The following is a 144,179-nucleotide window of genomic DNA, read 5'->3' on the forward strand; positions in this document are numbered from 1 at the left end:
GGAAGGTTTGGTAACGAATCTAGCGGGTCTTCTCATCCTGGCTTGCTCTTCTCGAAGAGGCCGGTCCAATACATTGATGTCTTCATTTCTCTGCTCTAGGTCATCATGCTGAAGTCGGCATCCTTTCTTCTGGAACTCAATCGTACTTACGAATGTATAAAGGGGGTATTCCGGGAGAACGGACCTCTGCAAGGTTGACTATCTGGTAGCTAACATCGGGGAAGGTGGCGGAAAGTAACTCTCAAACTGGAACTTAAGAAAATATCGAGAGCAAAGTAAGAAGGTACCATGAGAAGTTTCAAGCGGGTAGGCAATCGTTCGATGCCTGAAACATAGTGTAAAAGGGGTCCAGAGCAATGGGAATAAGTTTTGTGTCTGATACCAGAATTGATGATCTCTTGGAAGGTGGCTCGTGAATTATATACGAGGCCACGCACGAGGAACAACCTTGGGAACAGGGGGTGTACAGGAGAGTCAGGTTTCGATCCTGTGGAACTGGGGGTTATGGGCCCACCATGTGGATTAAAAGTAGGACGAACGGTGACATCTTGCACGGTCATGATAGCAAGACATGTCAGAGGGTAGCCTGTCGATTATGTCGGCAACAACGTCGGTACCAAGGGCGAGGGACGAAGAGAACCATTTTCCTACTCGTTGAACGAGGCGGACCAATAGGCAAAGTTCTCGTCCATCGGTGGTTACCGAATGTCATCAACAATAGTAACACGGTCTTACTGACAAGGTTGTACAACAGGGTGTTTACATAAGCATCGAATCATTACTGCTTAGATCATATAAACCACGAGAAAGGTTAAACAAGACAATGGAAAAGAAAAGGTGATCAGCATATTAAATAGAACAATGGAAAGGAAAATGTGTTTAAACACATATTTCAGGGGTATATCCTTCCCAAGGACAAGCAGAGTATGGATCCATGACAGGATATAACGTAGAAAACCCTTTAGGAAAGGGGGAAGAAATTTCATGACATTACCCATACAACAGTGTTTGGATAATTGATAAAGAGAATTTAGCATTGTGCTTCAAGTGCTCTTATCGATGATCGGAGTAGCACAGTCATGCTTCGAGATAGCATTGACATGGTCATCAGGTAAAGATCAGGCTATGGATACACAAAGGATCCATCAGGAACAACTTATAGAATAAGTCTTACAATTTCCTCATGGAAGAATGCATAACCTTGCCAAAAGCAAGCTATAACAATAGACCCTCCGGCCAGGTGTGCCAGGCATGACATCACCTTACCGGGTCATATAAAGACCAATGTTATAACTCTTTAAATATGTTCCAACCATCATATCTGACCGAGATTCAGATCTGATTGTTGTCAGGATACCTCAGACTTAGGATGCCTGAGAAGAGAAGGTGCAACACATATTGACGGGAGGACATTGTAAGATTCTTGGGAAATGAACCATGGAAGCGAGTTCCAAAACAACAGTTCATCATTAAACCAAGGAGAGGATGAGGGGGTGGCTGATCGACTCAGCGACAATTCCTCGAGATTTCCAAAAAGATGGATTACCACAATCATGTGAACAAGGAGATAACATTTGTCAGATCAATTGATATAATGATGTATGTTCGAGGAAAACATACACAATTAAACATTGGTTGGAAGGTGCACCTGAGATATGGGCTTAGGTAGGAACGATGTCAGAATGGTGTTTCAATAACCGATGCTCTAAGAATGAACTGTCGACCATTAACTTCGAGCAATAGGGTTGCTAGAAGTTTGGAATTACACCGCACATTTCATTTGTTGGTATTCCGGTTAGCAATAATACAGGGACCAAGAATTGAACGGAGATTGCGAGAAGTATCACTTGAATCAAGAATTCTTAAGAGGTGGTGAAATTCTCACGACATTCTTGACATAAAAGATGGTAATACTTCAAGGTAAAGAAGAACAAATGATGGGTAGCAAGGAACTCAAGGTATAACACAGAAAACGAACAAGTTTGTGTTGAACAGAAGGCAATAAAGTGGTCGATGATTAACACAAAACATCGAGGGCAAGGATGGTATTTCTCAACATGGATTCAATCGATATCTTTGAAGAGCTCGGAATGTTGATGATGATCATGACACATTTGTCGAGAGGTTTCATGAAGATATAATCGCTCATTGACAACATCAAGCAAAAGAAAGGATGGAGCGAAAAGTTATTAAAACCACGGATATGACACAAAATCGAAATCAAGTCTCTTGTTCGAGGAGAAATGATATGACGAGTAAGATGGAAGTAAGATTAGCTCACCGTCAAAAAATTGTGCTCTGGGAAGAAGGACCAGGTAGCACAGTTAAAATCGGCACGACAAGGATATAGCCAAACAGGCTAGGAATGACGTGATTGAGTTCAAACTCGTAAGTAATGAAGGTTACCAAGAGTTGCTTAATCGCGATGCGGACTCGAGTCAGTTATCGCTGTCTTTGAGTGTTTAATAACTCAGAGCCCATGAAAAATTGGAATCAATGAGAATGTAGCACTTGATGAAGAACTCATAAGAAGTTATGCAGTTCCGTGATAATCTCGAGATACCAGGGGGTAATACTCGAAGGAAGATTGACATAGGGGTTGCGGAGATGTATTGATCCGCAGAAGACAAGTGTTTTCACTTGCTTGAGAAATGGGATCAAGTAGAAAATATGGTCGGAACCACGATCATAAATGATCAAACCACGGAAACAAGATGAACTTATAACAAGGGGGTAATTATTTTTACAAGCAGCTTCCATGATAAGTTATACATCGTGTCCATGGGCATGAACGCAAGGTTCAAGGTCGACTCCCACTTCTTCAATGTATAACCTTCCATTCACTAATCGCTTTGATAAAGGCATTAGTGTTGAAAGTTTTACCTGGTGAAATACCAGATGAGTATGACTCGTGAAAACTTCCGAGTTCACACATATTAAGGAAGGCATAGGTTCAACCCGTCAGGGTATCATGGAAACATATACCACAAGCTTCAATAGTAAATACCACCAGCTCGAAAACAGAGCATGGTTGAGAAAACAGAGGATACAATTTACCCAAGGCTTTATATATCCGTGGAAACACTCACAAGGTTATTTGAATATGAAGGACACTGTCGGATAATAATCCAACAAGAGGTCCGGTGGTTTACAACGGAGCTGATGTGAGTATCGGTACTCTATCAAAGGAAGAAGGAATGCAAGTGCATCGGATTATAGAAACAACTGACTAACTCAAAGCTTAAATGTAAAGGAATTATGAATTCCAAGACAAGAGATCGGAAGCAATGCTCTGATTAGGGATGGATAAGCTGAATAGACTTAGGGATACAACTGATCAAGGCATTGATTGGTCAAGAACCAGCTCATATCCAAATGACGTCTGAGCCGGAAGAATGAATTCTAGGATCTGATTGAGGATTGCGAGCATTCGCAACAAATTGAATCAACGGACTCAAAATGATAATGACAAGGGATGCCAAAAAGATTACAAGACTTATGGGATTAAACATAATGCAAGCAAGCAAGAATTTCAAGAGCAATAGACTGCTTAGGATTTTCGACAGATCAAATAGTATCTCGAAGACTTTTGTGAAACACATGAACAACTGGGAATGAGCGGATACTCGATAGTGCGAGGAATTAACCGTAGGGGTATTCATGTGGCTAAGAATTGTAAGGCAGTAGGCACAAAGTATTGTCGAAACAATAGAGAGAATTTCGAGGTATCTTGTAATAACAAGATCAACGGGGAATGATTGTATGAAGGGATTATTAATTCTATGCCCCCGGTTCCTTAGTTGTGCTCAGTTTTCCCCATTCGTTAACTTTTTCCTCACTTTTCCCCATGCGTCGGGTTTTCTGCTTTCACATTTTCCTCACTTTTGCCCCCAAAAAATTGCTCAAAATCCCTCACTTTTCCCCATGTGGGGAAAACTGAGCACAACTAAGGAATTGGGGGCACAGATGGAATAATCCCTTGTATGAATGGAAAGTGTATGCAGTTTTCATAGGGGTTGGCGGTGGAAGGAAATCGCAAATGCGATGGTACAAAGACTCGAGAGAACATCGTAGAATAACTTCGGAATCTTCTAGTGCAGCAGGCGATAATCTGAAGTGAGGGGCTCTCCGGGAGAAAGTACTTTCGAGAACCTAAAGTTAGTTTTGTTTTAAGCAAAATCATTTAACCCGAATAGAAGAGAGCTCAGAGTCCCAGAGTAAAGATTGAGGAGTAAAAAGATCCTAATACCACCCAATGGTGACGTGGGCCCGTAAGCCGCACAGCCATGTTAGTAAAAGTTTTGCAATGTCTAGACTCAACTTCGGCCAAGGAGTGTGGAAGGGGGATTCCTACAGGCAGTCGGCTCTGATACCAACTTGTGATCGAACCATGATTCAATCGTACACTAATCATACACGCAAACGTGTACGATCAAGATCAGGGACTCATGGGAAGATATCACAACACAACTCTAAAAATAAAATAAGTCATACAAGCATTATAATACAAGCCAAGGGCCTCGAGGGCTCGAATACAAGTGCTCGATCATAGACGAGTCAGCGGAAGCAACAATATCTGAGTACAGACATAAGTTAAACAAGTTGCCATAAGATGGCTAGCACAAACTGGGATACAGATCGAAAGAGGCGCAGGCCTCCAGCCTGGGATCCTCCTAAACTACTCCTGGTCGTCGGCGGTGGCGTCTGGCTCCTGGGTTCCAGCATCTGGTTGCGACAACCAGGTAGAAGGGAAAGGGGGAAAAGAAGGAGAAAAGCAACCGTGAGTACTCATCCAAAGTACTCGCAAGCAAGGAGCTACACTACATATGCATGGGTATATGTGTAAAGGGCCATATCGGTGGACTGAACTGCAGAATGCCAGAATAAGAGGGGGATAGCTAATCCTGTCGAAGACTACGCTTCAGGCCACCTCCATCTTGCAGCATGTCGAAGAGAGTAGATGGTAAGTTCACCAAGTAGCATCGCATTGCATAATCCTACCCGGCGATCCCCTCCTCGTCGCCCTATTAGAGAGCGATCACTGGGTTGTATCTGGCACTTGGAAGGGTGTGTTTTATTAAGTATCCGGTTCTAGTTGTCATAAGGTCAAGGTACAACTACGGGTCGTCCTTTTACCGAGGGACACGGCTATTCGAATAGATAAACTTCCCTGCAGGGGTGCACCACATAACCCAACACACTCGATCCCATTTGGCCGGACACACTTTTCTGGGTCATGCCCGGCCGCGGAAGATCAACACGTCGCAGCCCCAACTAGGCACAACAAAGAGGTCAGCACGGCGGTCTAAATCCTATGCGCGCAGGGGTCTGGGCCCATCGCCCATTGCACACCTGCACGTTGCGTACGCGGCCGGAAGCAGACCTAGCCCCCTTAATACAAGTGTGAGCTTATGGTCCAATGCGACGCGCGCCGCAGTCGCTGACGTCACGAAGGCTTCGGCTGATACCTCGACGTCGAGTGCCCATAACTGTTCCCGCGTAGTTGGTTAGTGCGTATAGACCAAATGGCCAGAATAAGATCAAATACCAAGAACTCGTTAAGCGTGTTATTTTTAAGTATCTGCGGACGCCGACCAGGGCCAGGCCCACCTCTCTCCTAGCTGGTCTCAACCTGCCATGTCGCTCCGCCACAAAGTAACAGTCGGGGGCCGTCAGGAACCCAGGCCCACCTCTACCGGGATGGAGCCACCTGTCCTTTCAGCCCCCTCATCAGAACCACTTGCGGGTACTCAACGAGCTAACCCGACTTTAGTCACCACATGTGTCATGTATATAAAATATATAGAATATACCCGTGATCACCTCCCGAAGTGATCATGGCCCAGTACTATAGCATGGCAGACGGACAAGAATGTAGGGCCACTGATGGAACACTAGCATCCTATACTAAGCAGTAGGATAGCAGGTAAGGGTAACAACTGTAGCAACAATGACAGGCTATGCAACAGAATAGGATTAACCGAAATCAGTAACATGCTACACTACTCTAATGCAAGCAGTATAGAGAAGAATAGGCGATATCTGGTGATCAAGGGGGGGCTTGCCTGGTTGCTCTGGCAAGTAGGGGTCGTCAACAACGTAGTCGGTCGGGGCACCAGCAGCGGCGTCGGTCTCATAGTCTACCGGAGAGAAGAGGGGGAAGAAACAATGAATACAATGCAAACAGATGCATATCGATGCATGACATGACAAGTAACGCTGCTAGGTGTGCCCTAACGCGGTCTGAGGTGATACCGGTGAAGGGGGAAACATCCGGGAAAATATCCCCGGTGTTTCGCGTTTTCGGACAGACGAAACGGAGGGGGAAAGTTGCGTGTTCGCTATGCTAGGGATGTGTGGCAGTCGAACGGGCTGCGTATCCGGATTCGTCTCGTCGTTCTGAGCAATTTTCATGTACAAAGTTTTTCCATCTAAACTACGGTTTATTTATATTAATTTTTAAAATTTTAAATCATTTTCTAAATTACTTTTAATTCAAGTTGACCAAGTCAATTTGACTAGTCAAAAAGAGAGCGGTGACCCACATGTCATGGACTATTTACCTAAAAATTAAATAAACCTAACTTATTTAATTGGGGGCCTACATGTCATCTACTATTAGGCTAACTTAGCACTAATTAATACTACTAGCTAAACCTAGTACTAACAAGGGCCGGCCACACACACGGCACACACACAGCACGCAACACACGGTGCTAGAGGTTAAAACTGTCTTCTGTTAACAAAAGATAGCATTTTGTGATTTTCATAGGATTTAATATATGCATCAAATGGATTTGATCTAGTGGGATAAAATGGAGTTTGTCAAGTATACTACCTTCACATAATCTTTTTGCTCTTGTTAACAGTCGTTTAGGCGCTGTCTAGGGGCTGTCTAGAGGGTTAGTTATTGTAGAAATTGAAAAGCTAGCTAGCTGCTACAGTTGTTGGAATTTTTGTAATCCTGTCGCACTAGTCACTTAGGTTTGTTTTTCAGCAAATAAACCAGTCCATGCAACGTGAGCCTGTTCACGGCTGGATCGGGCAGTAGCTTGGTCGTTAGCACGACGCCTTGTGCGTGGTCAAGGGACGTGGGATGGCGCGTCCGCTTAGCTTGGTCATGGCGCAAGATTAGGATCAATCTGTTAGTCTGTTGAGCTATTAATAAAATGAGAAAACCAGAAAAGCTGCAGGATCAATCTGTTAGTCTGTTGAGCTATTAATAAAACGAGAAACCCAGAAAAGCTGCATAAGTTGCACGCAGCGCAAAACCTCTCTCTCTCTCTCGTGTGTGTGTGTGAGTTCATCTTGTGAGTTCTTCCCTGGTTCAGCTACAACAAGTGGCATCAGAGCCTCCGATCAAGGGCTGAGAACCATGGCCGGCGGACGAGGTTCGCAGGCGCCGGCAGGGACGCCGGTGTTGGATCAGCGCGCCCGCACGCAGAGCCGCGGGCGGAGCCCCGTGCGGCATGGAGGACGCGCTGTGGTCGTTTGGGAGAGCACCAGGGAGGTCGGCGGCGGCGACGTCGTCTGGCCCATGCTGACGCGGACCAACTATGCCCAGTGGTCCGTGGTCATGATGGTGAACCTGCAGGCGAAGATGCTCTGGGACGCGGTCGCGACGGGGGATGCCCCGGTCCGCGAGGATCGCAGTGCGTTGGCGGCGATACTGCGCTCCAGCCAGAGGAGATGCACGCGTCGCTCGCCACCAAGGAGACGGCGAAGATGGCATGGGACACCATCAAGATTTAGCGCGTCGGCATTGAGCGCGTCCGCGAGGCGAATGCGTAGAAGCTCCGCAAGGAGTTTGAGGCCATCTCGTTCCGGGATGGCGAGACGGTGGACGAGTTCTCCATGCACATCTCAGGGCTCGCCGGTTCTCTCCGCTCGCTCGGAGACACACTTGAAGAGGTAAAAGTCGTTCGCAAGTTCCTGTGTGTTGTTCCTGCCAAGTACTCTCAGGTGGCCATCGCCATCGAGACCATGCTCGACGTCACGACCATGTAGGTGGATGAGCTCACCGGCCGGCTGCGGGTCGTCAAGGATCGCCTAGAGGAGGACAACAACGACGGCGGCTCGGGTAGCCGTCTACTTCTCACTGAAGAGGAGTGGTACGCCCGTTTGAAGGACAAGGAGCAGGGCGGCAGCTCCTCCGGTGGGAACAGCGGACGTGGCCGTGGCCGTGGCGGTGGGTGCAACAACAGCGGGCGAGACAAGGCGCCGAAGCACAATGGCAAGTGCCACAATTGCGGCATGTGGGGGCACTTCGCCCGCGAGTGTCACAAGCCACGCCAGGAGCGGCGTGAAGGCGGCGAGGAGGCCCACCTCGCCCAAGGAGAAGACGACCAGCCGGCAATCCTGCTGGCTCAGGTGTGCGACGAGGTCGTGCATGACGCGGCGCCGGACGAGAACAGCCGGCGCGATGACGCCCCAACAGGCGTGGCGTTGGCGCCGAGCGGCAGCCGCGGCAACAGTCCGGGCGCGATTGAGGTGGTGAACCTCAACGAGGAGCGCGTCGTGCCGGTGGACGCGGGCACCGGGGTGTGGTACTTCGACACCGGCGCGAGCAACCACATGACCGGCGACAAGGAGTTGTTCGCCACGCTTGACGAATCGATCAAGGGCACGGTCAAGTTCGGGGACGGATCGCTCGTCAGCATCTGCGGGCGCGGCACGATCGTCTTTGAGTGCCGCCAGAAGGGTCACCGCGCGCTCACGGACGTGTACCTGATCCTGAGGCTACGCAGCAACATCATAAGCCTCGGCCAGTTGGACGAGCTCGGCTGCAAGACGGTGGTCGAGGGCGGTGTGCTGGAGCTGTTCGACCGCGACCGCGCGCTGCTCGCGCGGGTGGCGCGCTCCAAAAACAGGCTGTACACCATCAGGCTGAAGATGGCGGCGCCCGTGTGCCTCCTGTCCGTCATGCAGGACGAGGCCTGGCTATGGCATGGATGCTACGGTCACCTGAACTTCCGCTCTCTTCGCGCTCTCGCTGAGAAGGGCATGGCAGAGGGCGTGCCGTCGATCGAGCGTGTCGAAGAATTCTGCGACGGGTGCGCTCTTGGGAAGCAGCACCGTGTCCCGTTCCCGCGGGCGTCCAAGTATCGCACCGAGCATGGGCTCGAACTGGTCCACAGCGACCTGTGCGGGCCGATCAAGCCAGCCATGGCGGGCGGCTACAGGTACTTCTTGTTAATGGTTGATGATCATAGTCGTTTCATGTGGATCAAGGTGATCAAGTCCAAGGATGAGGCATTCAAGCGCTTCAAGCGGGTCAAGGCGCTCGCGGAGGCGACGCCGGGCAGGAAGCTCCTGGCGTTTCGCTCTGATCGCGGTGGCGAGTTCAACTCCGCCGCGTTCCGGGAGTACTGCGACGAGCACGGCATCAAACACTGCAACACCGCCCCTTACACACCACAGCAAAACGGCGTCGTCGAGCGCCGCAATCAGACGGTGGTGGAGATGGCGCGCTGTCTTCTGAAGAGCATGGGCATGCCGGCGATCTTCTAGGACGAGGCCGTGCACACCATGGTCTATCTGCTGAACCGCGCGCCCACACGCAGTCTGGATGGGCGAACTCCGTACGAGGCGTGGCACAACCGAAAGCCCAAGGTACATCATCTTCGTGTGTTTGGATGCGTAGCACATGTGAAGCGTATCGGCCCCGGCATCGACAAGTTGGCTGATCGCTCGACACCCATGGTCTTCGTTGGCTACGAGGACGGCGCCAAGGCCTACCGGGTGTATGACCTGGTGACGAAGCAGCTGCGCGTCACGCGCGACGTGGTGTTCAAGGAGCACCGAAGATGGGACTGGAGCGGTGGCGCTGACGCGACGCCTACGCCGTGCGCCACATTTGAGGTGGTGTACTGTGACCTACCGACCGGCGGGCACCATGATCCGGGCGCAACACCGCAGCCCGCCACGCCCGAAGGGCCGGGCCTGGACAGCCCACCGCAGGCAACGCCGGGCACGCCGGCCCCACGCGCCCACAACTAGGCGATGCCACCGTCGCATGACACAGGACGGCATGACGTGGCGGTCGGTGCTGCACTGCGGTACAGGCGCATGGCCAGCATCGAGCAAGAGCTCGACGACGCCTGGGAGGAGGAGTAGGTGGAGGTGAACCACCTCTGCTTGCTAGCCGCGGAGGAACCAGGCGGCGTTGAGGAGGCAAGAGGGGATCCCAGCTGGAGGCGCGCGATGGAGGATGAACTGGACGCGATCAGGAGCAATGGCACCTGGGAGCTCGCCTTGCTCCTGCCTGGTCACGTCGCCATTGGCCTCAAGTGGGTGTTCAAGGTCAAAAAGGATCCAACTGGCAACATTGTGAAGCATAAGGCGAGGCTTGTCGCGAAAGGATATGTGCAGCGGCAGGGGGTGGACTTCGAAGAGGTCTTCACTCCAGTGGCGCGCATGGAGACCGTGCACGTCCTGCTCACACTCGCCGCGCACTCCGGGTGGCAAGTCCACCACATGGACGTCAAGTCCGCGTTTTTGAATGGCGAGCTGGTCGAAGAAGTGTACGTGCACCAGCCCCTCGGCTTCATCGATTCCGACAACGAGAACAAGGTGCTCAGGTTGTGCAAGGCGCTCTACGGGCTGCGCCAGGCTCCGTGCGCCTGGAACGCTAAGCTCGACGGCGAGCTCACCAACCTGGGCTTCGAACGAAGCCCCCTGGAGCACGCCGTGTACGGAAGGACAACTGAAGCGGGCGTCTTGCTTGTCGGCGTGTACGTCGACGATCTGGTGATCACCGGCACTGATGCGAAGGAGATCAAGAACTTCAAGGAGCAGATGCACCAGCTGTTCGACATGAGCGACCTTGGTCTCCTGAGTTACTACTTGGGGATCGAGGTTAAACGGCGTGAGGGCGTGATCACGTTGTGTCAAAGCACCTATGCAGAAAAGGTGCTGGAGCAGGCAGGTATGAAAGACTACAACCCAAGCCACACGCCCATGGAGCACCGGTTGCAGCTGATCAAGGGCGACACCGGTGGCGGCATCGACATCACCAAGTACCGGAGTGTTGTTGGGAGCCTACGCTACCTCTGCAACACTAGGCCAGACATCACACATGTCGTCGGCATCGTCATCCGGCACATGGAGGCGCCGGGCGCGCCACACTAGGCGGCGGTGAAGCAGATCCTCCGCTACGTCCGAGGGACCTCTGGCTATGGATGCTGCTACAGAAGGACCATGGAGGAAGCCGAGCTGGTGGGGTACAGCGACAGTGACCTCGCCGGCGACGTCAACGATCGCAAGAGTACAAGTGGGGTGGTGTTCTTCCTCAATGGCAGCCCGATCACATGGACATCACAGAAGCAGAAACTCGTCGCCCTCTCCTCTTGTGAAGCAGAGTACATGGCGGCGGCGTGCCAGGGCATCTGGCTGAGCCGTCTCTACGGCGAGCTTGCCGGGCATGACCCCATGATGGTGAAGCTGTTCATCGACAACAAGTCAGCAATCGCGCTGAGCAAGAACCCGGTGCATCACGATCGGAGTGAGCACATTGACATACGTTTTCATTTCATTCGTGAATGCATCGAGGATGGAAAGGTGCAGGTCGAGCATGTTGGGGCTGAAAGACAACTTGCTGATCTGCTCACCAAGGCACTAGGGCGCGTCAGATTTAGCTTGTTGCGTCAGTGGCTTGGTGTTGTCGAAGTGAAGGGATCTTAGGCAACAGGATTAGGTGGTGATTTGTTGGAATTTCTGTAATCCTGTCGCACTAGTCACTTAGGTTTGTTTTTCAGCAAATAAACCGGTCCATGCAACGTAAGCCTGTTCACGGCTGGATCGGGCAGTAGCTAGGTCGTTAGCACGACGCCTTGCGCGTGGTCAAGGGACGTGGGATGGCGCGTCCGCTTAGCTTGGTCATGGCGCAAGATTAGGATCAATCTGTTAGTCTGTTGAGCTATTAATAAAACGAGAAAACCAGAAAAGCTGCATAAGTTGCACGCAGTGCAAAACCTCTCTCTCTTGTGTGTGTGTGTGTGAGTTCATCTTGTGAGTTCTTCCCTGGTTCAGCTACAACAGCAGTTGCTAGCAGGAGTAGTACAGGCGGAGCATTAGCAGTGGTGTGGCGCGGCGATGCAGTGGCGGGGAGCACGTTGGGGAGGCGCGGGCACAGCGGCGGTTGGCGAGCAGGGGCATGCATGAGCGAGGCAGGCGCGAGGGAGCGGAGCTCCGGGCGCGGCCACGGGATTTCGCAGGCAGCGGCGGACGCTCGCCGGAGCGGCACTATAGGCGGCAGTAGGTCGAGCCGAGCGAACTAGGGAGCAGGCCTTTTCCGAGCGCATCCAGGGGCGCCCGCACAAGGCTGTGGGGTGGCCGGATTCAAGAGCAACTTCGCCGTCTGGCGGCAGCACTAGCATTGGTTCGATGGGGGTAGTGCTTCGGTCCGAAATCGATCAATTTGATCGCTGCGTTTGTTCCACGGGGGCCTAATGAGGCTACCGGCGACGCACAGGACCAACTGGTCAACGGAGACCATGCTGGCGACGAATACAAACGGCGGCGACGGCGGAGCTATGCGGGCGAGCTATAGGGCGAGAGGGAGAGGGGTAGAGGGTGCACGGCACCGGCGGCTCACAGCGTTGTCAAGTAGCAGCACGGGGAGGCCCGGGAGGTCGCGGTGCGGCAGATCAACGACGACATCGCGGTGGCTGAGGCGGAGAAGAGCGAATCGAAGGAGACGTTCGGTGGTTCCCCCGCCTCGATCCTGGGGCGCCGGCGACATGGTTGAAGACGAGGGTCCTCCTGGACACCTCGGGTCGGCGAGGGTTGGCCGGTGGCCATGGCTATAGTGAGCGGCGGCGACGGCTTTGCTCGGGAGAGAAGCAAGCGGCGCGGGGAAGAGGGATTGAGGGCTAGGGTTCGCTGGGGGGTTGGGGGCTCGGCCTTATACTCCAAGGGGACCGGGGGATGGCCGGCACGCGCCATGGCGCGGCCATGGTCGGTCGGATGTCCGCCACGATCCCCTGCCTCCCTGTAGCAGGAGGTTGGGGATGAGTGGGGGTGCGGGCTGGGCCAGTTGGGCTGGCCTGGCTGTCAGCTGGGCCGGTTGGCCCAGTGGGGGTCCCTTTTCTTTTCTTTTCTTTTTTACTTTTTATTTATTTTACCTTTTCTGTTTTTGTTTTGTTTCCTATTATTTTAGTTTTAGTAAAATATACACGTAGCATCTAAATTAGTATTTCAACTTAGTCCATAGTCACAAAAAGTCTAATCCTCAAATAAATTAGTTTGACATTTTATTAATTACAAAAGGTATTTAAATAATTGTTTTTACTGCTGTTTTATTCATCCTATAGTATTTAATTATTTTATAAAGGTGTGGTTTCTCCACCATAATAACCTATGGAATATTTGGTTCACTCCGAACATTTTAGTTTTAATATTTGAAAACTTTTATTGTTTGCTTGATTTTGAATTTGAATTTGAATCGGTTTCGAACTAGCGCGAGATTAGCAACAGTAATCTAAGTGGCATGGCATCATTAGCAAGAAATTATTGTAGCTTAATTATCCGGGCGTCACAAAATCAATATCAAACAAAGTCCAAATGCCACGAAACTCCACGATGATTTTTTATGGACCAGAAGGAAGGCAATGGGCCCTGGTTGCACCTGCGGGGTGCCCCGAGGGGGGCACAACCCACCAGGGCGCACCAGGAGGCCCTGGCGCGCCCTGGTGTGTTGTGCCCACCTCGGGTGCCCCCGGACCGCCTCTTTGCTCTATAAATACCCCAATATTCCAGAAATCGTAGAAGCATCGACGAAATATTCATGCAGCCGCCGCAGAGTCCAGAACCACCAAATCCAATCTAGACACCATCACGGAGGGGTTCACCACTTCCATTGGTGCATGTCCGATGATGCGTGAGTAGTTCTTTGTAGACCTTCGGGTCTGTAGTTAGTAGCTAGATGGCTTTCTCTCTCTCTCTCGCTGAATTCTCAATACAATGGTCTCTTGGAGATCCATATGATGTAACTCTTTTGCGGTGTGTTTGTTGGGATCTGATGAACTTCGAGTTTATGATCAGTTATATCTTTCTATATCCATGAAAGTTATTTGAGTTTCTTTGATCTCTTATATGCATGATCTCTCATAGCCTCGTATTTCTTCTCCGATATTTGGTTTTTTTGGCCAACTTGATCTATTTATCTTGCAATGGGAAGAGGTGCCCGGTAGTGGGTTCGATCTTACGGTGCTTGATCCCAGTGACAGGAAGGGAACCGACACATATATATCGTTGCTACTAAGGATAAAAGACGAGATCTATATTTACCGCCATATAGATAAACGGATCTTGTCTACATCATGTCATCGTTCTTATTGCATTACTCCGTTTTTCCATGAACTTAATACACTAGATGCATGTTGGATAGCGGCCGATGTGTGGAGTAATAGTAGTAGATGTAGGCAGGAGTCGGTCTACTAATCTTAGATGTGATGTCTATGTAATGATCATTGCCTGGATATCATCATAATTATTTGAAGTTCTATCAATTGCCCAACAGTAATTTGTTTACCCACCTTTGCTATTTTTCTCGAGAGAAACCACTAGTGAAACCTACGGCCCCCGGGTCTTCTTTCTCATATATTTGCCTTGCGATCTACTTTTCCTTTCTTTATTCATATCTATTAAACCAAAAAATACAAAAATACCTTACTGCGTTTTATATTTATTTATTTTATTTGGCGTTCGATCTATCAATCTACTACAATTTACCTCACGTCTGTTTGCCTATCTTGAGGCGCCGTACCCCGGAAGGGATTGACAACCCCTTTAACATGTCGGGTTGCGAGGTGTTGTTGTTTGTGTGTAGGTGCTGCTTACGTTGTGTTGCTTGGTTCTCTGTGACGCCCCTGATTCAATCGTACACTAATCATGCACGCAAACGTGTACGATCAAGATCAGGGACTCACGGGAAGATATCACAACACAACTCTAAAAACATAAATAAGTCATACAAGCATCATAATACAAGCCAGGGGCCTCGAGGGCTCGAATACGAGTGCTCGATCATAGATGAGTCAGCGAAAGCAACAATATCTGAGTACAGACACAAGGTAAACAAGTTTGCGTTAAGAAGGCTAGCACAAAAGTAGCAACGATCGAAAAGGCAAGGCCTCCTGCCTGGGACCTCCTAACTACTCCTCGAAGTCGAACTCCGCGTAGAATCATCCTCGGGATCCTCTGGCTCCTGGATTCCATCATATGATCGCAATAACCGGGGAAAGGGGGAAAAGAAATAGCAAAGCAACCGTGAGTACTCATCCAAAGTACTCACAAGCAAGGATCTACACTACATATGCATGGATATCTTTGTAAGGGGCCAATATCGGTGGACTGTACTGCAGAATGCCAGAATAAGAGGGGGATAGCTAGTCCTGTCGAAGACTATGCTTCTGGCAGCCTCCATCTTGCAGCATGTAGAAGAGAGTAGATGGTAAGTTCACCAAGTATCATCGCATAGCATAATCCTACCCGGCGATCCTCCCCTCGTTGCCCTGTTTGAGAGCGATCACCGGGTTATATCTGGCACTTGGAAGGGTGTGTTTTATTAAGTATCCGGTTCTAGTTGTCATAAGGTCAAGGTACAACTTCGGGTCGTCCTTTTACCGGGGATCACGGCTATTCGAATAGATAAACTTCCCTGCAGGGGTGCACCACATTACCCAACACGCTCGATCCCCTTTGGCTGGACACACTTTCCTGGGCCATGCCCGACCTCGGAAGATCAACACGTCGCAGCCCTACCTAGGCACAACAGAGAGGTCAGCACGCCGGTCTAAATCCTATGCGCGCAGGGGTTTGGGCCCATCGCCCATTGCACACCTGCACGTTGCGAACGCGGCCGGTGAGCAGACCTAGCAACCTCCATTACAAAGGAAGTTGTGTTACGCGGTCCAACACGGCGCGCGCCGCTCAGTCACTGACGTCAAGAAGGCTTCGGCTGATACCACAACGTCGAGTGCCCATAACTGTTCCCGCGTAGTTGGTTAGTGCATATAGGCCAGTGGCCAGACTCAGATCAAATACCAAGATCTCGTTAAGTGTGTTATTTTGAAGTAACCGCGGACGCCGACCAGGGCCAGGCCCACCTCTCACCTAGGAGGTCTCAACCTGCCATGTCGCTCCGCCACAAAGTAACAGTCGGGGGCCGTCGGGAACTCAGGCCCACCACTACCTGGATGGAGCCACCTGTCCTTTCAGCCCCCACATCGGAATCACATGCGGGTACTCTACGAGCCGACCCGACTTTAGTCACCACCTGTATAGTATGTATGTATATACCCATGATCACCTCCCGAGTGATCACGGCCCGATAGTATAGCATGGCAGACGGACAAGAATGTAGGGCCACTGATGAAATACTAGCATCATATACTAAGCATTTAGGATTGCAGGTAAGGGTAACAACTGTAGCAACAATGACAGGCTATGCAACAGAATAGGATTAACCGAAAGCAGTAACATGCTACACTACTCTAATGCAAGCAGTAGAGAGAAGGAATAGGCGATATCTGGTCATCAAGGAGGGGGCTTGCGTGGTTGCTCTGGCAAGAAGGAGGGGTCGTCGTCAACGTGGTCGTACTCAGGGGCATCAGTGTTGGTCTTGGGGTCTACCGGAAAGAAGTAACGGAGGAGGAAAAAATAAATAACAGAGCAATCAAAGCATCGCAAAGCATAACACGGGAATACGCGGTGCTAGAGGTGACCTAACACAGTAGTAGGCAATACCGACGAAGGGGGGAAACATCCGGAAAAGTATTCCCGGTGTTTGACGTTTTCGGACAGATGAACCGGAGGTGGATTGTTGCAGGTTCGCTATGCTAGGGACGTGTGGCTGACAAACGGACCGCGCATTCAGATTCGTCTCGTCGTTCTGAGCAAATTTCATGTACAAAGTATTTTCATCCGAGTTACGGTTTATTTTCTGTTAATTTTCAAAATTTTATTAATATGCTGCAATTTCAGGAATTAATACTAATTCAAAAATAATAGCAAAATGCTAGGTGCACACATTGAGGTGTACACAGCAGGGTGCTATAGGGGATGACAGGCGCGGCCCTGTTGACTGCCTAGTCAGCAGTCAACAATGGACTGTTGACTGGTCAAAGTACCGGTGGGCCCCACATGTCATTGACTGTACCTAAACAATTAATTAAAAGCTAACTTAGTTAATTGGGGGCCACATGTCATCTACACGTTTGACTAAGTCAACAAATAAACCAAGCTAATCTAACTACATAGGCACACTTACGCACTAACACACACCGCAACACGGCCATGGCCAGCAGCAGCTATTAAGAGCAGCAGCTATTAAGAGCAGGAGGCGGTGAATCGTTGGCGGCGAGCTTCGAGCACCGATGAAGAAGACGAAGTCGATGTCGACGATGTAGAGCGCCTGGCCTCGCGTGCGTTGGTGAGGAGGAAGAGGACGTCGAGGTGGATCTCCTGGACATGGCGGTACGGCGTGGAGCACTCTGTGGTTTCATGGGCGACGGATCGATGGTGACGACAGAGACTACCATGGAGGGAAGGAAGAAAGCAGCATGGGGAAGGGAGAGGATTTGCGCTAGGGTTCGCCGAGGGGCACGGGCACGGTCTTATACAACGCAGGGGCTGGCCGGATGATCGATATGGCGCCATCATCCGCCATGGAGGCGTGGATGTGAGCCACGATCCCCCTCCCGTGAACAGGAGGTAGGGGGATCGCTACGGGATGGGCTGGGCCGCACTGTAGTTTCCTATGGCCCAGTAGCACACTAGGCTTTGCCCTTTATTTTTCCTTTGTCTTTCTGCCTTTTTTATTTTTCTTTTTAGATTTTATGTTTTCTTTTAAATACCTTTTATTTTTAGTTTTTTAAATTATGAACTTAGCCCCTAAATTAGTATTGTTAATTAGGATACTGCCACAATTAGTTTGGCTTAAAAATAAAATAGTTTAATACTTTTACAATTTAAAAAGCATTTATTTAATTGCTTTAACTACTGTTTTAATTATTTTAGAGTATTTAAACATTTTGTAAAAATGTGGTTTATCCAACATAATTACTTATGAATTATTTGGCACATCCTGAACATTTTAGTTTTATTGTTTGGAAACTTTTGTGGTTTGCCTTTAACTCAAATTTGAATTTGAATCGTTTTGAACTAACGCAATATTAGCAACAGTAATCGTAGTGACGCGGCATCATTAATAGAGGTTCATTGTAGCTTAATTATCCGGGCGCCCATTCTCCTACTGGTTCGATACCTTGGTTTTATAACTGAGGGAAATATGTACTGTCGCTGTGCTACATCATCCCTCCCTCTCCGGGGAAATACCAACGTAGTTCCAGCTACCATCATATACCTTGCAAATTGTGAGAGAAAAGGCATTAGAATTACTCCAAAAAGCATTATTATGGATAAAAATATTATAAATAACAGTAAGAAAACATGATATAAAATGGACGTATCATCCACCTCAATGGGTAGGTTCCGGCCACCCTCCATGGCGGCGACGACCGGCGCAACCATCTGCACCTCTGGCTCACCGTCTGACAAGATGACGACCTCCTCAACCTCCTCGTCAGATGACTCATCGTCGGAGTCGTCGTCTGGCCCGAGGAGGACAGATGAACCGCGGCGGTCCTAGTAGGTGGAGTTGACGGGCGCTAGGAGGGCAAGCACGACGTCGGTGACGTGCTCTGTCCTGGACGCAACGCGCTCCGCACCTGGCTGGGCCGGTGCCGCGGTGGATGAGCGGTACATCCACCAGCGGGCGTGCTGCCTGGGGTCGGGGGAGCGCTGAACCTCACGCATTGCCCAGAGGAGGATGGTCACCAGAGGGACGTTGAAGCCGGCGGGGAAGGCACGGCGCTTTTCAGCATCCGTCATCACCTTGACGAGACCGCGCGCGTGGATCCTCATCATCTGAACACTTGGGAACCACCGCACGAACTCCCTGTATTTAAGGATGGCAATGGGTAGGGTATGGGGCGGGTAGAGCAATACCATACCCATACCCGTGTAATCAATGGGTACAAAATTCTACCCATACTCGTACCCATGGGTATGAACCTTTACCCGTACCCACACCCGATGGGTAGCCATACCCATTGGGTACCCAACGGGTAGATCAAATAATACACAAGTTATTCGCAATTTTACATTCATCGATAACACATTTGACAAAAAAATATTGATCTCAACTCAATAACTGTTAGATGAGTACATGATAATTATCTCAATTCAAATTGACAATTGGTGACAACTTTAACATAGATTCATAAGCTCACGACACAATTTTAACATAGGTACACTTGTGAATCACGGGTAAAACTCACATGTTAGTATAAATGGGTAGGGTATGGGTATATCCATGGGTAAAAGGCTATACCCATATCCTACCCATGACTTAACGGGTAGGGTATGGGTACTACCCATGGGTATAAAATTGTGCCCATACCCTACCCATGCGTACGGTATCCGCGGGTACCCATACCCATGGGTAAAATTGCGATCCTTACCTGTATTGCATGTGTATCTCTTGGTTGTCGCCGGCAGCTCTTCGACAGCCTTCTGCCAGCCGAGACTCTGGTCCATGGCGGTGGCGGTGGCGTGCTCGTCAACGCGGGTTTCTTGGGTGGTTGGTACTGGAGAGTGGGAGAGTGGGGTGTGCGAGCGGTGAGTGGGGAGGGAGAACGGCAGGGTGACACGTCCTAAAGCCTTGGAAATCGAAATGACAACGCTATAATCACGCACGGTCATCACACAGCTGGCGTAACGCACGCTAAACTGTAGGGCCTACTAACTAATAATATATAGATAAGAAGGTGCTAGTACAACAAATCACTACGTCTATCCCGATGGCATTGCACCCAGCGTTATAAACACCAGGTCCTGGGTCCGAGCCCCAGGCCATATTTTTTGGTTTTCTCATATTTTTTCCAGTAAAATTCAATTAACTACAACAGTCAGTAAAATTCAGTTCACTATAACAGTCAATCACATTCAGTTAACTAGCTCATTGTGCACTTAAGTTTAGGACAAATTTAGTTAACTAATAAGCCAATGTGCACTAAAATTCAGTCTACATTACTATCCCCCCTTCGGGAACTTCCCTCCAAATGTTAAGTTTACAAAAAGGGCAATGAATGCCACTATTTGCCACCAAAAATAGGCAATGCTTGCCACTTGATGCCACTGTTTGGCATCCTTAACAGGCTAGTCCTTAAGTTACATCACTCTAGGCCTTTACAAAAAATGGCACTGGCAACATCCAGCTAATCAGGGAGCAGGTGCATTGAGATCTTCAGCAGGTGCATTGAGATTAGGTATTTGGCTAATCCTGTCATCTCCAAACAACAGCCACCATGCCCTCTCACCTGGAAAACCTCGTCTCCCTGCAGCACCTCTTCCTATGCCTGTAGCTGGAGCGGCACCTCTTCCTCTGCCTGCATTTGGAGCTGCACCTCTTCCTCTGCCTGCAGCTAGAGCTCCACCTCTTCCTGTGCCTGCATTTGGATCTGCTCCTCTTCCTGTTACTGCAGCAGGAGGTGCATTTCTTTGTCTTTTACTTGCTCTTCCTGTAGCAGCAACTTGTGATCCTTCTTCTCTATGAGCTACTGTGGTTGCCCTTGTCTATCTACCAATGATCATCTCTGTGGTGAGCACTGGCTGAGGTATTGCAGCACCAGCAGCGGCAACAAAGGCAGACTGTTGTGGTAGTGGGCCATATACTCTTTGAGGTGCTCTTGTAGCAATTTCTCTTTGAGCCATGGTGAACACCATACTTGTTGGTGAATCAATTGGATCCAATAGAGGGTCTACATTGTTTGGGAAAATGTTCTGCACATATTCATTTAAGCACATTCAGTTCTATGTAGTTAAGTGCTTGCTATGTAGTTAAGATCTACAATGAGGTAAGTACAATACAAATGCAGTTAAATTCAGTAGTGCATATACCTAAAGAAAGGTAGGGTCATCATAGCTTTCATTAACCACCTCTATCCAATCTTGAATGAGAGTTTCCTGCCATTTGTAGTTGCCCTTTTTGTTGTGATCAGCTCTGCCACAGATTGAGCAGTGCATTGTAACACCTCTTATGTTCAAAACCCTAACACCATTCTTGATCTTCTCCTCTGGTGCCTTCTTCCTGTTTTTCTTGGGCCATCCCAACTGTTTAGTAAACACTGGTGGATGCACCTTGTACCCATTATGTATCTCCCAATGCTTTGGGTCTGCAAGAGGAACAAGAATGTATCCATATGCCTTGAGATATGTCTGAACTGTATAGCAGTCATGAACCATTGTCTCTGGGTCAATCCTCTCCTCCCAGCAACATGCTATAGAATGACCACATGGTACTCCAGACAACTGCCATCTTCTGCAATCACATGTGTGCAAAGCAAGATCCACTATGTAACTATTGTTACCAGAGTGTACTCTGAACATTTGTTGGCCAGCTTCAGATACATGGCAGTTTGCAGCAAACTCTGTGTTCTTATCCAATTTCTTCTCGATCTTTGGGCATATTCTCTGCCCTCACTTTTCTATAGCATCACTTTGTTTACTCACTAGCCTGCGCATGATCTTGTAGAAGATATATTCAAGCATACTAGGCACTGCCATCTCTCTGCCATCAAGAATTTAGTTGTTAAATGAAGGAAATATGCCCTAGAAGCAATAATAAAGTTGTTATTTATATTTCCTTATATCATGATAAATGTTTATTATTCATGCTAGAATTGTATTAACCGGAAACTTAGTACATGTGTGAATACATAGACAAAACAGAGTGTCCCTAGTATGCCTCTACTTGACTAGCTCGTTAATCAAAGATGGTTATGTTTCCTGACCATAGACATGTGTTGTCATTTGATGAATAGGATCACATCATTAGAGAATGATGTGATGGACAAGACCCATCTGTTAGCTTAGCATAATGATCATTTAGTTTTATTGCTAATGCTTTCATCATGACTTATACATGTTCCTCTGACTATGAGATTATGCAACTCCCGAATACCGGAGGAACACCTTGTGTGCTATCAAACGTCACAACGTAACTGGGTGATTATAAAGATGCTCTACAGGTGTCTCTGATGGTGTTTGTTGAGTTGGCATAGATCGAGATTAGGACTTGTCACTCCGTGTATCGGAGAGGTATCTCTGGGCCCTCTCGGTAATGATCATCACTATGAGCCTTGCAAGCAATGTGACTAATGAGTTAGTTGCGGGATGATGCATTAGGGAACTAGTAAAGATACTTACCGGTAACGAGATTGAACGAGGTATGATGATACCGGCGATCAAATCTCGGGCAAATAACATACCGATGACAAAGGGAACAACATATGTTGTTATGCGGTTTGACCGATAAAGATCTTCGTAGAATATGTAGGAGCCAATATGAGCATCTAGGTTCTGCTATTGGTTATTGACCGGAGATGTGTCTCGGTCATGTCTACATAGTTCTCAAACCCGTAGGGACCGCACGCTTAACGTTCGATGACAATTTGTATTATGAGTTATGTGATTTGATGTACCGAAGGTTTTCGGAGTCCCGGATGAGATCACGGACATGACGAGAAGTCTCGAAATGGTCGAGAGGTAAAGATTCATATATTGGAAGGCTATATTCGGACAATGGAAAGGTTCCGAGTGATTCGGGTATTTTTCGGACTACCGGGGAGTTACGGGAATTCACCGGGAGAAGTAATGGGCCTTATTGGGCTTTAGTGGGGAGAGGGGAGAAGGGCTAAGAGGTGGCGCGTGCCTCCCCCCTGCCCAAACCGAATTGGACAAGGGGTGGGGGCGCGGCCCCCCTTTCCTTCTCCCTCTCCCTCTCTTTCCTTCTCTCCTACTCCGAATAGGAAAGGGAATCCTACTAGGACTTGGGAGTCCTAGTAGGACTCCCTATGCTTGGCGCGTCCCCTAGGCCGGCCGCCTCCAACCTCCCTCCTTTATATACGGGGGAGGGGAGCACCCCAAAGGGACTCAAGATTTGTCTTAGCCGTGTGCGGTGCCCCCCTCCACAGTTACACACCTCGGTCATATCGTCGTAGTGCTTAGGCGAAGCCCTGCGCCGATAACTTCATCATCACCGTCACCACGCTGTCATGCTGACGGAACTCTCCCTCGGCCTCAACTGGATCAAGAGCTCGAGGACGTCATTGAGCTGAACGTGTGCTGAACACGGAGGTGCCGTACGTTCGGTGCTTGGATCGGTTCGATCGCGAAGACGTTTGACTACATCAACCGCGTTACTAAACGCTTCTGCTTTCGGTCTACGAGGGTATGTGGACACACTCTCCCCGCTCATTGCTATGCTTCTCCTAGATAGATCTTGCGTGATCGTAGGAAAATTTTGAAATACTACGTTCCCCAACAGTGGCATCCGAGCCAGGTCTATGCGTAGATGTTATATGCACGAGTAGAACACAAAGAGTTGTGGGCGATAATAGTCATAGTGCTTGCCAGCATGTCATACTTTGATTCGGCGGTATTGTTGGATGAAGTGGCCAAGACCGACATTACATTACCGCATTCATGAGACTGGTTCTACCGCCGTGCTTCGCACACAGCTGGCTAGTGGGTGTCTATTTCTCCAACTTTAGTTGAATCGAGTTTGACTACGCCCGGTCCTTGTTGAACGTTAAAACAGCACACTTGATGAAAAATCGTTGTGGTTTTGATGCGTAGGTAAGAACGGTTCTTGCTAAGCCCGTAGCAGCCACGTAAAACTTGCAACAACAAAGTAGAGGACGTCTAACTTGTTTTTGTAGGGCTTCTTGTGATGTGATATGGTCAAGACGTGATGATATATAAATTGTTGTATGAGATGATCATGTTTTGTAAAAGTTATCGGCAACTCGCAAGAGCCTTATGGTTGTCGCTTTATTGTATGAAATGTAATCGCCATGTAATTGCTTTACTTTATCACTAAGCGGTAGTGATAGTCGTAGAAGCACTAGTTGGCGAGACGACAACGATGCTTCGATGGAGATCAAGGTGTCAAGCCGGTGACGATGGTGATCATGACTGTGCTTTGGAGATGGAGATCAAAGGCACAAGATGATGATGGCCATATCGTATCACTTATTTGATTGCATGTGATGTTTATCTTTTATGCATCTTATTTTGCTTAGTACGGCGGTAGCATTATAAATGATCCCTCACTAAATTTCAAGGTATAAGTGTTCTCCCTGAGTATGCACCGTTGCGACAGTTCGTCGTGCCGAGACACCACGTGATGATTGGGTGTGATAAGCTCTACGTTCACATACAACGGGTGCAAGCTAGTTTTGCACACGCAGAATACTCGGGTTAAACTTGACGAGCCTAGCATATGCAGATATGGCCTCGGAACACTGAGACCGAAAGGTCGAACGTGAATCATATAGTAGATATGATCAACATAGAGATGTTCACCATTGAAAACTACTCCATCTCACGTGATGATCGGACATGGTTTAGTTGATTTGGATCACGTGATCGTTTAGATGACTCGAGGGATGTCTATCTAAGTGGGAGTTCTTAAGTAATATGATTAATTGAACTTAAATTTATCATGAACTTAGTCCTGATAGTATTTGCATATCTATGTTGTAGATCAATAGCTCGCGTATAGCTCCCCTGTTTTATTTTTGATATGTTCCTAGAGAAAAATAAGTTGAAAGATGATAGTAGCAATGATGCGGACTTGGTCCATGATCTGAGGATTATCCTCATTGCTGCATAGAAGAATTATGTCCTTGATGCACTGCTAGGTGACGGACCTATTGCAGGAGCAGATGCAGACGTTATGAACGTTTGACAAAGCTCAGTACAATGACTACTTGATAGATTAGTGCACCATGCTTTACGGCTTAGAACCGGGACTTCAAAAATGTTTTGAACGACATGGAGCATATGAGATGTTCCAAGAGTTGAAATTGGTATTTCAAACTCATGCCCGAGTCGGGAGGTTTGAGACCTCTGACACGTATTTTGCCTACAAGATGGAGGAGAATAGCTCAACTAGTGAGCATGTGCTCAGAATGTCTGAGTACTACAATCGCTTGAATCAAGTGGGAGTTAATCTTCTAGATAAAATAGTGATTGACAGAGTTCTCTAGTCACTATCACCAAGTTACTAGAACTTCGTGATGATCTATAATATGCAAGGGATAAAGGAAACGATTCCCAAGCTCTTCGCGATGCTGAAATCGGCGAAGGTAGAAATCAAGAAAAGCATCAAGTGTTGATGGTTGACAAGACCACTAGTTTCAAGTAAAAGGGCAAGGGAAGGAAAGGGAACTTCAAGACGAATGGCAAGCAAGTTGCCACTCCCATGAAGAAGCCCAAAGCTAGATCCAAGCCTGAAACTGAGTGCTTCTACTGCAAGGAAATGGTCACTGGAAGTGGAACTGCCCTAGATACTTGGCGGATAAGAAGGATGGCAAAGTGAACAAAGGTATATTTGATATACATGTTATTGATGTATACTTTACTAGTGTTTATAGCAACCCCCGGTATTTGATACTGGTTCAGTTGCTAAGAGTAGTAACTCGAAACGGGAGCTGCAAAATAAACAGAGACTAGTTAAGGGCGAGGTGATGATGTGAGTTGGAAGTGATTCCAAAGGTTGATAAGATCACCATCGCACACTCCCTTTACCTTCAGGATTAGTGTTGAACCTAAAATAAATGTTATTTGGTGTTTGCGTTGAGCATGAATATGATTGGATCATGTTTATTGCAAAACGATTATTCATTTAAGTCAAAGAATAATTGTTGTTCTATTTACATGAATAAAACCTTCTATGGTCATACACTCAATATAAATGGTTTATTGAATCTCGATCGTAGTGATACACATATTCATAACATTGAAGCCAAAAGATTCAAATTTAATAATGATAGTGCAACTTATTTGTGACACTGCCGTTTAGGTCATATTGGTGTAAAGCGCATGAAGAAACTCCATGATGATGGGCTTTTGGAATCACTTGATTATGAATCACTTGATGCTTGCGAACCATGCCTCTTGGGCAAGATGACTAAGACTCTGTTCTCCGGAACAATGGAGCGAGCAACTGACTTATTGGAAATAATACATACTGATGTATGCGGTCCGGTGAGTGTTGAGGCTCGCGGCGGGTATCGTTATTTTCTGACCTTCACAGATGATTTGAGCAGATATGGGTATATCTACTTGATGAAACATAAGTCTGAAACATTTGAAAAGTTCAAAGAATTTCAGAGTGAAGTGGAAAATCATCGTAACAAGAAAATAAAGTTTCTATGATCTGATCGCGGAGACGAATATTTGAGTTACGAGTTTGGTCTTCATTTGAAACAATGTGGAATAGTTTCGCAACTCACACCACCTGGAACACCACAACGTAATGGTGTGTCTGAACGTCATAACCGTACTTTATTAGATATGGTGCGATCTATGATGTCTCTTATCGATTTACCACTATCGTTTTGGGGTTAAGCATTAGAGACAGTTGCATTCACGTTAAATAGGGCACCATCTAAATTCGTTGAGACGACACCATATGAAATGTGGTTTGGCAAGAAACCTAAGCTGTCGTTTCTTAAAGTTTGGGGTTGCGATGCTTATGTGAAAAAGTTTCAGCCTGATAAAGCTCAAACCCAAATCATAGAAGTGCGTCTTCATAGGATACCCAAAAGAAACTGTTGGGTACACCTTCTATCACATATCTGAAGGCAAGATCTTTGTTGCTAAGAGTGGATCCTTTCTAGAGAAGGAGTTTCTCTCGAAAGAAGTGAGTGGGAGGAAAGTAGAACTTGATGAGGTAATTGTACCTTCTCTCAAATTGGAAAATAGCTCATCACTGAAATCAGTTCCAGTGATACCTACACCAATTAGTGAGGAAGTTAATGATGATGATCATGAAACTTCAGATCAAGTTACTACCGAACCTCGTAGGTCAACCAGAGTACCATCCGCACCAGAGTGGTACGATAATCCTGTTCTGGAAGTCATGTTACTAGACCATGATAAATCTACGAACTATGAGGAAGCGATGATGAGCCCAGATTCCGCGAAATGGCTTGAGGCTATGAAATCTAAGATGGGATCCATGTATGAGAACAAAATGTGGACTTTGGTGGACTTGCCCGATGATCGGCAAGCCATTGAGAATAAATGCATCTTCAACAGTAAGACGGACGCTGATAGTAGTGTTACTATCTACAAAGCTCGACTTGTTGAAAAGGGTTTTTTACAAGTTCAAGATATTGACTACGATGAAATTTTCTCACTCGTATCGATGCTTAAAGTCTGTTCGAATCATGTTAGCAATTGCCACATTTTATGAAATTTGACAAATGGATATCAAAACTACATTCCTTAATGGATTTATTAAAGAAGAGTTGTATATGATGCAACAAGAAGGTTTTGTCAATCCTAAAGGTGCTAACAAAATGTGCAAGCTCCAAGGATCCATCTATGGACTGGTGCAAGCATCTCGGAGTTGGAATATACGTTTTGATAAGTTGATCAAAGCATATAGTTTTATACAGACTTGCGGTGAAGCCTGTATTTACAAGAAAGTGAGTGGGAGCACTACAGCCTTTTTGATAAGTATATGTGTATGACATATTGTTGATCGGAAATAATGTAGAATTTTCTGGAAACCATAAAGGAGTGTTTGAAAGGAGTGTTTGAAAGGAGTTTTTTCAAAGAAAGACCTCGGTGAAGCTGCTTACATATTGGGCATCAAGATCTATAGAGATAGATCCAGACGCTTGATAAGATCTTTTCAATGAGTACATACCTTGACAAGATTTTTGAAGTAGTTCAAAATGGAAAAGTCAAAGAATGAGTTCTTGCCTGTATTGCAAGGTGTAAAGTTGAGTAAGACTCAAAACACGACCACGGCAGAAAATAGAAAGAGAATGAAAGTCATTCCCTATGCCTCAGCCATAGGTTCTATAAAGTATGCTATGTTGTGTACCAAACCTTTTGTGTACCTTGCCATGAGTTTGGCAAGGGGGTACGATATTGATCCAGGAGTGGATCACTTAACAGCGGTCAAAATTATCCTTAGAAGACTAAGGAGATATTTCTCGGTTATGGAGGTGATAAAGAGTTCGTCGTAAAGAGTTACACCGATGCAAGCTTTTACACCGATCTAGATGACTCTGAGTCTCAATCTGGATACATATTGAAAGTGGGAGCAATTAACTAGAGTAGCTCCATGCAGAGCATTGTAGACATAGAAAATTTGCAAAATACATATGGCTCTGAATATAACAGACCCATTGACTAAGCTTCTCTCACAAGCAAAACATGATCACACCTTAGTACTCTTCGGGTGTTAATCACATAGCGATGTGAACTAGATTATTGACTCTAGTAAAACCCTTTGTGTCGGGGATATACCCCGCGGTATGACCTGGCCGGAAGTATGACCCGGCCGGACTTGGCGCTTCACCGTGACCCGCCGGAGGACTGGCGACTCACGGGTCTGGCGGCTCATTGTCAGACGACTCACGAGCCTGACGACTCACGGATGACCCCGACGGCGGGTCAGATAGACGACAAGGCCCAAGGCCCACAAAGCCGGCTCATGTTATGGTGGGCCGGCTTAAGAGGAAAGCATAAGGAATATTCCCTTACAAAAGGAAGCAAGACTAGGACTCCACTTGTAATAGAGCAATCCTAATCCTACTAGGACAAGAACAAGAAACAATCTCTAGGGCTAAACACCGAGAGCCGGAGCCGGCGATTCTCCCGTGATCATAATGAGACCTAACCTCAACAGCACGTAGGGTTGTTACCGGATGATGTTTCCCGGGGGCCGAAGCTGTCTAAACCCTTGTCTTGTGCGTTGATCCGCCCTGCATCTCTCATCCCAATCAACCCCTCTCAAGCTACTACATAGATGCGTTGGCCTCACGACTAAGTCCTCACGCTAAGGACATCTGCTGTGACAATTCCACGACAGTTGGCGCCCACCGTGGGGCATGCGCACGGTGGTGTTGAGTTCTTGGAGGGATCTCTCCAGGGATCGAGAAGTTTGCAATTTTCTGGATGAGCCAGTTTGGAAGGATCTACATCGACTGCAGGTTCATCAGACAAGATTGAAGAAGAAGGAAAAAGTTGCCTTTCCAAGTTCGTCGCTCGAGATGGAAATTATGCGGCAAAACAAAGTTCTGTTCGGATCTGTTGTTGTTAATACTGCCAAGCGTCGACCAAAACAGACAGAAGTTTTACTGCAGCCGATATACACCGTGTGGTAACAATCCTTATCCAGCACGCGCCAAACACATGCACGGCTGCCACAATGAAGAGTAACCACTAGAGATATTCAAAGCAGCCGCTGGCGTTGTTTAAAAGAAAGGGGGTGGCCACGTCCTGAGGATGTGATTGTGGACTAGTCAACCACCCACGAGATCAAGTCGCCCAGCCTCGTCACTCCGTTCTTGCCAGAGCCGCCTCGCCTCTAGGAGCCGCCCTCGCCGGAGCGGTTTCGCCGCCAAGCCACCACCTCGGCCTCACCTCCACTTGACCGAACCGCCCTTGCGCCTCGCCACTGCACCGCCGCCCGTGGCCGCTGCTCGTCTCGAAGCCGGCCCTACCTCTGCTTGCGAGCCATATCCGACCCGGAAGATGCGGGGATGGATTTCGCCTCGCCTCCTCGACCACGACCTGGAAACGGAGCCGGCCGCGACCAGGAGTCCTCCATGTTGGGACTCCCCTGAGTGCCCCTGCCTCTGCTGAGTCGTCTGCGCCTGCTGCGTGCGACCCGCTTTAAGCCGTCGGCCTATCGTCTCCTTCACTGGTGTTGCCTCCGAGCCGCCACAATGAGCCGCACCCTCGCTTTAAGTCGCTGGCATGTTGAGTCGCCGCTTCGCGCCTGTCCGAGCTGCCGCGGGTTTTCTTCGGCCGGCACTGTAAACCGCCGCCGTCTCAAACACAGCAGCGCCCAACTGCTGTCTGCCTCAAGTTGCCCGAACGCCGTGGCCTCGTCTGCGAGCCGCTGCTCTCGGCACCTGAGTTCACCAGTGCTCTAAGCCCTCTCTGCCTCCGCCCGGTTTCACTATTGCAGGCTGCCTCGGCCCTGAGCCGCTGCCCAATCCCTGAGCCGCCCCGCCTTGCCTGGCCTGCGCCGCCCTGCCGCCGGCGCTCTGCCTTAAGAACCATTGCTGGCGGGTCTCTGGCGGATTCCCGCAGGGTGTTGTACTGTTTGCGAGAAGATAAGCAGTGCCAGGCGGGCAGTTGTTGTAGCCCGCTGGTTCGTCTGGTTCTAAGGTGGAATATTGATGCTACTCACAGGGCGTCATTCAGTCAGATTGATTTGGTGCTGATCCAGCGTCAGCATAATTATTACATTCACCCAAGGTATTATATGGATATGGACACCAGCAAAGAACCAAGGACCAAGGGGTTTTGATTGAGTAAAAAAGAGAATGGTTTGATCTGCATGTCGAAGCTTGGTTTGCTTGTTTTTGCAGCCATCTGACAAAAATATCAGGTGCTATCTTCACGTTTATTTAATTAAAAACACATTTTTCCTCCGACAAACAAACTACTCTACTATGTGGTATTTTTTCGCAGGACCATTATTCATTACAACAGTGTCGCAAAGGGGCGTGCGCCAATATCATTTTTGCATTAGCTCGTCCGTGCTGTGCTACTGGACGGATACGTGCGCAAGTCGCCGCCCCCGCTACATCAACACACGCGACTGACTCATCGTCCGTGCCCGCAGCCGAGTCGCTTACAACGCCGCTGCTGACTCTCTCGTCTGCAGCGGCTTACAAACGCCGCTGCCGGCTCTCCCGTCTGCACCGGCTCACAAATGTTGCGGCCGCACCCGACTCTCTCATCCGCACTGGCTTACAATACCGCGACCGACTCATCTGTTGTCCGGGCGAATCCGGTGACATCCCTCTAAGTATATTTTTTGGCATATATTTATTTTTGTCAAAGAACAGTTACTTTGGTCTGTATATTTTTATGTGCAGCAAAGGTGGTGCCGTGTTGTGCCTCTGAAGTGTATGTCAGCACCATCACGCACCGGCGTCTGCGCCCGCTTACTGATGGAACAGGTGTGCGTAAGTCGCCACCCGTGCAGCTTAATTTACATCAACCCGCCGGAGCCGCTTTGAGCCGCCGGGGTATATTAAGTCACCGGTCTGCCGGAGCCGCCGGAACTATATTAAGTCACCGGTCTGCCAGAGCCGCCGGAACTATATTAAGTCGCTGGTCTGTCTGAGCTACCTCTGTCGTGATAAACGGGTCATCTGTCGTCCAAACAAATCAGGTGATATCCATCCGAGTTTGTTTTATAGCACATGTCGTTTTTGTCAAAGAATAAGTTTGTCTTTGCCTTGGTCTACACTATTGTTTATGCAGGGCAATTATTTATGACATATTATACCGCGGAGATGGAGGCATGCCAACATCCTTGGGCATAGGTGATCGTCGTTACTCAATGGACTCCCGCACCGGCTTACAACACCGTGGCCGTCTCTCGCGACCACGCCGGCTTACAACAAGGAGGTTAACTTGCCCGTCCGCACCGACTTACAACGCCACGGCCGGTTCATCTGTCTGTGCCGCCTCAGATGTTGCGGTTGTCTTTACCGTCCGTCTCTCGCGGCCTGGTCTACATCAACATACCGGGCCGTACCAGTCTGCATGAGCTGTTTATTGAGTATGAGCTAGTCACAGCTTGGGAAGCCCGGTTTTCTTCCAACAACTTGGAGGAAAATTATCATGTGTTATCAGCCGCCGTCTGCACTGGACGGCTCAATGGGCAGGCGCACAAGTCGCCGCCACTACGGTTTGGTGAAACTTCAAAACATCCGGTTGGAAGGAACCATTGGCCGAGTTGCTGACACGGCTCATATGGGATCATCTATAACCCGCCGCAGTCACATCAACCTTCTATGGATTTACATCGTGTTATCAACACCAATGATATACACCTTATGTTATGGTCAATATGGAGAATCTCAAAGCCAACTCCTTGAGTCATCTTGAGACTCGGGGGCTACAATGATATAACTCGCCAGCATTGGTCGGTTTCAATGCATTCAAGGACTTCGGGTCATTGGAGGGAAAAATAATTCGGTCCCGGAGGCTACCGCTATATTGGTGAAAAGTTTAAAGGCCGTGAGAATTTTTCCGGCTTAAAAAGAAGGATTCTGGTTTAAAATCCGGTTCAAGGGAAACTTATCTGCCACAAAGTTTTGAAGCTCTCAAATCCGGTTCAAAATCCGGTTCAAGGTAAATTTGTTTATCACAAAGCTTTGAAACTTTCAATATCCGGTTTTTCCGGTTCAAAAAGAATTTATCTCTCGCAAAAGTTCGAGTTCTCAGGAAAAATTAAAGGGACCAAAAAGAGTCTGTTACAAAGCACAACCTAAACATAGGTACCCTGCTTTAATGACCATTGGGAGCTGATCGTATTCGAATTTAGCTTAACCCTTTTGGTGTGACCCTGATCGTATTCGAAACAGAGTCATTAAATATTCTCATGATCACTAGGGGGCTTCCTGTTCAAACATAGGTCGTATTCGAACCAAAGAGAACATAGCTGTCGGTACCCTCTTGATCGGCACACTGCCGAGCTCACTAGGGGGCTTCTTGATCGTATTCGAATCATAGCTCAACCCCTCTTGGGAACCTACGTGGATCGTATTCGAATCAGCGTCATTAAACAACTCTCAAGGTCATTTGGGGGCTTCCTGTTCAAACATAGGTCGTATTCGAACCAAAGAGAACATAGCTGTCGGTACCCTCTTGATCGGCAACGCCAAAACCACTGGGGGCTATATGATCGTATTCGAATCTTAGCTTAACCCCTTTGGGACGGTTTTCTGATCGTATTCGAATCAGAAGCCTCGAAAGTTTTGAAGTCTCCTTTTGCAAACAGTTTTCAGATTTTATTTGAAGCTCTTTTGATCATATCTAAAGTGTATATGAGTGGTTGCTATTTAACCCGGTTTGACTTTGGATGATAAGTCGCCATCATATGACAATCATAAACATTTGGAAGTCTTGATTTCTAAAGATTGGTTTATCACCCTTACTGCACAGGTCACATAAACCGGCAGTGAAAATTCAATATCCCAGATTGAAATTGGTGTCTCAAAAGGGTTATCAATTCTTGATTTTCTCAAAGGCTATAAGCCGCCGGGTTGTACAAATTCCGGCTTACAATGGAGGCGTATTAAATCGCCATCGGCCAAGAGCCGCCGAGTATTTAAACTCTGGATTGGCTTATCAGCTGATGAGGTATTCAAAGTCGCTTTGGCGCAATGGCTATTATTTTATCAATGGATATGATTTATTCTACAATGGAAAGAATAGTCCCGAGTCGCTGCAGGCTTACGACCCGGCACTTGGGGGCTACATTATTCAAGTTGAGATTACATCAAATATGCAAGTCCCATGTCACTGCCAGCATGCACCATGGCACTTGGGGGCTAATGCAAAGTCATTTTTTGCTCACCTCATTGAAGACCCGACTCATCACATTGTAATGAGCCGGCCCTTGGGGGCTACCAATTGCTCCTGTTAAAATTCAAGATACACAAGCCTTATTCCATTATATTGAAGGATCCACTGCTCAGTTGGTAAAGCATAAAGCTATTAACCTTGTGGACGTGGGTTCAAGCCCCAGGATGGGGGTTACATCATATGATATTATTTCCAATGAAAAGTCCCAGCTCAGTATTATCTTACTAAGCCGGCCCTTGGGGGCTACACGTTACTGCTCAAATTTACATCATCATATTTACAAAGTTCCTGCTCATTATTACATAATGACCCGACACTTGGGGGCTAATGTATATTGCTCTCTGCTGAAGACAATTCTCGGATGACCCGGCTACACTACTATGACTATAGCCGACTCATGGGGGCTACACAACTGGATTTTATTTAAAGCCATGGTAATAAGTCCCGGCTTATTCATGCTGATTAAGCCAGCCCTTGGGGGCTACAGGTAATATGGATATAAGGGAGAAATATCTTCAAATTCTTGGTTTTGAGTAAATCAGATTGACTTGGTGTCTGCAAAAATCATAAACCGGCGTCGGCGACAATTATGACTTGGCATCATCTATTTATAACCCGGCAATTTTGGTACTCATAAACCGGCAAGTTTTATATCTTTAAGCCGGCTGAATATAAGTTGAATATTTGAAGACAAATATTTTGTCAAGTCAGAGCATTGAAAGCCGACTCAAGTGGATTATCTCTCACAATATTCCTCAACAAGAGACCAATGTCAGCAAATTGACTCTGAAGCTGGCCTGTTGACCCGGATTTTTCAAAGGAAGTATCTGGATTTTTTGCATTGGCAAAATTTGAACATATCTGCTAAAGAGATTTGCTATGAGATTATGGATACATATCAAGAAGGAAGATGACAAGGACTTAAGGATGATCAAGTGCCGGCTTACAAAGAATATTTAACCCGGAACACAACCTGTCAAATTTGTTCTTGTGTTTATATTGCAGATTAGTTTAACATGGATAAATCCAAATTAAACTGGGGGCTAATGTCGGGGATATACCCCGCGGTATGACCCGGCCGGACTTGGCGCTTCACCGTGACCCGCCGGAGGACTGGCGACTCACGGGTCTGGCGGCTCATTGTCAGACGACTCACGAGCCTGACGACTCACGGATGACCCTGACGGCGGGTCAGATAGACGACAAGGCCCAAGGCCCACAAGGCCGGCTCATGTTATGGTGGGCCGGCTTAAGAGGAAAGCATAAGGAATATTCCCTTACAAAAGGAAGCAAGACTAGGACTCCACTTGTAATAGAGCAATCCTAATCCTACTAGGACTAGTCATGTAACCCGCCCCTTCAACTTATATAAGGAGGGGCGGGGCTCCCCAAAGAGGGACAAGGAACAAGAAACAATCTCTAGGGCTAAACACCGAGAGCCGGAGCCGGCGATTCTCCCGTGATCATAATGAGACCTAGCCTCAACAGCACGTAGGGTTGTTACCGGATGATGTTTCCCGGGGCCCGAAGCTGTCTAAACCCTTGTCTTGTGCGTTGATCCGCCCTGCGTCTCTCATCCCAATCAACCCCTCTCAAGCTACTACATAGATGCGCTGGCCTCACGACTAAGTCCTCACGCTAAGGACATCTGCCGTGAAAATTCCACGACACTTTGGGTATTAGTCACATGGCGATGTGAACTAATCACATAGTGATGTGAACTATTGGTGTTAAATCACAGGGCGATGTGAACTAGATTATTGACTCTAGTGCAAGTGGGATACTGAAGGAAATATGCCCTAGAGGCAATAATAAAGTGGTTATTTATATTTCCTTATATCATGATAAATGTTTGTTATTCATGCTAGAATTGTATTAACCGGAAACTTAGTACATGTGTGAATACATAGACAAAACAGAGTGTCCCTAGTATGCCTCTACTTGACTAGCTGGTTAATCAAAGATGGTTATGTTTCCTGACCATAGACATGTGTTGTCATTTGATGAATGGGATCACATCATTAGAGAATGATGTGATGGACAAGACCCATCCGTTAGCTTAGCATAATGATCGTTTAGTTTTATTGCTATTGCTTTCATCATGACTTATACATGTTCCTCTGACTATGAGATTATGCAACTCTCGAATACCGGAGGAACACCTTGTGTGCTATCAAACGTCACAACGTAACTAGGTGATTATAAAGATGCTCTACAGGTGTCTCCGATGGTGTTTTTTGAGTTGGCATAGATCGAGATTAGGATTTATCACTCCGTGTATCGGAGAGGTATCTCTGGGCCCTCTCGGTAATGATCATCACTATGAGTCGTGCAAGCAGTGTGACTAATGAGTTAGTTTCAGGATGATGCATTACGGAACGAGTAAAGAGACTTGCCGGTAACGAGATTGAACTAGGTATGATGATATCGATGATCAAATCTCGGGCAAGTAACATACCGATGACAAAGGGAACAACGTATGTTGTTATGCGGTTTGACCGATAAAGATCTTTGTAGAATATGTAGGAGCCAATATGAGCGTCCAGGTTCCAATATTGGTTATTGACCGGAGATGTGTCTCGGTCATGTCTACATAGTTCTCGAACCCGTAGGGTCCGCACACTTAACGTTCGATGACGATTTGTATTATGAGTTATGTGATTTGATGTACTGAAGGTTGTTCGGAGTCCCGGATGAGATCACGGACATGACGAGGAGTCTCGAAATGGTTGAGAGGTAAAGATTCATATATTGGAAGGCTATATTCGGACATCGGAAAGGTTCCGAGTAATTCGGGTATTTTTCAGAGTACCGGGGAGTTACGGGAATTCACCGGGAGAAGTAATGGGCCTTATTGGGCTTTAGTGGAGAGAGGGGAGAAGGGCCAAGAGGTGACGCGTGCCTCCCCCCTACCCAAACCGAATTGGACAAGGGTTGGGGGCGCGGCCCCCCCTTTCCTTCTCCCTCTCCCTCTCTTCCGAATAGGAAAAGGAATCCTACTAGGACTTGGGAGTCCTAGTAGGACTCCCTATGCTTGGCGCGCCCCCTAGGCCAGCCGCCTCCTCCGTCCCTCCTTTATATATGGGGTAGGGGATCACCCCAAAGGGACTCAAGATTTGTGTTAGCCGTGTGCGGTTCCCCCCTCCACAATTACACACCTCGGTCATATCATCGTAGTGCTTAGGCGAAGCCCTGCGTCGGTAACTTCATCATCACCGTCACCATGCTGTCGTGCTGACGGAACTCTCCCTCGGCCTCAACTAGATCAAGAGCTCGAAGGACGTCATCGTGCTGAACGTGTGCTAAACGCGGAGGTGCCGTACGTTCGGTGCTTGGATCGGTTGGATCGCGAAGACGTTCGACTACATCGACCGCGTTACTAAACGCTTCCGCTTTCGATCTACGAGGGTATGTGGACACACTCTCCCCGCTCGTTGCTATGCTTCTCCTAGATAGATCTTGCGTGATCGTAGGAAAATTTTGAAATACTACGTTCCCCAACATTAAACACTTCAGAGTTATTGTTCAGCAGGATGTCACATTTGGGAAATTCCCTGAAAAATGCCTTGCACCATGTGTTTGGCTCAAGTCTCTGAGTCCAGTGGAAGGCAACTGGGCAGTGATCATCCATTTTCTGACAGTTCTCTCTCCACTTCACCTTGTTTGGTGATCTTGCAATGGCCCACAGATCTTGCTTCAGTACCTCTCCTTTGTGCTTCTCATTAAAATTTTGATAAATATGCCTCACACAAAACCTGTGTTCTGCATCTGGCCAAACCTTGTGCACATCATTTATTAACCCTTTCTGCTTGTCACTCATAACTATGAAAGGAGCTGTGTTTGTAATGTTCAGATCATCTTTTAGAGTGGTCAGAAACCACTTCCATGAACCTTTGCATTCTACTTCCACCCAGCCCATTGCAATGGGGAAAATGCAGTCATTAGGATCAATTCCAACAGCACTAAGGAGCACTCCTTTAAACCTTGTTTTCATATGACAACCATCAATGAAGAGAATAGGCATGCATCCCTTTAGCCATCCTCTCTTACATGCATCATATGACAAATATAATGTTTTTAAACATTTTTTGCCCATTGGAAATTTTGTATCTTTGACAAGTGTAGTTGTTAGCAAGAATGTAGACCCAGGGTTTTTGCTCCTTAGCTCATGCCCATAATCCCATAGCCTACTGAACTGCTCTTCCTCATCACCATGTATCTCCTTAAGTGCTTGCTTTCTAGACATAGCAAGCTTCCATCTATTAGGAGTAACATTGAATTCCTTTGTTATTTTCCTTGAAAATGTTCCAATGGACATCTTTTGGTCATCTCTGAACTCATCAATGAAAAAATTGCACAGGAATTTTGCTGTCATATCCTTTAACTTCCACTTCTTCTGGCACTTATGCAATGCATTGTAGGCCTTGATGACAAAACTTCCAGTCATGTTGTCATTTCCAGCCTTAAGCACCCATGGGCAACCACCCTGACAAACTGTCTCTAATCTGATCTTGTAATTCTTCACCTTCTTGATCTGCAGTCTATTCCTTATTGAATATGCCTTGAGAGCTTTCCTCAACTCAACCACATCAGCAAATACCATACCTAATTTAAATACAGGGGATTTCATGTCCACCTTGGAATTGAAAGCTTTGAATTTGTACTTCAGTTGATCTTGTGCTTCAGTGGAGAGGTTCAGATCTTCATCTTCAAGTACATAGTCAGGCTCAACCTCTACCTCCTCTTGCTCAGCCTCTTCATCAACATCAAAGTCAATGTTGTCTTCATAAAGATCAGCATCTCCATCATCTATGTCATAATCACTGTCACTGAATTCTGAATCTGACAGCACAATATCTTCAGGCTGCAAATTTGGCTCTGCACCAGCAACCAGCAAATTTGGGTTAACACCACCATTAAGCAGGTCTAGCTCTGCACCGTCTGTCAGCAAATTTGGGTTAGCAACATCATTAAGCAAATCTATCAGAATATCCTCTACTTTTGTCCCATCAGCTGCAACCTCTGAAATTGGATCTTCAACATTCACAGAAATGATGTTGTTAGTAGATGCTGCACTGCTTGCACCAACAATTGAGTTGGCCATTCTGACAGGACTTTCAGCAGATGGCATCTTCAACAAATCTTCTTTGAAATTGCTGATGAAGTCTGCATGGTCAACCATAATTGCAAGAACTTTGTGATGAGCACTAGCTGTGATAAGATGCTGCAAATCTTCATCACCTCTAATTCTAACCAACCCATCTGAAATTGTTTTCTCATGTAAGCACCAGTAAATTATGTGCTCATTGGCAGGATATCCCAACCATTTTAGGTGCTCTTCTAAGACTGCATATGAAAATGTGCAAGCATCAACATAGTCAAAGACCTCCAAAGAAGAGTTATAGTACTCTAGGGCACTGATAGGTCCACAGAAAAGACCACCATGTTCCAGTTCCAATGTAAATAAAGGAGTGTGAACACTCTGTCCCATTGCTGAGTCACACACTGCATCCAAAAAGGTCAGAAATTCAGTGCAAAATTTAGTTAACTGCATATAACAATGAAATTCTAACACTAAACATGAACTGCAGAAATTCAGTTAACTGAATATAACACTGACCAGTTAACTACACAAATTGAGTTAACTGAATTATAAGCAACAACATAAATATACAGTGATTGCAAAACACATTCAGATAAATTACATATAGAAGGACCATACAAATGAATTAATAGCTATTGGGCCACCTTCTTCATCAAAACCCTAACTGACAGTTCACTATGATCCGAAATCCACCACTACAGGGACTGTAAGCGAATCTACATAAACAAAATACCAAATTCACATAAGAAATACAACATAGGGTGCTTCCACGCAACAACACTATCTTCATGCCTGAAACCCATAACTTTCTGCAGAAACCCTAGACTAAATGCATCGCTCAAAACCCTAGCTTGCTTTCATTGTAAGAATGCCACATTGCAAGATCAAAGCAATTCAGAACCTTGAATCTGCTTCCAAATCGCACGGATCCGCCGTACTAGGCCGTACTTGGTCGGGCACATACAAGAAAAGGAACAGGGGAGAGGAGATGCAGAGCAGAGGACTGCTCACCATAGTCTGGAGGAAAGACAGCAGGCGGTCGGACTAGATGAGCGGAGGGAGGCGGCACTGGACCGCCGAAGAGCTCCGACGAGGCAGCCATTGTTGCTGACGTCAGCAACGGCCGTGCGTGCCCCGACAGGGAGAAGGATGGAGAAGGGGGGACGAGTGGGGATAAGATACATGAGTCCCCCCCCCCCCGACATAATAAATTCAGGTGCTCCCCCGTGGCTGTCCAGCCTGTAGTGCGGGTTGATTCTAATGAAAGGCAGGGGGCTCTTTGCAAAAACGCACGCGCTGACCGGCTCGGGGCCCAGGAGTCCACTTGTCACTCTGTGATTGGTCCAGGACCTAAGTTGCACATTGGGTGCAAGTTGTGGGACTGGGTAGGGTCGTTTTGCAAGTTCTAGGACCAAATCATCACATCCTGAACAAGTTGTAGGACTCCCAGTGCTTTTAACTCTAAATATAAGGGCTTGTGGCATATCACATTGTTTGTTCATTATTTTTCATGCAGATATTTTTTTCTTTTGCGAAAAGACACAGGTATATTACTGGTCATTTTTTCCGATGAATTGATGACATGGTTGGTGTAATAAACTACTAGATGGTATCCTGCACATTGCTGCAAGGGTCTGTGGAGGAGAACTGATGTACCAGACAAATATTGGAAGTCATGAAAACAAACATATATATGTTTATCGGAAACGCTTCCTGTCAACCGTCCGACTGAACGCTATCCACCACACCATGTGCTCCTGATTGAACCGTCTGCAAGATGGCATTTGTTGCAAGACGCGCGAGTACAACACAAACTACATTGCAAACCACACACGAAAAAATGTTTGGGGGTCGCAACAAGGCTCATGTTGCAAAGTGTTGAGCGCAATGATGAGGCTTGTTGCAAAGGATCGACGAGCAGATCGAACACCAAAAAAATTGTTAGGGGGATTTGCAAGAAGGCTCATGTTGCAAAACGCTGAATATAACAAGAGGCATGTTGCAAAGACTCAGCAAGCAGATTGGCCACAGGAAAGAAACATCCGAGGAATTTGCAACAAGGCCCATGTTGCAAAGCGTTGAGCACAATATGAGGCTTGTTGATGAGGCTCATCGTGATTTGCAACAAGGCTCATGTTGTGAAGCGTTGAGCGTAACATGAGGCTTGTTACAAAGACTTGCCAATGGCTGCCGCGCAGAAAAAATGTTGTTTGAGGATTGCAACAAGACTCCTGTTGCAAAGTGCCGAACGCAACACGACGCTTGTTACAAAGACTTACCAATGGCTGTTGCGCAAAAAAAAGTTGTTCAAGGGTTGCAACAAGACTCATGTTGTAAAGTGCGGAACGCAACACGAGGTTGTTGCAAAGGTTCAACGAGCAGATCAGGCACAGAAACAAAAAGTTCCAGGCACTGCAACAAGGATAATGTTGCGAAGCACTGAGCGCAACACAAGGCTTGTTGCAAAGGTACATCAAGCAGAATTGGACGACTATCATACAAAATAAAATAAAAAGATGTTCAGGGTTGCAACAAAGCTCGTGTTGCAAAGCACTGAGGGCAATGAGACTTGTTGCAAAGGCCCGGCGGCTCACGAGAAGGGATCAGACGAAAGGCGCACCCGCTTTTGGAGAAGCTCCTCCAGCAACCCCCAGGCCACGGCGAGTATGACAAACCAATTTCTACGCAGTCAACAATTCTGACCATCACTTTAGTTTATCCAGTCACTGCACAAAGTACATTTGCTGTTTATAATGCATACAAAATCATAGTAGCATCTCTATAGGAAAACACTTGTATTCAACCGGATGATTTTGGCTCAGCATCAACCGCGTCCGACGCCGTCCGATCTCACAGGATCATGCGGCTACCCTTACCCGTATCCAGTAACCTCCATCTCTCTTCTCCCTGTATCAGCATCCTCCTCTTGCGTCTTGCCTCGCTCACTACGCGCGCGCTCTCCGCCCTGGCCAAGGCTCCGCCCTCCCGCGTGCAGCTCCTCCTGTAGCTCTCACGTCTCTCCTCGCCTTCGTATTTCTCTCTCCATTTCTCTTTCTCAACTGCCCTGGTTTTGTGCCACTAACACACGCACTTACCCATGATCTAATCCTACTCCTAGATAAGCTTGATTGCTTGAAGGATCCTAACGACTAGGCCTGTGATGTTCATGTAGCTAACCACCTCAACATGCAGCTAACTAACTACATGCACGGCTAAGTTCAGTACTTAGGCAGCCTCATCAATCACCACATAACCAACCAAACTAGCTAGCATGTCATCGCAACATAATCAGAGCAGTCAGCCGCCATTGCCGCCCCGCTGCGGCCATCACAGCATCATCGAAGCAGTCATGCCCATCATCGCAAGACTACCGGGGTTTTGAAACATGTCATCGCGGCATCGTCAAAGCAGTTGAAAGTAGCATCGTGCGGTTGTCGAAGAACGACATCACAACCTCAGCACGATTGTTCGAAGCACACCGGTGCAGCATCGTCTTGGCCGTCAAAGCAACATTTGCGGACGTCGAAGCGCAACACGAGCGTTAGAAGCATGTCGTCGCGTCATCGCCACAATCGTCGAAGCACGGCTCATGGCATCACCATGGTCGTCGAAGCACACCATGATTGTTCGAAGCATATGTCATCGTGCCAATGCCGCAGCCGCCGCAACATCATCGAAGCAGTCGGGATGCCGTTGTGGCATGCCTCGTAGCATCACCACAGTCATCGAAGCACACCACGGGTGTTCGAGCATGTCGTCGTGCCCATGTCCCGCCCGTCACAACATGGCCGAAGCAATCGGGATGTCGTCCCAGCATCGCCATGACCGTCGAAGTACACCATAGGCGATCGAAGCATGTGGTCGCGTCATCACCGCGACCATTGCAACATGTATCGTAGCATCGCCGCGGTCGTTGAAGCAGTCGGATGCCATAGAGACCGGCGTCCGGCATCGCAGCACTACCGGTGGCCTTTGGTGTTGCGACGGAGCATCACCGGGGGGTGTCCAGCGATGCGAGCTGCAATGGAGCAGCGTCGGGGATCGTTGTGGCTGCGACGGAGCATCATGAGGCGTGCGGTGCCGCGTTGGAGCTCCAATGGAGCGTCGTCGAGGGTGGCGCTGGTGCTACAATAGAGTTGTAATGAAGCATCATGCGGTGGTCGGCGGCGGCGGGCGCCGCTCGCTGAGGTGCTGCAACGCAGCATGCGGTGGTCGTCACCAGCGGGCGCCGCTCGCTGTGGTGCTGAACGCAACATGCAGGGGGAGGCCGGCGGTGAGCGCTGCTCACTGCTGCAACGCAGCACGCGGTGGTGGTCGGAGGCGGGCGCCGCCCTGTTGGTGCTGCAACGCAGCATGCAGGGGGAGGCCGGCGGCGAGCACTGTTCACTGCTGCAACACATCACATGGTGGTTGCCGGAGGCGGGCGTCGCTGGCCTTCTGTACCGATGGGTGGCAGAAACTGCTGGGAGCGGTGCTGCAAGGGACGGCGGTGACTTCTTCGGTGTTTGCTGCAAGACAGCCTCGCTGATGCGTGAGATCATAGGCTACAAGTGCGGCCGGCGTGCAGCGTGGTCACCGCAAGTTCGCGGGCGCTGTTCCTCTCCTCGCATGCGAGTCGGACTCTTGTGATACGGTATAGAGTAAAGGTAATTAATTGAAGGATCCAACGGTGCACTCTTGTGCAATCGGATGGCTACGGAGGCGGCTTATCCTTTTCTAGGATCAGCCGGTTTATTTGTAGCAGCGCCCCATCTCTATAACGCAGATTACAGGTGTTCTGCGATACATCTACTCATCATTGCATAAGAAGAACAGATCAGATATCGCAGGAACCACGGATGGGGAGACATGCCCACTCAAGGTAATCGAGAATATACAACCCTGAATAAGATCACCTGAAGTTCCCAAAGTGCTGCTGCTGCTGCTGCTGGAAAATGCGGCTTTCACCACCTGCTCCCGTGGAGCGTGGAAACTCAGGAGTGCCTGTTGCTGCCTCCATGTACCATGGAACAGCTTCTGGGGCTTTCTCCTCAGAGCCGTTGCTGAGCCGCCCAACGACCCCGGCATCTGAAGGATCAACCATCTTTGCTGCACATCACCAAAAGTAGAGCGATCATGAGCTACTTAGCTACTGTCAAGAAATGCAGGAATAATATCTAGCGCAAGATGCCAGTCTTGAACTATCTTACATTGCTTTTCTGCAACAAGCAAAAAAGATCCAAGGTTTGTGGGTAACTGGAACTACAAGTCTACAACTCATGTTCTTTATATGTACTAATTGCAACCATAACTCATGTTATGGCATTGTTAATGATTTTGCAACAGGGACGAAAAAAATATTCGGGGTATGGGCAGCCACGTGGGTATGATAAGTCAAAAGGACAAATAAATCATCATTAGCAGAGTAAGAGAATACTTACGGGCAGCTAAATTCAAATCAATCAACCCACGGCTCAAAGAGTCAGCCCAAATGCTAGATTTGCCCCGAAAAGTCTCTTTCTTCACAGCTGGTTTTGATGCCGGCGCGGAGTCCTGCTTCTGCTTTGCGAGTGACTCTCATGGATTTGGTGGCACTTGCCGTGCGTGATCCCCCGTGCGACGTAAAGGCACCAAAATTCAACTCCTCCGAAGGACTGCAATCAGAACTCTTGGTGGCCCCAGGAGAACCATGTGTTGGTTCAGTAACAGCTGATCCTTTACTTGAAGACCATACACCAGAAGAGTTTGATCCATTGAAACTCTTCACCGGAATTCCAGCCAAAGGGTCGAAAGCTGTGTCACTTGAATTTTCAGGTGCGGGGAGCTTTCCTTGTGAGGATTTGCTTGGGGTGCCACGCACTGAGAACTCTGTGTCCGAAGGGAATATTGCGGCAAAGGATGGGTTGAAGGGATCAAAAGCAGACGCAGAGGGCTGTGCAGGGGAAGAACTTTTTTGCTCCGGATGTTTTTTGGGAGTACCACGTACTGAGAACTCCATGTCTGCAGTAGCTGAGCCACCAAAGGATGGCCTGCCAGCAAATAGATCAATGTTGTCCTGCAATAACATTTGAATGCAGATAATTAGTTAGAAAGTATGCAAAATGGCCAACCCGTAGAAATGGTTTATCATAAAAATGAAGTGTGAGTGTCAATTATACAGTCCAATAGCCTACTTGGATTATGAATCTTCAGAATCACTGCATTGTCCTATCACCATTTTTGTGAAACTAATATATCATATTTAAGTGGGATTCTTATTGCAAACAACTGTAAGAGATGGAAAACGATTTGTGCTACAAAGATATTGCTAGGTCAGGATAATTTTTGAAGAAGGTCAAGAAAACAAACCTGAGGGTGAGAACCACTTGACGTTGCTGCCTCCAATGGGGCATTGGCTGACTGGAAATCTGCAAACGCAAACAAATCAATTTCTGGCACAGCAGCACTGCCAGCGTTTGGCATTAATCTTGGCCCAAAGAGATCCAAATTATTGGAGCTCACATTAGCTGTTCCAGCTGCACTCCAAAAATGAAGGTTAGTGAGGACAACACTATGGTGAGTATGTCAAATAAAAGAAAATGCATAGAACTTTGCGTCTCGGCTAAATAATCAAGCAAGTGCTATGGGAGAAAAGTGATTCTACCATGCACGGGATATCCAGTGCATGGCTAAACCGTCCATCTTGTTAGAGACTCACTCATGCCATGTATTCATTCTCATATTAAAATCCATCTGACAACTTTATGGAGCAAGGCTGCACCTACTAGTTCTCTCTCCTACACACTAGTATGTGACGTGGATTTTATTTTGAATCTAAACTTTAAACAACCATATACTTTAAAATAAATACAGGGTAAATAGTCTGTATGAACGCATGTCTTTCTTTCGATGATATCTTCGAAACAAGTTCAATATTTAATATGTTTTGAATTTTGAGTTTACGAAACACAATGGAACATGCATGTACAGAATATTACATGATGGTTTTCGTGTGGATATATAAGAATGTTCTCTTCTTGCACACATTAGTAAGTTTATTAATAACAACGGAAAATAATTGTGCAAATTCACAAAAAAAAGATCTAACAATCATAGTTTTTGTAGTTTCATGAAGTTATAAAATTCATGTTTCAAAAATGTTCAAATAATATACATGGTTAGTCTTGTTGAAAAGATCTCATAACACAAATATGTAAGAAGATAATGAATCAAATATGTAAGAGACAGCTTAAAATCCATGGATGGATTGAGGAGAGAGAAAGAATCTTTATTAGGGGATAGGGTGAAGCCCATGTGCTCATAATTGAGTTAATGATGATGCCATGCACGGTATCTCCCGTGCATGGTAGAAAAACCAGTCTCAGTGCTATGGTGAGTATGTTTGATACAGTTAAGTAAGAAATAGCTGACGGCACTATGGTGCGTAGTTCAAACAAAAGAAAATTCAAATAAGAACTTTGGCTCTTAGCTAGGTAGTCCGGTAAGCAGAATGATAAGTGATACCAGCATAATAGGCGCATACCATGTTAAACAAAGTGTATAACAACGGGTACAGCGACAAGGAAACCGTGGTAATCATACAATATAACCAAACTTTAGAGATGGTAAGGAAGAAATAATGACCAGATGTGGAAGATCCTCGTGGATTGAACTCGTCGCCATCATCCTCATTCTTTCCTTTCTGTGAACTTGGAACTCCAGGTGCGGCACGTGGATTCGACAGCGATTTGGAGCCTCCTTTTGCTAATTTAGAGCTATTTGCACTCTTAGTAGCTTCTTTTGACCTTTGTCTAGTGCTGCTGTAACTTGGCTTATTATCGTTCTTGCTCCCAGTGTGTCTATCCTTGTCCTTGAACGAGGCGGTTTCCCTTGAACCAGCTGTGCTCCCGTAGCGACTACCAGAGGAGTAGCTGCCACTGCCAAATGATGCTGCGCTTGATTTGTATGATGACATGCCAGTTGATGACACCCCCAAGTACCTAAACATATGGTCCATGCAAATTGCAAAATTTGAGATGTACAGGGAAAGGCAAGGGTTTATGTCTACATCATGCACGACAAGTCAGACGGCGAATGCAATGCAGTACTTGTCCCTCGTAGAAGCAGCCTTCTCCCTGGCTTGTTGAAGCTTTTCCCTGTCATCCACAATGACCAGAACAGCTTCTGCCTTCTTGCGCACATTGAGCCCAACATCTTTTCCACCAGGCTCCACAAACTCGAATGTCGTGAGTTTCTTCACAAATAAAATCATCATCAGGGCGAGGTAAATAATAGTATATACACAAGGAAGTGTACACTAAAACGAGCCACAGCGGCACATACCGCAATCTGTGAGCTGTTGTCGATAATTTCCTCGGCTGCGCGCTCAGTGGCATTAGCCAGAAGATACTCAGCCACAGCCAGCGCCTGTGCAGGTGGAACAAACATCCTGTCAGTGAGGAACAATCCAGAACGGACAACCGGTGGAGTCGCCACGGTTCTAAATTCCAATTCGAGCTCATCACCTTATACAGGTGACGCCAATTCGCGTCGGTGTTGCCCAGCCGTTGCCACAACACCTTCATGACTATCTGGCATTCCCCGCTGAAAGCAGAGCAGAGCGACGACCCGATCAAAATGTGCAAAAACTCAATAACTTCAATTTAAATACAGAGATCAAGTGAGGAGAATTGGAATTGGAGCTCTTTGCACTGACATATTCTTGGTGGCCCGTGCGATGTCCGCCATGTCTGAACCGTGAGGCCCCCACGGCTCGTCGCTGGTCGCGTCAAGAACCTATCGGGTACAAAATTTCAGGCAGCTGGTAAAACAACACAAATACACCATGGACATTTCTTCCTCCCCGAGGCCAAATTACACAGGCGAATGAATGAAACACAATCGATCAAACCTTCTGCTCGATCTCTGGCACCTTGAGCACCTTGAGATTGACCTCTCTCTTTCTGCGCAACGGGGGATCGCGCCCGAGGTCAGCGCACACGGGGAAAAGAAAAGAGCGGCGGGCACGATCATCAAATCAAATCAAAACGAAAAACACAAAAGTAGGGCCTTACATCTCCCGGACGGTGTGATCGAGCACCTTCATGATCCCATCCATGGCTGGGCTGGAGACTTGCAACCCCCGCCGGTGGAGGTGGCGGTGGCGTGGCGACGCCAAGACGGAGACGGGGTCCGGAGAGGAGCGCCGCGGAATAATAACGAGGCTGGCGGCAGTCAGCGCCCGGACCGGACATTGTGTCTGTGTGGCAATCGCACTGGACTCTGACTCGGACCGTCTCCCCTTGGGCTCGTTCGCGTGCGCGGTATGAAAGCCCAACTGCTGGCGGACCACATTTTCTACTCCTAGACATCTTCGCCTTCTCCTAATCTATAAAAAAAAGACATCTTCGCCTGAAGCTGACATTCAGACGTGGAAGGTGTAAATTACAACACCCATCTCCAATTTCGCCTGTGTAAATAGTACCAGTAGAATCAGACTTGAGACATTTGTTAGCAAAGAGATATGCCAGCTAAAGGATTAAACCGGTAACAAAACCTGCACGGCTAAACAAATAATAATGGATTGAATCACTTATAGCCAACATCAACAAGCTATTTATCCCAGCCATGAATCAGGCTGCATAACAAACCGAATAATGTCAGCAAAAATGAAACGTCAATCACGGCAAACTCCGAAAAGCGGCATCAAGTACAATCTAACCCCTAGATATGTGACACAAAGCTGGAATCGCATCATGTCTCTCCTGACTCCGAGGCAGATGAACTATGGGTGTGAGGAAGAGGCACCGTTACAACCGCCGTTGTTTTCCTCCTCCGCGTCCTCGTGTTCTGCCGTTGCTACATCATCACCTTCCAGTTTGACATCGGCGCTCTCTTGTGGAGAGGGTGCAACATCGAAACCATTGTTTTCCTCGCATGTGGACATAGGTTCGACCACCTGTGCACCATGTTCCATTTCGTCAGCGTGATCAACATCCTCAGTGTGCTGTAGAATAACAAAGTCTGCTGCCTCACAGTTCTCAATGGCTAATGAAGCTGAGTCACAGTTTTCGTTCACTCCCAGTAGTAAACTGTCGACACAGCGGTTTACGTCGTCCATAGGTTCGAGGCCCAACGTAGCCTGCTCCACTGTGTGAAGGTCCTCATCTTCCTGGTATTCACCCTCTTGATTGTCACATATAATGTTCTGTTCAGCTTCAAGCAAAAGTAGAGGCTCGTGATGGCCAGCAGCTGAGCCACCATGTGAGCCAGTAGCTGAATCAAAAGGTGGAGCCTCTGGGCCACCCCTTTCCTTGATCTCACCAAGATCACTGAGGACATCTTCAAAGCCATGCAGAAATTCAAAGACTAAGGCTTGTGTGGCTGTATCAGCTGTGGATGCCATGGCTGTTTTGGCCTTCTTCATCATACCATGCAGCTTATCAACCTACAGGAAAGAATTCATCTTCAGTACTGATTCAGTATGCGTGAACTACTTGGACAAGCTTCAATTCAAATCGTATTATTATATCTAGAGATAAACATTAGTTCAGTCAACTGTGGAATTTAATCATATAAATGTGATGCATAAGCTAGGTTTACCGCTTTGCGGATCATAGGAGACTTGGCTTTGTACTGAAGATCAGAGGAATCATCGGGTGGGGATAAAAGTCCTGCTTCAGCATCATCATCGGTCGATGGCACAAGATACCGCCGTGTAGCTCCAGAGTACCACTGCAGATACTCGTCATAAGATGACAAATCATACTGCTCAGCCTCCCGAAATATGCGCTGTTGCCGTGCTTCCCATTCCTGAATATACTCATGATGCGTCTCTTCCCAATTTTCACGCTCTCTACCACGTCGACTAATACGATGCAATGTCTGTAGGGTAGGTCGAAAAGGTGGTGGAATGCATTGACGAAGCCCGAATTGCCGCATCACTCGCTCAGGCAGATACATCTCAACAATAGGAAAATTTATTAATGGTGCTTGAGTAATCCACAGGTCAGCATCTTTTGTACAAAGTGGTGGTAAGCTCGAGGACTCAATGAGCATGTATGGTTCCCATTTCAACTGATCTGCTCGCTGCAGATTTAGCTCATCCCTGTACTGCTTAAGACAGCGGGTAGCATTCTCACTTTGTGCGCGAGCACCCACCCAACGGAAGCCAATTGGGGGCAAGTCCTGTGGGATGTCTGTCTCCACGACCAAGGAAGATCGAGCCAATGGCCTGCCAACATGAGAGTGCTCCCAACTCCAAAGCTGCAAGAGAAGCAATGAACCACCTATGTTCTTCATGTTGTGGGAGGAGGCAGCAGAACAAAGAGCTCGGTAGAGGAATGCGAGGGCTGCGGAGCCCCAGCTGTATGTTCCAACAAGAGAAAGATCAGCAATCAATGGAAGATATATCAGACTCATCCTTCCTGTCCCGTCTGGAAAGAGCACTCCACATAAAAGGCTCAGGATGTATGCTCGAACATGCCTCTGTACCGTATGATCATCCGCCCCTTCTGGTAACTCATAGAAGTGCTTCTTCAGCCATTTGTAATGCAAGAAGGATTTTCCAGGCATTGATTGACCTCTTGGATCATGACCTAGACAATCAAGGACCATCTGCCCATAATCATGATCCGTACTAGAACAAACCGGGCGGCCGTCAATAGGAAGAGCAAACAACATTGCAACATCTTGAAGTGTAACTGTCATCTCCCCAGAAGCCAGGTGAAAGCTGTGGGTCTCTGGCCTCCAACGCTCAACAAGAGCAGTAATCAAGGCTTTGTCCAATTGAGGCATTCTCTGGCAGATTTGTGAGAGACCAAGCAATCCAGCATCCCTCAAATAAGGACGATACCTCTCATGAAATTTCAAGGGTTTGTGGTGACGCAACTTCAACTGCTCCAGGGCCTGCAATAATAGAGAATATAGAATTCAGTGCTATTAAAAAAAAATCTCGTTCTACTATGAAATATGACAAAGTTTATTGTCATTAGATTAACCTGGTCGCCAAAAATTGCATCCGAACGGTGGTTAATCTTAGGATTGAGTAGTGTACTGGATGAAGGTTCTGCATGTCCTGCATAACAAGCAACATGGACTTGTTCGGGAATGAACCCAATATTGTCCTCTCTATCAGAAGTGGTACTCGGCGAAGAAGGTGCAGATGTTTCATGCTGATCCATTTCATTTTCTGCCACAGAACACCTGCCACGGCCCCGGCCCCGGCCACGACGTGCACGTCCTCTTGCCCTTGAAGACATGGACTACTCTGCAAACAAATAATCATTACATCAGTTGCCAGAATGCCATAGATGATCACAGCAAGAAAAAAAAAATACAATGGACGGCGTGAGCGCTGCTCATTCTGTTAAGATTTAAAACCATAGCTTATATACAAGAAAGGAACTCTGCACAAAATGAAATGAAGCATATACCATCAAAAAAGGCATATGCTTAAGAGATATGGCATTCATCTTCTATTGGAAATCTTTAGCACGGTCTAATTTGTCAACTGTGAGTTATTTTCCACTCCAAATGTTGCTCCACGGAACTAGCTACTTGCAATGACCAACTGAAACACCACATCTTAAATCTAAATCTCCTTATTTATGGGGAGAGCAACTCGTAAACATGTATATATAGTCTGACTGAGCAATTTCTTCATCCTTAGACAAGAAACCAGCATTTTACAGGCTTACAGCTGACCAGTGTCCCATTTTTATTCAGACAAAAGGGATTTTCATTGAAACATCTGGACTATAGGAGGCCACAGGTTCGACAAGAACATAGTAGTGCCACTGTCCCCATTACATATCAAGTTATCCGTATCAACCCACTATTCCCTTGCTCAAAGCACCTGAATAATCTGCGCGCTAGACCAGAGCACACACAATGGGACAACGGCGTGCGCCGAGATCCAAGGGAGGCGAGTAAAATCCAGCCGTGGTGTGCGAGAGCGGGCTTACCAAATCAGGCTGGCGAGGTGGCGCCGGAGGAGGCGGGGGAGAAGCTCCTGATCCCCCCGGCAGATTTTTTGCTTTCCGTGAGAGGAGAAGGGAACCCTAGAAATTTGCTTTCCAGCGGCGGAGGCGGCGAAGCGGAAGCCGTGACCCGGAGTGGAGCTACGCACGCACCCTGTTTGCCTCCGCAACAAAGAAAGAGCGGCTCCACCAGCTTCTGGGCCGGGGAAGCCGAGCCCAAACAGACGGCCTTTCTCGGGGATTCTTCCAGCCCCAGTCGGCCAGCCGCTCCAAAAATATATTTCCAAAATAAAGAAACCAACCCAAAAAATAATCTGAAAAGGGGTTTACTCCTCTAGATCACTATATGAAATTGTTAATGTTAAGGGTGTACAACCAATATATCTTCCTGGCGTTTGACATATCAAAGTACCCCCCAGAATTCAGGTTTTCTATGGCTTTTCTCTAGAACAAAGTCATGACATGTTGAGAAAGAGAGGAATAGACAAATCACTTTGTGTGCTTTTTTCTGAGAATGAATATGTATACATTGTTGCTAGACAAATGTGGAATGATATAGATAAAACCTTCCATGTGAACATTCATGATTTACTAGAAGGGTTGGGCGCGCTTTGCTGCGCCGGTCGTGTTGTTGGGTTTTCATAATTTTTTTACTCCATCTATTTCAAAATATACGGTGTATTAGTTTTTTGAAAAGTCAAACCTCTTTAAGTTTGATCAAATTTGTAAGGAAATACATTAGTATCCATAATATCAAATCGATATCATTAGATTCATCCTGAAATGATTTTTTATATTTTATTTATTTTAGTATTGTGAACGTCTATGTTTTTGGCCCTGGACTTGGTCAAAGTAAAAGAAAATTGTCTTTTCAAAAAACTAATACACCTTATATTTGGAACTGAAGAAATATTTGGTTTGGCGAGTGGGGAGATGATGGAGTGTGTTTTCTCTTTATTTATAATGCGGTGTATTGGTGAGCTTTCCGTGGTGTGATTATGTGTTATCTGCTAATGAATTCATATTTATGTGGAAAAGTTTTCTGCGTCGGTGACTACATGTACTATATTAGTGCTACAGTATCACATAAGCTTTCTTTCTAGATGGTGGGAAGGTGCACGGGATCGATATGTTTTTATGTTGCCAATTGATTTGAAGAAAGCCGACCGGTCAAAATGTGAACCAAATCCAAAATTTTGTACCCCAATCAACATGGAAGAGCTTAAAAATTAGGAAGCATTGTGAATTAAAAGAACTGAATGAGAGTGCTCACTAAGAAATTGTTCACCCGATCGAAATCAGGGGGCCCAAATTTAAAATTGGAGACCTCATTAGGGAGCTTACCGAAAAAGGCTTTCGCCCTGCTTTATAAATAAAACAAACCACCACAGCCACAAGGAACAACAAGGTCACACACACAGTAGCAGCACGACAGATAGTACAAAAGGGTTTTGCTGAGGGCACAGCTCAACAAACCCAAAAAACAGAAGAAAAAAAAGACAAAGCGGACGAGCCGCAACAAGGAAACTAATCCGGCTCGGGTGGTGACGGAGGAAGCGGCGGCGCCAAACGAAGAGCGGTCAGCAATTAGGGAGCTTAAGTCTTTCGCTAGCTTAATAATAAGAAGGTACAAAATTGTGGCTTCTTATCTGTCTTGTGGGGACTTATTTGGAATTGGAGGAATGCTTCACTAATCTATTTCTCTCAACATGCAATCATTTGTAGAGAAAAGCACCTTAACATGCGAACATTCATGAAAAAAATCCGGTGTTGCTAATAGTGTATGCATCCAAACATATATGCATGACAACGTGCAAATGGTGCGTACATCCAAACATGCATGGCAAAGCCCGAATCTGTGAGGGGCCAGCAAAATTCGGGTGTTTTAGCTGCCGCCAACAACCGGTTTGTGCTTGTCCACAAAACACACGAATGTGGGTTAGACAGCCCCTTCCATTTACAAGCAAATCCAAGTGCAATAATCGAATTGATAGGCCCGTCGATGATTCAGCAGATATCCGAACCAGAGAAATGCGAGAGCGCTCCCGTCGCCCATTCGGATCCAATCCAACGCTGCATGCATGTATGCATGCATTTCCACGCTGTCTAAAGTGTCAGCTAGCGCACTGTACCATACCATACACGCTACAAATACAGCCCTGTCCGTCTCCTCCTGCATGTCCTCTCATCCACGCCACATCGCCGCCGTCCGTGCTGAGCGACGGGACGAAACGAAATGGCGCAATGGGACACCCTCGTGGACGGCGCGCTCGCGAGCCTGGCCGCTAGGAGACTGCTGTTCAACACGCGCCTCATCGCCCTCGCGCCGCCGCCGGCGCCCTCCGAAACCAGATTCACCGGACCGGGGCCCTGGGACCGCGCCACCGTCGAGATCCAGGTCGACCGCACCTCCATCCGACAATGGCTCGCCGCAAGTCAGTGCCCATATACCTCTGCCTCTCAGCCGTGCAGGAAAATGCATGCCACATTTTTTGCTTGCTTGTAGCCATACTAAATGAACGGGTTACGCACGTACATACGTTTGTTCTGGTTAGATGGGGAGGTGAGCAGCCAAGAAGAAGACGAGGCGAACCGGGAACTGATCCTCTTCTCCGGGAACGACTACACGTGCCTCAGAGCATCTTCAGCCGTTGGCCCCCAAGGACGCATAAAAATCGTTCCGGGGGCGAGCCGGTGATTCGTTCGGCGCGGTCGTCGCCCCCAGCTCGCCTCCGGTTGCCGATTTTGGCCCACTTTTGAAGCCCCATTTCGGCGAAAAAGGCCCATATGGACGAGAATAGGCCCATATTCGGCGTGGTTCGCCGTGGCTCGACGTTCAATTATAACATAAATATATTTTTATCACAGAAAATTCAAATACTTCAACAAAATAGTTCAACAACAAATAGTTCAATACAAATTATATAGTTCAACAAATAAAAACTCATAGTTCAATACCATGAGATGCTCTTCTTCCTGGACGTCGGCCTCGGCTTCCTCCTCCAACAGCGCGGCGAGCACTTCCTCGTCATCCGTGTCCATCGCCGAAGCAGGCAAATCGCCGAACACCTTGCGCGCGGTGGGCGTGCACCCGCCGCTAAACTGCCCCTCCGTGGCCGGAAACGCCCAGCTGGTGTCGGAGGGGCTGCCGCGGCGAACATCTGCTATTTTTCCGGCGGGGAATGGCTATCTACCGGTGAAGGGCGGCGGGGCGGCGCCGGGATATACCTAGTGGCGGCCGAGAGCGCGGGGGGTGGAAGGCGAGTCGGGGAAGAAAATCTTGACTTTTCACCTGACGGCGTGGGCCAGCCACGCTTTTCCCTTGCGCCGGAGCCCCCAAACGCCCCCAGCGCGCCGGGTTCGGCCTACGGCCGCCGGGCGGAAAAAAGGGCCGAACCAGCGCTTTTCGTCGTCCTGGGGGCGCGACTGGGCCGTTTTTTTATGCCGGCGCCGAAAAAATCGCCTGAGGAGGCTTGTTGGGGGCGCGGTTGGAGATGCTCTCAGCTCGCATCCAGCAGTCCGCGAGGCTGCAGTAAAGGTTCTTACTATTTCATTTGCTACTAGGACTGTAGCGGCACGTACTCTGAACAAGCAACCTGGCAACTCTAATTTGTGCATGCTATGCTTGTCAGGCAGCTCAAGAGTATGGAATGGGGCTGAGAGGCTCTTCGTTGATCTGCGGGTACACTACTTATCACAAATTGGTGGAGGAGTCACTGGCGGAACTGCAGAAAAAAGAGGTACAAAACAATAACATTTTAGCTATATTTCAGTCAGCTGAATTTTTATTTTGTGGTCAATCGATTTTCTGACCGTTGGATTGTGCTTTAAGATTTGTGTAGCTTTTTTTTCTGTCACATTTTGCTGGTGGTATTGGGCTGTTTGGATTCGATTGACACCTATTTTGGGTCAGTCGATTTTCTTCTTGGGCTGGATTTTGGTGTGTGTATGCTCTTTTTTCATGTGTTTACTTTTGTTTTCTGCATGTGTATGCTTTTATTTTTATTTTCCAGTTGAGCTTTTTTTCTCTATTTTCGGATGTTAAGTGCGTGAAAATGTATACATGTAAGTACTCCATGTACAAATTACATCAGAGTACTGAAACTTCACTCTTATATATTTATTCTACATATTATAAAAAGTGCATTTTTATGCTAATTGTGTGGAATTTTTTTTTTCAATTTCTTTATTCGGTAATACCAATGCTAATTGTTTTGCTAATTTAATACATTCTATTATTATTTGTATGTATGCATGAAAGTACAATACAATATGTGTGTAAATTATACTAGACTGCTCAAGTTGCATTATTATATTTCCCACAAAAAAAATGTTGCATTATTATATGTGTATTTGCTGCATATTATAAAAAATGCAATTTCAGAGCAAAGTTGTGTCCAAGTTTTTTCTTTATTTTCTTTCTTCTTAAGAGTAATACCAATGTCGCTCCAATTTATTCTCTCTTAGAAAAAATTATTTGTTTTATTATGTTTAGTTTTTAATTCATTTCCTGTTTTAAGGATGATACCAATGCCACTTATTCGTTCCTTGTTTAAATTTTTTTATGTAAAATTCACTATAATATGTTTATTCTTACATAACTAAAAAAGTGCAATTTATATGTAAATTGTGTGCAAATTGTATCATTATTATTTTTTGAATTCCTTTCTTCTTAAAGGGTGGTACCAATGCCACTATACTTTATTTCTTCTTAGAAAAAATATTTTTATTTTTTGTTTGTAAGTAAGTATACATGCACGTATGATACACCATGTGTGTAAATTATAATATAAGCAAAAATTGCACTGTATATGCTTATTTTTGGCATATTAGAAAAGTGCAATTTCAGGGCATACTTGTGTGCAGGTTATTTTTAAATTTTATGTCTTCCTAAAGGGTTTCATTTTTCCAAAACCTCATTAGTTTGTTTTGCTGTTTGTTTTTATATTTTCTTTCTTCTTAAAGGGTTTTATTCTTACATAGAGAACTTCATTATTTTTTTAGTTTTAGTTTTTGTATTTTGTTTTCTTAAAGGGTTTCATTCTTCCATAGAAAACTTCATTATTTTGTATTTGTTTTAGTTTTCTATTTTCTTTCTTCTTAAAGGGTTTCATTCTTCCCTAGAAAACTTCATTTTTTTGTTTTTATTTTTTTTAGTTTCTTTCTTCTTAAAGGGTTTCAATCTTCCCTAGAAAATTTCATTATTTTGTTTTCGATTATTATTATCTTTCTTCTTAAAGGGTTTTATTCTTCCCTAGAAAAAAATATTATTTTGTTTTCATGTTAATTTTATTTTATTTCATTTTCTTTCTTTAATGGTAATACCTTTATTTTTGCATATTAAAACATAGCGCAATTTCTGTGTAAATTGCGTGCAAATTTTGCCATTACCTGGCGGAGAATTGCTTGCTTTTCATGCGGCAGCTGCTGCCTCGGGTGTTTCTGCAATTTGTATTGTGGGTATCCTTGCATGCAGCATGCATCTGTGGGCGTGATTTTGCGGTAGGCTTTTACCGGAAGCAGGCAAGCAGAAGCGTGCGCGTAGCAGTTGCCTCTTTTGTGCAGAACAAAGCCGTGCCTGCCGTTCGACTGACACCTATTTTACTCCCTCTGTTTCAAAATATAGTGCTTCCTCTATTCCAGTGCTTCAACTTTGACCATAAATTTAACCAACGAGACCGACTGCGGCGGGAGAAAAAGTTATACCAATGAATTCGTATTCAAAAGAAGTTTTCAATTATATAATTTTTTTTCCTGTCACAGTCGGTCTCGTTGGTTTAATTTATGGTCAAAGTTGGACCTCGGGAAACGCGGACGCACTATATTTTGGAATGGAGGGAGTAGGTCAGTAACTAACTGACCTGTAGCCGCTCCTAAACAATAAGTAGTGAAGTCCAAACTAGAGTAGTACTGGTAACCATCACGAGATTTCTTCACCTCTACATTGATTGAAAGACTCCCCACCTGAATATATTTCTATTTTGATCTGTTCTGCAACTTGTACATGATTGCCTTCTTTGTCCCACCGGATTCTCCGCAAACACGGCCTTGATGACTGCACTGGGCAGCATCAGCTCTCTTCTGGCCGCTAGGAGGAAACCACCCAGGGACCATATTCTTCTCCAATCGGAGTTTTGCTCAAGTCTCGAATAAACGCAGAGGATGAGAGGATCGCAATTTTCTCAGATGCGCTGAACCATGCCTCCACCATTGACGGGATCCGCCTTGTGGAGAGGCAGCACCAAGCAGTGGCCTTCGTCTACAAGCACTGTGACATGTCGCACCTTGATTTCCTGCTGTATGCGTTCTCCTTTCCACCACCTGGCAGTATGCCCTAGATGCAATATACTCCCTCCATTTCTTTTTAGTCTGCATATAAGATTTGGTCAAAGTCAAACTTTGTTAATTTTGACTAAGTTTATAGAAAAAAAATCAAAATTCACAATATGAAATTATTATTATTAGATGCATCATGAAATTAATTTTCATAACATATAACTTTAGTATTGTAGATGTTGATATTTTTTTCCTACAAAGTTGGTCAAACTTTACAAAGTATGATTTTGACCAAATTTTATATGCAGACTAAAAATAAACAAAGAGAGTATATACATACATATTTAGCCACGCCTTCAATTACTTAGCAATAACTATTTTTATTTTGTGTATCGTTACGTATAGGTCCAGTTGCTCAATGAAAAAGAAAGTTGTTGTCACATATAGGCAAGTAACCTGCCATTGAAATAAGTGCTCTTGATATCTCCGTCAGAATTAACACCTAGTGCTTGCTGCTTGTTCATACACATGCATATTGTGAGGGTACTACTAAACTTAAGCCATATTTTTAATTACAATGTGCGCGCAGTCTGTTCAGCATGGACGGGGATTTTGCTCCGTTGCCTCAACTTGTCAAATTACGCAACAAATATGGATTTTTGTTGGTCCTCGATGATGTTAGTTTTCTTTTTGTCCTTACTTACAGTTATTAGTGTTGAGGATATAACCCTTAGAGTCACCCGCCAGGAGGGCCGGGTTACTTATAATGGTCATCACGCGAAGCCCAGTACCGAGCTTGAAGACGGCGGGTCAATGATGGGCCTAAGACCCGGAGATGGCTTAAGGCCCGTAGTGATAAACCGCCGTATGGCAAGACTTGTAGTGTAAGGCAAGAATAGTTGGGAGTCCGAGCCGGACACTCTTATGAGCCGGCCGGGACTCTGAGAGCCGCTGGACGTCAACCTCTCTATATAAAGGGACGACCCGGCGGCGGTTTAGGGGGAAGAAAAATCTCGTCGAGAGCCAGGCATAGCAATCAAGCTCCCTGGTCATCGAAATCATAGTCAATACCACCTCAACTGGACGTAGGCTTTTACCTTCACCGTAAGGGGCCGAACCAGTATAACCCCCGTGTTCCTTGTCCCGTTTAACCCATTTAAGCTTCCTAGCTGCGATGGCTCCACGACTAAGTCCTAGCTCGAGGACATCTGTCGTGACAATTCCACGACAGTTGGCGCCCACCGTGGGGCCAGCGCACGGTGGATTTGAGTTCTTAAAGGGCAGCTTCGAAGGGCTCGAGGGATACGCTGTGGGCCGGATGACCAAGAGTCGTCGCGGCAAGCTCTACATCGACGATGCAAACTGGGGCCCCGACGCCGGCTCAATTGAGTACGGATACCAGGTCCCCTTCGGCGGAATTCATGTCTTCATTGGCAAGATTGGTGAGCCGGGCCCTGAGCCGGATCTCTGCGCCGGTCTCATCGAGACGGCTCAGCGTGCACGACCCGCCCGGGCTCTACCTGCCCTAAAGCATGCTTTTGTGGGATGTGTTCATGGAGGACTCTCTGAAGGGTCTGGATCTGGTGATGAGACGGCCGCCGGCTCTGACGGCGAGTCATCTACGGATGAGTCAAACTCGTTGTATCAACTTCAAGATGGCAGGCTCAGGGGTTGTTCCGATGGCGACAGCATTCCGGACCCCTTTGAACCGCCGAGCCGGGTTGGAATCTTCATGGCCGGCGCGCAACCTGTTCAAAACCCCGCCTCCGGGTCAGGGAGCCCGGTGCCTTCGCCGGCTCAGGTGCTGATGGATCTTACAGATAAGATGACGGTCCTGTTGACCGCTATGATAGCTCCGGCGGATCAAGTTCAACATGACGCGGAGGTGGCACAGTTAAAACTGGATCTAGCAAAGGCCAAGGAGGATCTGGCGACGGAGGGGATCAGGATGGCTGCGGAGAGGGCGGCTCTCGACGCCCAGACTCAGCTGATTCAGGCACAGTCCTTCCGGCTCACGATGGATCAAAACGCATCCAATGAGGTCATGAGAAGGAGGCATCAAAAGACCCAATCTCGACTCCCTCCGGTTTATGATCCTCGAAACCTCTTCAACACGCCAGGTGCAGGGTCTAGTAACCCGCCGGAGATCATAGTGCCCGGGGCTGGGACACCAATTCAGCCCCAAGTAATGGGACCGCCCCGGGCGAACCCTGCCCCGCCTCAGTATGTGCCAATACCACCGGGTCATTATGCCAACCCGTTGGAAAACATGGTCGCCGCGGCGGCACGGCTGGCGGCTCTCCCAATTGATGGCGACTCTCCAACTGCGGTCGAAACCCGTCGGGTCAGGGAGCTCCTTCAGACAGCTCTGGCGCAGCAAGAGGCGTACTCTTACAGCCGGGACAGGATCCATTCAACCCCTCATCCAGGCCGGAGCCCGAGTTATAGCAGACACATGGTTTCAGCGACCGGCTCAAGTAATGTCCGACGCCATGACTTGCCACCTGGCCATGGCCCGGCTCATAACGGAGCCTTTCACGCAACAGACCAAGACAGAGCACGGCAAGAGGCGGACCAGGTGCCTCAGTTGACGGCTTACCAGACACCCCCGGCTTATCCGACGGCTTCCGTCGACGTGGGTATCCCTACGAGGACTGGAGGTGTCCCTTGTTTAGTGCCGGCTCTCCGCAACGAACGTCTACCCAAGGACTTCAAAGGGCCTAGGAAGGTGCCTAATTACACGGCTGATTTACAACCCGGAGCCCGGATCGAGAGTTACGAGATGGCCATGGAATTGCTGGAGGTCAGTGAAGCGGCGATGGCCAAGTACTTCACCATGATGTTAGATGGGACTGCCCGCACTTGGTTGAAAGGGCTGCCGCCGAATTCTATCGGGTCTTGGGCTGAGCTGAAAGCTCGGTTCATACAAAACTTCAAGGATACCTGTAGGCAGTCTATGTCAACTGTGGATTTGACTAAATGTAAACAGCAGGAGGGTGAGTCTACGACACATTGGGTTCGCCGGGTCAAGGAGATAATACATTCATCTGATAAGATGGATGTCGGCTCTGCAGTCTTAATGTTGGAGCAGAATTGTCGCTTCCTGCCCCTGAAGATGAAACTCGGGCGGCTCAAACGTGACTGCAATGATATGGGTATGCTGATGGCGGCTCTCGTCAAGTACGCCGACTCTGACAGTACCAAGGACTCCGCTTCAGATGATGAAAGGACAGGGAAGGGAAGGAAGAACGGCAATGGCAAGGGTCCTCAGCATAACCCGGCAAACCAAGGAGGTAACAAGCGTAAGGCTGATGGAAGCATGGAGTTTGTGGCCAATGCCAACTCACAGGGTAACAGCCAGCGACGTAAAGGGAGGCCACCTCCCCGAGCTGGCGGGTCAGGCCCGACGCTCGAGCAGTTGTTGAACGAGCCTTGTCCGAGGCATGGCTCTAGGAAGGCTTTTAAGAATTCCAATGCCTTTAATGGCAACAATGGCCCGGGTGGCGGCTCAGGCGCTGGCGGTTTTCATGGCCCGGGCGGCGGCTCAAATCTTAATCCTCAGAATGGTCAAGGGGGCTTTAATCAGCAGTCCGGCCAGGGTCATCAACAGCAGCAGGGGGTTACCAGACCAATCCAAAGCAGCTTAATAGTGGACAGTATCACGTGTTTACCACCAGTCTGTGTAAGCGAGATCAGAAGCTTCATAAGAGGGCGGTGAATGCTGTTGAGCCGGCGGTTCCACGCTATTTAAGATGGTCTGAGCAGCCTATTGTGTGGAGTAGGGAGGATCACCCTCCCCGGGTTGACAATCCGGGTCACTTGGCCCTGGTGGTGGCTCCTCAGGTGGGAGGATATAAGTTCACTAAGGTGCTCATGGATGGAGGCAGCAGCATCAACATCCTCTATTATGAGACCTTCCGTCGAATGGGGTTGATTGATAAGAACCTCAGCCAGTCCAACACTATTTTCCATGGCGTGGTGCCTGGTAAGTCGGCTTATCCAGTTGGTAAGATCGAATTGGAGTGGCCTTTGGAGATGAGTACAACTACAGGGTGGAAAAATTGACCTTTGAGGTGGTCAAGATAAGAAGTTCGTATCATGCCATATTTGGGCGGCCGGCTTACGCCAAGTTCATGGCACGGCCGTGTTACATATACCTACAGCTCAAGATGCCGGGTCACAATGGGACCATTACGGTTCATGGTAGCCGAAAGGTAGCCTTGGAATGTGAGGAAGGCGACGCGGCTTATGCAGAGTCTGTTTGTGCAACAGAGGAGCTGAAGTTCTACAAGGATAATGTTGACCCAACAGATATGACATCTCTGAAAAAGCCGACCACGGAGCATGAGCCGGCAATGAAATTTAAGTCAGCTGATGAGACCAAGCTTGTTGATTTCGTTCCAGGTGACTCATCTCAGCAGTTTAGCATCAGTGCCAATTTGGATCCAAAATAGGAAGGCGCGCTCATCGAGTTCATCCGTGAGAACAGGGACATCTTTGCATGGAAACCTTCTGACATGCCAGGTGTACCTAGAGAACTCGCTGAGCACACTCTCAATATTGATCCGAAATTTAAGCCGGTCAGGCAATTCCTTCGGCGGTTTAATGAAGAGAGGCGGAAGGCCATTGGTGAGGAGGTGACCCGGCTCTTGGCGGCCGGGTTTATTGTCGAAGTCTTTCATCCAGAATGGTTAGCTAACCCGGTGCTCGTGCTCAAGAAGAATGGCACCTGGCGGATGTGCGTGGACTACACGGACTTAAACAAGGCGTGTCCGGCTGATCCTTTTGCCCTTCCCCGTATTGATCAAATCATTGATGCTACGGCGGGTTGCGAGCGCTTGAGTTTCTTGGATGCTTATTCTGGATACCATCAGATTAAAATGGCAGTTAAGGACCAGGAGAAGACGGCGTTCATCACTCCCTTTGGAGCCTTCTGTTATGTGTCTATGCCTTTTGGACTCAAGAGTGCACAGGCGACTTACCAGCGTTGTGTGCAGAATTGTCTTCATAACCAGATTGGGCGCAATGTTCACGCCTATGTGGATGATATGCAGTTAAGGACCAGGAGAAGACGGCGCTCATCACTCCCTTTGGAGCCTTCTGTTATGTGTCTATGCCTTTTGGACTCAAGAGTGCACAGGTGACTTACCAGCGTTGTGTGCAGAATTGTCTTCATAACCAGATTGGGCGCAATGTTCACGCCTATGTGGATGATATCATGGTTAAGTCCAGGGAGAAGGAGACCCTGGTAGATGACCTTAGAGAGACCTTTGATAATCTCCGGGTTTACAAGATGATGCTTAACCCGGCCAAGTGTGTTTTTGGTGTTCCTGCAGGCAAGCTCTTGGGTTTCCTGGTTTCTAACAGAGGCATTGAAGCTAACCCAGAAAAAATCAAGGCAATCACCTCTCTGGCTAAGCCGGCGTGTATAAACGACGTCCAGCGCCTGGCGGGTCGTATCGCTGCTTTAAGCCGGTTTATAAGCCGTTTGGGTGAGAAGGCCATGCTGTTGTACCAGTTGATGAAGAAAACTGATGACTTTATCTGGAATGATGCTGCTAATGCTGCTTTTGAGGATTTGAAGAGACAGCTGGCCGAGCCCCAATCCTCGCTGCTCCGGTTGACAAGGAGCCCTTATTACTGTATGTAGCTGCCAACACACGAGCCGTCAGTGTGGCTGTGGTGGTGGAGCGCAAGGAAGAGGGTAAGGAATATCTGGTTCAGCGGCCGGTTTATTATGTCAGTGAAGTGCTCATCGAGTCCAAACAGCGGTATCCACATTGGCAAAAGCTTGTTTATGGTGTGTTCATGGCAAGCCGGAAGCTTAAGCACTATTTTCAGGGTCACCCCATTATGGTGGTTAGTTCTGCTCCCCTTGGAGATATCATCCAAAACAGAGAAGCCACAGGGAGAGTGGCTAAGTGGGCTATAGAGCTTGGGCCTCATGGTCTGAAATATGTACCACGCACTGCTGTTAAATCTCAAGCTTTGGTGGATTTCATCAACGATTGGACAGAGCTACAGGTGCCTGAAGAAAAGCCAGATAATACATATTGGACTATTCACTTCGATGGGTCTAGGCAATTGGAAGGCTCGGGGGCTGGAGTTGTATTGGCTTCCCCTAAAGGTGACAAGTTTCATTATGTGCTACGGTTGATGTTTCCTTGTACTAACAATGCGGCTGAGTACGAGGCCTTGCTCCATGGTCTTCGGATGGCTAAGGAGATGAGCTTGAGCCGGGTAAGGTGCTTCGGCGACTCAGATCTAGTGGCTCAACAAGTATCAGGCAAGTGGGACTCCAAGGACCCTCTCATGGCGGCTTATCGCTGTGAAGTTGATGCCATTGCTGGACACTTTTAGGGTTACCAAGTAGAGCACATCGATCGCAGGAAGAACGAAGCGGCTGATGCATTAAGCCGGCTGGGCTCTCAGTGAAAGCCGGTGCCGCCTAATACTTTCTTGGACATCCTGCATAACCCTTCGGTCAAGTTACCTACAGAAGGAGACTTGGCTGTCCCTGACCCGGAGGCACAGTGGGTGGCGGCTCTCCACATCACCCCAGACTGGACAGTACCATATTTGGCATACATGACCCGGGGAGATTTGCCTGAGGATGAAACTTTGGCTAGACAAATAACCCGGCGGTCTAAGTCAATGGTTGTTATCAATGGTGAGCTGCATCGCCGCAGTGTGACGGGAGCGTTCCAGCGTTGTGTCTCCCCTGAGGAAGGTCAAGAAATCTTGCGTGAGATTCACGAAGGGGATTGTGGCCATCATGCCGGCTCAAAATCCCTTGTGGCCAAGGCTTTTCGTCATGGTTTTTATTGGCTGACGGCTCATGCTGATGCGGAGGACTTGGTCAGTAAATGTGATGGTTGCCAGAGGTTCTCGCGACGGGCTCATGTGCCGGCTCAGGAGCTGAGGATGATACTAATCACTTGGCCATTTGCGGTCTGGGGGCTTGATATGGTTGGGCCTTTTAAAAGGTCCAAGGATAAGAAGACTCACCTCTTGGTGGCAGTTGACAAATTCACAAAGTGGGTTGAAGCAGAGCCAGTTAGCAAGTGTGACGCAGCCACGGCGGTTCAGTTCATGAAAAGGGTGATATTTCGCTTTGGCTTTCCACACAGCATTATAACTGACAATGGTACCAATCTGTCTAAAGGCGCCATGGAGGAGTTTTGTCAACGAGAGCATATTCGACTTGATGTTTCATCAGTGGCTCATCCTCAATCCAATGGTCAAGCTGAGAGAGCTAATCAGGAGATCTTGAAGGGCATTAAGCCCCGGCTTTTGGTCCCTTTACAACGGACGCCGGGTTGTTGGGTGGAGGAGCTACCCTCCGTGTTATGGAGCATCAATACTACTCCTAACAGGTCTATGGGTTACACGCCTTTCTTCATGGTTTATGGAGCGGAAGCAGTCCTCCCCAGTGACATCCGTCATGACTCGCCTCAAGTGGCGGCTTATGTTGAGGCGGATAATGAACAGGCGCGCCAAGATGCTCTTGACTTGTTGGACGAATAGCGTGACGTGGCAGCAGCTCGTTCAACGATTTACCAACAAGACCCGCGCCATTATCACAGTCGCCGGGTTAAGTCCCGGGTCTTCCAGGAAGGTGATCTGGTGCTCCGGCTCATCCAAGATCAAACAGATGCACACAAGCTATCCCCGCCTTGGGAAGGGCCATTTGTGGTCAGCAAGAACTTGCACAACGGGTCATACTACCTTATTGACGTTCGGGAGCATAAAGATTCACGCAAGTCAGAGGAAGAGACCCGTCGGCCGTGGAACATAGCTCAGCTTCGGCCTTATTACACTTGAGCCACCGGCTCTCATAATGTACATATTTCTATAGCCATGTATATATTATGTTAAAAAATAAAGTAGGACCTCTGTCCTTTTCTCCTCCAAAGGTAAAAGTGTTGTTTCCATTACACCATCACATGGTCATTGGAGGTGGATCCGTCTTATGATCGCATTCGAATCTAGCCGTACGCAATAGAATCACCTGGGGGCTCCCTGTTCAAACATAGGTCGTATTCGAACCAAAGAGAACATAGCTGTCGATACCCACTTGATTGGCAAAGTGCCGAGCTCATTGGGGAGTTTTCTTTGATCATATTTGAATCATAGCTCAACCCCCTTTGGGAACCGACATGGATCGTATTCGAATCAGCGTCGTTAAACAACTCTTAAGGTCATTTGGGGGCTTCCTGTTCAAACATGGGTCGTATTCGAACCAAAGAGAACATAGCTGTAGGTACCCTCTTGATTGGCATCGCCAAAGCCACTGGGGGCCATATGATCGCATTCGAATCTTAGCTTAACCCCTTTGGGACGGTTCTCTGGTCGTATTCGAACCGGAAGCCCTTAAGTTTTTGATTTTCTGACTTACAACAAGTACTGTTGGTCACATCAGCAGTGTGCAAGGGCGGCTTTTCCTTTTGCCGACTTAATTTTGATTCACAATGCTGATAACATATAGTAAGTATTCTTGACGCTGGTAAACCGGAGTTGAGGTCTTCATCTCATCATTCGGGTTACATAAGCCGGAACTCTACTTGAAGGCCCGTAAGTATGCCATTATGGTTACATCAAAGAGGTAATGGAGGGCCAGTCTTTGAGGATTGTTAATTCCTATTCCGGGTTATGTATGTAAGGTTTATGGTTCTCAGTGCGGTAAGCCGCCTCGAGACTCGTGACTTGTTTTTCTATGCAGGATGGTTAAAGACGGCTATTCGAGATTAAGGACAATAAATGATCAATTATGACCCGGAGGAATATAAGGAAGCAACTTTAACGGAGCTAAGAATTCAACATGTGCACGATGGCACGACAAGATTAACATGTTTGTCCTACTCTATTACAAGACTCCCCGAGTCCAAAAGGTGAGGCATTGCTCTAAGGTGCAACCATAAGCCGTCTAAAGATCAAGATGCTTGTGGAGTCGAAGCTTCCGGCTCATCCCTCTCCGCTCCTCCGGCTGTTCCCATGACCTGGAAGGTGGACGATTTCCAGTCAATGCCGCTCAAAGCTTCAAATTGAGCCTCCTCGTCAATTAACCCGGTCGGGTCAATTTCTGGGGCAAAGGTGTGCTTACGAGTCGGCGGGACCAAGCTGATGGCTTCATAACGCGGAGTGGGGATCCTCTGATTCTCTGCGTCGTAGCCCGGCTGGTACTTGGTAAGGTCGGTGTCATTCCCAATCAGGGTGGCCACCGGGAGCACGATCTTCACACAGGCAGCAAAGTCTTTTTGGTTGAAGGGGGTGCCATCTTCCTTCAGGCTGGGGTATCCAAGTGCGATGTCAGCCGGGTCTAGCTCTGGAAGGAAAGCCTTGGCCCGGCTCAGAGCAGCTATGGCTCCGGCTCTTGCAGAGGCCCGTCGCAGCTCTTGGAAACGCTGAGGAAGAATGGCAAGCCGGCGAAGTACGTCCGCCAGGTGAGTCGGAACCTCATTGGACAGGGCCACAACGGCCAAGGCGCGCTGTGACCCGGTGTAGAGTTGCTCCACCAGAGTGTACACGGCCTTCAGCTTGGTCAGCACATTTTGATTGAGGTTGGCGCTTCTGGGACCTGTTTAACAAAGTAAGATAAGCCGCTAGCAATGATGGGAGTTATGAGACATAAAGACTGTAAACTTGTTGAAAGCCGGCAGAATGACTTACCGAAGATTGCGGCGACCATCTGTGACACATGGCGTTTTAAGCCGGAGAGTTCGGCGGTTCTCTCCGTCAGAGCCGCTTCCGCCTGTTTGGCCCGGCTGACCAGAGCAGCCTTCTCTTCGGTCCAAGTCTTCCTTTCAGTTTCAAACTTCTTTTTCAGCTTCTCTTGAGCAGCAACACTGGATTCAAATTTAGCGTTGGCCTTCTGGGTCTCTGTTTCCTGAGTCTTCAGGCGGTTCTTCAGCTCAGAGATATCAGCCTCAAATTTTTTGCAAGCAGCCTGTACAATTTCCAGGTTATAGTATGAATAATTATTATACAACTTTAAAGTCCCAAGCACTTTCCAAGCAAAGACACTTGGCACTTGGGGGCTAATGTATGCTGAAAGGTTCTATCAACGAATTGCCGGTTCATGAAAGTAAGCCGGAAGTTAAGTCTACAACGTATTCTATCATAAGTAGTAGACTTGGGGGCTAGTATGGTAAAGATGACTATGCAGTAAGCAAGAGAGTGGTACCTCAGATTTCTGCTGTATCTGCTTCACCATGTCAATCTCTAGATCCCGGCTGCTGTGCACCTGATTGACATAGCCGGAGATGATATCTCCAATGCTCAAGTTAGCGTAGTTGGTGATGTCCAGCTTGGCCCTGCAGCGCTCTAGCAATTCTTCCTTGGCAGAGCACTTAGCCAGCGCAGTGGGTCTCCCCGGCTCGACAAACTCCGTCCGGGTGATTACCACGTCCGGGTCATCGGCCGGCTGAGCCGGGCTGGAGATGTCCAGATTGGTAGAAGTCTCTATGACTGGCTCGTCGGTTGGAGCGGTGGCTTCAGGAGCAGAGGCAGCTGGCGGCTCTTGAGCTGAAACCTCCGGCTCAGTCAAGACCGGCTCTTCGACCGGTTTGTTCTTCTTCGCCCTCTTGCTGAGCTTTGCCTGGGCACTCAAAGGACAAAAGGTTAGTACAAAGCATGAGTAAAGATAAGCACAACAAGAGATGATCATCATTACCCGGGTGCGGTCTTGAAAGCCGGCAGGTTCGATTGCATAGAGTCACCAGAGGAAGGTGAAGTTTCCTGATAATTTGAATCAGAAGAATTGAGCGGTTGACGTATAACGCCCGCCAAAGGATGAAAAGGATATAAGTTGGAGATAACCTCGGTCCGGTGCTTCCTTGACGCTTCAGGTAAGCCGGAGGAGAGGTTTGCATCCTTGTTGGTCCGGGTGTGCCGCCGGCTCTCATGAATCGGTTGCTTCAAAAGAAATTGAGGATCTTGATAAGCTAAAGGATGTGAAAATCTTACTTTCCGGGTTACTCTTCGGACTTTCGGCCTTGGCAAGGGCTCCGAGTCGGAGGAAAGTGTCGTTACCTCTTCAGTCACCGGGTTACTTGCTCCGGTGTCATCCTGCTGATGATCAGTATCGATAAGGTGGATAGGAATAAGCAAGAAACAAAACAAGAGCCTACAGATTCAGGGGTTACCTCTGACTCGGAGCTCTCACTTAGCTGAAGTAGCTCTGAGGCAGTAGGCCTGCTTCCCTTCTTGCGGGGAGCGGCTCTCCTGGCGGCTTTCTTAGCCTTCCTGGCTTTTTTGGCCGCTTCATGGTCATATTTGACCTTCCAGAACTTGTCATTAGCCTGAAACATACAGCAAAGATTTCTTAAGGTTCAGATGGAAACTATTAAAAAGAAAACCAAGGTGTTCAGGTCAGTGGCTTACCGCTGGAGCCGGGTTAGCTTGGCAGAAGGGGTTCAGTCCGGTTCTCCCACAGTCGGCTAAGCTCTCATTCAGGAGAGACTTGGTCATGTCGTCCACAACGTCCTCAGGAAGATCGTTGGGGCTGTGCCGCAGAGGGTCATCCTTCCGGCCCGTGTAAGCACACATTAAGCCGGGGCGGCGGCTCAAGGGGATCACCCGCCAAGAGATCCAAACACGGACCAGATCAATGCCGTTGAGGCCGTTTCCCAGGAGAGCCTTGATCTTATTGATGGTAGGGATCAGAGGTTGACGCTGAGCTTGAGAGAGTTTGTCTGGCAGAGGGTGATTTGGCTCCAGACGCAGGGCACGAAAGCCGGGCAGAGGGCTCTCGTCAGCTGGAGAAGTGTCCTGGCAATAAAACCACGTCTGGTTCCAGTCCTTTGGATGGCTTGGCGGCTCAGCATAAGGAAAGAGGCAGTCTCTCCGGCGTTGAATGGAGATTCCACCAAGTTCCAGGCTTGGCCCGTTGGCGCACTCATTCTGGCGATTCAGATAAAATAGCTCTCTAAAGAGCAGCAGGCTGGGCTCTTCTCCAAGATAGACTTCGCAGAATACTTGGAAGTTGCATATATTTACACGGAATTGGGTCCTATGTCTTGCGGCCGCAGATCGAAGAAGTTCAGAACATCCCTAAAGAATTTTGAGCCGGGCGGTGCGAAGCCCCGGCTCATGTGATCAGCAAATATCACCACCTCACCATCTCTAGGTTGAGGTCTCTCCTCCGACGGGTCAGGGGCACGATAATGTTGGAAATATGCCCTAGAGGCAATAATAAATGGTTATTATTATATTTCTTTGTTCATGGTAATTGTCTATTATTCATGCTATAATTGTATTGTCCGGAAATCGTAATACATGTGTGAATACATAGACCACAACGTGTCCCTAGTAAGCCTCTAGTTGACTAGCTCGTTGATCAACAGATAGTCATGGTTTCCTGACTATGGACATTGGATGTCATTGATAACGGGATCACATCATTAGGAGAATGATGTGATGGACAAGACCCAATCCTAAGCATAGCATAAAAGATCGTGTAGTTTCGTTTGCTAGAGCTTTTCCAATGTCAAGTAGCTTTTCCTTAGACCATGAGATCGTGCAACTCCCGGATACCGTAGGAGTGCTTTGGGTGTGCCAAGCGTCACAACGTAACTGGGTGACTATAAAGGTGCACTACGGGTATCTCCGAAAGTGTCTGTTGGGTTGGCACGGATCGAGACTGGGATTTGTCACTCCGTGTGACGGAGAGGTATCTCTGGGCCCACTCGGTAATGCATCATCATAATGAGCTCAATGTGACTAAGGCGTTAGTCACGGGATCATGCATTGCAGTACGAGTAAAGAGACTTGCCGGTAACGAGATTGAACAAGGTATTGGGATACCGACGATCGAATCTCGGGCAAGTAACATACCGATTGACAAAGGGAATTGCATACGGATTGATTGAATCCTCGACACCGTGGTTCATCCGATGAGATCATCGTGGAACATGTGGGAGCCAACATGGGTATCCAGATCCCGCTGTTGGTTATTGACCGGAGAGGCGTCTCGGTCATGTCTGCATGTCTCCCGAACCCGTAGGGTCTACACACTTAAGGTTCGGTGACGCTAGGGTTGTAGAGATATATGTATGCGGAAACCCGAAAGTTGTTCGGAGTCCCGGATGAGATCCCGGACGTCACGAGAGGTTCCGAAATGGTCCGTAGGTGAAGATTTATATATAGGAAGTCAAGTTTCGGCCACCGGGAAAGTTTCGGGGGTTACCGGTATTGTACCGGGACCACCGGAAGGGTCCCGGGGGTCCACCGGGTGGGGCCACCTATCCCGGAGGGCCCCGTGGGCTGAAAGTGGAAGGGAACCAGCCCTTAGTGGGCTGGGGCGCCCCCCTTGGGCCTCCCCCCATGCGCCTAGGGTTGGGAACCCTAGGGGGGGAGCTTCCCCCTTGCCTTGGGGGCAAGGCACCCCTTCCCCCCTTTGGCCGCCGCCCCCCCTTGGAGATCCCATCTCCCTGGGCCGGCGCCCCCCAGGGGGGCCTATATAAAGGGGGGAGGGAGGGCAGCAACACACAGCCTTGGGCGCCTCCCTCCTCCCCTGCAACACCTCTCTCTCTCGCAGAAGCTTGGCAAAGCCCTGCCGAGACCCGCTACATCCACCACCACGCCGTCGTGCTGCTAGATCTCCATCAACCTCTCCTTCCCCCTTGCTGGATCAAGAAGGAGGAGACGTCGCTGCACCGTACGTGTGTTGAACGCGGAGGTGCCGTCCGTTCGGCACTCGGTCATCAGTGATTTGGATCACGGCGAGTACGACTCCGTCATCCACGTTCATTGGAACGCTTCCGCTCGCGATCTACAAGGGTATGTAGATGCACTCCTTTCCCCTCGTTGCTAGTAGACTCCATAGATGCATCTTGGTGAGCGTAGAAAAATTTTAAATTATGCTACGATTCCCAACAGTGGCATCATGAGCCAGGCCTATGCGTAGTTACTATGCACGAGTAGAACACAAAGCAGTTGTGGGCGTTGAGTTTGCCAATTCTTCTTGCCGCCACTAGTCGTTTCTTGTTTCGGCGGCATTGTAGGATGAAGCGGCCCGGACCGACCTTACACGTACGCTTACGTGAGACAGGTTCCACCGACTGACATGCACTAGTTGCATAAGGTGGCTAGCGGGTGTCTGTCTCTCCTACTTTAGTCGGAACGGATTCGATGAAAAGGGTCCTTATGAAGGGTAAATAGAAATTGGCAAATCACGTTGTGGTCATACGTAGGTAAGAAAACGTTCTTGATAGAAACCTACAAACCACGTAAAAACTTGCAACAACAATTAGAGGACGTCTAACTTGTTTTTGCAGCAAGTGCTATGTGATGTGATATGGCCAGAAGATGTGATGAATGATATATGTGATGTATGAGATTGATCATATGCTTGTAATAGGAATCACGACTTGCATGTCGATGAGTATGACAACCGGCAGGAGCCATAGGAGTTGTCTTTATTATTTTGCATGACCTGCGTGTCATTGAATAACGCCATGTAAATTACTTTACTTTGTTGCTAAACGCGTTAGCCATAGAAGTAGAAGTAATCATTGGCGTGACGACTTCATGAAGACACAATGATGGAGATCATGATGATGGAGATCATGGTGTCATGCCGGTGACGAAGATGATCATGGTGCCCCGAAGATGGAGATCAAAGGAGCATGATGATATTGGCCATATCATGTCACTATTTGATTGCATGTGATGTTTATCATGTTTTTGCATCTTATTTGCTTAGAACGACGGTAGTAAGTAAGATGATCCCTTATAATAATTTCAAGAAAGTGTTCACCCTAACTGTGCACCGTTGCGAAGGTTCGTTGTTTCGAAGCACCACGTGATGATCGGGTGTGATAGATTCTAACGTTCGAATACAACGGGTGTTGACGAGCCTAGCATGTACAGACATGGCCTCGGAACACACGCAATACACTTAGGTTGACTTGACGAGCCTAGCATGTACAGACATGGCCTCAGAACACGGAGGACCGAAAGGTCGAGCATGAGTCGTATAGAAGATACGATCAACATGGAGATGTTCACCGATCTTGACTAGTCCGTCTCACGTGATGATCGGACACGGCCTAGTTAAACTCGGATCATGTTTCACTTAGATGACGAGAGGGATGTCTATCTGAGTGGGAGTTCATTAAATAATTTGATTAGATGAACTTAATTATCATGAACTTAGTCTAAAATCTTTACACTATGTCTTGTAGATCTAATGGCCAACGTTGTCCTCAATTTCAACGCGTTCCTAGAGAAAACCAAGCTGAAAGATGATGGCAGCAACTATACGGACTGGGTCCGGAACCTGAGGATCATCCTCATAGTAGCCAAGAAAGATTATGTCTTAGAAGCACCGCTAGGTGAAGCACCAATCCCAGAGAACCAAGACGTTATGAACGCTTGGCAATCACGTGCTGATGATTACTCCCTCGTTCAGTGCGGCATGCTTTACAGCTTAGAACCGGGTCTCCAAAAGCATTTTGAGAAACATGGAGCATACGAGATGTTCGAGGAGCTGAAACTGGTTTTTCAAGCTCATGCCCGGGTCGAGAGATATGATGTCTCCGACAAGTTCTTCAGCTGTAAAATGGAGGAGAACAGTTCTGTTAGTGAGCACATACTCAGAATGTCTGGGTTGGATAACCGCTTGTCTCAGCTGGGAGTCAATCTCCCAGATGACGCGGTCATTGACAGAATCCTCCAGTCGCTTCCACCAAGCTACAAGAGCTTTGTGATGAACTTCAATATGCAGGGGATGGAAAAGACCATTCCTGAGGTATATTCAATGCTGAAATCAGCTGAGGTAGAGATCAGAAAAGAACATCAAGTGTTGATGGTGAATAAAACCACAAAGTTCAAGAAGGGCAAGGGTAAGAAGAACTTCAAGAAGGACGGCAAGGGAGTTGCCGCGCCCGGTAAGCCAGTTGCTGGGAAGAAGTCGAAGAATGGACCCAAGCCTGAAACTGAGTGCTTTTATTGCAAGGGAAGTGGTCACTGGAAGCGGAACTGCCCCAAATACTTAGCGGACAAGAAGAAGGCCGGCAACACCAAAGGTATATGTGATATACATGTAATTGATGTGTACCTTACCAGTACTCGTAGTAGCTCCTGGGTATTTGATACCGGTGCGGTTGCTCATATTTGTAACTCAAAACAGGAACTACGGAATAAACGGAGACTGGCGAAGAACGAGGTGACGATGCGCGTCGGGAATGGTTCCAAGGTCGATGTGATCGCCGTCGGCACGCTACCTCTGCATCTACCCACGGGATTAGTTTTAAACCTCAATAATTATTATTTAGTGCCAGCTATGAGCATGAACATTGTATCTGGATCTCGTTTAATTCGAGATGGCTACTCATTTAAATCCGAGAATAATGGTTGTTCTGTTTATTTGAGAGATATGTTTTATGGTCATGCCCCGCTGGTCAATGGTTTATTTTTGATGAATCTCGAACGTGATGTTACACATATTCATAGTGTGAATACCAAAAGATGTAAAGTTGACAACGATAGTCCCACATACTTGTGGCACTGCCGCCTTGGTCACATTGGTGTCAAGCGCATGAAGAAGCTCCATGCAGATGGACTTTTGGAGTCTCTTGATTACGAATCATTTGACACGTGCGAACCATGCCTCATGGGTAAGATGACCAAGACTCCGTTCTCCGGAACAATGGAGCGAGCAACCAACTTATTGGAAATCATACATACCGATGTGTCCGGTCCAATGAGTGTTGAGGCTCGCGGAGGATATCGTTATGTTCTCACTCTCACTGATGATTTAAGTAGATATGGGTATGTCTACCTAATGAAACACAAGTCTGAAACCTTTGAAAAGTTCAAGGAATTTCAGAGTGAAGTCGAGAATCAACGTGACAGGAAAATAAAATTCTTACAATCAGATCGTGGTGGAGAATATTTAAGTCACGAATTTGGTACACACTTAAGGAAATGTGGAATAGTTTCACAACTCACGCCGCCTGGAACACCTCAGAGAAACGGTGTGTCCGAACGTCGTAATCGCACTCTATTGGATATGGTGCGATCTATGATGTCTCTTACCGATTTACCGCTCTCATTTTGGGGCTATGCTCTAGAGACTGCCGCATTCACTTTAAATAGGGCTCCGTCGAAATCCGTTGAGACGACACCGTATGAATTATGGTTTGGGAAGAAACCTAAGCTGTCGTTTCTAAAAGTTTGGGGATGCGATGCTTATGTCAAGAAACTTCAACCTGAAAAGCTCGAACCCAAGTCGGAAAAATGCGTCTTCATAGGATACCCTAAGGAAACCATTGGGTATACCTTCTACCTCAGATCCGAAGGCAAGATCTTCGTTGCCAAGAACGGGTCCTTTCTTGAGAAGGAGTTTCTCTCGAAAGAATTGAGTGGGAGGAAAGTGGAACTTGATGAGGTGATAGTCACCCCTTCCGAACCGGAAAGTAGCGCAGCGCGGGAAAATGTCCCTGTGGTGCCTACACCGACTGGGGAGGAAGTTAATGATGATGATCATGAAGCTTCGGATCAAGTTACTGAACTTCGTAGGTCCACAAGGACACGTTCCGCACCAGAGTGGTACGGCAACCCTGTCCTGGAAATCATGTTGTTAGACAACGGTGAACCTTCGAACTATGAAGAAGCGATGGCGGGCCCGGATTCCGACAAATGGCTAGAAGCCATGAAATCCGAGATAGGATCCATGTATGAAAACGAAGTATGGACTTTGACTGACTTGCCCGATGATCGGCGAGCCATAGAAAACAAATGGATCTTTAAGAAGAAGACGGACGCGGATGGTAATGTGACCATCTACAAAGCTCGACTTGTCGCTAAGGGTTATCGACAAGTTCAAGGGGTTGACTACGATGAGACCTTCTCACCTGTAGCAAAGCTGAAGTCCGTCCGAATCATGTTAGCAATTGCCGCATACTATGATTATGAGATATGGCAGATGGACGTCAAAACGGCATTCCTTAACGGCTTCCTTAAGGAAGAGTTGTATATGATGCAGTCGGAAGGTTTTGTCGATCCTAAGAATGCTAACAAAGTATGCAAGCTCCAGCGCTCAATCTATGGGCTGGTGCAAGCATCTCGGAGTTGGAACATTCGCTTTGATGAGATGATCAAAGCGTTTGGGTTTACACAGACTTATGGAGAAGCCTGTGTTTACAAGAAAGTGAGTGGGAGCTCTGTAGCATTTCTCTTATTATATGTGGACGACATATTATTGATGGGAAATGATGTAGAATTCTTGGAAAGTATAAAGGCCTATTTGAATAAGTGTTTTTCAATGAAGGACCTTGGAGAAGCTGCTTATATATTAGGCATCAAGATCTATAGAGATAGATCAAGACGCCTCATTGGTCTTTCACAGAGTACATACCTTGACAAGATATTGAAGAAGTTCAATATGGATCAGTCCAAGAAGGGGTTCTTGCCTGTATTGCAAGGTGTGAAATTGAGCACGGCTCAATGCCCGACCACGGCAGAAGATATAGAAAAGATGAGTGTCATCCCCTATGCCTCGACCATAGGGTCTATTATGTATGCCATGCTGTGTACCAGACCTGATGTAAACCTTGCCGTGAGTTTGGTAGGAAGGTACCAAAGTAATCCCGGCATGGAACACTGGACAACGGTCAAAAATATCCTGAAGTACCTGAAGAGGACTAAGGATATGTTTCTCGTTTATGGAGGTGACGAAGAGCTCGTCGTAAAGGGTTACGTCGACGCTAGCTTTGACACAGATCTGGATGACTCGAAGTCACAAACCGGATATGTGTATATTTTGAATGGAGGAGCAGTAAGCTGGTGTAGTTGCAAGCAAAGCGTCGTGGCGGGATCTACGTGTGAAGCGGAGTACATGGCAGCCTCGGAGGCAGCACAGGAAGCAGTCTGGATGAAGGAGTTCATTACCGACCTAGGGGTGATTCACAATGCGTCGGGCCCGATGACTCTCTTCTGTGACAACACTGGAGCTATTGCCCTTGCGAAGGAGCCCAGGTTTCACAGGAAAACCAGGCATATCAAGCGTCGCTTCAACTCCATTCGTGAAAGTGTTCAAAATGGAGACATAGATATTTGTAAAGTACATACGGACCTGAATGTAGCAGATCCGTTGACTAAACCTCTCCCTAGGGCAAAACATGATCAACACCAGGACGCAATGGGTGTTCGATTCATCACAATGTAACTAGATTATTGACTCTAGTGCAAGTGGGAGACTGTTGGAAATATGCCCTAGAGGCAATAATAAATGGTTATTATTATATTTCTTTGTTCATGGTAATTGTCTATTATTCATGCTATAATTGTATTGTCCGGAAATCGTAATACATGTGTGAATACATAGACCACAACGTGTCCCTAGTAAGCCTCTAGTTGACTAGCTCGTTGATCAACAGATAGTCATGGTTTCCTGACTATGGACATTGGATGTCATTGATAACGGGATCACATCATTAGGAGAATGATGTGATGGACAAGACCCAATCCTAAGCATAGCATAAAAGATCGTGTAGTTTCGTTTGCTAGAGCTTTTCCAATGTCAAGTATCTTTTCCTTAGACCATGAGATCGTGCAACTCCCGGATACCGTAGGAGTGCTTTGGGTGTGCCAAACGTCACAACGTAACTGGGTGACTATAAAGGTGCACTACGGGTATCTCCGAAAGTGTCTGTTGGGTTGGCACGGATCGAGACTGGGATTTGTCACTCCGTGTGACGGAGAGGTATCTCTGGGCCCACTCGGTAATGCATCATCATAATGAGCTCAATGTGACTAAGGCGTTAGTCACAGGATCATGCATTGCGGTACGAGTAAAGAGACTTGCCAGTAACGAGATTGAACAAGGTATTGGGATACCGACGATCGAATCTCGGGCAAGTAACATACCGATTGACAAAGGGAATTGCATACGGATTGATTGAATCCTCGACACCGTGGTTCATCCGATGAGATCATCGTGGAACATGTGGGAGCCAACATGGGTATCCAGATCCCGCTGTTGGTTATTGACCGGAGAGGCGTCTCGGTCATGTCTGCATGTCTCCCGAACCCGTAGGGTCTACACACTTAAGGTTCGGTGACGCTAGGGTTGTAGAGATATATGTATGCGGAAACCCGAAAGTTGTTCGGAGTCCCGGATGAGATCCCGGACGTCACAAGAGGTTCCGGAATGGTCCGGAGGTGAAGATTTATATATAGGAAGTCAAGTTTCGGCCACTGGGAAAGTTTCGGGGGTTACCGGTATTGTACCGGGACCACCGGAAGGGTCCCGGGGGTCCACCGGGTGGGGCCACCTATCCCGGAGGGCCCCGTGGGCTGAAAGTGGAAGGGAACCAGCCCTTAGTGGGCTGGGGCGCCCCCCTTGGGCCTCCCCCCATGCGCCTAGGGTTGGGAACCCTAGGGGGGAGCTTCCCCCTTGCCTTGGGGGCAAGGCACCCCTTCCCCCCTTTGGCCGCCGCCCCCCCTTGGAGATCCCATCTCCCTGGGCCGGCGCCCCCCCAGGGGGGCCTATATAAAGGGGGGGAGGGAGGGCAGCAACACACAGCCTTGGGCGCCTCCCTCCTCCCCTGCAACACCTCTCTCTCTCTCGCAGAAGCTTGGCAAAGCCCTGCCGAGACCCGCTACATCCACCACCACGCCGTCGTGCTGCTAGATCTCCATCAACCTCTCCTTCCCCCTTGCTGGATCAAGAAGGAGGAGACGTCGCTGCACCGTACGTGTGTTGAACGCGGAGGTGCCGTCCGTTCGGCACTCGGTCATCGGTGATTTGGATCACGGCGAGTACGACTCCGTCATCCACGTTCATTGGAACGCTTCCGCTCGCGATCTACAAGGGTATGTAGATGCACTCCTTTCCCCTCGTTGCTAGTAGACTCCATAGATGCATCTTGGTGAGCGTAGAAATTTTTTAAATTATGCTACGATTCCCAACAGATAAGACATGATTTCCTTCTTGGGCAAGTAACCCGTCTTTACAAAATCAGCTAAAGTGTCGTCGGTGACGTTGGATCTCATCCAGTTGCACGTGATGGGTGCCTTGGGAGCTTTAGGAGGCATTGTGAAAGATGAAGCCTATGACAAAAGGAAAATGTCCGGTTCAATTATAAGCCGGCAGACGTCTACAGTTTAATACTCAATGGCGGCTTATGAGAGGGGCCTAATGACATATGGTTAAGTGCATCGGGTTATCTAAGCCGCTGAAGGTATCGTGAGTAATTCAAATTGTCTACAGCTTTATCATAAATGAGCCGGAAATTTTACAGCGCGTGGCTTCTTTTAAGCCGGAAATGTGAGCCGCCATAGCTCAGCAGATGCAATTTTTGACTAAGTGTGGTGAAAACAAGTTTCACAGATCGCAGTAATTATTTTGGATCAAACGGTTGGCTAAAAGGAAAAATTTCTAGACCTAGAACTGACGCAGAAGAAGTTCATGGATTCAGAGTGGGATCTTATTTCAAACAAAGGGGATCTACTAGTGGAAAAATGGATGTGCAACAACTACCGCAGGAGCTCTGTACTACTCTTGGATCAAACATGACTATAGTGGCAGAACTACAGAGAATTCGAGAAGAACAGCGAAGAACAGAGGAAGAACAGTGGAACCCTAATGCGGATCTACGGTGGAGAGGTGCAGGGACTTACAGGTGCGGAGTTACGGCGGGGGTTCGTCGCGTTTCTCTGGTCACGTCAGGTTGATGCAGCGGCCTGAGTTGGTGAAGACGAGGAAACCCGCGGCGGCGGCGGCGGAGCTCGGGCGGCAGCACAGTGGCGAGAGGAGGAAGAAGATGGAGGCGACGAGTGACTGGAGGCTCATAGGCCGGGCTATTTATAAAGTGAGGCTCATAAGTGGGCGCGAGAAACGAGGAGGCCACGGCGTGATTATCTCACCACAAAAACGCCTCGATTTTTGGGATGGCCTTTAAAGATAAGATCCGTTGAGGATATGGTGGGATAAAAAATGGACTTAATGGAAGATGACGTCATGGCGGGTTACCAGGAATCCAGAAGATGACTTCACGGCGGGTTATAACCTTCACACGACCATAAGCCGGAAGATCTTTTCTCTCAAAAGAATTGAAGATTGACATGAACCGGTTCAAATCAATCTGGGGCCTAATGTTGAGGATATAACCCTTAGAGTCAGCCGCCAGGAGGGGTCGGGTTACTCATAATGGTCATCACGCGAAGCCCAGTACCGAGCTTGAAGACGGCGGGTCAATGATGGGCCTAAGACCCGGAGATGGCTTAAGGCCCGTAGTGATAAACCGCCGTATGGCAAGACTTGTAGTGTAAGGCAAGAATAGTTGGGAGTCCGAGCCGGACACTCTTATGAGCCGGCCGGGACTCTGAGAGCCGCTGGGCGTCAACCTCTCTATATAAAGGGACGACCTGGCGGTGGTTTAGGGGGAAGAAAGATCTCGTCGAGAGCCAGGCATAGCAATCAAGCTCCCTGGTCATCGAAATCATAGTCAATACCACCTCAACTGGACGTAGGCTTTTACCTTCACCGTAAGGGGCCGAACCAGTATAACCCCCGTGTTCCTTGTCCCGTTTAACCCATTTAAGCTTCCTAGCTGCGATGGCTCCACGACTAAGTCCTAGCTCGAGGACATCTGCCGTGACAATTCCACGACAATTAGAGATTTTTTCAGATCTTTGTATCGACAAATAATGGTTATCACTGCGTTTTCAAGGCACATGGAACGCTTCTTTGCGGCGAGAACGGTGGTGGCATACCTGAGCTGTTTGGATGTGAAGATGACATTGACATATGTGTTGGCTCCTTAAGCAAGGGAGTTGGTTGCCAGGGTGGTAAAACTTCGTAAAGTTTGATCAAGTTTATAAAAAACAATATAAACATTTATCATAACAAGTCTATATGATGTAAAAGTACATTCAATAATGAATCTGATGGTATTGATTTGTTATTGTATATGTTAATATTTTTGTTTATAAACTTTGTCAAAGTTTACAAAGCTTGACTTTCACCAAAGCTAATACGCGGACTAAATAAAAACGGAGGGAGTATATGTTATATACTCTTTCAACACGTAATGTACATATGGATAGGAAACATGCTTATCAAGTTATCATCACCAAGAGTAATGCTGCAAATTAGGTTACGCCATACAACTGTAAAATTATGATATTAACTGACACCTGATTTTCTCAAAAATATTTATCTAGAGTTAGATCCGAATCTTATGGTCTGAGCCTTAGGGCATATACAGTGATTGATAAGACAGTCTTATCTTAATTCAGCCACGTAATCTAGAGATGACAGAAAAATATGATGTACAATGGTTCTCTCTTAATTTTATCTCTAGTAACTAGTTATTCCTAAAATGTGGTGAGAGATTTGTTGTTGAGGGATCATCTCTTAAATAAGAGAAGACAAAGCCTTTCTTTCTAGCTTCTCTTTCCTCCACCTCAGCATTTATCCTACATGACACTGTTAAGATATAACCATTGTAATTGCCCTTATGATTAACTGCTTGCATTGTGGTGAGCAGCACTAGATGGAAGAGGCTGATTCTATCGCGAGGCCGCTCATTCATATTTTCGACAGCTTTGCCGCTGCCCGTGGTTGCTTCTGTGCATGGTACTGTTTGCCGATTTTCCATGCTTATACTAAACTGAACTGAGCACCCACCATAACTTTTCCTTTTAACCTGAGAGAATAGTAACCATGTTTCAGCTGCAATCCATGTCTCGAAGAAGGAGAGATGACGAAGATCGGTCATCTGGGAGCACGTGCAGTATTTTGCTTCTCTGACCAAACTCAACGTAACCAGCCCCATCATCGTCATCCTTGTCGGAAGCGAGGAAGCGGCGGTCAAGGCTCACAGGTTCCATCTTCCGCCGACGTTTTCCTACCATTTGCCTTCATCGATGTGTGCTCAGCTTCATGTTTCTCGATCATGATTCCTGTGTTTGAAACTGCAGGCATCTTCTGAGATCTGGATTTCTCGTCCAGCCAATCAGACCGCCCGTGGTGCCACCCAACTCAAGCAGGTCTCAAATTGCCTTTTTCCTGGGCCAATATACTGTATGTAAACCAGATAGGCAGAGTCTATTTCAAGCAAGATTGGTTGATTATTGAACTACTGGCAGGTTGCGAATTACTCTTAGCTCGGCTCATACCTCGGATGACATCAGAAGGCTTGTTGACGCGCTCGCTCCCTGGCTCCTGGCTCAACATGTTGAGCAGGGTTGCGCTTCAGTTTCAAGATTATAAGCAACGGACCACTACTCGTGATATTAATTGTGTCACCACTATATATGTTTTATGTTATTCAAATTATGTGTATTCTGTAACACTGGTGATAAAATTGGTTTGATGCCAAAAATTGGCTTACCAATGTTTGGCATTGTGCCAAATATTTGCTTCTAATTGATTGATTACCAAGTTGTCTTGTCTATCTCACATAAAGTTGCCAGTATTTGGCAAGTATTGGTATTGCCAATATTTGGCAATGTCAACATTTGGCTAGCCAAATATTGGTAGCTAACCAATCATGCTTATAATCTTCTATGCTTCCAAGTGACTGGCAAGCTATGGTCATGTTTGTTTAGCCCATGGATTATTTTGTGGGGGTAGCCTAACAGGGCACATTATTTTGTGGACTATATAATCTACTTGCCTAGATTATCATAAGGCTATGGCTAGGTCTCAGTCAAGTGATATAATATGTAAAAAAAGAAAAGGAAAAACTGAAAAGAAACTTTTGCACGAATCTAAATGTAAGATCTCACAAATATAGCATCAATTGAGGCATAGCCAAGTCTCAGTTGACTTAGATTTAGCAAGACTGTTATCATAATCTTATAAGTTGCCTTGGGGGGCTTATTTTAGATTTTTTTTTCTTTGTTCTTTTACTGTAACACTTATCCAACATCATGTTATTTACCCATCAATGCCATCACAATATTTGAAACTCTATCTTGCTCTGCCCGACGTGCGACGCCCATTCTTCCATCAATGCACTCCACTAATTCTCATTGTTCTCACTTCACCCAAATTGTCCAAACCCTAGTCCAGAATTGGGTAGATCCGGAGATCCAGGGCTTCTTCTGTTGGAATTGTTCGGCTTAGCCCATTTACTATTTACAAAAATTCCTACAAAAATACCTGAGGCCCATGTGGCCTATTTATTATCTCCATAACTTGTTGTGCATTGTGATGCCCTGTTTGCAATATGCATTCAAATTCCTAGTCTCATATCAATCATGTGGGACATGGTTCATAATAACACATTAGTGTGATCAAACTCACCAGGTGATATAATCCACCATGCCACAGGGGTGAATAGGCAAGCTATGGCCATGTTTGTTTACATCATGTGGGTGGTAGCCAACAAGGCAGATTGTTTTGTAGATTATATAATCCACTTACCTAGATTACCATAATCTCATAAGTTGCCTTGGGCAGCTTATTTGTTATTTTGTAGTCTTTCACCCTAGTACACATCCAACATTGTGTTTAGTTACCCACCAAACCATTACAATCTTTGAAACCCTATCTTCTTCCGCCCAACACGCGACGCCATTTCTCTCCCATCAATGCACTCTTCCAGTGCAAAATTGGATAGATTTGGTGCTTCTTCAGCAAGCCATCGAGCCAATTGACTTGACAATGCGGAGTAGAACTTCCATGCACTAGTGTTCAGAGATTTGTTGAGTATAGTTGGCACCGTCAGCCAATCCGACGTAACACTCAGGGGCTTGCAATATGCAATGCCAATTTTCTAAATATGCTATGCTGTTCTAAACGAGTCCTAATCTCATACCATTATGTGGGACATGGTTCATAGTAACGTATCGTATTTGTAATTTGAGCCCCTAGGGATTCCTGACATCGATCCCATGACGCCGAGAGTCCAGCCCGACCATCAAAACCCGATTTGGGACATGCACAGGGGGCACCAGGGACAAGGTCCAAACCCACACATCAAGCAAAAGCAGAGAAAATCCTATGCATCACTCAGCGCAACGCATTATTGACCAATCGCATAGGCAAAAGCAAGCGAGCGAGCTAGGGTTGGCCCTATCATAGCTTCTTCAAGAAAACCGATTTTTGGAACTTTCTAGAAGGTTCCAGTCTGGGTTTTTTCGTTTTACTTTTGCATGTTGTTTACTTTACCAGTTTTCTTGTTACTTTTTTCTTCATTCTGGTTTTTCTTTTCTTTTCTTTTCCTTTTCTCTTTCTTTTAAAGAGTGTTCACAACATCCAAAAATTGTTTAATTTAAAAAAAACGTGTTAGCATTTCTATAGAAATGTTTAATAGAAAATAAAAAATGACTTTCAAAAAATGTTTAGAGTTTTTTAAATGTTCATGAAAGTTTTTTTAAAAAAAATCAGTTTTTCAAAAAAAGTCTGAAGCCCACTGACCGTGTGCCTCATAGAGACGGTTAGTAGTTTAGGTTCCTCGATGGCGTCCTGCATCTAGCTGGATTGAAGCCGTCACGCAATGCCGCATATCACCTAATGCTAAGAATCGGGTACTCCTCAACTAGTAATTTCGTTCTAATACGTAGCCTTAGCCTTCTCAAAGGGAAAAACGAAGCTTCAGAAGACCTACATCCTTGCTGGGCTTCAGACCGGTGTCACCTGGGCCAGTGCAACACACGCAAAACAGAAGAACAAATGTAGAAGAAGAAGAAGAAGAAGAAGAAATAAATAAAGAATGGAAGGCATGGCGAGTTGGCAACCGACAGTCCGTCCAGTGCCAACCCTCGCTGCCGCTGCCTCTCCATCCGTGCAGACCGTGCGCGTAGTATTATTTCGTTCTTGGTGCGACATTGCCGTCCGCCAGCGGTTCCCTTTTCCCATCATCATGCGGCGGGCACCCCGTCCAAATTATCGCCCATTTAATTATCGACCGACGGATCGGCGAGACAGGGATACGAGACCCACGAGCACAAATCTCAGCGATCCATCAGAGCACAGCATCGGACGCGGCAACCACCGGCGCCACTACGTACCCACAAGTGGCAACGGGACAAGGAGGCCTCCCACCGGCCTTTTGACAAAACGGAGGGTGCGGAATGATTGAGCATAAGATCCACGGGATTACGTCCAGAGATAATAAACATTAGGGTTAACATGCACGAATGATTGTAGTGCTAATACAAGGCCCGAGTCAACCACCGAGCTCTACTACTGCCTAGACCCTGCTGAAGCTTGCACCGCAAGGCCAGCAATCTGGCCGGCCGATCAAAAAAGCGTAACACAGTTACTTTATCTGGGAATGCCTGGAGCCAAAGTCTCTGTATTTTTCTTTTTCATTTGGCCAGGAACGGAAAAGAAAGAAGGAATTTACTTATCTCCTGAAAGAATTGCAAAATTTACTCCGGGGAGGACAAGGATTTTCGTCAGGGGAGGAAAAAATCATGTAAAAGAGATAATTACATGTAAAGAATGACCAAAAAGAATGTTAATGAAGGTCTTGTACCGACCGACCGACGCCTGTTGTTCACAGGTCTCTCCGGCTCCTCCAGCTAGCCTGGCTCAGCTCGTCGCTGCACTCCCGGCTGCCGAACTCTCTCAGCTGGAACAACCTGATCTCCTCGGTTCGCGGCTCCAAGAAGACCTCGCTGCGCCCCGGTTGAAGGCCGTTGTTTAGGTTAGAGTCGGCTAAACTATCCAGTGCTCTTACCACCTGAGATGGCAAAGAAAATACATGGGTATATATCTTAGTCCTGTGATGTCATTTTTTTGAAAAATTCAGGAACGAGGTGAAATGAATGAAATGTGGTTTATTATTTAGTACCTGCCCCATCCGTGGTCTCATCACCGCAGAATGACGAATGCATGCAGCCGCGGCTCCTATCATATGATACATCTCATTTTCTTCAAACTTGTTTTCCATCCTCGGATCGGGAAGGTCCCCAAAGTCTCGATGCTCGATTGCTTGTGAGAGAAAGGGCCGGGCCTGAAATTTTTCAGCAAGAGCAAACTTTGAGCTTACATTATGCATCCATCTATCAGTCATGATGAAAAATGAAGAAATGCATTTAGACAGTAGCCAGAGAGCAATGCATTTAGAGCAGTGAGGTGTCATCTGTGTGATGCATTCATCAGTTCCATTTATGCTTATGTTTGCTAGGATAATCGGTCCCTGTTTTCTCAAGTTCTCATCTAGCTTCTTTCATGACTCACCACAGCATGAACACTGCATTAAATAACACTGTATCCACTTTCTGAATGCCACCCTGGAAGAATAATCAGGTTGCCCACTTTCTACAAAAGCAAGCTCCAATAGTTGGAACTTTTCAGCTCACTTAGTTCTCTCCAGATCACTTTCTCGGTCAACATGCTATGGAAACGGGTCCAGTGGAAGGGGCCAACATAATACAACAGCTAGCATCAGCCACCTTAAAAGAGGCCAACGGTTCAACTTTGGAGGGAAAGAGGTGATCTAGAGAAGGCACCGCTAGATGCTGCATGATATCAGGCTCTAGGATTTGGAAATTTTACCTAAAGAACTATATTGATCAACAACAATTACCTAGTACTATGGACAGGAAATCAACCAAATCTTGAAGCATCTAAGTAACATAGCCAGAAAATACGATAGGTCAATTCTTACTTGTTATAGCTAAAAGATATATTTTGCGAATGTGAAAAAAGAGCATAGTTTAGGACCTAAAGCGAGGAGCATGCAACAAGTACACAAATATTTTAAGAAGCTCACCCATTCGACAAGACTCTCATCTCCCAGCGGTTGAGAAGAATCAACAGGTTTTCTTCCGGTAATAAGTTCCAAAAGAACAACTCCAAAAGAATATAGATCAGATTTTGCTGTCAACTTCCCAGACAATGCATACTCTGGAGCCAAATACCTGCAGAGGACATACTACATTTATACTGGAAACTATCTATAGATCACAGATTATTGAAAAAGAATTGACTGAAGATTGCAATGGCTATCTTTGGACGATTACTCACCCAAATGTTCCCATGACACGTGTTGTGACATGCGTGTTGGAGTCGGCAGCTAACCTTGCAAGTCCAAAATCAGAAACCTGGAGATTGGTTGGAGGTACATAGCATTTTTTTAAAAATAAATACAACTGAAAAATCGCATAGAAACAATTGGAAGCTGGAACTGATACACCAAGTAAAAGCATACCTGAGCTTCGAAGTTGTTATCCAATAAAATATTAGATGATTTAATATCTCTATGTATAATCCGTGGATGACCTGATGAATACAAACAGAGCAATGCTTAGTACACCACACTAGTTCAGGGGATTAATGAGAAGGGACAATTTAGTCACAAAATATTACAATCTTCGTGCAGGTAAGCAATTCCACGAGCTGCTCCGGCCGCAATCTTGACCCTCGTACGCCAATCAAGTGGTACTTCATTTACTGAAATTCCATGAGCATGGTTAATGACCAGGCAACAGATGAGCAATCTAGCTGCCTCACTAAAGCTAAAATTGATGCAAATAAAAGAACCACTATGATCGACAGGGAGTTCTCACCATGGAGATGGTAATAAAGCGTGTTATTGGGAACAAAATCATATACAAGCATCCTCTGGCCCTCTGATACGCAATAGCCTACTAGTGAAACCAAATGTCTATGATGTACTCTGCTGATAGTATCAACTTCGGCCCTGAACTCACGCTCTCCCTGCCCATTGCCAATCTTCAGCTTCTTGATAGCCACAGGGCGACCATCTGGCAAGATACCCTTGTACACACACCCAAATCCACCTTCTCCCAAAAGGTTCTCATCCGAAAAGTCATTTGAGATTCCTGCCAAATTCTCCGGCGTGAACAGCATCCTCGAGTACCCTATCCCGGAGTCTGCCGGCGAGTAGGGGAACCCATGGCTCCCAGTACTGGACCTCATGAAGGGATAGCCCGGTGATCGTAAGTAGAACCCATCTGGCCAACACAAATACTGTAATGAGCATCGTCTAGGATGGCTAAATTTAGAAAATGCAGATATAGAGATACATTTAACACTCGGGCGTTTATGTTTTGTAGTACCTGATGCTAGTGAGGATCCAGCAGACGAGGGAATGTAATTGGGTGGTGGCGGCGGGGGAGCTGGTTGCTGCTGTGTAGGCAGTGCTGAGGGAGGCTCTGCCCGCCGTCGCTTCTTCTTGACAAGCCAAATGGTGGCACCGATGAAGCTGAGCATTGCAAGACCGGCAATTGCTACAATGGTGGTGGCAGTTTCCCTCGATATTTCGATGTTCTTGCCGCTGCCATTTGAGCGGGTCGAGTTTAAGTGTGACCTCCCAGGCGAGCGCGGCGGCGCGTAATGTGGCTTAGTATGATGGCGCGGCGGCGGGGGAGATGCAACTCTTGGCGGGGGAGGCGAATAGACTGCAACCGGCGTGGGTGCTGGAGCTGGAGCTGGAGTAGGCGATGGCGATGGCGGGTGGGATGGAGGCGGGGCTGGTGGCGAGAGGACTACTGGCGGCGGCGGGGGGAGGGACGGGGGAGGCGGCGACGGGTACACGCGGGGCTGTACGCGTGGCTGGTCGGCCGCCATCGGCGGCGGTGGCGCCTGAACCTCGGCGGGAGGCGGCGAGGGCGATGGGGACGGCGGTGGGAGCGACGGAGGGGGCGCGTCGGGCGGCGGAGGCGACAATGCCGGCGGTGGCGGCGAGGAAGGCAATGCTGGAGGAGGTGAAGGCAATGGCTCGGGTGGCGGGGAGGCCGGAGGGGGGCTACTTACCGGCGGAGGGGACGCCGCGGGGGGCAAAGAATGGTAGGACGTGGAAACCGGCGGAGCCGAGGCGGAGGAGGAGTACGGACAGCCCGGCGGGCGCGGCGCGGGCTGCGGCTGCGGCTGCCCATGCCCGCCCTGCGGCACGGCGTACGACGACGACGAGGCCGGCTGCGGAGGCATGAAGGGATCCGCGTAGCCGCCCATCCCCACCACCACCGCCGCCCTCCGCAGGCACCTCCACAGCAGCGAGGCGTGGGCGCGCGCTGGCAGTGGCAGGCAGGGGATCTGCAGGTCCACGCCGACGGCCAGATCTCCCGCCCGGCTCGGCCCCAATCAAGCAGCTGAGCGAACCACCGTTTCAATGGAAGGAAGCTGCCACCCACCTTAGAGAGAGCCTCTCTCTCTCTCGACAGCGACGTAGAGAGGAGATCCGAGTCCTCCCGCCCACGCAAGTGGCGGCGCGCTTGCAGCAGATCACGCACGGCACGGCAGAGAATCCAGCGGCCGCGGAGCTCGGGCCGTCTGGCGGCGAGGCCGAGATCCGCGGGCGTCGGGCGGGAAGGCGATCCTTCGTCGGCCAATGCAATGCAGCAGAGCACCGCACCGCACCGCTCGTCTCTCTGTGTCGCCTCAGCTGAGCTCACCTCACCTCAGCAGCACGCCGAGCTCATCTCTTTCTGGCTCCTCCTCCCTCCCGTCCCTGCCTGCCTGCCTTGGTGTCCGTGGCTGCCTGGCTGGACAGTAGAGCATCACTAGTGGTGGTACTAGTATAATTTCCCCCCTCTATTTCCCCTTCCTTCTTTTCTCAAAACAAAGTCTATAGTAGTACTAATATTGTTTTGTTTCTCGGGTGTGCGCGACGGGGAGGGGGTTGGTGCCAGGTCCATATGGGAAATAGCTGGACTGCGAAGAGCAAGCAGTACTGGCAGTACAGTGCGGCAGCATAGGGAGCTGAGTCGGGAGAAAAAAGAAGGCTGGGAAATTGGGTATTTCCCGTGCAGATTGTCGCTTGCGGCCCCCGCCACGGGCCCGTCCTCGACCCGCCCCTCCGCTCACCGCGGGTGGTGGAAACCGGGAAGAAACCGTGGAAGGAAGGGCGACGAGGCACAGCACACTCGCCTCGGCCGGCCGGGAAGAACGACGAAGCAAGTTGCGGTTTGTTTTTTTTGGCTCGCGGCGAGCCTCGTATGGTTCATCCTGCGGCGTGCAACGGGGGCTGGGGAGTGTAGAGTTTACCGTGTACGATACTGAGGGCAACGCTGACGGCTGGATGGATGCCTCCTGTCCTGGGTGGGAGAGCTTTTTTTGGTACCTACTAGTAGTAGTGTGGTTTGGAACCAAAAAAAAGAAGAAGCAGTAGTGTGGTTTGAGGTGGGGTGGGGCTTTCAAGGTTTCGGATTTCGGGTGACTTTTTCTTGCCCACGTTTTGCCATTTGTTGACCTTGGCTGAAAAACACTGCTGGCTACGCCTACGCGGTTTTTATCAGGCAAAGGGGATGTGACGGCGGTACGAGTTTTCGTGGTTCGCCTGTTTCGATCATGCCATATCTAGTCGCAGTCGCATACGCAGCCATGGAGACTAGAGCAACTCCACTCATTCGGCCCCCCAGCGCATAGGCCGGCGCTATTTCGGCAGCTCGTCCGGCGATCCCCAGGTGCCGCCCTAAGGCGTCGTAAATTCAAACTTGTTCATTCCCGCTACCCTAAAAACGCCACAAGTCCGGCGATCGGCGCCACAAAAGTCTCGGCGATCGGCGATCACCTTGCCACAGTTCGGCGATCAATAAAAAAGTTCTGCGTGCAAAAGAAAGGACACGTAAGCAATGCATCAAACGGCGGCATCGGCCTCCGGCGTCGGAGGAGTCGGAGTGCGCGGGCTGGTCGGCGTCAGCGCGAGTTCTGTGCTGGGCGTCGTGGAGGCAGGCATCATCGCTCGGGCTTGGCGGCGGCATTAGGTCCGGCGTGGGAGTTGGCGCCGCCATCGACGGCATCTGGTTCAGGATGAGGCCACGCTCCGCCGGGTACCACGCCTTGAGCTGCTCGGCGTCGCTCCAGAACATGCCCCCCCCCCCATATCAGGAAAGTCAGGTCGGTGTTTCTCTTCTTCGCGGCGACGTTGGTCCGAAGCAGGTCGAGCTTGACGGTGCTATTCGTCATCAACGCCGACCATCGCGCCTCGGTTTTCTCTTCCCTCTGGGCGGCCCGGGTCTTGGCGCCGGCGATGCAATGCTCGATGGACTCTTGCAAACGCGCGGTGGCCAGCTTGGCGTGTTTCGCCGACTTGGCCCGTTTGTTGTCGTCGGGGCGCCCGTCGGACGCGCCCAGCGTCGGCGTGTCCGGCTTGTAGGTCTCCTTGGCCTTGGCGAGGGTGCGCCGGACTTCCGCCCACTTCTCGCACTTCTCGATCCGGGAGAACACGTGGAGGTACTTGAAATCTTGGCCGGTGCCGCTGTCCAGCCAAAACATGGCGAACATCCGGACCATCTGTGCCGAGGAACAAGTGTCGGCGACGCACACACGCGGCGAAAACGAGCGAGAGACCGGCGGCATACCTGACCCTCGATGCTGGCGCCACTCTCCGGGCGAGCCGCGACCTCCTCGACGATCCCATGCTATTTGTTGCACGCCGTTTAGATGAGCCCCCAATGGTTCGCCATGGCCTTCGAGCCGCGCTGCATGTGGACGCCGGCGAAGTAGGGGTCGACCAGTTTGCGTTCATCGAAATCCGACTTGACGCGCTCCCAGTACGTGTCGGCGCTCTGGCTCGTGCCAGTGATCGGGTCGAGGCAGACCATCTTCCACGCTTCGGCGAGGCACTCATCTTCTTTGGACGTCCACTTGACGCGCGGCTCGCCAGTCTTGGCCGCACGCTTCTTCTTTTTCCCTCTCCTCGCCGGAGCAGGCGCCGGCTCCTCCTCCTCTTCCTCCTCCTCCTCCTCCTCTGGCTCCTCCTTGCCATAGTCGAGCTCGTCGTCCATGTCATCGTTGAGGTCCATTGTATCTTCTAGGGCATTGAACCCGGGGGAGGCGGCGGCCGAGCCGGTCGTGATGATGTCATCCATGTCGGCCTCCGTCGCGTCGGGGTTGCCGAGATGCGATGACGAGCCTTGTGAGAAGAGCCCGCCACCGCGCAAAGGCGGCGTTGGGGAGTATGCGTAAGCCGGTGGGGAGTAGGTGTACGGGGGGTACTGGACGCCGGCGAACGCGGACGAGAGCGTGCGCTGGGCGGGGTGGCCATGTGGAAAGGTGATGTTGGGGTTGAACCCGTCATGCGCGTCGCCGTCGGCGTAGCCAGGCGAGGGAGTGCAGCCCCAGGGAGACGTCGAGAATCCAGTTGGCGACCCGACGCTCTGCTGGCTCCAGGGAGAGTGTGGGCCGTGGCCGCCGGGCGGATTCATCATCCCCGCGCGAGACGCCTCGGCCTGTTCCACCGCGTGATCCGCCTGCTCGGCCAAGGCAGCCGCCGCCGCCAGAGCCGCCCTATCTCGGGCCTTCTTGGTGTTGAGCCTGTTCCGCCGGTCGGTGGTGACAGCCTCCCGGCGCTGAACCTCCGCCTCCCAATCGGCGTTTGACATGCCCTGGGGTTTGGACGACGACGCCCTCTGCTTCCTCTGCTTTGACTGGGCAGCGCTGGCATCGGTGACGGCACGAGGGGCGACGTACTTCTTCGGCGGCATGGCGGCCGGATGGAGGGGATGTTGGGGAACGTAGTAATTTCAAAAAAAATTCCTACGCACACACAAGATCATGGTGATGCATAGCAACGAGAGGGGAGAGTGTTGTCCACGTACCCTCGTAGACCAAAAGCGGAAGCGTTAGCATAACGTGGTTGATGTAGTCATACGTCTTCACGATCCGACCGATCAAGTACCGAACGCACGACACCTCCGAGTTCAGCACACGTTCAGCCCGATGACGTCCCTCGAACTCCGATCCAGCCGAGTGTTGAGGGAGAGTTTCGTCAGCACGACGGTGTGGTGACGATGATGATGTTCTACTGACGCAGGGCTTCGCCTAAGCACCGCTACAGTATTATCGAGGTGGACTATGGTGGAGGGGGCACCGCACACAGCTAAAAGATCAAACGATCAATTGTTGTGTCTCTAGGGTGCCCCCTGCCCCCGTATATAAAGGAGCAAGGGAGGAGGTGCGGCCGGCCAGGAGGGGGCGCGCCAGGAGGAGTCCTACTCCCACCGGGAGTAGGACTCCCTCCCTTTTCCTTGTTGGATTAGGAGAAGAGGGGGAAAGAGGTGGAGGAGAAGAAGGAAAGGGGGGCGCCGCCCCCTCTCCTTGTCCTATTCGGACTAGGGGGGAGGGGCGCGCGGCCCTTGCCCTGGCCGCCTCTCCTCTTCTCCACTAAGGCCCACTATGGCCCATTAACCCCCGGGGGGTTCCGGTAACCCCTCCGGTACTCCGGTAAAATCCCGATTTCACCCGGAACACTTCCGATATCCAAATATAGGCTTCCAATATATCAATCTTTATGTCTCGACCATTTCGAGACTCCTCGTCATGTCCGTGATCACATCCGGGACTCCGGACAACCTTCGGTACATCAAAACATATAAACTCATAACATAACTGTCATCGAAACGTTAAGCGTGCGGACCCTACGGGTTTGAGAACTATGTAGACATGACCGAGACACATCTCCGGTCGATAACCAATAGCGGAACCTGGATGCTCATATTGGCTCCCACATATTCTACAAAGATCTTTATCGGTCAGACCGCATAACAACATACGTTGTTCCCCTTGTCATCGGTATGTTACTTGCCCGAGATTCGATCGTCGGTATCTCAATAGCTAGTTCAATCTCGTTACCGGCAAGTCTCTTTACTCGTTCCGTAGTACATCATCCTGCAACTAACTCATTAGTTGCAATGCTTGCAAGGCTTAAGTGATGTGCATTACCGAGTGGGCCCAGAGATACCTCTCCGACAATCGTAGTGACAAATCCTAATCTCGAAATACGCCAACCCAACAAGTACCTTTGGAGACACCTGTAGAGCACCTTTATAATCACCCAGTTACGTTGTGACGTTTGGTAGCACACAAAGTGTTCCTCCGGTAAACGGGAGTTGCATAATCTCATAGTCATAGGAACATGTATAAGTCATGAAGAAAGCAATAGCAACATACTATACGATCGAGTGCTAAGCTAACGGAATGGGTCAAGTCAATCACATCATTCTCCTAATGATGTGATCCCGTTAATCAAATGACAACCCATGTCAATGGCTAGGAAACATAACCATCTTTGATCAACGAGCTAGTCAAGTAGAGGCATACTAGTGACACTCTGTTTGTCTATGTATTCACACAAGTATTACGTTTCCGGTTAATACAATTCTAGCATGAATAATAAACATTTATCATGATATAAGGAAATAAATAATAACTTTATTATTGCCTCTAGAGCATATTTCCTTCAGTCTCCCACTTGCACTAGAGTCAATAATCTAGATTACACAGTAATGATTCTAACACCCATGGAGCCTTGGTGCTGATCATGTTTTGCTCGTGGAAGAGGCTTAGTCAACGGGTCTGCAACATTCAGATCCGTATATATCTTGCAAATTTCTATGTCTCCCACCTGGACTAAATCCCGGATGGAATTGAAGCGTCTCTTGATGTGCTTGGTTCTCTTGTGAAATCTGGATTCCTTCGCCAAGGCAATTGCACCAGTATTGTCACAAAAGATTTTCATTGGACCCGATGCACTAGGTATGACATCTAGGTCGGATATGAACTCCTTCATCCAGACTCCTTCATTTGCTGCTTCCGAATCAGCTATGTACTCCGCTTCACACGTAGATCCCGCCACGACGCTTTGTTTAGAATTGCACCAACTGATAGCTCCACCGTTCAATGTAAACACGTATCCGGTTTGCGATTTAGAATCGTCCGGATCAGTGTCAAAGCTTGCATCAACGTAACCATTTACGATGAGCTCTTTGTCACCTCCATAAACGAGAAACATATCCTTAGTCCTTTTCAGGTATTTCAGGATGTTCTTGACCGCTGTCCAGTGATCCACTCCTGGATTACTTTGGTACCTCCCTGCTAGACTTATAGCAAGGCACCCATCAGGTCTGGTACATAGCATTGCATACATGATAGAGCCTATGGCTGAAGCATAGGGAACATCTTTCATTTTCTCTCTATCTTCTGCAGTGGTCGGGCATTGAGTCTTACTCAACTTCACACCTTGTAACACAGGCAAGAACCCTTTCTTTGCTTGATCCATTTTGAACTTCTTCAAAACTTTGTCAAGGTATGTGCTTTGTGAAAGTCCAATTAAGCGTCTTGATCTATCTCTATAGATCTTGATGCCCAATATATAAGCAGCTTCACCGGGGTCTTTCATTGAAAAACTCTTATTCAAGTATCCCTTTATGCTATCCAGAAATTCTATATCATTTCCAATCAGCAATATGTCATCCACATATAATATCAGAAATGCTACAGAGCTCCCACTCACTTTCTTGTAAATACAGGCTTCTCCAAAAGTATGTACAAAACCAAATGCTTTGATCACACTGCCAAAGCATTTATTCCAACTCCGAGAGGCTTGCACCAGTCCATAAATGGATCGCTGGAGCTTGCATACTTTGTTAGCTCCCTTTGGATCGACAAAACCTTCCGGTTGCATCATATACAACTCTTCTTCCAGAAATCCATTCAGGAATGCAGTTTTGACATCCATTTGCCAAATTTCATAATCATAAAATGCGGCAATTGCTAACATGATTCGGACAGACTTAACCATCACTACGGGTGAGAAGGTCTCATCGTAGTCAATCCCTTGAGCTTGTCAAAAACCTTTCGCAACAAGTCGAGCTTTATAGACAGTAACATTACCGTCAGCGTCAGTCTTCTTTTTGAAAATCCATTTATTTTCAATGGCTTGCCGATCATCGTGCAAGTCAACCAAAGTCCACACTTTGTTCTCATACATGGATCCCATCTCATATTTCATGGCCTCAAGCCATTTTGCGGAATCTGGGCTCACCATCGCTTCTTCATGGTTCGTAGGTTCGTCATGGTCTAGTAACATAACCTCCAGAACAGGATTACCGTACCACTCTGGTGCGGATCTTACTCTGGTTGACCTACGAGGTTCAGTGACAACTTGATCTGAAATTCCATGATCATCATCATTAACTTCCTCACTAATTGGTGTAGGCGTCACAGGAACCGGTTTCTGTGATGAACTACTTTCCAATAAGGGAGCAGGTACAGTTACCTCATCAAGTTCTACTTTCCTCCCACTCACTTCTTTCGAGAGAAACTCCTTCTCTGGAAAGGATCCATTCTTAGCAACGAATGTCTTGCCTTCGGATCTGTGATAGAAGGTGTACCCAACAGTCTCCTTTGGGTATCCTATGAAGATACATTTCTCCGTTTTGGGTTCGAGCTTATCAGGTTGAAGCTTTTTCACATAAGCATCGCAGCCCCAAACTTTAAGAAATGACAACTTTGGTTTCTTGCCAAACCACATTTCATAAGGCGTCGTCTCAACGGATTTCGATGGTGCCCTATTTAACGTGAATGCAGCCGTCTCTAAAGCATAACCCCAAAACGATAGCGGTAAATCAGTAAGAAACATCATAGATCGCACCATATCTAGTAAAGTACGATTACGATGTTCGGACACACCATTTCGCTGTGGTGTTCTGGGTGGCGTGAGTTGCGATACTATTCCGCATTGTTTCAAATGTAGACCAAACTCGTAACTCAAATATTCTCCTCCACGATCAGATCGTAGAAACTTTATTTTCTTGTTACGATGATTTTCAACTTCACTCTGAAATTCTTTGAACTTTTCAAATGTTTCAGACTTATGTTTCATTAAGTAGATATACCCATATCTACTCAAATCATCTGTGAAGGTGAGAAAATAACGATATCCGCCACGAGCCTCAACATTCATCGGACCACATACATCTGTATGTATAATTTCCAACAAATCTGTTGCTCTCTCCATAGTACCGGAGAACGACGTTTTAGTCATCTTGCCCATGAGGCACGATTCGCAAGTACCAAGTGATTCATAATCAAGTGGTTCCAAAAGTCCATCAGTATGGAGTTTCTTCATGCGCTTTACACCGATATGACCTAAGCGGCAGTGCCACAAATAAGTTGCACTATCATTATCAACTCTGCATCTTTTGGCTTTAACATTGTGAATATGTGTATTACTACTATCGAGATTCATCAAAAATAGACCACTCTTTAAGGGTGCATGGCCATAAAAGATATTACTCATATAAATAAAACAACCATTATTCTCTGATTTAAATGAATAACCGTCTCGCATCAAACAAGATCCAGATATAATGTTCATGCTCAACGCTGGCACCAAATAACAATTATTTAGGTCTAATACTAATCCCAAAGGTAGATGTAGAGGTAGCGTGCCGACGTCGATCACATCAACTTTGGAACCATTTCCCACGCACGTCGTCACCTCGTCCTTAGCCAGTGTCCGCTTAATCTGTAGTCCCTGTTTCGAGTTGCAAATATTAGCAACAGAACCAGTATCAAATACCCAGGTGCTACTGCGAGCTCTGGTAAGGTACACATCAATAACATGTATATCACATATACCTTTGTTCACCTTGCCATCCTTCTTATCCGCCAAATACTTGGGGCAGTTCCGCTTCCAGTGACCAGTCTGCTTGCAGTAAAAGCACTCAGTATCAGGCTTAGGTCCAGACTTGGGTTTCTTCTCTTGAGCAGAAACTTGCTTGCTGTTCTTCTTGAAGTTCCCCTTCTTCTTCCCTTTGCCCTTTTTCTTGAAACTGGTGGTCTTATTGACCATCAACACTTGATGCTCCTTCTTGATTTCTACCTCCGCAGCCTTTAGCATTGCGAAGAGCTCGGGAATCGTCTTATCCATCCCTTGCATGTTATAGTTCGTCACGAAGCTCTTGTAGCTTGGTGGCAGTGATTGAAGAATTCTGTCAATGACGCTATCATCCGGAAGATTAACTCCCAGTTGAATCAAGTGATTGTTATACCCAGACATTCTGAGTATATGTTCACTGACAGAACTATTCTCTTCCATCTTGCAGCTGTAGAAATTATTGGAGACTTCATATCTCTCAATCCGGGCATTTTCTTGAAATATTAACTTCAACTCCTGGAACATCTCATATGCTCCATGACGTTCAAAACGTCGTTGAAGTCCCGGTTCTAAGCCGTAAAGCATGGCACACTGAACTATCAAGTAGTCATCAGCTTTGCTTTGCCAGACGTTCTTAACGTCGTCAGTTGCATCTGCAGCAGGCCTGGCACCCAGCGGTGCTTCCAGGACGTAATTCTTCTGTGCAGCAATGAGGATAATCCTCAAGTTACGGACCCAGTCCGTGTAATTACTACCATCATCTTTCAACTTTGCTTTCTCAAGGAACACATTAAAATTCAACGGAACAACAGCACGGGCCATCTATCTACAATCAACATAGACAAGCAAGATACTATCAGGTACTAAGTTCGTGATAAATTTAAGTTCAATTAATCATATTACTTAAGAACTCCCACTTAGATAGACATCTCTCTAATCCTCTAAGTGATCACGTGATCCAAATCAACTAAACCATAACCAATCATCACGTGAAATGGAGTAGTTTTCAATGGTGAACATCACTATGTTAATCATATCTACTATATGATTCACGCTCGACCTTTCGGTCTCAGTGTTCCGAGGCCATATCTGCATATGCTAGGCTCGTCAAGTTTAACCTGAGTATTCTGCGTGTGCAAAACTGGCTTGCACCCATTGTAGATGGACGTAGAGCTTATCACACCCGATCATCACGTGGTGTCTGGGCACGACGAACTTTGGCAACGGTGCATACTCAGGGAGAACACTTTTATCTTGAAATTTAGTGAGAGATCATCTTATAATGCTACCGTCAATCAAAGCAAGATAAGATGCATAAAAGATAAACATCACATGCAATCAATATAAGTGATATGATATGGCCATCATCATCTTGTGCTTGTGATCTCCATCTCCGAAGCACCGTCATGATCACCATCGTCACCGGTACGACACCTTGATCTCCATCGTAGCATCGTTGTCGTCTCGCCAATCTTATGCTTCTACGACTATCGCTACTGCTTAGTGATAAAGTAAAGCATTACAGGGCGATTACATTGCATACAATAAAGCGACAACCATATGGCTCCTGCCAGTTGCCGATAACTCGGTTACAAAGCATGATAATCTCATATAATAAAATTTAGCATCATGTCTTGACCATATCACATCACAACATGCCCTGCAAAAACAAGTTAGACGTCCTCTACTTTGTTGTTGCAAGTTTTACGTGGCTGCTACTGGGCTTTAGCAAGAACCGTTCTTACCTACGCATCAAAACCACAACGATAGTTTGTCAAGTTGGTGTTGTTTTAACCTTCGCAAGGACCGGGTGTAGCCACACTCGGGTCAACTAAAGTTGGAGAAACTGACACCCGCCAGCCACCTGTGTGCAAAGCACGTCGGTAGAACCAGTCTCGCGTAAGCGTACGCGTAATGTCGGTCCGGGCCGCTTCATCCAACAATACCGCCGAACCAAAGTATGACATGCTGGTAAGCAGTATGACTTGTATCGCCCACAACTCACTTGTGTTCTACTCGTGCATATAACATCAACACATAAAACCTGGCTCGGATGCCACTGTTGGGGAACGTAGTAATTTCAAAAAAATTCCTACGCACACGCAAGATCATGGTGATGCATAGCAACGAGAGGGGAGAGTGTTGTCCACGTACCCTCGTAGACCAAAAGCGGAAGCGTTAGCACAACGCGGTTGATGTAGTCGTACGTCTTCACGATCCGACCGATCAAGTACCGAACGCACGGCACCTCCGAGTTCAGCACACGTTCAGCCCGATGACGTCCCTCGAGCTCCGATCCAGCCGAGTGTTGAGGGAGAGTTTCGTTAGCACGACGGCGTGGTGACGATGATGATGTTCTACCGACGCAGGGCTTCGCCTAAGCACCGCTACAATATTATCGAGGTGGACTATGGTGGAGGGGGGCACCGCACACGGCTAAAAGATCAAACGATCAATTGTTGTGTCTCTAGGGTGCCCCCTACCCCCGTATATAAAGGAGCAAGGGGGGAGGTGCGGCCGGCCAGGAGGGGGCACGCCAGGAGGAGTCCTACTCCCGCCGGGAGTAGGACTCCCTCCCTTTTCCTTGTTGGATTAGGAGAAGAGGGGGAAAGAGGTGGAGGAGAAGAAGGAAAGGGGGGCGCCGCCCCCCTCTCCTTGTCCTATTCAGACTAGGGGGGAGGGGCGCGTGGCCCTTGCCTTGGCCGCCTCTCCTCTTCTCCACTAAGGCCCACTATGGCCCATTAACCCCCAGGGGTTTCGGTAACCCCTCCGGTACTCCGGTAAAATCCCGATTTCACCCGGAACACTTCCGATATCCAAATATAGGCTTCCAATATATCAATCTTTATGTCTAGACCATTTCGAGACTCCTCGTCATGTCCGTGATCACATCCGGTACTCCGAACAACCTTCGGTACATCAAAACATATAAACTCATAACATAACTGTCATCGAAACGTTAAGCGTGCAGACCCTACGGGTTCGAGAACTATGTAGACATGACCGAGACACGTCTCCAGTCAATAACCAATAGCGGAACCTGGATGCTCATATTGGCTCCCACATATTCTACGAAGATATTTATCGGTCAGACCGCATAACAACATACGTTGTTCCCTTTGTCATCGGTATGTTACTTGCCCGAGATTCGATCGTCGGTATCTCAATACCTAGTTCAATCTCGTTACCGACAAGTCTCTTTACTCGTTCCGTAGTACATCATCCCGCAACTAACTCATTAGTTGCAATGCTTGCAAGGCTTAAGTGATGTGCATTACCGAGTGGGCCTAGAGATACCTCTCCGACAATCGGAGTGACAAATCCTAATCTCGAAATACGCCAACCCAACAAGTACCTTTGGAGACACCTGTAAAGCACCTTTATAATCACCCAGTTATGTTGTGACGTTTGGTAGCACACAAAGTGTTCCTCCGGTAAACGGGAGTTGCATAATCTCATAGTCATAGGAACACGTATAAGTCATGAAGAAAGCAATAGCAACATACTATACGATCGAGTGCTAAGCTAACCGAATGGGTCAAGTCAATCACATCATTCTCCTAATGATGTGATCCCGTTAGTCAAATGACAACCCATGTCAATGGCTAGGAAACATAACCATCTTTGATCAACGAGCTAGTCAAGTAGAGGCATACTAGTGACACTCTGTTTGTCTATGTATTCACACAAGTATTACGTTTCCGGTTAATACAATTCTAGCATGAATAATAAACATTTATCATGATATAAGGAAATAAATAATAACTTTATTATTGCCTCTAGGGCATATTTCCTTCAGGGGAAGGGGAGGAGAATGGCGGGAGAAGGCGGGAGAAGGGGGAAATGGAGGGAAACGAAGGGGGGGAAAGCGGGGTGATTGGCGGGAAAAGGTCTTTGTCTCGCCGACAGAGCGGACCCACGCGCCTTTTCGCTTCGGCCGGCGCCCCCAGGCGCCCCCCGGGGGCTTGGTTCGGCTCGGGTTCTCCGGCTGTTATTTCGGCCCAAACCGGCAATAAACGAGATCCTGGGGGGCGACTGGGCCGATTTTTCGGCGCCGGCGTGAAAAAATGGCCTTGGGGGGGCTCTTGGGGGCGAGGCTGGAGATGCTCTTAGGGGCGTGTTGGTTACCTGCGCTTCAGTCAGTCAGATCCACAGGGTGTAATTTGGGGTTGTTAGATTGCCTGGACTGCATCAAATTTCTTGGTTTTACGAATCTCAGAGCACTTCCGGGCCAGGTTGAGTAGGAACTGCCAAATGGGCTGTTTTTCTCAGAGCCGGGCCCTAGCGAGTCCCACGTGGCTACCGCTTGCACGCCTGGAGATGGACGTGACACTCCATAACTCGTATGCGCTCTCTCGCCTCACCGCCCACCCTCGGTTACACACCACACTCTCACTGCTCTCTCAATTTCTCTCATGGCCGACCCTTGACCCTGCCCCCGCCCCTACTCCACTCCCACCACAACTAGTGGGTGGACGGCGTCACTAGGTCGGGGGAAACCTCTTGGCCGTTATCTGCTTGTCGTCCCTTTTCTGCTTTCGGCGGACGTGGTCCGCAATCATTGACCCGCCGGCTGGGTACGTGCTTGAGGGTGTGGCTGTTGTCGGCGTTCTGGGATCAGGGGTACCTAGACCTGCCTGTCTGCGGCCCAGCAAGCGGCTTCATCGACGGCCCGATACGGCCCAGTTCCAAGACCCCCAGGAATAAGACCCTCGCGAGCGCCCTGGCCTCGTGAGGAGAACGACACCCAGACCTCCAGAGGAGCGACTCCTCAAGCCTGCCTTCCGAGGAGCGGAGATCTCTATGCAAGCCTCCCGCCCCGGGAGGCGCGCGATGACATGAGCCATGACGACCAAGGCCAGGCGGGCGCCAGCGGGCGCAGTCCAGGACAATTTCCTCTTTTGCGCGAAGGAGGTAACACTACAGAAAAAAGACACATCCGTGACATTTTGGGCCGAACGAAATTTTTTTCTGTCATACATATGACACTTCTATGATGATAATTGTGACAAAACCCGGTTTCATCATAGATGTGGTGGGCTCCTACTTCTATGACAAAAAATCATGACAGAAAATGGGCTTTTCGTCCTGGACGGGCCGGAGACGCAGCTGCATGACATTCTTTGGGCCGTCCATGATGGAAAAAACTGTGGTAGAAGCGAGGGGGAGGAAAATTTCGGGGAGTTCCCGGTTACGGTGGGAGGTCGGGGGCCGAGCGATGCACGTTTCTCTCGTACACATACACGCGTGTGTGCGAGGCGTTGGCTCTAACTTAACCCAAGCGAGGCGTTGGGCTCTAACTGAACCCGAGCGATTGCACTGCAGGCTACGCGTTACTGAACCCGAGCGATCGATCGATGGCTGTTAACTGAACCCGATCGAGCGATTCCTTCGCTACTGCTGCTAACTGAAGCCGATCGATTGGATGAACAGTGAGCGTTGCAGGGGGTTTGGATGAACAGTGAGCGGTGGCGTTGCCTCTGGATGAACAGGACCCCATGGTGTGGAGGGCTGGATGAACAGTAGATGGTGGAGGGGTGCCCATGGAGGGGTGGTTGAACAGGACCCCGTGGTGTGGAGGGCTGGATGAACAGTAGACGGTGGAGGGGTGCCCATGGAGGGGTGGTTGAACAGGACCCCGTGGTGTGGAGGGCTGGATGAACAGTAGACGGTGGAGGGGTGGCTAAACAGTAGCCGGTGGAGTAGCGCGCGGTGGAGGATGGATGAACAGGAGCCTGTGGAGGCTGGAGGAGGTCGACGGTGGAGATGAACAGTATCCCGTGGAGTCCCGTTTTGCGGTACGCCACACCCCTCCCGATGAACAGGACCCCCGTTTCGACCGCAGGAGGTCCGTTTCGTCCGTTTTGCGGTACGCCACACCCCTCCCGATCAACAGGACCCCCGTTTCGACCGTAGGAGGTCCGTTTCATCCGTTTTGCGGTACGCCACACCCCTCCCGATCAACAGGACCCCCGTTTCGTCCGTTTTGCGGTACGCCACACCCCTCCCGATCAACAGGACCCCCGTTTCGACCGTAGGAGGTCTATTTCCTCTATTTTTCGGTACGCCACACCCCTCCCGATCAACAGGACCCCCGTTTCGACCGTAGGAGGTCCATTTCCTCCGCTTTGCGGTACGCCACACTCCTCCCGATCAACAGGACCCCCGTTTCGACCGTAGGAGGTCCGTTTCCTCCGTTTTGCGGTACGCCACACCCCTCCCCATGAACACGACGCATTTTGTTGCCTCCCCATGAACACGACGCATTCCGTTGCCTCCCCATGAACACGACGACGACGCTGTTTCTCCGTTCCGACCCAGCCATGTACACGAGCCCTCGCCGTACGTATGCGCGAGTAGGCGTTCGAGACCCTGCCCGTATGTACGTATGTGGTCGTATTTTCTTTCTTGCACCCTGGCCGTTGTACGTACGTGTACATGCTACGTGCGCGCCTCTACTACGACACGTACGCGCCTCTACTACGACACGTGCGCGCCTCTATATCGACCAGTATATATGTACGTACACGTTCGTGACCAGAATGACAACGCTACGTACGCTTCGACCAGGTGGGTCCCGACTGTCAGGCACTTCCTTGCGTGCGAAGATGTCGCTGGTGGGTCCCAGCAGTCAGGGGGGCGAATTGTTTTGGTTTTTTTGCCCGAACGCACTTCCTTGCATGCGAAGATGTAGCTGGTGGGTCCCAGCAGTCAGGGGGCGAATCGTTTTTTTTGCCCGGACGCACTTCCTTGCGTGCGAAGGTGTAGCTGGTGGGTCCCAGCAGTCAGGGGGAAACGTTTTTTTCGCCAAATACGGTGGCCCGTCCGGTGGGTCCCTGCTTTCAGGTGGAGGAATCATTATTTTCCGCATAATAAGGAGGCACTTCCTTGCTGCCGCCGTGGACCCAGCTGTCAGCCTCTCCACGTACAGTCCACGTCCGATGGAAGTCGTTCCTTGACCACGTTGACCACGCCGCGCCGAGAGCACCAGGGCGGTGGACGACGGCAAGGCCTAGGAAGGGGACGACGCGGAGCCGGTGAAGACGCGGCAGTGGATGCCCACGCGGAGAGGAGTATGAGGGTTCACTCGTTCGGCTGCGGTGTGAGGCTGCCATCGCCGCAGGGCCTGGCCAGCGGTGGGAATAGTAGGGGGCGGTGAGGCCTCCGCGGCAGCACAGCCGGCCACGGGAGGCAGGAGCAGGCGGCACGACCGGCACTGCTTTGGGCGGCTGGAGCAAGAAGACCAGAGGTTGAAGAAGCACTACGGCCGTTGGATGGACATCGTACGGTCACTGGAGCTAGAATCGTTCATATTGACTAAGTTGACAAAGCCCTCCATCCCCGTCAACTTAGTGGGCCCACAAGTCAGCCTCCCACCAAGGTGGGTCCCAGCTAGCAGGGGGAGTATTCATTTTTTTGTGCGTAATAAGGAGGCACTTCCGGTGGATCCGAGCTGACGGCGGGGGGAACGTTTTTTTCGCGAAATACGGTGGCCCGTCCGGTGGGTCTCAGCAGTCAAGGGGGGAACTTTTTTTTGCGAAATAAGGTGGCCCATCCGGTGGGTCCCCGCTGTCAGGTGGAGGAATAATTATTTTGTGCGTAATAAGGAGGCACTTCCTTGCGGCCGCCGTGGACCCAGCTGTCAGCCTCTCCACGTACAATACTCTTCCGATGGAAGTCGGTCGTTGACCACGCCGTGCCGAGAGCACCAGGGCGGTGGACGACGGCGAGGCCTAGGAAGGGGATGACGCGGAGCCGGGGAAGACGCAGCAGTGGAAGCCCGCGCGGAGAGGAGTACGAGGGTTCACTGGTTCGGCTGCGGTGTGAGGCTGCGTTCGCCGCAGAATAACAGGGGGTGTGGGTGAGTGGAGGGATGGCCTGGCCAGCGGTGGGAGTAGTATGGGGGCGGTGAGGCCTCCGCGGCAGCACAGCCGGCCACGGGAGGCAGGAGCAGGCGGCACGACCGGCGCTGCTTTGGGCGGCTGGACCAAGAAGATCAGAGGTTGAAGAAGCACTACGGCCGTTGGATGGACATCGTACGGTCACTGAAGCTAGAATCGTTTATATTGACTAAGTTGACAAAGCCCTTGGTACGCTCCAACATAGTAGGCCCACAGGTCAGCCTCCGAAACGGTGCACCCCAGATGTCAGGGGGAGGAATCATTTTTTGGGCGGCCGAAGCTAAGAATATCCGAGATTGAAGAAGAAGCACGACATCCGTTGGATAGACATCCAACGGCCACTGCTGCTAGAACCGTGTGTTGACTATAATAAGTTGACAAAGCCTTGCATACGCGTCAACTTATTTTTTTAGGGGACGCGTCACTTAGTAGGCCCACAAGTGTGTGGCCGAGAACTTATAGCCCATTTGCGTTTTGTAAGAAAGTACAACCCATTTTTGAATTCTAATGGAATTTACAATAGCCCATTTATAGTTTGTTAAAAGTACAACCCATTTTCTAGCTAGGACAACGATTAATAATTTCAACCAACCGTTGAAGACAGAATTCAATAAAATTTCCCACATTTTGATGGGATCCGAAATATTTTTATCCCGAAATTTCTAGTCAGATTAAATATAAATTTGTATTACGTAAAGATCCAACGAAACATTGCGCGCGCAACAATGAAAATTTAAGATTTTCAAAATCCATAAATAATATTTTGTGAACTAATTCCGTGTTTGGTGCATATTTTATAGTTACTGCCCAGTTTTTATAATTACATCCCATTTATTATTTTTTAAAGCCCATTTTCCTGTTAAGCCTAATGCATCCCTCCTAGGAAAGATTTGCAGCCCAGCGGGGCAAAGAATAACAAGTTGACCTTGCCTGGGTATTCCTCAAAAAGACGTATAGCTGGGCTAGCCATTTTCATCTTGAAAAAATTAGTATCTGGGCTGGATATCTGGCCTGGGCTAGACGGGCCACAGCCCGCCCAGTTAATACCCTGCTCTCCTCTGGACAACAACAAAATCATCGCCAAGAAAAACTCTGCAGTGCTCACGCCTCAAAAACACAAATACTGCTCGAGCTGCTTGGTCCCAGCTGTCGGCCACACCTTGTGCAATTCTCTCATTTATATTGACTACATAGGTTGACAATGGTGTGGGACCGTGATGTCAGGAAACCAGGAGAAAGCAAAAAAATAGTTGTACATAATAAGGAGGCACTTGCGTACGTACGGCTATGGCCCTAGTGGGTCCCTAGTGTCATCCAGTCAAAATAAAGTCATCTCCTGAATCCTCATGTTCGTTGACGATGTTAACAATGCTCGGCGCCACGGCGAGCGCAACAACTCGAAGGACAACGGAGAGGGCCTCGCGGGCCCTACGGATGGTCTGATACAGTGCCCGCTGCTCATTCATGAAGCCGGGATCATCGGACACCTATGAGCACCTTCGAGAAACTGAGACGGCATGAAACGGTAAGGCCGCGCTTGGGAGCTCTGGTTTATTTCAAACCTGTATTAACATACAAGTGTAATTTACTCGTCATAGGAAACAACGCGTAAAATACAGGCGTAATGAAACCGAGGGCCCGAGGTCTGTAAGTAAAACCGGCGGGTTACGCGTGTAATTTGAGAGACCAGTGTATATTTTACGAGCACTGCTATATGGACAACATTACCAGACGATACATGCACAACGTGCGTATCATGCCATCCATGGGCAAGGCTGAAACAACAGCTAACGGCTGGATTAGGAATCGTCCGAGTGTCGTTCAACGTTTTTATCGTGTGTGAAGTACTTCCGATATTTTACTAGTCGAAATCGACCAACCAAGCGCCTTCGCCCGAGACCATCTGCTTTAATTTACAAGCGTCTGTTTTACAAGCGGTTTTGGTTGGAAAATGATGATTCAGTCACGGCCTAATATCATGAGTTGGTCGGAAGATCATATGGTTTCACGTCTAACCTACCCGACTTGTCGTATAGGCTATGAATGAAACATCAGACGATGAACTTCTTAAGCACGGAAACAATAGAAGAGGATGATCTTCTTAACAAGCAAATCACTGGCATTAGATCGACATGCAAAACAATACGAAGCATTATTCTCAGGAGGCACGGTGAACAACTCGTGATGCCGCATGCCACAACATTCCAAGCTCAACTTTGCAATCAAACACAAGGCCTGGCATTACATAGACAATATTCAGAACAAACTCTTAACACAGGAATATCTCAGCAGAGTAACTATTTACTTCTAAACTGAACACAGGAATAGGAAAGAACACTCGACGCTGCTCACAGCAAGGGCGTCCCACTCAAAAATATCAAATGCATGTCTTCTGGCTAACATCAATGAGCAAATTTTGACAAGGTTTTCCAATTCCAATATATTAAACTAACGTCTTCTTGCTAACATCAATGATTAAACTTTGACAAGCTTTTCCCATTCAAAATATGTAATGCCTATGATCGTGGAGTCCTGTCGTAGCTTCTTGTAGTTGTTTGGGCACTTTTTGCCCAGGGCACTCCACGTGTTGTTAAATTGCCAATGGTCTCTGCAGACTAGTCATGTCACCGGTGTCTAATAATACTCTGTAAAGCTTCTCGGTCATTCCTTCTGTAATGTAGCGCAAACAGTGACTGCTTCTTTCTACAAAGTGGAACGACCAACTGGACCCAGTAATGCAGCAGTTTGCCTTGGACACATTGGCTCCTTTTGTGCAGTTCAACTAAAATCGAAGTCGGAATAAAACCGAGCTTTAATTTTGATATCCCTGTAAGCAACAATAGGTATAAGGGAAACAATTACTGAGAAATAACGGTTGATGACTTGTACTCCCAGAAGAAAAGCATCTACTGATCTACTTTATCTTAATGGGAAACAAAGCAGGAGAGTAGCAATTCTCCATCAGTGTGATTCATTCATATTGACTGAGACATTATCTTAACAATGCCTTGTTTCAACATGTATAAAGAACGACAAAGCAGAAAAGTACCATTCCTAAAACAATGCAACTGATTCATTTTAACAGAGACATTATCTTAACAATACCTTGGTTAAACATGTAGAAAGAACTACAAAGCAGGATAGTACCATTCCTAACAAGTGTTGCAGTTTTGAACTAAGATTCAGTAGTTAATTAATTCTGAGAGTGGCATTGCTTAATTTTACCAGCGGCATTAGATTAACGAAAAGCATAAACAGTTCCAGGGGAGAGTGGGCGCAACAACAGTATGTGCTTCCATCTACTTATAAAGGGGGTGATGCAGAGTTTGTTGTAACAAAGCAACAAGCATCATGTCTGGGTTGGTCCCATTTTTGTTCACTACTTAATGGGAAAAGACAGCAATACAATAGCTTGAAACAACATTCCTTAAAAAAATGTAATTTACTTTTAACAGTGGCATTGCTTCAATTTTCCGGCGGCATTCTTAGATTAACAATAGCAAAATAGCTGTATGGGACATGCCAGCACCATGTGCGTCCACACGTATAAATGGGTGATGCAGAGTATGTAGCCAAGCAGCATATATGCGCTGGTCCCATATTTGTTCTCTTTGAACCTTCTTCCTATGTGAGGGCAGCAAATCTAGTCCTGCACAAACTACCCGACCCCCCAGTTTCTTTCCCTTTTCAACAAAGAGATCAGTTCCTTACAGATGTGTGTACTGGGTTACCCCCTTTTTCCCTTTTCGACCTACAAAGCGGCTGGATAGCCAGTCTATACTACTTTCCGCCCCTCCTTTCCTCATTGAACCACGTCCTAGATTCTTGCTCCAGCCCACCGCACCCTTCTTTCCTCTTTGAACCAAGACCTAGATTCGATTACAGATCGAAAAAGATCCACATGCAGCTAGAGCAACGACGGTTTCAAAGAAACTTATACCTTAGGGTTGTCGGGATGTGGCAAGGCATGCGGCGGGAGGCCGGATCTGCCCACACTACGTACGACAGCGAGGAAGAAGGGGTTGGTGGCCCTCCCGCACAGGCGCTGGGTGAAAGAGAACAGCGCAGCCGGTAGTGGATTGCCTCCCTCACCGAAGGCGATAGAGTGAACGCTGCACCTCCTCCCCTTCCCGGTGCGACGGGATACAGATGCCTCCTTCACCAGCTGTGAGGGGGGAGAGAGAGACAAGAGGCCAATGCAGTCTTGTTTAGATCTGGTGAAGAGAGGGTGAGAGAGTGTGAATATAGCAAAGCCTAGCAAATGAACGCTGAGCCTCCAGCGTGTAACATATATGGAGAGGGTGAGAGAGCGAGACGCGAGAAACTCTATCAAACAAGAGGCTATAATGGAGTAAAAAAAATCTCTCCACAGCAGTGGTTTTAAATAGAATACGCGCGTTCCCAGAAAAAAGAAACGAAAACTGGCGGACAATTTTTTAAGGGTCTGTCTAGGACACATCTAGATGTGACATAGTTATGTCACATCTAAGTTGATGTCCACTCTGTTTGTGGTCTATTTTTTTCCTAGTTTTTTTGTTTCTTGTTGCTACATTATATACTTGTGGGAGCTTAGATGTGATATCCTTAAATAACATCTAGATGTGAATTAGACAAACTGATTTTCTAACGTACCAAGAAAGAAAACTCGATCAAAAACACGCCCCCGCTTCCAGGTCGCGAGAGTCGTCGCGCACACACACATAGACATAGACATGCATATCCGTATTTACGTAAAATTCCATTTCCATCTCCATCTCCAATCATATTTTTCCAACTGGCACATTATTTACGTTGTTAATTATATACGCAGCAATATTAACGTACAACATCTCTTGTTTGCGCATGTCCGGACCGCTGCCACGGCCGGTCCTGACCAACCCGAACCCTCTTCATCACCCGCGCGTGCTTCCCGCTCGAAACGGTCAGTGCCGCATTCATGCCCGGCCAGAGCGGACGCGACCTCTCACTAGCGCCGGCATTGAAGCGGCGTGCCGGCCGAGAGAGCGTCGCCCACTCCACTTCCGGGTGCACGCGGCTGCTCCGCGTTCAAAGGTCGCAATAGCCGGCTACAACATGCATGTAAAAAGTTCTTGGGAGTCCGTGCTACAGCTAGCTGTCCTCCCCCAACTCATCAATCTCTTCCAGTAGTGCTAGTACTCCATGGTGCGATCCATCGACAAGCAGGCGGGAAAGTTATCGTATACTCGGTTTGCGATGAGTGGCATGCCGAGCGACCGTGTGGGGTCGAGCCGTGGAGGAGGGTGAGACACGAACACGACAGACGTGAATTAAACGTTGGTTTTGCTCGATGGCGCGATCCAACGAAACGAAACGTTAGTTTCTCTCCGTTTCCATTTTTTCTCCAGAAAAACGGAAACTTTCCACTCCATTTTCATTCCTATTCCAAGGTTGCCCCTTTACAACATTCCATCAAATACAAAGGAAAACTAACACGCATGCTGATGCATCTCAATGATTCACAGATCATAGCCAATATTTACTTCACAACTAAAAAAAAAGTTGTGAGAGCGTGTACGAAAGAAAAACTACTGATGGGGTCACGGCGACTTAAACCCTAAACATGATTTAATTTCCTGGCCAGGTAGAACCTGTCGAAGGAAAGACGGCTGGCACCCTCGGATCATACGATGCTTTTGTGTAGTTCCACTAAAATCGACCTCAGCATCCCTGATGGCAAAGATATTGAAGAAGTGTGATTAGAATAATAGTACTGGCACTAGTTCATGAGACATAAACTCATCACAAGTAGAAGCCGGTAGAAGTAGAGAAAGATCGACATGGAGATGGAGCTACGGCAGTGGAGCAAGCCGGCTCCAAAAGGAAGATGGACTACCTGGGACGTCGGGCTGTAGCTAGAAGGGCGGTTGGGACGCGGCATCGGCCCATACCGCGGTGACCTCCGATTGGGACGCACCGACTGTGGGTTTTCTCCCTCGCCGATGTCAACCACGTCTACGCAGATCATTGTTCCATTCCCCCAGCTGCGGGATCAGGCCCGTCGTTCTATGCTTGTGAAGAGAGCAACCTAAGCAAGCAGGCTTGTAGCTTAGGCTCCTGCTAGTGTATATATAGTGGTTTTCTTTTTCTCTCCATATCAACCATTTTATATTGCGTACGTGTCATTCAAGAGTGAAATGATGGTTGCTTCTTCCGACTAACTTACTGTGTGATTTGACTGCTCCTTAGTGGCCCCTACACGTACTCCCCCTATGTGTATGCAACAGTCACACGTACACATGGACGCAAAAACGCGCGCGCCGCCCTAATGCATGCATGTCCGAGCACATGACGGAACACACACGGTCACGTTCAAGTGCTCAACCTACACGTGCATGCACACACATACTCAGTCAGGGTGAGCTAGTGACCGTATAAACACCGGAAAATATATATATTGAGCGCAATGAGCGTATTATGAAGTCCACTGACCGTATTTTTACAAATATACAGTGACAGACAGTGTATTTATCTCGTTTGAAATTAAGCCATATTAACCGAAGAGGAGGCAGTATGGATTAGCATTACTTTGCTGTGTCCCGTCAACTTGCTGAACGAGGAGAAGGTTGCAGGACGGGAGAAGCTTGCGTGCGGTGGCTCGCAGGACAAGGAGAAACTTTTGACTAATGCAAGCTCTCCCTCGCTCAGGCGGTGGACGTGCAACAGTTAATTCGGTGTCAGATTGCCAGAAGCATACACTATACTACTAGTGCTATTATTGTTCGACTTCCCGAATAGGCGAACAGCCAAGCGCAAAGTTTACTAGTACTACTACTATAGTCTATAAAGGTATGTACTATACTAGTACTAGGAACCGGATGGAGGAGCGTCTGCACTCCTATTATAATTTTAAAATGTGATAAAGCAATCTTCAACACATTTGGTTCTCTTTGAGGGTTCTCGCATGTGATAATGGAAGTTGATTGCATGGAACACTCGCCACAATTCTCGCTTAATTCTGGCTCATATCCTGTTACAAATAGTAGCGCTCAGTAATATTTCCTCTTTTTTTGTTATTCGGCATGTAAACAGGCCAGCAAACTTTGCGACGCATCTTCGTGCGAACCGTGCTTGCTGCACTTTGAATGTGGCTGAGAGCTAGCTTGATGAAACACCTCGCTTCCTACTTCTTTTTTTGCGGGGTACCTCGCTTCCTAGTGACCAGTGTCTTGGCTGATCGTCCTAAGAATGCTTATATATGAATAAAGCTCTCTCATTTACCCGCAAAAAGATTAAGCCATATTAACCGGAAAGGAGGGAGTATGGACTAGCACTACTTTTTGGTGTGTCCCGTCAACTCGCAGAACGAGGAGAAGCTTGCAGGATAAGGTGAAGCTCGCTTACGCCTTTTGACTAATGCAACCTACCCTCGGTGGACATGCATCAGTCCATTCGGTGTCAGATTGTCAGAGGCATACACTGTAGTACCCAACATGCGGAGTACCATCATTGTTCGACTTCACGAGGAGGCGAAGAGCCAAGCGCAGTAGTACGAGTAGTACTACTACTAGAACCGCATGGTGGAGCGTCTGTACTCTTATTTTTTTATATCTCTGATAAAGTACACGTTTATTCCGGAGAAGGGCGGAAAACGGCAGCCCAACATGTAATGAATGATATCGATCAACCAACCATGCTCGAATATATCTTGGCCTCCGTGCGAGCCCGTCTGTGTGTTCTCACTCCTTGTCTCTCTCAAGGAACGGCGGGTTGGCTCTTTGCCGTCAATTGAGATCGGTTTGCTCACACTCCTGTCCCACATGTCAGTGATATGCCAAGAGGAGGTGCGTTGACCGACTAGCCATACGCGTACTTGGTTTTGCACCTTCATACTACTCCTCCCTCCGTCACAGTTTACAGGGCGTGCTTCATTATGATGCATTTCTCTCAATGCATTTCCACCACCAGAGAGACTTTAGACGCGTTTGGTTTAATGCTCAATTAATTAGGGCGTGGTAACCGCAATCAAGTCCACAATTTTCTCTCCATGTACTGTACTACTACGGAGTGGAGTAAGTGCATGCATGTGTGTACCCGGGGTGGAAGCACTGCATGCATGTGTGTACGCATTATTCCCTCTAGTAATAGACACCGTGCTATAACTACCAATGCTATTTTTCAGGCCGATCGCTAGTCGCCTTGGTCCCACAGATTTTTTTCTGAAGCGCGCTGTATAAACAGTGACGGATGGAGTAGTATGAGCGGATTCAAAGAAGAGCGTATTGATGGTTGCTTCTTCAGAGCAACTTACAGTGGGAAAGGTGGGGCTTATGATTTGACTGCTCATTACTCACTATTAATGCGGCGCAACGACCGGGCTGAGTCTCCCATGCGGTTGTGCACTACCCCCTCGGTTCTTAAATATACTCCGGAGTATTTGTCTTTCTAGAGATTTCAACGAGTGACTACTCAAATATTTGTCTTTTTAGAGATTTCAAATGGACTGACACATACGGATGTATATAGACATATTTTAGAGTGTAGATTCACTCATTTTGCTCCGTATGTAGTCACTTGTTGAAATCTCTAGAAAGACGAATAGAATATTTAGGAACGGAGGGAGTACACATACGAAGCAAAATGAGTGAATCTACACTCTAAAATATGCCCGTTTGAAATTTGTAAAAAGACAAATATTTAGGAACGAAGGAGTAGAATTTTGTGCATGGCACATGGACCCGGATGATGAAGAGGCTTCTGGCAATGCTATCAAGCTTCCATCATTTGTTTACATAATTGACGTACTATACAAATAATTTTCCAGCGACATGAAATTGTACAATGGTGTGAGCTTTCAGCTTTTGTTTCGCGTGTCTTGCCATCGATGCTCTTTCAGAAACAATAAAAAACTAACTTCCTTGCTAATGCATGTCAATTATTAGCAGATCAGAGCTAATAATTACATCACAACTGAAGACAGAGTTTTGAGAAGGTGTTAAATTAAAATTGATCCATGCTTTCATTGGCAGCAACGTCCCCCCAGCTTTGTCTAAATCAACAAGGCATGTTGGGAAAAAAGTAGATGTCTGGAGCATGCAACATTCCGATCATTTTGTGCAGTTCCACTAAAATAGAGCTGAGCGTCCCTGTTCCAAAGATATTAAGTGTGATTACGATAATAGAGGACTGCTGATGAAACAATAAACACACAAATAGAAGCCGGTCACCTTTGCAGTCTCTCTTAAGACTAACTAGTTGGAGAAGATTAGGCTCGGAGTTGGATGAGGAGGATAGAGCAAAACCAATCTCCCTTTGTGCAGTCGCACTGAAATGTAGAGACGTTGCCCGTGTGACATTTTTAGTACAACTGCACAAAACACTCTTAAGAAAAAAGTGATTTGTGCAGTTCACCAAAAGGTCGCAATAGAAACGAGTAGAAAGGAAACAATTACTGGCCAATAACAGTTGATGACACATGCGACGACAAAAAGAAGCATATTCCTTGTCCTAAGGGAAGATAACAACACTGTTGTGTTTGTCTAAAACGGCGTGAGGACGACAATGCAATATGGAAAGTACGCCGGACGAGCTATGTTTTGGGCAAAGAACTATGGAAGATCCACATGCAGCGACGTGGGAAGACGGGCAGTGGAGCAAGGCTGGAGGGGATACCTGGAGGTCGTCAGGATGTAACAAGGTGAGCGGCGGCGGGCAGAATCTGCAAGCAGGTGGCGTAGGCCCTGCCGCGCCGGAGCTTGGTCAGAGAGAACGGCGTGTACCGCAGATCGGGACATGTTGCCTCGGCACCGTCAAACGGAGAAACGATGCACTTCCTCCCTTTCCCCCGGCGGATGGGATGCGGCCGGATCAGTGACCAACGGTGAGAGAGAGAGAGAGAGAGAGGCCACCGCACTCCCTTTCCCCCGGCGGACGGGATGCGGCCGGATCAGTGACCAACGGTGAGAGAGAGAGAGAGGCCACCGCAGCCTTGTGTGAGATACTCTGAAGAGCGACAAACCAGGCAGGCAGGCTCCATTGTATATAGTGAGCGTACTACCTTTTTCTCCATAAAAATTGTTTTATATTCCGTGTACGTGCCATTGAGCGCTATAACTTTATTTAAAAATAACGCGGCAACGCGTCAAGTCGAACTTTGTTTCGTGCACGCGTGGTACACGACCTCCCTAGGTAAACAACCGCTACAGGCGTTCAAATTAGCATGTGGGCTGCCATTTCGTAAAGAAATGAGCTCCACCGTGTACCCGCGCGGGTGTGGCTGGGCACGAAGCATGAGTACGTGCATGGTGCACCTATTCTCTTCTTGTATACGTACACCACCTACGTGGGGTTGTGTGAGAGAGATACAAACCTAGAGAGATATAGTGTGTGGGTTCTTGAGAGTTTTTTTGGGGGGGGGGTCAATCAAAAAATGTAACATATGCGAAATAGAGTCCTGGATATAACATATATATAGAGGGGGTGATCCATGAGAAGAGAGTGGAGGTATCATCGGCTTGAGGTGTCCATAGAATCGAAGAGAGGGATGATGTGTGTGTGTGCGCGCACGATCGATAAAGAGTGCCATCGAATTTGTGTGTGCCCACGTCAAAGATATAGAGTGGCTGGCCTACTGGAACGTGAGATGGGACATGTGCAGTTTGTCTCTGTGGCATGGATACCTACCTGCAACGCTCGACTATCGGTGTGTGGTGGGGGAAGAGGGAGGCCCAATTAACTATAGAGGTACAATGGCTGGTATATGTGTGGAGGAGGAGAGAGGCCTACCTCATGTATTAAGGAGATCGATCTGCCTCATGTATTAAGGGAGATCGATCGGCATCCATGCATATGTGCAGGAGAGGAATAAGGTTGGGAGAGAGACACGGCTAGAGTGTTGGAGGGGGTGGTAGTGGAGTTGCTTCTAACAAATGGTGGGATAGGCTTGCTAGACAAACGGAGGGCACGCCCGCAATATCAATAAGAGAGGAGATGGCTGCTTGTTGTCTGTGCACGTGCGTGTGAGAGACGGGTCAGGAGGCATGCACGAATGATGAGGGGGGGCGATGTGGCTGTGGTAAGCAGACGTAACTACATAGGAAGATCAATCGCCCTTTGTTAGAGAAAGGAGACACATAACTTGTGAGGTATGTCGATCGATGGGGGGGGGGGTAGTTAAAGTCGATCTGGGTATATGTTGGGAGATCGATCGGTATACATGCATTTGTGTGTTAGAAGCAAATGAGGCACGAGGAGAAGGATAGAGAGAGAGGGATGCATTTAGGAGGTGGTACGAGAGGCATACTATATCGAGGGGGGAGGAGTGTGCGAGTACGAGAACGATGAAAAGAGTGGTGGGAGTGAGGCATGGACGGTGATAAGAGAAGAGGGGAAGCTTGTGTTTGTGCTAGGCACACCTGGCTAGAGAGGCATATCGATCAATGTGTGCCGTAAAGAAGGAGCTGGGGGGCCTACACACACCGTGGGTGAACGACCTAAAGTGAAAAGACGAATTTGCGCGATGGAGCTAGAGAATGCTAAGGGAGGGTGAGAGGGATGCGGGCGTGTGCATGCACAAGAGAAAGTTAGCGCTAGCTACAAAGATAAGAGGGTTGTGTGGGTGTGAAAGACGAATAGAGATCATATATACTTCATTATAAAAAGCGAATTCGGATATTTGAAGAATTTATCATAGTGTTTCAAACCGACGCATGTGTGAATATATATAACGGTGATACACATGGTGTGGTTATGAACATGTTATACCACATTTAATATATTTTATCTCTACTCTTATAAAAAACAGAGTTGTTGATGATGGTGTGCGTGCCATCCTGCATTATAGGCCGTCCGATTTATATCTGGCGGATAGCAAGGAAACTATGATGGTTGAAGTTGGCAACAATCATGATTGTAGATTCTTATTGAAATAGAGAAACGAATTCAAATTTAGTTCGAATTGCAGAGGTAGTATAGACATTTGGAATGCACTAAAATGTTGGTATGAGTAGGTTACATGCATTATACAGCAAGCGAAAAAATTTAATCGGACATAACATGGATTCATACTCCCTCCTTCCATCTATATAGGGCGTAATGAGATTTTTAAGACCGCCTTTGACTATTGACAAGATTAATAGTACATGACATGCACAATGTGAAAATTATATCATTGAAAGAACCTTTCACAGACGAATTTAACGGTGTGCTTTGTGTAAGTTGCATGTCATATATCATTGCTCTAATATTTGGTCAAAGTTAGCATCGAAAAACGCATTAGGCCCTATATAGATGGAAGGAGGGAGTAGCTTTGAATAGCATTTGTATAGTAAAACGGGGCAAGACTCTCTCTTTGTGTGGTGTGAATAGTTTTATTTTTTTCGTTTTCTTTTTGGTTGAGGGAAGTGCGAATTGATTTGGTACGTACAAGTACAATATTACTACATGTTAGGCTTGTCCCTAAAATTCAACCCGCGTCTTGTTATATCCCGAAAATTCAGATATCGTGCTCCCAAAACTGGCGCCTTCACAACCCGCGCCTTGCTATCCCGAAATTACAACGCGCGCAAAAACTCCCTCCAGCTGCCAAATCCCGACACGCGAAATCCCCCTTCTAACCTTGAGCCGAAAGGGCCGCTAGTTCAAATCGGTGGGGGGTACTTTTGTAACACACCCTACATTTTGGACAAGCGCGTCCCTAAGTCATGCTTCACCCCCTCCCATCGCCCCCTTTTCGCCATTCGAAATCCCAGGCCGCCATAACCTCTCTGCTCCAGCCGCGAAACCCCACCCTCCTCTGTCCGCCACATCACCGCTCCCCAGCCGGAGCCTCTTCCCCGACGACGTCGTCCACCGCAACAGCTCGACGTCCCTTGTCCACCTCCCTAGATGAGGATCCGTCGTCCATCTCGCCGTCCCGCCGGTTCAGCCGCCCCGTCCTCCACCTCCAAGGAGCTGCTCCGACGATCGCCTCGTCTATCGCGGCTGCTCCATCCCCACAGCGCCGCCTTAACCCGCTCCACCGGAACCGCGTCATCCTCACCGACTCCTCGGACGAAGCCGAGGCCTACTCGGCGCCACCAAAGAGGTTGTACACTCATCGCATCACACCTTCTCCTTAACTCGACCTCCCGGCGCCGACGGTGCTCCATCCCGCACCCCCATGGAGCGGCTACCTTGAAGCCGGCGCCGCGGGCGACATCTCCACGACGGCTCTCCCCCAGTGCGAGGCCCCTTCGGCGGCGGTGTCCATACCAGCCGGATCTGCTGCTGCTGCTCCGGCTCTCGCTCGCTCAGCTGCTGCTGCTGCTCTTCCCCTCGCTCGTGCTGCTGCTCTGCTCCGATTAAGCCACACTTCAGTCGATTGAATCGACTTTTGGGTCAATCGATTTTCAGGGGTTGGGGGGGGGGGGCTCGCCGGAGTTAAGGAAGAACCACCCGCAGCGGGGACGGGGACTCGCCGGAGAGGTACCCCACTATCTATCTTAGGGTTCAGGGTGGGGGCGGGGGGCCTAGAGGGCTGGCCGGGGCGACGGTGGCGAGTTGTTTCGGGGCGGCGAGGCGGTGTTGGGGCCGGCGGTTCGGCAGGTGGTGGTTGGCGGCTCAGGGGGGTGCAGGTTGAAGATGAACTGCAGGCCCTCCCTAAACTACATGTCAAGTGCCTCTCTGCTACCATTGCGTTCAGTTTCGACAGTAGCATTCAGATTCCACAGTAAATTTCAGTTTCGATAGTTAAGTTCAGAGTCAACAGTTTTTACCTCATCTGTTGTAGTCAGGTGGTTTTTGGTGATGTTAATTTTACATCCATTTTACATCATCTATTGGAGATGCTATTAGAATCCCGCTTGAGATTGACGATGTCTTGTGCTGCTTCAGCCTTGACGTCTTATGGCTCACCGGAGCTGCTCCAACGACAGAACGATCCATCACAACAGAGCAGTGCCCTGGACGCCGTCTACAAATTCCTCAGATCTTCCTCCACACCTCCGACAGCCACCTCTGCCTCAACTGCTTTAGCGACCAACCCAATGATGCTGAGGTCGACACGGCTACGGCAAAGAGGTTGTACACTTGTTGCATCACTTATTACTATACATTCATGTCGATCCATTAGGGCTATTTTGGTTCAACGGTAAAACGTCGATCCACTGGTTGTTACCATCACTCTAAATTTTGGCATGCTCTCCTTACATAATCTCACCATATTTTTTTCGTATGCATGTCAGATATTGTACACAGTCATGCTGAACATGTAGAGAAAAAGAGAAGAGTTTTGCGCGGCAATACAATGTCATGCAGACACCGCTCCATGGTGGGTTCAATGGCAAACCCTCCCCACCCCTCTCCAGATTGTAATCTAGAGAAAGATATCTGTTCTGAGGCGGATTCAGACGCCGCTGACCACTCCTATTTACCCCCAAGGTGTTTGCTCTACCTTGGCATGATGATGTTAGTCATACCATGCATATGTTGCCTTGCAGTGCCTACTTTTGACATCATATATGTCATCTGCTTAGTTTAGACATGTTCTGTAATGCCACCTGTTTAGTTTCTATATCATATATGGGAATTATGCAGTCTCATGTCTTTTAGCCAGCCATAATATATGTGAAATGTGCAATGCCATCCTGCTTAACCAGGCATCATATATTTGAATGATATCTTGCCCATCCTTTTCTTCATTACATTCCATTTGTCCACAATGTTTGTACATTAAACTACTCTTCCTGTGAATCAGCCATTTGGGTGGGGGATGGAAAAATCTGGAGTGAAAACAAGGCCTTCAGAGCAGATAGTGCTACCTGTCGAAGCAGATCTCTTGTTGGGTCCCGATAGCTCCTCAGAGATGGATTCAGAGACAGATGACCAGTCCTATTCCCCCACTGAGGTGTATGCTCTAACTTGGCACGGTTATACTGCTCATATCATGCATACGGTGTCTTGCATTGCATAGTTTAGACATCATATACACAATATTCAACACCATGTTCTTAGTTCAGACATCATATCGAATGCCCTCTGTTTAGCATATAAATCACATATGTGAATTAAATGATGCGATCCTGATTACTTAGATAACATGTAGGTGAATTATGTCATGCGATCCTGTTTAGTTATTCATCATATCTTTGAATTATGTTATGCTATGCTATCCAGTTTAGATAGACATCATATATGTGAAATTATGTCATGCTATCCATTTTAGTTAAACAATATACATGTCAACTATTTCATGCCTCTTTTTTCCACACTATCTATTGCATCTGTCTCTCATACAATGTCTGTACATTCAACTATGTTTCCTGTTTATCAGCCATTTGAATTGGAGCGGGTGATGCCAGTATCTAGCGGACTAAAAACACGGTCTTCAAATAAAACAGTGCTACCTCTTGGTGGAGATAGCACCCCGGTTGTACATGCACAAGAACCAGCCCTACCACACATAACCCAAACTCTCGCAGATTGTACCCCTACTGCGATGGACAGAGAACCAGCTTCACCCAATCTAACCCCAACCCCAGCCGATAGTAATCCAGTTCCTGTTGACACAGCACCATCTCCACCACAGAGCTCCCAAACAAGAGCAGTTAGTAAGGCAGCTCCAGTGCCCAAAGGGCCAGTACTATCACGGCGAACCCCAACTCCACCAGTTAGTACGCCTATTCCTGTGGAGGAAGCACAACCAGCTAGTCGTAGTTTAGCATCTATCGCATTTGATGTTGTTAAATCGTATGTGCGTATCTTCCCATCTTGGAAATATTATACTGAAGATGAAGGAAAATGCCAGTTGCAGGTGTTTGTCCAGGAGTTATGCGTAAGTAATGTTATTCATGGCAATTACTTTGCTTCGTCCCATACATCCTACCTCCATGATGGTTATAATACAGCAAATTTTCCCATTTTTCTCTATAGAGAAGGACCGATTTGGAAACTCAGGATGAGGTAACCTGTGCTAATACCTCTACTATCTTCAAGAATGCTTGGTGGCAGTATCGGAATTACCTGAAGAAAACGTACTTCACCGGCAAAGAAACTCATCAAATTCCCTTACGTTCTCCTGAGACACATTTACTGGACGATGACTGGGAACGCCTTGTTCTGTACTGGTCCCGAACCAAGAATGTGGTAAGGTCTATGAGCTCATTTTCTATTTTAAGTATTATATTCTTGCGTCTTACTGTACTCTGTTCATGTAGAACAAGTGCCTAAACCTGAAGAACAACTGTTCTAATTTAAGATTCCATTTCTATCATAGTTCAAAAAGCGCTAGGTGTTAATTGTGCGTTTTGCCACCGCCTTGCGCTTTACTGACCAAAGCGCATGCTTATGCGCAGTTATGCGTAGTTATGCGCAATGCGTTTTGTCAGCGCCTAGAGCCTAGGCGTGCCTTTTTTAACTATGATTGCTTTGCTCTTGTATCACTGTATTTACTCATACAAACTTATTTTTAAATTGAAGGATCCAATCGAAACTCCAATGGCACAGCAGGTATGTTCACGCATGTTTCTTTAACAGGTTTGCTCTTATCAATAGCTCTGTTGATTTCAATTTCAATTGTGTATACAGTTGACTTTCATATCATGCACATTACTAGCATCACAACAGAGCCAATAGTGTTGTTGTACATGTAGACCCGTGGTACCCATCTGAAATCTTGTTGTGCCGTGTAGTTTCCCACGCTTTGTATTCTTTCACTACTGCTTTGTGTTGAACTGATATGATTTGAACCGTGTCTCTATTTTGATTTGGCAAGACAATGCAGTGATCATAGGACATAGATATATGTTTGTTTGATGCTTTTATTATGTACTAGTACTTGGCAATAGAAGACTTGGTAGTTTAATCCTGTCCACCTTACTAATGAACTGGTTCACCGAAATGAGTTTCATATACTAGTACATGCTAAACTTGTTATGTGTCTGCTTGTTTCTTCTTTTAGAATGCTGACAGAATATTGGGGAAGAGTGCCTTATTAAGCAATGGTAAAGGAAGTAATGCATATAAGGTTCAGGATAGTGACACATCCTTGTTGGTCTCCAACAAAGCTGATAAAATAGCTAAGGAAGACTATCTTGAAGACAGCGAGACAACCCCAAAGTCCTATCTTGGTTTAGTGTTCGAGTTACTGGCCACTACTGCTTGCACAAGCTATTCAAACTCACTGTCCGAATCAGTTCAGTTTCTTGAGTCTCAACTACAAGCTGAAAGACATCGATCAGCTGTGCTGCGACAAGAAGCAGAAGGACTACGGAAGTCCCTGGAGCATTCAGATGCATACTTTCTCGTGCAACAGCAAGTGTTGGAGGATTTTAGCGCCAAACAGGACAAAGCTAATCAACTTGCTAAGCTTATTGCCAGCATGGTGGATACCCAGGATAACGTTTCTTGAGCTCTTCTGAAGTTGTTTCAGTTATGCTCTTGTTTTGCTGCCGCATTTATTTGCACTGGTGGCCAATTTTGACGGCCAGTGTATGTAATGTGCTGCTTTGTTCCCTATATTTGCACTGGTGGCGAACTTTGATGCCCAGTGGATGTAATATATGTAATAGCGGTAATAGGCTAGCGTTAATTGCTTGCTTATTTATTTCCTTATTGTCTTGTTTAGTTGTTTGCTTGTAGTCACTGCAGTTCTTTTTCTGTTTATTTTCTAGTGGCCACTATAGCCTATTTTTGGTAACTAGGCCAAAATAATCATGGCAACACACGGACTGTTGTAACCATGGGCCTCCTGCAGGCCGTATGATCCATGGGCCTTCGTCCAGCCGTAGGATCCATCAGCCTTCTATACGGGCCTTAGGGTCCATGGGCCATCTACGGGCCGTAGGGTCCATGGGCCTTCTACGGGCCGTACGATCCATGGGCCTTCTACGGGCCGTACTATCCATGGGCCTCATACGGGCCGTAGGATCCATGGGCCTTCTACGGGGCGTATCATCATTTCGCCAGTCATGGGCCGTACTATTCGTGGACCATAACGGGCCATTAATAGGCCGTATTTGATAACTCTATGAAAACAACCCAACGGGTTTTTTTACATGAAAACGGCCCAACGTATTAACGGTCCGCAAACGGGCCGACTGTAACGACGGGCTGAATTTGGCCCACAAGCAGAAAATGACAGTAACGAGCCGTATGTAACCGAATGCTGCAAATGAGCCCAAGAATCAATGGGCCCTGAGAAGGCCGAAAGATAACTTGGGCTGGAAACGGCCCAATGGAATAACAGGCCGTTAATGGGTATAAAGTGATACACTGTTCATTACGGGCCAGTTTCACCACGGGCCGTTAATGGGCCAAGAGTTACAAAGGTCCTCATATGGGACGAAAGAAGTCATGGGCCACACATGGGCCAAATGGGCTGAATCATATTGGACGGCCCAGATGACGCTACTGGGCCTAATTCGGATAGGGCGTAACGGGCCCTGGGTTAGCGGGCTGTAAATGGGCTATATGCGAACGGGCCGTTAACAGGCTTTCAGTGGGCCGGACCGGCACCTTTTGACCAAGTCAAACTGGTCGGCCTTTTCACAGGAATGGGCCGCTGTTGGGCCGTGCCACGTGTCGCCGTATCATAGGCGCCTTTGGTCCAATGAGCGGATGACATCTGTCCCAACGGTGAGCTGACACGTGTTTCCTCCAGCCAATGATGATTTTACACGTGGAAAATCCCCATTGGCCGGGGCTGTTAACGGGTTATCGGATCCAAAACCCGACCCGATAGCTTAACGGCGTTCCGTTACGGTGGATGCCACATGTCGGTCACCCTTGACGAAAGCACTTCTGTGACGCACGATTTATCGTCATGGAAGTGGACACTTCTGTGATGATAATTTTGGTAATGTCATGGAACACTTCTACGACAGCACATGTATGACTATCTTGATTCTGTCATAAAATCGTCATGGATGTACATGCATGACAAAAAACGCGACCTACTGTGACAAACACGTATCATCACGGAAGTGTTTTTTTTGTAGTGTAAGGACGTACGCGGGTTCCCAAGGGATCCCCCAAAGGTTTCCATTCCGGTGCAACGAGGCCAAGACCACGCACTCGGCAGGATGTATGTCATCGTCGAGCCTACCACTGCGTCATGACCAGAAGCTTTGCAGGCGAAGAGCACCTTTCGTCGGGATATGATGTACCTCCTGTCCCCTTTCAAAATTGTCCGTTGTGGTATTCCTTCCCGCCTAAGCTGCGAGGGAAGAGAACCGAGGCCGGGTATAAGTATAGGCTAGTCTCCACTCTAGAGGGGGATCAATTCATATTCTCACCCTACGAGCCCTCGCGAGGCAGCTCGCACTCTGTACTAGTTCATCCTCAGCCCCCTCGAGAGGCCAATCCACTACAAAGCAGGAGTTGAGTTTTACACCGCAAGGTGGACCGAACCTGGGTAAACTCTCCTGTCTATCCCATCTACCCGTTTGTGCGTATTCGGCGAGATCAGGCTGTGTCGGTGGCGAGCCGAGCGTCGTAGTGAAGCGAGATCTTTCGCACACGCCCCAGAATTCGAACCTTCTTGGCTGTGCGGAGCCCCGATTTCGACATTTGGCGCGCTAGGTAGGGGCGTGTCGAAGCTCCGTCCCTTCATCCAGCATGCTCCATTCTCGCTCCACCGTGCCCATGGCTGAAGCTCGCCGCGTCCACACCGAGCGTCGGGTCGCTCGCGTCGCTCAGATGGCCCCGGCGGGCCGCAGCGCCCCTCGTCGCTCCGCTTCACCGATGGTCAACGCTGCTACTGACCCTGCTGCTCATGAGCAGCAGGATTCGTCGTTGCCTCCTTCCGTGCCGCGTGACGACCGCAACGCCACTCCTTCCCTCACCCCCGTTACGGTCTCATCTTCTCACGCCCGCCGCGGGCCGGCGAACGCACAGGCTGCGCTGCTCATGGCGCGTGAACAGCTGCGCTACTGCCCCGCCAATGAGGGCTACGACACCTGGCTGGGCCGCATCATCGAACTCATCAATGTCGCCGGCGAGGCCCCGGCGCCCTCCCATTCGCTCCGCCCTCCACCGTCTCACGCGGGCGAGGTGGCGCACGGCGCTCCTCCACCACCGCCTCGGCGCAGTGCTGACATCGACCTGGGACGCGATGCGCGTAAGCACGACCTGCCGCGCGAGGCCCCGGCTCTAGCGCGAGACGAGGCCAGCTACCAGGTCGTGCAGCAGCCGCAGCACAACGCGCGTGCGCTCTGAGTGAGGGAGTCCTGGACTAAGGGGTCCTCAGGCATCCGACCTGTTGGACATGGGCCGAATTGATGGGCTATGAAGATACAAAGACCGAATACTCTACACGTGTCCGGATGGGACTCTCCTTGGCGTGGAAGGCAAGCTTGGCGACCAAATATGAAGATTCCTTTCTCTATAAACCGACCTGATGTAACCCTAGACCCCCCGGTGTCTATAGAAACCGGAGGGATGGGTCTGTAGAGACCAAGACTCATAGATATAGAAAAACAAGCTAGACTTCTAGGGTTTTAGCTGTTACGATCTCGTGGTAGATCAACTCTTGTAATACTCATATTCATCAAGATCAATCAAGCAGGAAGTAGGGTATTACCTCCATAGAGAGGGCCCGAACCTGGGTAAACATTGTGTCCCCCGTCTCCTGTTATCATCAACCTTAGGCGCACAGTTCGGGACCCCCTACCCGAGATCCGCCGGTTTTGACACCGACATTGGTGCTTTCATTGAGAGTTCCACTGTGTCGTCCCCAAAAGGTTAGATGGCTCCTTCAATCGTCCACAACGATGCTGTCCAAGGGGAAACCTTCCTTCCCGGACAGATCTTCGTGTTCGGCGGCTTCGCACTGCGGGCCAACTCGCTTGGCCATCTGGAGCAGATCGACATCTACGCCCCTGGCCATCAGGTCAGATTTGGGAGCTTGAACTATGTCGCGGACATCCACGGAGACTTGATCTTCGACGGACTCAAGACCACGACAACTGCTCCCTATCCCTACGATGAACATGATTTAAATCTGTCATCAAACCATACTCAGGAAATTGCACCTGTAACCGCTCCGGCCTTAGATCCAGAGCAGACCGCGCCATCCGAGGATGGGAAGCTCAACCCCGCCACGGAGGCCCCAGATTCCGCAACGTTGGAGCCGCACACAGACTTGACCTCATGTGATGTCTGTGTCAACGGAACTCCGGACTCGTCTCCGGCTATAAGTTCCGAATCATGTGCGTCCGCGGGCGCCGAACTTGATCAGTTATCTATCCTTAGCGGAGGGCTCACAGCCGAACTATGTCCGGTTTGAACTGGAGGGTGAGGGTGGATAATTTTGTTTCCCACCCACCGCCCACTTCATAGCCACTGTTGAAGACCTAACCGACATGCTTGACTATGACTCCTAAGACATCGACGGTATGGACGACGATGCCGGAGAAGAGGAGGCCCAAAACCCGCCGTTCACCGGACGATGGACGGCCACTTCCTCATACGACGTATACATGGTGGATGCACCAAAAGATGGTAGCGGCGACGGCAAGGAGAACCCAGCAAAGGATGACCCTCCTAAGACACAACCAAAGTGCCGTCGTCAGCGGCGCCGCTCTAAATCGCGCCGCAGCAAGGACAGCAACACTGGCACAGGAGACGGTCACACTCTGGACGGTGCCGAAGAAAGAGAAGATCCCGACAAATAGGACGATCGGGAAGACGGGCACGTTAGCCCTGAGGAACAGGCCATACACAAAGACTCGGAGGACAGTAACTATCTTTCGCTCTCCGAGGATGAGGAGAGCCCCGACAATGAGGATTTCATCGTGCCTGAGGAACCCCTCGAACAGGAGCGCTTTAAACGCCGGCCAATAGCCACTGCAAGGAGCCTGAAGAAGAAGCAGCAGCAACTTCAAGCTGACCAAGATCTGCTCAATGATAGATGGACCGAAGTCCTAGCCGCCGAGGAATATGGCCTTAGTGGCCCAGCTAATAACTATCCGAAGTGCAAATTGCTACCTCAGTTTGATGATAAGGTGCCGGTGCCCATACCACCATCACACACTGCGGCTAATCGACCACAACGCGGTCACGACAGAATGACAACTCAAGCCGAACAACAGCCCGCCCCACCTCACCATAAAGGCAGAGGTAAAACAGCTCAGGGTTATACATATGACCTCTGGCAGGGCCTGGACAGCAGAGCAGGACATACTGCATCTATCTACGGATCACGAGGACGTGCCCCGACGAACGTCGACGACTATCTACTTAGTTGCGACAAGCCTAGACACGCCCGAGCCGAAAACCGCAGACGGACTCTATCGGAGCTACGTCATAGTGTGGCCCAATATAGAGGCACCACACATCCTCTGTGCTTCACTGACGAGGTAATGGAGCATGAATTCCCAGATGTGTTTAAACCCATGAATATTGAATCATACGACGGAACAACTGATCCCACGGTATGGATCGAGGATTTCCTCCTCCATATCCACATGGCCCGCAGAGATGACCTTCACGCCATCAAATACCTGCCATTAAAACTCAAAGGTCCAGCTCGGTACTGGTTAAACAGTCTGCCGAAAAACTCTATTGGCAGCTGGGAGGACTTGGAAGACGCCTTCCGCGACAACTTCCAAGGTACGTATGTCCGGCCACCAGATGCCGATGACTTAAGTCACATTGTCCAGCAGCCCGGAGAGTCAGCCAGGGAGCTCTGGACTAGGTTCTTAGTTAAAAAGAACCAAATCATCGACTGTCCGGACACGGAAGCCCTAGCGGCCTTCAAACACAGTGTCCGGGACGAGTGGCTTGCCCGTCACCTTGGTCAAGAAAAACCAAAATCCATGTCATCCCTTACCGCCCTGATGACCCGCTTTTGAGCGGGAGAAGACAACTGGCTTGCTCGTAGAAGCAATAGCACTAGCGATCCGGGCACTTCCGAAGTCCGAGACGGCAACGGCAAGCCACTGTGCAGCAGGCATGAACGTCGCAATGATAATAACAGAGCGCACGACACATCGGTCAACGCCGGATTCAGCGGTCCCAAACCCGGTCAACGGAAAAAGACATTCAAGGCAAACAGAGACGAACCATCGAATTTAGACAAGATATTGGACCGGCCCTGCCAGATTCATGGCCACCCCGATAAGCCAGCTAATCATACCAATAGAAGCTATTGGGTCTTCAAGCAGGCCGGCAAGCTCAACTCCGAACACAAAGGGAGGAGGCCGCTGTCGGCGTACTGGGAATGGGGGTCCCCAGACTTGCCTGCCTTCAGCCCACGGCGTGGCTCTGCGAGCGGGCCCGTACTGCTCATCTTCACCAACAAGCACTCAAGACCCTCGCGAGGGGCCAAGCCTCGCGAGGCGGACGACGCAAGACCTCCTCGGGAGCATCCTCACCAGGTTGGCTCGTGAGGGGCGGAGAGATCAAGGCAAGGCAAACCTCGCGAGGTTTTCATGACGTGAGCCATGACGACCAAGATCAGGCGGGCGCCAGCGCGCACAGTGTCCTTGTTTCCTCTTTGGTGCTAAGGAAGCAGGCGCAGGCGCGGAGTACCGAGGCGTCAAGCAAAGGTTTCCATATCAGTGCAACGAGACCAAGACCAGCAGGACGGCAAGACGGAGGTCACCATGGAGCCCAAGGCGGCGTCATCACCAGAGCCTTTTGCAGGCGAAGACTGCTTTTGTCAGGATAAGCTGTACTAGTTGTCCCCTTTCAAATTGGCCGTTGTTGGCTCCCTTCCCGCTCAATATTTGGGGAGAGGACCAGGGCCTCTATAAATAGGATTAGCCACCACAGTAGGAGGCAACTGGTCTCGAACTCGCTCAGTTCATCCACACACCCACCAAGCACAAGAACACCTCGCCTCAGGAGGTTGTTCTTCCCCTTGTACTGTTCATCCTCAGCCCAAGAGGCAATCCACCACCACCACACTGGAGTAGGGTATTACACCACAACGGTGGCCCGAACCGGTATAAATCTTGTGTCCCTTGTGTTGCGAGTTCGTCGAGTTAGACCTTGAGATCTTAGCGAACCTAGGACGTGGATCGATAGGGGGAGATCTTCGTGCGCACCCCAGTGTTCGAACCTTGAGGGTTTTGCCGGAACCCGTGATACGACATTTGGCGCGCCTGGTAGGGGTGCGCCGTAGCTTTCCTTTCATCGATCTGCGCTCCGCCACCACCGCGCTCCACCCTCATGGCAGGCGTCTCGTGCTACCTCTTGAGCACTGCGTTGGTTTTCCCTTGAAGAGGAAAGGGTGATGCAGCAAAGTAGCATAAGTATTTCCCTCAGTTTTTGAGAACCAAGGTATCAATCCAGTAGGAGTCCACGCACGAGTCCCTCGCACCTACACAAACAAATAAATCCTCGCAACCAACGCGATAAGGGGTTGTCAATCCCTACACGGTCACTTACGAGAGTGAGATCTGATAGATATGATAAGATAATATTTTTGGTATTTTTTTATGATAATGATGCAAAGTAAAATAAAAGGCAATAAAAATAACTAAGTGTTGGAAGATTAATATGATGGAAAATAGACCCGGGGGCCATAGGTTTCACTAGTGGCTTCTCTCAAGAGCATAAGTATTTACGTGGGTGAACAAATTACTGTTGAGCAATTGACAAAATTGAGCATAGTTATGAGAATATCTAGGTATGATCATGTATATAGGCATCACGTCCGAGACAAGTAGACCGACTCCTGCCTGCATCTACTACTATTACTCCACACATCGACCGCTATCCAGCATGCATCTAGAGTATTAAGTTCATAAGAACAGAGTAACGCTTTAAGCAAGATGACATGATGTAGAGGGATAAACTCATGCAATATGATATAAACCCCATCTTGTTACCCTCGATGGCATCAATACAATACGTGCCTTGCTGCCCCTACTGTCACTGGGAAAGGACACCGCAAGATTGAACCCAAAGCTAAGCACTTCTCCCATTGCAAGAAAGATCAATCTAGTAGGCCAAACCAAACTGATAATTCGAAGAGACTTGCAAAGATAACCAATCATAGAAAAAAGAATTCAGAGAAGATTCAAATATTGTTCATAGATAAACTTGATCATAAACCCATAATTCATCGATCTCAACAAACACACCGCAAAAGAAGATTACATCGAATAGATCTCCACGAGAGAGGGGGAGAACATTGTATTGAGATCCAAAAAGAGAGAAGAAGCCATCTAGCTAATAACTATGGAGCCGAAGGTTTGAGGTAAACTACTCACACATCATCGAAGAGGCTATGGTGTTGATGTAGAAGCCCTCCGTGATCGATGCCCCCTCCAGCGGAGCTCCGGAACAGGCCCCAAGATGGGATCTTTTTTTTTGAGGGGTCAAAGACAGTAGGAAAGGATCCTACTGACACATATATTTCATTACTTACGTCAAGGTGTTAACTTTACATGGTTACAATATGGGTGGTCAGTATATTAGTAGAGGTGTGTAGGCACCTCAGAGGTGGGGGGTGTGGTGTTGGGTTGCAAAAAAAAATTACAAGTTGGTTACAAGGAAAGTAGAGATAAGCTGGTCTAAGGGGGGCTTGACCCTATGGTGTAGTAGGTCAAGATCTATTCGTAATCTAGCCCTCCAAGAACTAAAGGTGGGGGGAATTCGTTGGAAGATGATCCCATTGCGTTCTTCCCAAATGCTCCAAGCAGATAGCATGAAGATCTCCATGAATAACAACGAATTCCAACGAAGTTTTCCCCCCTGGAGAAGTTGCAATCTGTTTCCATTGTCGGGCCAGGAGATACCAAGCGCAGTCCAGCATCGTTGGCTAAAGGGGCAATTGAAGAAAAGGTGTTCCACGGTTTCCTCCTCATTGCTGTCACAAAGTGCACATTGTATGCTATTTCCGACATTGTAGTGTCTTCTTTTCAGCATGTTTCTTGTGTTGACTCTATCTGCTAGGAGCAGCCATGCAAACACTTTGATTTTGGTCATGCATTTGGAATCCCATATCCAGGAGAAGGCCGGATCGGCCAAGACATTTCTGAAGAAGAATTTATAGTATCTGGCCGAGGTATATTTGGCTCCCCAGGAATAGGTCCAATGGTCAAGTGCGTTGTTGTCAGGGATTGTGTCTGCAGTTTGTGCTTGCAATTGTTGCAACTCTTGTCGTTCCTGTGGTGTCAGAGGCAGATGGAAGCCAGTGTGGAGGTTGGTGGTCGCCAAGAACTCTGCAACCGAGGCATCTTCCAGTTTGGTGAATGAAAAAGCCCGTGGGAAAGCTTCCTCATTCAGCTGCGCAGTCCAGAGATCTTTCCAAAACAACACGGTGTCACCCTTACCAATTTGAACCGAAGTGATTCCACGGTAGAGATCGCTCAGGTTCATGACATCTTTCCACCAGAAAGACCCGCAAGCATCTGTGGCATGGGGTACCTTGTTGTTGTAGTACGTATTCCAAATCAGATGTACCCAGGGAATGTCATGCTTTTTGTAAAAGCTGTGTAGGAACTTGAGGAGGAGAGCTATGTTCTGGGTTTTGATATCGAGAATCCCTAGGCCTCCGTTCTTTTTTGGGCGGCAAACAAGATTCCATGCAGCGAGGGAGTTGGCTTTTTCCCCTTGGTCCGTTTTCTTGCGCCACAGGCAGCATCTTCTGATTTTGTCAAGGTGTTCAATCAACTTGGGAGGGAACTTTAGCGTACACATCGGGTATATCATCATGGATGTAATGAGCGAGTTGAGGAGCGTCAGTTTAGAACCATGATCCAGCATGCATAGGGAGGAGGATAATCTGCGTTCAGTTCGCTCCACCAGTGGCATCAGATCCGTCATGCTTGGTTTGGTGGTACCCATTGGCAATCCAAGGTACGTGAATGGAATTTTACCTACAGTGCATTCCCACAGATGAGCAAGTTGGTTGACCATGTCGTCATCTACATTGATTGGTATGAGCAGAGATTTTTGGAAGTTGAGTTTGAGGCCAATGGAATCAGCATAGTCCAGTAACAGTTGTTTCATGAATTTGATTTGCTCTTGACATGCAGGCATCAGCAGGATGGTATCATCGGCGTATTGGATCACAAGGTAATCAGATTGTTGGTTGGATGGGATTGGAAGACGGATCTTGTGCTGTCTATAAGCATCATTGATTGCAGCTTGTAGGAGGTCAGCAGCCAGGACAAAAATTAGGGGAGAAAGTGGGTCTCCCTGTCGGACTCCGCATCTGCAGTGAAACCGTCGGCCTGGGACACCATTTAAAAGGACCGAGGAGGTGCTAGACTCAAATATGCTCTTGATCCAGCTCAGCCATTTATCATCGAATCCCATTTGTTACATGATAGCAAGCATGGCAGAGTGGTCAATGGTGTCAAACGCCTTTGCGAAATCGAGCTTGAGCAGAATGGTGGGTGCACCTGATTGCTTGCATTGGTATATATATTCAAAGGCCCAAGCGAGACAGTCTTGTATGGTACGGGTGCGGAGAAAGCCGTATTGGTTTTTGTGTACAATTTTGAGCACGATTACCTGCAGCCTATTGGCCAATATCTTTGTTATGATTTTCAGGCAGCAGTTGAGGAGCGTTATCGGTCTAAAGTCATTGGGTGTCTCAGGGGAGCTAATCTTAGGGATGAGGGTGATGTATCCTGAGTTAATGCTGGTGAGGTTTAAATTGCCAGTATAAAATTCCTCACAAAGTCTGTAGAAGTCCTGTTTGATGATATGCCAGCAAGATTTCAAGAAATGCCCATTGAATCCGTCGGGGCCAGGTGCTCGGTCATTGGGCATGGTTCTCACAACCTCATCGATCTCTTTGTGTGTAAAGGGGATGGATAAGGTATGGAGCCCTTCAATTCGCTTGATGATGTTGGGTAGGTTAAATTTCATTTCATGTGGCGACGATTCACCCAATCTCTGCTTGTAGGTGGTGAACAGGAGTGCTTCCTTGGACGTGTGGTCACTGACAGTTTGCCCATCGGGTGTTTTCAATGTGGCTATGGAGTTTTGTCTGTACCTTTTAGTGGCAAGCGCATGAAATAGCTTAGTATTTTCAGATCCAAACTTGATATATCGGATGGTGCACCTCTTCTTCCAGTATTGGTTCTGAAATTGTAGCAGTTTGAGTAGGTGTGCTTTAAGAATGCATCGGAAATTGATCTCCGGGCGGGATAGGGGTCGTTGATCTTCCAACCCATCAAGCAGGAGGAGGGTCTGGTTGCAGTTCTGGATGAGTATAGACAGTTTGGAAATGTGTTTGCTCCAGACTTTGAGGTCATATCTAAGGTTCTTCATTTTCTTGCAAATGGCAGCAGCAGCATTGGTGGCATAGCATTGTTTGTTCCAGGATGTAGCCACAACTTGGAGGAAGTTGGAGTGGTTAGTCCAGTAGTTTTCAAATCGAAAGATCTTGCTTTTGGGTATGCTTGTTTCAATGTGAACCACACAGGGTGTGTGATCAGAGATTGGTTTCCCCAAAGTAGTAACTATGGTGTTTGGGAAGGATTGGGTCCAGTGGCAAGATGAGAAGAACCAATCAAGTTGTTAGAGGAGCGGATCATCCTGCATATTGCTCTAGGTGTAAGAACGACCTTTGAGAGGTATTTCAATTAGTGCTTGCGCCCGAATAATGTCATTAAACATTAAGATGTCATTGGGATCACCTCCAGCCTTATTTCTATTTTCAGAAGAGCGTATAAAGTTGTAATCCCCTACGAGCAGCCAATCTTCAGAGTCTGGTATATCCAGCTCATATAGCCAGTCAGTGAAAAGAAGGCGATCATTGCCTTGGCAAGGCCCATATATGTTATACAATGACCAAATATTGCCAGAAACTTTGGAGGTAAGGGAAACCCCAAGGGCGTGAATTTCAGAATAACAGATGGATCCATCAAATGCAGAGCCATTCTAGATGGTAATAATTCCCCCAGAAGCTCCCCGTGAGGGAACAAAAGCAAATTGATCGAAACGTTTGGGGCAGAAGGTTTTAAGGAAAGCCAAATCAAAATGCATGCGCTTAGTTTCTTGCAGGCATACTACATCACACCCGCCGATATCGATAGCATTTCTAATAGCTAGGAGCTTGTCAGCCGAATTTATTCCTCTAACGTTCCAGACCAAAATGTTCCACTGCTTCTTGAGGGGCATGGAGCTGGGTCTTTAAGTGGAGGACGAGGTCGAGTTCTCCTGGAGAGCCATAAGGTTATCTTCGGAGAGCTCAGTCGCCGGGACGCCGCATTTGACAGTGCCAATCATCTGGAGCATGGGGATAGGTGTTGGGGGAGGCACTGAACTATGCGCAGCAGAGGTGGTGGTGCTCAGATTGGGGGCCTCGGGCACCTGATGCTGCTTAACCTTACTCTTGGTGGACCTTCCATCAGCCATTGACGGGGCTTTGAAGCCATCATATTTATTGGAGCGAGTGCTGCGACGCAGAGTGGATTCATCAACCACGACAGGTTTCTTCTTCCTGTCCTTGCGCATCAGGTCCTCAGACAGAGCTGTGGAGTCAGAAGAAGTATCATCAGAGAGTGAATACATGGTCGACCCAGAATCTTCAGAGCTGCTAGCAGCAGTGTGGACCAGCTCGAGGATATTCAGCAGTGATGGTGGAGTGATGCTGGCAGACACTAAATTTTTGTTAGGAGAGGGTTGAGGCACCAGGACGGGGAGAACACCAGACGATGCAACAGTAGACCCACTAGGTAGATCATTCATATCAACAGCAGAAACCTGAACTTCTTGGCTGTGAACCTCAGCAATCTGAATTTCATGGTTCTGAACTTCAGAAGTGTTTGTCTCAAACTCCAGAACCGCAGTACTCTGTGTCGCCGTGTTCTGAATAGCAGCAGTTTGGGCTTCAGGGGAATCAGAGATGTCCTGGATGACAACAGTGGACTGCCTGGAAGAATGTGGAGCAATATTGGTGTTGGGGAGTTGCAGGATACAAAGCTCTTCCGTCCTGATGGAAATTTGGAGCTCTAGCTGCTCATGCTGGTTCCGTATGCCATAGCCATGGCGCCAAGGTCCAAATGTTGCCAGGATGGGGCGAATGGCAGCTGTGAGGAAGGTGTTGAGCTGCAAACGGGGGGCAGGATTGGCCAGCAGAAAATTCATCACCTCATTTCCTTGTGCAGACAAACTGAACTGAATCCCAGTGTTATGGACTTGGACAGACAGGGAAATATTTTCAGCCGTATGGTCTTGTACTGCTTCCATGGCATTAAGAGGGTCGAAAACCTCATGGTTCTCAAAAACAATCAAAGCCAAGTCAGTGTGATTGCTGCTGGAGTCGTCAGAGACCGTGATGGAGTCACTCCAGGCTTGGGCAGGATTATCAGAGATATTGTTCTCAGGAACAATGCCATCCTGGACAGTCAGGCCCTGCGCCGCCAGCCATAATTGGAAGTTCATCAGGTATGGTGGCAGTTGAGGCTGCGGGGCAGGAGGGGCCGGCCACTCACCCCATCCAGCATCAATCTGAACCTCTTCAGACTCGGAATCACCCTCATTGCTGTCTGGCTGATCCATTGCAGGTGGCGCCCCATTCTGCGCAAACCAGTTATGCACTTGCTGCTGGTAGAGCTGCTCTGCAGTCATCTCAGGGCCGAACAGGGGATGTGGATCACCATTGGGGGGCGGAGGTTCTTCTCCAGTAGGAGGGACTTCTGGTAGATGTGCATTCCAATCGTTGCTGCGGAGGATAGTAACTTGAACGGTCCAACAATCACAGGCCCCTCCTAACTGACGAACAACAAAGCTCTTAGGGACCAGTCTCATGTGAATCAACTGGACGTGAACCATCACATATCTGCGGTCTTGCCTTGGATTATACCACGAAATCAGGCCACCAAAACCCCCAACAGATTTGTTGATGTAAAACTCTGTCTGATAGTCATATGGAAATCCAAAGTACAGCAACCAAACTTGTGGACCAAAAGTGGTGGTGCGCCTATTGAGTGCCGCATTGTGTGGTACAAAAGTGATCAGAAGGTCTTCCTCTTCAAGCTCTAAAGGAGTAGCTACAGCCGTATCTCTCGCAAAGGAGTCAACAAATCCGAAGATGCCAATGCCAAAAGGATGATCGCTTGTCTCTGTGGTGCATAACTGAGATTCATGCAGCATACCTTCAACCGCATCCCGGATGGCCTGGAGACGATGCAGAGGAACAGAGTGGCTAGCCTCCACAATGGCGAGGAAGTCATGATTCAGCAGCGGGAATGGGGAGACCACCATGCCACTGCGGACTACCCTATTAGCAGGTCCAGGTTCGACCGCCCAGCCCGGAGGCAGGAAGGGGACGGGGTTCAGAGGGTAGTTCGCCATTGTTGCGGCTTGGAGAGCAACGATGGAGGAGGGCGGTGGAGTGACAGCGATAGGCTGGGGAGGTGGTGAAGCCGAGGCGGAAGGCGGACCGTGAGGGGTAGGAATGGAAACCTTTTGCCGCTTGGGAATCCAGTGCCATCTTTGAGCCCTGCGGCGCGATAGGCAAGATGATGACATGTGTCCATAGTGGCCGCAGCTCTCGCATCGGACGGTGATGCGCTTTTCCCTGGATTGGAGTGGTTTGTGTATGGAATTGGTAGGTATACTCGATCCGGGAGTGGTCAGGGAAAGAGCAGGTGTAATTGATTCGATTGGACTTGCTAGTTTTTGGGGGCAAGCAATTGCCTTATGGTCAGGAGCCGAGCACTGAATGCAAATGAGTCTCGCTGGGAAAGAAATCTTTGGGTGCCCCCATTGTAAGCATTTCGCACAGAGCACGGCCCAATTAGAGGTGAGTGTGGCAATCTCTTCTCCCGAATAATGGGCTTGGGCCAGATCCGCCTTGTGTTTATTCTTGAGACGGGAGGCCAGCTGGAGTGTGCTAGAGCATATTTGTAGGCTGAACTCAAAAAACACTGTGGAGGGGAAGGATATGGTATATCAATCAAGCATTTAAAACCCCCCAAAATGAGGTAGTTGGCCATTTGTGTCTCCTCCAATGTCTCCTGGTGCAAATAAAAATCCACCAAAGAATGGGCCGTATTAATGAGTGGCAATAATGGCTGATTAGCCGTGTCGGCCGCCCCAGATTGGTCCGAATTCGGGTGGGAATTTTGAAATTCCTGTGGGGCCAGAATCATGTTGTTCATCCGAGAATTATCCGAAATCACCAAGGAAGTAGAGGCTTCAGCATGATTCGCATTGGAGAAATGCATGTGACTGAGAGGAGCAATATGGAACTTGTTGAGCTCACGCACAGAGGCCCGATCAAAAGTAGCATTTTTATGAAGAAAACCCAAATTAGATTTGACCGCCAAGGGTCTCCAAGAGGAAAGATCTGTTAGTTCTTCATCAGCATGCCAATGGTGATCATTAGAGAACCGAGAGAAACGCCCATTGAAAAGATGAAAATGGCAGATAAAATCAGGCCAAATTCTGTCCTTGAGACCATAGATGAAGTGACCCACTTTATTGCTGGCAACGGAGAACCGAAATGATCGAGAGCTCAATTGAACAACCTTGAAACTAGAGATGATGCCACCAATACAACACTGGAGAGCAAGACCAACTGAATCCGTGGAAAGACAGAAGGATGCTGACGAAAACGAGACCACCAAAAAGAACTCCTTGGTGTCCCGGGAGGGGGAAAAGTGAACCGTGGAACCAAACCTGCGCCTCACCTGATCGGCCAGGGCCAGGCCCGGCGCAAAATCCCAGTGTAGTAGCCCTTCCATCATGGAGAAAGCTAGAGATTGCCATGGAGGATCGTGGAGGGGGACAGTGGGAGGAGAGGTTGGAGGTTGGGGGTGGGAGCCATCTCCCTTCTCCTATCTGGAATCTCACGGGTACAGAAGGTTGCGGCGGTGGAATTAGGTTTTTGGCTCCGTATCTGGTAGTTTGGGGGTACGTAGGTATATAGGAGGAAGAAGTACGTCGGTGGAGCAACAGGGGGCCCACGAGGGTGGAGGGCGCGCCCTGGGGGGGGGGGGTAGGCGCGCCCCCTACCTCGTGCCCTCCTGGTTGATGTCTTGACATAGGGTCCAAGTTCTCTGGATCACGTTCGTTCCGAAAATCACGTTCCCGAAGGTTTCATTCCGTTTGGACTCCGTTTGATATTCTTTTTCTGCGAAACTCTGAAATAGGCAAAAAACACCAATTCTGGGCTGGGCCTCCGGTTAATAGGTTAGTCCCAAAAATAATATAAAAGTGTATAATAAAGCCCAATAATGTCCAAAAGAGAATATAATATAGTATGGAACAATAAAAAATTATAGATACGTTGGAGACGTATCAAGCATCCCCAAGCTTAATTCCTGCTCGTCCTCGAGTAGGTAAATGATAAAAACAGAATTTTTGGTCTGGAATGCTACTTGGCATAATTTCAATGTAATTCTTCTTAATTGTGGTATGAATATTCAGATCCGAAAGATTCAAGAAAAAAGTTCAATATTGACATAAAAATAATAATACTTCAAGCATACTAACTAAGCAATTATGTCCTCTCAAAATAACATGGCCAAAGAAAGTTCATCCCTACAAAATCATATAGTTTAGTCATGCTCCATTTTCGTCACACAAGAATGCTCTCATCATGCACAACCCCGATGACAAGCCAAGAATTGTTTCATACTTTAGTAATCTCAAACTTTTCAACCTTCACGCAATACATGAGCGTGAGCCATGGATATAGCACTATGGGTGGAATGGATATAACGATGGGGGTTATGTGGAGAAGACAAAAAGGGAGAAAGTCTCACATCAACGAGGCTAATTAATGAGCTATGGAGATGCCCATCAATTTATGTTAATGCAAGGAGTAGGGATTGCCATGCAACGGATGCACTAGAGCTATAAATATATGAAAGCTCAACAAAAGAAACTAAGTGAGTGTGCATCCAACTTGCTTGCTCACGAAGACCTAGGGCATTTGAGGAAGCCCATTGTTGGAATATACAAGCCAAGTTCTATAATGAAAAGTTCCCACTAGTATATGAAAGTGACAAAACAAAAGACTCCCTATCATGAAGATTATGGTGCTACTTTGAAGCACAAGTGTGGTAAAAGAAAAGTAACATTGTCCCTTCTCTCCTTTTCTCTCTTTTTATTTTATTTTTATTTTTCCTCACTTGGGACAATGCTCTAGAAAATGATGATCATCGCACTTCTATTTATTTACAACTCAATGATTACAACTCGATACTAGAACAAAGTATGACTCTATAGGAATGCCTCCGGCGGTGTACCGGGATATGCAACGAACCAAGAGTGACATGTATGAAAGGATTATGAATGGTGGCCTTGCCACAAATACTATGTCAACCACATGATCATGCAAAGCAATATGACAATGATGAATGTGTCATGATAAACAGAACGGTTGAAAGTTGCATGGCAATATATCTCGGAATGGCTATGGGAATGCCATAATAGGTAGGTATGGTGGCTGTTTTGAGGAAGATATAAGGAGGTTTATGTGTGGAAGAGCGTATCATATCACGGGGTTTGGATGCACCGGCGAAGTTTGCACCAACTCTCAATGTGAGAAAGGGCAATGCACGGTACCGAAGAGGCTAGCAATGATGGAAAGGTGAGAGTGCGTATAATCCATGGACTCAACATTAGTCATAAAGAACTCACATACTTATTGCAAAAATCTACAAGTCATCAAAAACCAAGCACTACGTGCATGCTCCTAGGGAGATAGATTGGTAGGAAAAGACCATCGCTCGTCCCCGACCACCACTCATAAGGAGGACAATCAAAGAACACCTCATGTTTCAAATTTGTTACATAACGTTTACCATACGTGCATGCTACAGGACTTGCAAACTTCAACACAAGTATTTTTCAAATTCACAACTACTCAACTAGCACAACTTTGATATCACTACCTCCATGTCTCAAAACAATCATCAAGCATCAAACTTCTATTAGTATTCAACACAATCATAAGAAAGTTTTTACTAGTCTTGAATACCTAGCATATTAGGATTATTTAAGTAAATTACCATGCTATTTAAGACTCTCAAAATAATATAAGTGAAGCATGAGAGAATAATAGTTTCTATAAAACAAAACCACCACCGTGCTCTAAAAGATATAAGTGAAGTACTAGAGCAAAAACTATATAACTCAAAAGATATAAGTGCAGCACATAGAGTATTCTAATAATTTCCGAATCATGTGTGTCTCTCTCAAAAGGTGTGTACAGCAAGGATGATCATGCTAAACTAAAAATCAAAGACTCAAATCATACAAGACGCTCCAAGCAAAACACATATCATGTGGTGAATAAAAATATAGCTCCAAGTAAAGTTACCGATGGAAGTAGACGAAAGAGGGGATGCCTTCCGGGGCATCCCCAAGCTTTGGCTTTTAGGTGTACTTAGATTATCTTGGGGTGCCATGGGCATCCCCAAGCTTAGGCTATTGCCACTCCTTGTTCCATAATCCATCAAATCTTTCACCCAAAACTTGAAAACTTCACAACACAAAACTTAACAAAAAATCTCGTGAGCGCCGTTAGCGAAAGAAAACAAAAGACCACTTCAAGGTACTGTAATTAACTCATTCTTTATTTATTTTGGTGTTAAACCTACTGTATTCCAACTTCTCTATGGTTTATAAACTATTTTACTAGCCATAGATTCATCAAAATAAGCAAACAACACACGAAAAACAGAATCTGTCAAAAACAGAACAGTCTGTAGTAATCTGTAACTAACGCAAACTTCTGGAACTCCAAAAATTCAGCCAAAATAGGAAGACCTAGAAAATTTGTTTATTGATCAATAGCAATTGGAATCAATATTTTATCACGTTCTGGTGATTTTTAACAATTATTTTCGTGAACAGAAAGTTTCTGGAATTTTCAGCAAGATCAAATAACTATCATCCAAGAAGATCCTATAGGTTTAACTTGGCACAAACACTAACTAAAACATAAAAAAAATCTAACCAGAGGCTAGATAAAATATTTATTCCTAAACATAAGCAAAAAGCAAAAAACTAAAAATAAAATTGGGTTGCCTCCCAACAAGCGCTATCGTTTAACGCCCCTAGCTAGGCATAAAAGCAAGGATAGATCTAGGTATTGCCATCTTTGGTAGGCAATCCATAAGTGGCTCTCATGATAGATTCATATGGTAATTTTATTTTCTTTCTAGGGAAGTGTTCCATGCCTTTCCTTAACGGAAATTGGAATCTAATATTCCCTTCCTTCATATCAATAATTGCACCAATCGTTCTAAGGAAAGGTCTACCAAGAATAATAGGACATGAAGGATTGCAATCTATATCAAGAACAATAAAGTCTACGGGCACATAGTTCCTATTTGCAACAATAAGAACATCATAAATTCTTCCCATAGGTTTATTAATAGTGGAATCCACAAGGTGCAAGTTTAGAGAGCAGTCATCAAAATCAGGGAAACCTAGCAAATCGCACAAAGTCTTTGGAATCGTGGAAACACTAGCACCCAAATCACACAAAGCATAGCATTCATGATCTTTAATTTTAATTTTAATAGTAGGTTCCCATTCATCATAAAGTTTTCTAGGGATAGAAACTTCCAACTCAAGTTTTTCTTCATAAGACTGCGTCAAAGCATCAACGATATGTTTGGTAAAGGCTTTATTTTGACAATAAGCATGAGGAGAATTTAGCACGGATTGCAACAAGGAAATACAATCTATCAAAGAGCAATTATCATAATTAAATTCCTTGAAATCCAAAATAGTGGTTTCATTAATATCTAATGTTTTGACCTCTTCATTCCCACTTTTATCGATTTTAGCATCAAGATCTAAAAACTCCGAATTTTTGGAACGCCTTCTAGGTAAAGGTGGATCATATTCAGTCCCATCATTATCAAGATTCATATTGAAAAACAAAGATTTAATAGGGGACACATCAATAACCTTTAGATCTTCATCTTTATTTTCATAGAAACTAGAAGAACACGCTTTTACAAAGCAATCTTTCTTAGCACGCATCCTAGCGGTTCTTTCTTTGCACTCGTCAATGGAAATTCTCATGGCTTTGAGAGACTCCTTGATATCATGCTTAGGTGGAATAGATCTAAGTTTCAAAGAATCAACATCAAGAGAAATTCTATCAACGTTCCTAGCCAATTCATCAACTTTAAGCATTTTTTCTTCAAGCAAAGCATTGAAATTCTTTTGTGAATTCATAAATTCTTTAACACTAGTCTCAAATTCAGAAGGCATCTTATTAAAATTTCCATAAGAATTGTTGTAGGAATTACCATAATTATTAGAGGAATTACTAGGGTACGGCCTAGGATTAAAGTTTCCTCTATACGCGTTGTTACCAAAATTATTCCTACCAACAAAATTCACATCCATAGATTCATTATTATTCTCAATCAAAGTAGACAAAGGCATATCATTAGGATCATAAGAAACACTCTTAGTAGCAAATAATTTCATAAGTTCATCCATCTTTCCACTCAAAACATTAATTTCTTCTATTGCATGCAGTTTTTTATTAGTAGATCTTTCAGTGTGCCATTGAGAATAATTAACCATAATATTATCTAGGAGTTTAGTAGCTTCTCCTAAAGTGATTTCCATAAAAGTGCCTCCCGCAGCCGAATCTAAAAGATTTCTAGATGCAAAATTCAATCCAGCATAATTTTTTTTATGATCATCCATAAATTCAAACCATGTGTAGGGCAATTACGTATCATTAATTTCATCCCCTCCCAAGCTTGTGCAACATGTTCATGATCAAGTTGCTTAAAATTCATAATATCATTTCTAAGAGAGATGATCTTAGCGGGAGGAAAATACTTAGAGATAAAAGCATCTTTGCACTTATTCTAAGAATCAATACTATTTTTAGGCAAAGATGAAAACCAAGCTTTAGCACGATCTCTAAGCGAAAAGGGGAATAGCTTAAATTTAACAATATCATTATCCACATCTTTCTTATTTTGCATATCACACAAATCAACGAAGCTATTTAGATGGGTAGCGGCATCTTCACTAGGAAGGCCGGCGAATTGATCTTTCATGACAAGATTCAACAAAGCAATTTGAATTCGCAAGATTCAGTATCGGTAAGAGGAGCAATCGGAGTGCTAAGGAAGTCATTGTTGTTGGTATTGGTGAAGTCACATAATTTAGTATTATCTTGAGCCATCGTGACAAGCAAGCAATCCAACACACGAGCAAACAAGAGACGGGCAAAAAGAGGCAAATGGAAAAGAGAGGGCGAATAAAACGGCAAGGGTGAAGTGGGGGAGAGGAAAACAAGAGGCAAATGGCAAATAATGTAATGCGGGAGATAAGGGTTTGTGATGGGTACTTGGTATGTTGACTTTTGCGTAGACCTCCCCGGCAACGGCGCCAAAAATCCTTGCGCACTGCGTTGGTTTTCTCTTGAGCACTGCGTTGGTTTTCCCTTGAAGAGGAAAGGGTGATGCAGCAAAGTAGCGTAAGTATTTCCCTCAGTTTTTGAGAACCAAGGTATCAATCCAGTAGGAGGCCACGCACGAGTCCCTCGCACCTACACAAACAAATAAATCCTCGCAACCAACGCGATAAGGGGTTGTCAATCCCTACACGGTCACTTACGAGAGTGAGATCTGATAGATATGATAAGATAATATTTTTGGTATTTTTTTATGATAAAGATGCAAAGTAAAATAAAAGGCAGTAAAAATAACTAAGTGTTGGAAGATTAATATGATGGAAAATAGACCCGGGGGCCATAGGTTTCACTAGTGGCTTCTCTCAAGAGCATAAGTATTTACGGTGGGTGAACAAATTACTGTTGAGCAATTGACAGAATTGAGCATAGTTATGAGAATATCTAGGTATGATCATGTATATAGGCATCACGTCCGAGACAAGTAGACCGACTCCTGCCTGCATCTACTACTATTACTCCACACATCGACCGCTATCCAGCATGCATCTAGAGTATTAAGTTCATAAGAACAGAGTAACGCTTTAAGCAAGATGACATGATGTAGAGGGATAAACTCATGCAATATGATATAAACCCCATCTTGTTATCCTCGATGGCAACAATACAATACGTGCCTTGCTGCCCCTACTGTCACTGGGAAAGGACACCGCAAGATTGAACCCAAAGCTAAGCACTTCTCCCATTGCAAGAAAGATCAATCTAGTAGGCCAAACCAAACTGATAATTCGAAGAGACTTGCAAAGATAACCAATCATAGAAAAAAGAATTCAGAGAAGATTCAAATATTGTTCATAGATAAACTTGATCATAAACCCACAATTCATCGGTCTCAACAAACAC

The 144,179-nt window shown here is 47.6% G+C and overlaps 2 protein-coding genes and 2 pseudogenes across 2 annotated transcripts; 1 reads left to right on the top strand and 3 right to left on the bottom strand.

The window, feature by feature from the left end:
* Window positions 1-43,323: 43,323 nt before the first annotated feature.
* On the bottom strand, window positions 43,324-47,858 carry LOC109778671 (clathrin interactor EPSIN 1-like; annotated as a pseudogene).
* A 258-nt stretch (window positions 47,859-48,116) lies between these two features.
* Window positions 48,117-51,696, bottom strand: LOC109778673 (serine/threonine-protein phosphatase 7 long form homolog). The gene is made up of 4 exons (XM_020337230.3): window positions 51,517-51,696; window positions 50,551-50,819; window positions 49,154-50,458; window positions 48,117-48,998 (listed from the first exon to the last, which is right to left on the bottom strand). The coding sequence occupies exons 2-4, from the start codon at window positions 50,809-50,811 to the stop codon at window positions 48,336-48,338; spliced, it is 2,229 nt and encodes a 742-aa protein (XP_020192819.1). The 5' UTR covers window positions 50,812-50,819; window positions 51,517-51,696; the 3' UTR covers window positions 48,117-48,335.
* A 2,029-nt stretch (window positions 51,697-53,725) lies between these two features.
* Window positions 53,726-83,395, top strand: LOC109778666 (8-amino-7-oxononanoate synthase-like; annotated as a pseudogene).
* Window positions 83,396-85,032: 1,637 nt separating this feature from the next.
* LOC109778674 (proline-rich receptor-like protein kinase PERK8) lies at window positions 85,033-89,168 on the bottom strand. The gene is made up of 8 exons (XM_020337232.4): window positions 87,799-89,168; window positions 87,286-87,693; window positions 87,086-87,169; window positions 86,928-86,998; window positions 86,744-86,820; window positions 86,490-86,637; window positions 85,566-85,727; window positions 85,033-85,454 (listed from the first exon to the last, which is right to left on the bottom strand). The coding sequence occupies exons 1-8, from the start codon at window positions 88,691-88,693 to the stop codon at window positions 85,269-85,271; spliced, it is 2,031 nt and encodes a 676-aa protein (XP_020192821.3). The 5' UTR covers window positions 88,694-89,168; the 3' UTR covers window positions 85,033-85,268.
* Window positions 89,169-144,179: the final 55,011 nt, after the last annotated feature.

This window comes from Aegilops tauschii, chromosome 3, assembly GCF_002575655.3.
Source record: "Aegilops tauschii subsp. strangulata cultivar AL8/78 chromosome 3, Aet v6.0, whole genome shotgun sequence".
NCBI lineage: Eukaryota > Viridiplantae > Streptophyta > Magnoliopsida > Poales > Poaceae > Aegilops > Aegilops tauschii.

Bases quoted from the DNA above. Each gene is read 5' to 3' on its own strand.
- LOC109778673 (XM_020337230.3), bottom strand. From the start codon at position 50,811: ATGTCTTCAAGGGCAAGAGGACGTGCACGTCGTGGCCGGGGCCGGGGC. The intron at 50,459-50,550 runs GTTAATCTAATG...CTATTATTGCAG, and splicing joins ATGCAATTTTTGGCGACCAG to GCCCTGGAGCAGTTGAAGTT. The intron at 48,999-49,153 runs GTAAACCTAGCT...TCTTTCCTGTAG, and splicing joins CTCCTATGATCCGCAAAGCG to GTTGATAAGCTGCATGGTAT.
- LOC109778674 (XM_020337232.4), bottom strand. From the start codon at position 88,693: ATGGGCGGCTACGCGGATCCCTTCATGCCTCCGCAGCCGGCCTCGTCG. The intron at 87,170-87,285 runs GTGAGAACTCCC...ATGGAATTTCAG, and splicing joins GCTTTATTACCATCTCCATG to TAAATGAAGTACCACTTGAT. The intron at 85,455-85,565 runs GTACTAAATAAT...TTGCCATCTCAG, and splicing joins TGAGACCACGGATGGGGCAG to GTGGTAAGAGCACTGGATAG.